Source organism: Mya arenaria, chromosome 4, assembly GCF_026914265.1.
Source record: "Mya arenaria isolate MELC-2E11 chromosome 4, ASM2691426v1".
In the NCBI taxonomy this organism is placed as follows: Eukaryota; Metazoa; Mollusca; class Bivalvia; order Myida; family Myidae; genus Mya; species Mya arenaria.
The window spans coordinates 12064895-12209073 of NC_069125.1; the positions used below are offsets into that span (position 1 = coordinate 12064895).

The 144179-nt window shown below is 35.6% G+C and overlaps 6 protein-coding genes across 12 annotated transcripts; 3 read left to right on the top strand and 3 right to left on the bottom strand.

Moving 5' to 3' along the window:
• Positions 1 to 45821: 45821 nt before the first annotated feature.
• On the bottom strand, positions 45822 to 61641 carry LOC128231927 (eukaryotic translation initiation factor 3 subunit M-like). Its single transcript, XM_052945182.1, has 10 exons — positions 61534 to 61641; positions 58850 to 58988; positions 58402 to 58540; positions 57162 to 57285; positions 56225 to 56319; positions 55698 to 55781; positions 54216 to 54315; positions 53280 to 53361; positions 50545 to 50688; positions 45822 to 47193 (listed from the first exon to the last, which is right to left on the bottom strand). Exons 1-10 carry the CDS (start codon positions 61573 to 61575, stop codon positions 46982 to 46984), a joined length of 1161 nt encoding a protein of 386 aa, XP_052801142.1. The 5' UTR covers positions 61576 to 61641; the 3' UTR covers positions 45822 to 46981.
• LOC128231928 (MYG1 exonuclease-like) lies at positions 61479 to 78030 on the top strand. Of its 2 annotated transcripts, none has more exons than XM_052945184.1 (8): positions 61479 to 61502; positions 72035 to 72232; positions 72624 to 72719; positions 74314 to 74544; positions 74775 to 74853; positions 75589 to 75711; positions 76126 to 76307; positions 77541 to 78030. In XM_052945184.1, exons 2-8 carry the CDS (start codon positions 72111 to 72113, stop codon positions 77707 to 77709), a joined length of 1002 nt encoding a protein of 333 aa, XP_052801144.1. In that variant the 5' UTR covers positions 61479 to 61502; positions 72035 to 72110; the 3' UTR covers positions 77710 to 78030. The 2 variants fall into 2 exon arrangements, with proteins under 2 accessions (XP_052801144.1, XP_052801143.1); XM_052945183.1 differs by lacking the exon at positions 61479 to 61502 and adding an exon at positions 61559 to 61669.
• A 996-nt stretch (positions 78031 to 79026) lies between these two features.
• Positions 79027 to 89861, bottom strand: LOC128231711 (DDB1- and CUL4-associated factor 7). 4 transcript variants are annotated; one of them, XM_052944816.1, is made up of 10 exons: positions 89782 to 89861; positions 88405 to 88439; positions 87960 to 88133; positions 87412 to 87513; positions 86572 to 86670; positions 86089 to 86202; positions 85442 to 85574; positions 84633 to 84784; positions 83973 to 84090; positions 79027 to 83443 (listed from the first exon to the last, which is right to left on the bottom strand). In XM_052944816.1, the coding sequence occupies exons 2-10, from the start codon at positions 88420 to 88422 to the stop codon at positions 83271 to 83273; spliced, it is 1083 nt and encodes a 360-aa protein (XP_052800776.1). In that variant the 5' UTR covers positions 88423 to 88439; positions 89782 to 89861; the 3' UTR covers positions 79027 to 83270. The 4 variants fall into 4 exon arrangements, with proteins under 4 accessions (XP_052800776.1, XP_052800775.1, XP_052800777.1 ...); XM_052944815.1 differs by having other exon boundaries at positions 88390 to 88439; positions 89782 to 89849; XM_052944817.1 differs by having other exon boundaries at positions 88405 to 88436; positions 89782 to 89824.
• A 42-nt stretch (positions 89862 to 89903) lies between these two features.
• Positions 89904 to 96335, top strand: LOC128232061 (uncharacterized). Of its 2 annotated transcripts, none has more exons than XM_052945401.1 (5): positions 89904 to 89942; positions 91811 to 92019; positions 92748 to 92928; positions 93922 to 93991; positions 95159 to 96335. In XM_052945401.1, the coding sequence occupies exons 2-5, from the start codon at positions 91811 to 91813 to the stop codon at positions 96160 to 96162; spliced, it is 1464 nt and encodes a 487-aa protein (XP_052801361.1). In that variant the 5' UTR covers positions 89904 to 89942; the 3' UTR covers positions 96163 to 96335. The 2 variants fall into 2 exon arrangements, with proteins under 2 accessions (XP_052801361.1, XP_052801362.1); XM_052945402.1 differs by lacking the exon at positions 89904 to 89942 and adding an exon at positions 89957 to 89990.
• A 793-nt stretch (positions 96336 to 97128) lies between these two features.
• LOC128229802 (NAD-dependent protein deacylase-like) lies at positions 97129 to 116729 on the top strand. Its single transcript, XM_052941622.1, has 9 exons — positions 97129 to 97280; positions 101896 to 102051; positions 105049 to 105147; positions 105969 to 106095; positions 107604 to 107691; positions 109270 to 109323; positions 112890 to 113013; positions 114371 to 114486; positions 115963 to 116729. Exons 1-9 carry the CDS (start codon positions 97212 to 97214, stop codon positions 116033 to 116035), a joined length of 906 nt encoding a protein of 301 aa, XP_052797582.1. The 5' UTR covers positions 97129 to 97211; the 3' UTR covers positions 116036 to 116729.
• A 7648-nt stretch (positions 116730 to 124377) lies between these two features.
• Positions 124378 to 142910, bottom strand: LOC128229890 (uncharacterized). Of its 2 annotated transcripts, XM_052941789.1 has the most exons (9): positions 142805 to 142910; positions 140071 to 140171; positions 137670 to 137782; positions 136227 to 136323; positions 133430 to 133551; positions 132911 to 133003; positions 130806 to 130898; positions 129021 to 129168; positions 126465 to 126611 (listed from the first exon to the last, which is right to left on the bottom strand). In XM_052941789.1, the coding sequence occupies exons 1-8, from the start codon at positions 142820 to 142822 to the stop codon at positions 129056 to 129058; spliced, it is 750 nt and encodes a 249-aa protein (XP_052797749.1). In that variant the 5' UTR covers positions 142823 to 142910; the 3' UTR covers positions 126465 to 126611; positions 129021 to 129055. The 2 variants fall into 2 exon arrangements, with proteins under 2 accessions (XP_052797747.1, XP_052797749.1); XM_052941787.1 differs by lacking the exons at positions 129021 to 129168; positions 130806 to 130898; positions 132911 to 133003; ... (3 more) ...; positions 140071 to 140171; positions 142805 to 142910 and adding an exon at positions 124378 to 125542 and having other exon boundaries at positions 126469 to 126599.
• Positions 142911 to 144179: the final 1269 nt, after the last annotated feature.

The window sequence follows — 144179 nt, forward strand, 5'->3', positions numbered from 1 at the left end:
GCCCTGTCTGAGGACTGTCGTGTGATATAAGAGACCGTCGAGTAATACTAGGAACCATAAAGTGTCCTTTCGTCTGATGAATGTCTTGTGATAACCGAGGCCGTCGAGGTATACTAGGGACCATAAAGTGTCCTGTCTGATGACTGTCGTGTGATGAGTGAAAGTCGAGTAATACTGGGGACGACGTGAAGTGCCCTGTCTGAGGACCGTTGTGTGATATCAGAGACCCACGAGTAATACTGGGAACCATAAAGTGTCCTTTCTGAGGACCGTCGTGTGATATCAGAGGCCGTCGAGTAATACTAGAGACCATAAAGTGTCCTGTCTGAGGACCGTCGTGTGATGTCAGAGACCGTCGAGTAATACCGAGGACCGTGAAGTGCCCTGTCTGATGACTGTCGTGTGATATCAGAGTCCGTCGAGTTATAATAGGGACCATAAAGTGTCCTATCTGATGACTGTCTAGTGATATCAGAGACCGTCAAATAATACTGGGAACCTTAAAGTGTCCTGTCTGATGACTGTCGTGTGATATCAGAGGCCGTCGAGTAATACTAGGGATCATAAAGCGTCCTGTCTGAGGACTTGCGTGTGATATAAGAGGCCGTCGAGTAATACTAGGGATCATAAAGTGTTCTGTCTGAGGAAGTCGTTTGATACCAGAGACCGTCGAAAAATACAAGGGATGATGTTTTGCCCTTTCAGAGAACTCGCATGTGATGTCAGATAGAGTAATACCGAAAATTGTATAATTACCTGTATGAGGACCATAAAGTGCCCTGTCTGAGGACTGTCCTGTGATATCAAAGAACCGCCGAGTACCACAGGGGGACCCTGGCTGAGGATATTCATGTGATATTACAGACCGTCTACTAATATCAGGGACCGTCCAGTGATATCAGGGACAGTCTAGTAATATCAGGGACCGTGTATCGCCCTGCCTAAGGACCCTAGCGTGATGTAAGCGGCCGCTGAATTTTACGGGGTACCTAGTTGTTCACTGTGTAAGAAACATTTCATGATATAATTTAATTTAACCATATGGGAATGTAGGGTAATATCTTTTTCCGTTCAGTAGACCACTGTCTTATAGTCACGTGACATGGAACAGTCGTTAACTAATTGGAGTCTTTTTAAAGCCTTGGGGACCATTTTTTTACCAATGGAAATATCGGGGACCGTGTGTTATAAGGAACCTTGCCATCTTCCGTCTAGAGGCCGTCGTGTTATATCAGGCTATAATTTGGTTTTCTAATCGTGTGATATTAAAATATCTTGGTAGATTTACTACTTAAACAAAATATATGGTGTTTCACTTCTAATAACTGTAAGCAATAATAATTATCAACAAAATCATTGTAGAGTAGGCGGCTAGATTCCCGAATTGTACCGGGGTTGTCTTCCGAGCACTATAAAGCAGGTATCTGTGTTGTATTAACTGTGTTTAGATGTTATATACACTACTTAAAATGTTCTAAGGATTGCCTAGATTACTGAAAATATGTAAAAGGTGATAAACCATGATATTTTTTAATGCAGTTAAATCAATTAGACTCTATGGATTGCCTAAAATACTGAAAATTAATAAAAGGAGATAAATGGTGATATTTTCTATTGCAGTTGAATCAATTAGACAATGGGCTGCTTTTCAGAACTTTGTTAAAGTAAACAATGTTGGTTAACGACACCGCTGTTAATTTTGTTTATGATGTAAAGTAAAACAAGCATAGATGGATCAACTGTCTCAATAATTTTATACCACATTTTACATATGTGTCCATTAAACTTTTAGACTATTATATTTCAGAGAAAAAGAGTATTATGAAAGTCAACAACTATCCAGTTAAAAAACGATCGGTCTAATGTGATTTTGTTCGCAAATAAGAAAATTGTTTTAAAAATGCACTCTTACTCCCAAATAAGATTTTCCACAATTAATAATGTTGTTTTAATATTCCAAAATGTATGAATTAATGTCAAAAACAATGATACTGATGATGGATACCGAGTATAATTTGAAAGAAATGATCATAAAACACGGTATTTCTACCTTATGATACTATAGTAGAATACAGTAAATCTCTTAGCATTCACTAATCATTTAATAGTTTTGCGCTTTCTGCTATTAAATCAGCGGTTACAATCTTGTTATCAGCAATAAATATTTTCCATAAATGCATTATTTAGTGAGTAGTTAAAGGTTTATCAGTCAAAATTTATGTTTGTTATACATGTGTATGTATTGATTTTGAATAAGAGTGTCATTTTAGGTGACCTGTTGTCCAAACATGCCGTTAGGGTACGTATGTTTTAAATGATTTCAGTAACGACGCATCATAAAGAAATATTTCATTTCTAAAACCGTTCGTCAGTTCTTTGAAAATGTTCTGTGACGTTTCTTTTTCTATTATCCATGTTGTTGGATCTATCTCTCGAAAGTTTAGGCTTACAGCGGAACATCCTAGACGTAGACATTGGTGATCCATAGCACATTTTGAGTAGTATATCTCACTTTGTATGAAATGCATGTTCTCAAACAGTATTAGATGATTGCTCATTTCGAAAACAAATAATGTCAATGTAAATTTACAAGTACTCAGCCATCTACTAAAATGTTTATGTTATACATGTATGTTTATTGTAGGTTACAGCTTTTATTATACTATATATATTTAACACCGTCATACCTGTTTATAAACATAATAATTGTATGTAAGTATATTTGAAATGCAAAGCTTTTACTCGAACAGTATTTAAATAGACCAGGACTACTTAATAAATTGATCGTGATCATAATTTTATAGTTTGAAGTTGTTTGTTTGTAAAAGTGTCTATGATATTTTCGGACACCCCTAAAATTTGGATCGCCATTAAAGCTGTATTTTTACGCTGTTTTTGTTTTTGTTTGTAATAGTGTCAACGATATTCTGGGACACCCCTGTAAATAAACGTATCACCACAGAACAAACGGTATGAAATGCCAATAGACCAAAAGTGATACATGTAACCGTATATATTTTGAACATGTTTATATGATAGAGAGCGGAACTCATTCAAGAGAACGATTTTTAGAAGAATGTAGATAAAACACATTTCTTTAAACGCCGTTGGAACACCATGTCTTTTCCGCACAAAAAGGCCATAACAAATTGTTTATATGTTTAGCGGTCACGAACGGATAGGTTTTGGGCTACCCGATCGAAAAAAAAACGTTTGTATGATCAACGATCCTGCCGAATATTTTAATTGTCTTTTACTTTAATTTCGACAACAGAACACAAGTACTAGTATAAACAACATGCTTCATACTCTAAACTATTTTATTGGCATTTGACAGCAGGAAATAATGAATTCTGTGTGATTCCCATGATCAACAGTATTACATACAAGTTTTTTTACACTCATTTTTCAGTGGCATCCATCTAACAATTGGGAATAGTCCATAACAAACTAAAGATGCTCTGGGCCGTGGTGTGTATATGTTTTGTAGGATATCACGTGTGAGCGAGTCCCTTTCCTAGGACCACCGAAATTATTTATCTAAGACCATGAAACTCCATTATGGGTTGCCCTTGATCATAACTATATTGAGGACAACGTTCTTTCCATTATTCGAACAAGAAGGTCTGGTGACATCAAAATTTCATCCGCCTTTGCTTGAAATAAAATTGTTGAAAATGGACATGAAACACATTTTTCATCTTGAATGTCTGCATAAAAGGAAAATCTGCAAGACCAATTTAGTTTGTTATGTTATTGAACTTTCGTTTGGTTTTACGGATTGACAGCACAAAGGTTCGTCACTATGAAACTTTATCAAACTGAAAAGTCGTAGTTAAACTTTATGAAAAATAACATTTAAGATGGTAATCTTTCTTCAAAATGAAAAAACAACCTCATAGCATCGTCCATTTTTAAACGGAACACTCTCGATTATTGTCCAAAAAACAAACAAACTCCAATATGAATCTTCCAATCTTGCCGGACTTGACCGATTTTCAACGATTGCATGCTGTTATTAACACAAGGAAATGTTTTAACCAGCTTCCTTAATAGTAATTTGCTTTAATTGGATGGCACGGTACTCCTTTTTATACTACTATCAATGTATAAAGTGTAATTACTACAATCTATAATGTGAATCAATGCAGTTTATATAGTGCCACAGCAGGATACCTCAAAGCAGCCCATTGCAGTACTGCAGTTGTATATATATATCGTACCAGTGGTGTCAGGAAACCAAGACTGACCTTCAGCGCTTGCTTATTTTAAGTTTCTGCTTTGATACATATTGACAAGAAAACGTACTTTGTCTCTACTGTAGGTGGTTTAAGTGTCATAATCAATTAATCGCTTAATCAGACGTCTCAGATTGTTTCTTAGGGTTAAAATGGAAATCATTTGACAAGGTTTGAAAAAAATGTGCCTTTTAAAAATATGTCCTTTAATAATTTTATTTACAAAGATATGTTGATGTTTTGTGATGTTGTGTGTCTCTCGTTTGGTTTTTATTAGGCCTTATCCTTTTTCCTCTCAACTGCTTTGCATTAATGTTTTGGATACTTGGCTTGTACTGAGAGTTTTCCATTTTATCTCCAATAACTGTAGAGGTTTGTACCTTTATAGTTATTAATGCTAGTCCCTCGTTGTTTCTCTCCACGATATATGCAAGAGTCTCGAATCCTGAGGCAATCTGTTTGTGTCAGATTGTTATGGAGTTTGTTCGGAGCAACAGATGTCTAATAGTTTCTGAGATAAAGCTCCCGTGCTATTACTGTGTCTTAATCTACTGTTATAAACCGCGTTTTATGTTTGAGGCTGAAGCTCAGTTGTAATTAAGTACACAAGCTCTTAAATGGTTCGTTTTTCTCTTGTAATTGATAAACAATTTGTGTCCTACATACTTAAGTTTGACATGTTTTAGCTTCATTCACATTATAATAATGTTGACTGTAAGCAAACTGAGGTCGATCATGTCTTGTGTTCCATTTTTTGATATGTGCAATATATTTTATTTACAATATACTGGTAACTGAGAGTGACATATCATCCAATTCCGAAGAACTATTGTTACGAAAGCTCGGATAGCTGTTGACATATTTCAGTACGCTGACGACTGCAATGACACTGCGTTTTCCAAATTTAAAACGATTTATTCCTGTTGCGATTCCCAACGAGTACATATCAGAGTCGTTACAGTCTTACCTTGTAAGATGCACTGTTCCTAAAAACTGATCAACTGGTAACACGGCCATTAAGTCGTCTCTTCTACTTCTGTTTCAAGGTTGTTAAGTGCAATGTTCCAGAAAAAATCCTCACAACCTTGTAATTTGCCCATTAAATGCGGGTAAACGAGACGTACGATTTGCTATGTAAATAAACCATTAGACGGACTGGAACAAATTACTCTGTGAAATAAGTGAATTCTTTCAGATCCCGACTTCCTTAATCTTATTTACTATGAGTTTTGTTTGGTATCCCCAGAAATATAAAAAAAGATTGTTTATTGGTCGGACTGTCTCTGAGTCTTATGAGTCTCTGTCCTCGCCAGACTTGGTCGCCTTTAAAGTTATTTGTGTGTTTCGGGATTATATAATCCTATTTACATTTAGTCTTACCATAAGTCGACAGTTATTACATCAATTTGCATGTTTTAATTGCACGTACTACGATCGGGTATTCAGAGGATTTTTTTCAATGCTGATAATAGCGAGAAGTTTATAAGACGGTGCCTCTTATTTTGATGCCTTTAACTTTAAACTTAATTGATTGAAACCTACATCGAATTGATTTATTTTGTTCCATGTTTCTGGTTTGTGAATTTTGTATAAAGTCAGAATTGGCTATAGTGAGAGATACTTCTTTGCATTATTTTCGCCATACAATACACGTCTTGATCTTAATTGAATGGTTATCCCCGAATCTCAGGGTTAATTGTATCACTATGAACATGTCTCTTTTATGTCGTTTTCAATTTTTGTACGACTATCAAACATGTTACCCATGTTAAATGCAGTTATCCGCATTATAACAATACTGCCATGTCTTTTTAACTCTGAAATGGAGAGATATTTTCTTTCAATATTTAAAACAGAAATGCAAAGAGAAGGAGACACATTCTTTGTGATTTTAACTATTAACAATTATTGTATATTCTGCTTGACATTTGTTTTTTCCGGACTGGAAAGTAGATTTTGAAAAATGGATCTTAAAAAACAATTAATTTGGAATGACCTACAGACCCAAACTCATAACCTTGTATTTTAACATTGACTGTAACAAGAGTAATTTCCAACGTCCTAATGACTTAATTAAATAATTTTAACCAGATCTTCATATTAGTTTCTTAATATATGATATGGAACGGACATATAAATAACATCATACCAAATTGTGTCTATATTAAGCGTAGCCTGAATAAGGGGAACATGCCACCAAAGCTTCATTAATCCAATGAAAACATCCAATAGATGCTATGGGGTGGACATATAAATAATAATTAGCAAATTGAGTCTAGGCTAAGCTTCGCTTTTGCTAAACTTATCCAACAAATGATATTGAGTAGACATGTAAATAACTTCATACCAAACTGATTCTATGTTGGTCGCCATATTAAGGCTATTGCGACCAAAATTTTATTAAAATGCTTCAAATGATATGAAACAGACATATGAATAAATGCATACCCAATTTGCTGGCCTTTTAAAACACAATTGTTATAGCAGAACTATTCTGTCGTAATATTCTATCTTTAAACATACTTTCTTGTTTGTAATATGACCAGCTTTAAGTTATATCTGAGTAATCTTGACAAGATTTGTGACAAAGACAGTTGGACAGGCAGGCATCTACAAGACACTATATACATAATACTCCTCTCTCAGTTCACCCACTGTTGCCAGAAACCCTGTTATGTGTAATTACGTTTAATGTGAGATGGTATGTGTATTGCACCGGAAATATTAACTAAAGTTATTAATTTGGCAACTTCTTATGTTCTATGTTAATAGAACTTTGAGTAATGGCATAGCTCTGGCGGGGTCGAAAGGTTTTGCCAATCATGGAGTATCGGCATTGATTTTGCTTGTAATAAACAACAAAATTCAAATGCTATACTAGCTTGGTATGTCGACCAAAGTCACGGTTATACTAATGACATGAGTCGAGGTTTTACAGATTCCATCGCTGCGCATCGGATGAGAATTTTACATAGTTTAAAAAGTTCAGATGTTATATACACGGCATAGAAAGTACCCAAACCCAAATACCGACATACCTAATCTTGCCGACTTGTTGCCCCTCTTATCAAATTATGATGTCTATACTCACCGACAACTGCAAAACACATGTTTGATCCAAACACTAACCTATTTTATTAATGCACCAATCCATTTTTTGCCCCGTCGTTGTTTCTGTTGGGGAGGATATTAAATTCACTCGAGTAGTACGTGTTCCAAGCTTCAAAAGTCCTTTGTAAGACATACTACCGCAGAGAGACTTACGGGCTTGACAAAAACCTGCCTGTCAGGAATGATATTCTCTTAAGTAACACCACCCTATGTCAAGTTTCAGTGTTCTGGTCATCAAAACAATACCGAACCACCTTTTTCCGAACAAGCTCAGTCCCATACAAAATGAAAATGTTATGTCCACTGCTTCCACTTTAAAAGAATAAAGTTGTTGTTCGTTTCATGCTGGATCTGATAAACCATAAATCCATTGTTATTGTTTCCTCTTTTGTCATTTACGAGTAGTGTTCAAAACATTAACAGTATACTTCTATAGTACCGTGCATTTTCATTTTGCCCATCAATGAATGTTTGACGTTTGTGACAGTCCGAAGAACTTCGTAAGCATTCTCTCTTCCCGGATCCCCACTTTGTTATTTTCAGTATTTACGCTATAATGTACAACCCTACTGGAACCATTCCGAACCATTCCGAATCTCCCGATGTCCTGCTGATAGTCCTTTTTTCGATCATTCGTATTGTTTATCTCCTAGACCAGTTCCCCCCAATTGCATTCGTGTCTTATGATTTCGTATGAAATTTACAATGTGAACATACAGCCATTCCATTTCTGCAGACTCTTTCTGGCACCTTGAATATCACAAAAATACTACAGTCAAATCTCAAACTCAATCTCAACTCATCTTAATACCATATAAAATCATACTATGTTTGAAAACCTTGCATATTTTTTTTATACTTTTTTGAAAACGTTTCTTTCTCATAGAATGTATAGATATAAAAATTTTGTCAATATGTCTACGAAAACTTATTCTTAAGTAAAAATATATTAAATGTGTTTGTAGCAGAGGTACTTATTCTTGAATGATCCATGCAAATAAAATGTTTTAGTCCTACAAGATGAATGTGATTTGTAACTATAGTAAACAATGACTGACATCTACATTGAACTATTCCCTTAGTATTTGGAATTATATACGTACGCCAAGTCTGTAATTGTTCAACAAGACCTGTTAAACGTTTGGGACAAATTGTGAACATTTTCCTGAGAGAAACATTTCGGTATAGAAGGGACATCTCCATAATCAGTCCGTCTGCTGAGAGTGTCCGTAAAGATGAGATCAAGAAAATGAATATTTGCTATTTCCCATTCACGACATTAAGAATTAAGAGTTCCTTATCTGATCTGTAAAGTGCTTTCAGTGCCACAAGCATGTCTACTCTTTTTCAAGATACTTCTACATTTTCCCCATTTTTTACAAATAAAAAAGTATACATAAATAGCTTACAATCGGTTTATCACTCTTCATTAATTTTGATATTTTAAACCCAAATGCAATTAAACGGTTTGAGTTTTCTTATGAACCAATTAAACGGTTAAATTTAAACGAATGGGTTAGCGATACGAATCATAAAACATGTCTTAAACAAGAGTGTAAAAGGATTAAAAATTGCTTAAGGGTTAACGCTCTAAATGAATGAGAGTCCTGGGCATTTCAAAGACAATGCATGTTTGTATTGTCATCCACATTAAAGGTCAAATTCATGAGACACAGGGTCAAGGGTAAGAAATTCTAAACAAGTCATCAGATTTTGAATTTTCGATTTTACGTTTGCACGATTTCAACATCAGGTACTCACGAATTAACGTTATAAACGAAATTATGAAATGCGATTTTAACTACTAGTATATGAATTCATGAGTTCACTTATTCATAATTCCAAAATTTCACATTCATACATTCTCGATGTCAAATCAACGATTTCAACTCATATTAGTTCATCAAGTCAATATAAGTACGCTGACAAGTGATGCTGACAACAGTTGAAATTACAAGCATGTTTTGAAATGCAACCGAAAGAAAAACTACAACGCTGGTCAAAGAAATATGTCTGAAATAACAAACGTCCATATGTGTCTTTCTATGACAGGTTGACACATCATACGTGAGGAAATGTGACTGTATTATAGCTTAAAGTTGCCAGTAAAACAAACAGTATTAGAGCCAAGAATGTGCTTCTGAAGTATTACTCAACAAAGGAAAGGGGAAAATTGAACATTTAGGTCGTCTGCAGAGCTAATTAGTTTTCCCGAGCGTTCTTTAATACTAACTGACAGCCACACAATGCACTCAATACGTAATGCGCTTTCAGGAAAACAATGCAAAACCGTTTAACATTTAAACATCTTATCTGGAATTTCAAGTTGTCTGACAGTAGACTGAAATAATGTAAATTGTGGAACTACGTTTGCCCGTAATTTAACAGAATGTGTTGACCAATTGTTTTTACGGTCACAGGTTTGTACTGAGATGTAAAGATGATGATGATTGTCAATAATATGCCAATGTACTTCTGATCTTGTTTTTCGTATACCTGGTACTTGTATTTTAAGCTTCAAACATTCAGTTGTATTTGCTATTATTTGATGTTTGGAAGTAGTTTTGGGGTTTCTGACGCAGAAAATTTACCAATCTTGAATGACCTTATAATTTTGAGAATTTTGAAAGATTGTTACCCTGCCTTAAATCACATCCTCGTTGCATCTGTGTTTTAAATAATGAAGAAAAATCTCCGGATCTCCCCATTTCAGCGGTTATAAAGGCATAGTTATTCATGATGCTGGAAATAGAATTTCGAATTGGCATCAAATGTTACGTTGGGAACGTTCGGAAATGAAAAAATCGAGATATGCTATCATTGATTATATTATTAATGAAGTTCGGGGATGACAATTCGACTTAGATCAATAAGTAAATAATGTAGCGAGAATAAAGCAACTAAGTATCTCCCATTTTAGCCAATTTTCATCTTGTTCTTGATAATAATAATAACATTGTCCATAAAGTTCGCCAGATGCTCACATCTAAGTTGGCTCCCTACTTCACTTCTATTTGAGCACCTTTTAAAGTTTTTATTTTTTAAATAATTAATCCCGTTTTCGATACAATATTGAGACCGTTCAGTATAAAACGAAAGGAACAATATTCCCATAAGATGTAGGATTTAGTTTCCTAAGTTAAACGCTCAAGGCATCAACGTAAGAGGCACGGTCTAACTAATTCGCTTTTCGGCTTATGAGAGGACTATATATAGATCGGAATAATAAAACCCCGATACTTACAAATAATCGAATTTTAAAGAGGAAAAGACAGCCCTGCGACAGACAACAGAAACCCATAAGCCCCAAAGACAGTACGGCCCATGAATAACGTTTTATGTTTTTGGGGATAACAAACAAAAATGGAAGTAATTGCAGATTCCGACAGTTGAGATCTGAACGGATTTACTTATATTGCTGATCAATTTGTAAAAACGATGTGGAACATTGGGCTTAATAATTAGGAGGCAGAGGAGTCGACTTAAAAGTCGTATAACCAGTTGATCAGTTTTCAGGAACAGTGCATTTAACAAGGTTAGACTCTCATTTTCACTCGTTTGGAAATCTCAATAGGAAGAAATATTTCTCTTGTGTATTTGGGATGGCGCGGTTTTCATTACCGACGAGCAGCAATAACAAAAGCCTATTATCACAGAAGCATATAGATAGCTCTACCATCAGTGTATTGAAATAAAAGACAACACTGTGTCCCGGAAGCGGTCATCGCCTTTAAGAATACAAAGGACTGTGTCCTCACAGCTGTCAGCGTATATAAGAAAACAGCGTATCATCGTAGCCGTCAGCGTTCTGAACCATGAAACGACAGCGTGTCATCACTGCGATCAGCGTAGTGAAAGAAGGTATGATAAAAAACGTACTTTCAAATGGAAAACGCAGTATCTTTGCAGTTGTCAGTGCATTAAAATATGAGAAAACAGCATTTCATCACAGGGGTCAGCGTATTTAATTTTGAGGGGGGGGGGGGGGGGGGGTCGCTGACTTAAGCATTATTCCTTAAATTATACGAGCTTTTGTAACAATAGTTCTAAACGGAAATGGACGGCATGTTACTCTGAGATACCAGTATACTGTACATCAAACAAATTGCAAAAAAGCATGTGCCGTTTCAATTGTATCATTTGTTACAAACACCTCATTTTTTCATCCCAGCACGGTGTGTATTATTTCTTTAGAAAAAGGTGGGTGCATCATGCTGAATAAAACCAACCTTTAGATTTCAATAAAAAAAATTGAACATAAATTATAATTGATATCAATATGATATTATTGATATTATTAATTGATATATATATACATATATTAGTAGACATAAATCTGAGTTGTGCAATGACCGTAGCCTTTAATATGGTGACTCAAACAAAATTGCATGCAGTATTGAGTGCTGCATGTCCAGAACTATTGAGTGCTCAACTGGAGGGAGAAGGGTTTATGAAAAGCTTATTGTCCGTTATCAGGTTGAGGAATCACGTGACTTCAATGGGATTCTTATAAGGGTCACCACGGGTCAAAATCACGGTAAATAAACAAGAAAGTGACGTTAATTTCAAAATAACATTTTGACAGAAAATATAGGAAAATATTTCTTTGCCTATGAAAGACTATGCTATTTTCTGCTTCTACACGTGTGAAATATTTAGATATGCTTGAATTTTAACGATGGAATCCCTGTCCAAAATTTCACAGCGCACACAGCGTTGCATCGTTCTACAAAATTCCGTAATAATAATATTTTGGCTAAGGAATGCATTGTTGATACAGGTCACCAGAAAATCGTCCTATCATAATAGCCCTTATATGTTTAACTGAACATATCAGTTCAACAATATACAAATAGTGATCTTGAATTCATCGACAGTCAAAACACCGTTAATACTATGTGCTAAACTGATTGCTCCTCGAACAAATGGTGCAGAAATGAAATGAAACGAAAACACTAAAAACTGAAATATTCTGAATGTATCTAGTTTTAAATGCTAAATTTAAAAGAACGGCATTTTGCCATTGTCTATATGTTGCTGAAATATTACACATTTGCTGGCAATGTCACACGTTTGAATTATTTACGCACAAACATGTTTGACAGAGGTGACTGAGGTGACTAACTTCTTCATTCTCTTGAAATATTGGATTAAGTGCTGCATCGACTCCCGGTTTCAGATTGCTTGACCACTTCTGGCTGCTGGTACATCGGACTCTGCAGATAACGTTAAAGCAATGTTTGTTAACATAATACTACTACTATCTATTACTGTGAAGATATGCAAATTGCCAGTTGACAATCATATGAGGCCTACACAACTCTATATGTAGTCATAAATTTGATAAATTGTGCAGATTTCATGCATTCAAAGATTTTGAAAATCAAGACTGAATTGATGAAATGTATTATGTTTGGACAATGAGTATTTAACAACTCCAAGGTAAAACCCCACTAATTGACCACAACGAAGCAATTTGGAGGAGTCAGAACCTCTTCTTACTTTAAGACAATATTCCATTATCCTTAGACGGTATTGAATTCCAGACAGGACCAGTCTTTGAGCAATATTTTTGTCCTTGAAAGTTCCCCTAGAGCTTCAGCAACCAGGCGGCTATAAAAATATAAACAAAACATTTGTGTTTTAACAGAATGATTAAATGTATTTAGGTGTATTGAGGGAAACGGCAATAATCTTAATGCAACTGGCACACTTTTTATCCCATTTGCTTTGAGATATTTCAAGTAATTCAATTTAAAACACAGAATGAATGATTGAATATGAATGAGAGAGGTGAGTAGAGGTGAGATAAGTGAGTGGTAGTATTTCTTTAAAATAGGAATATTGTTTTATGTTGTTGCTTGTTGTCATGATTGTTGAAGTAGATGTTTTTTTTCTTGTCGAAAAGTGAAATCAAATGTAATCTAAATAAATCAAAACTTTTCATCATAAATGAAGTAAGTTTTGTTTAACTGCTTATAAAATCAGTTCTTAATGTAATGCTCAAATAAAATAGCAAACAAAATAGTTTCACAACGCAGACTAATGACACACACTAATGGGTTACCGTTTCTATAGAAAATTATGTAATCTCACCGGTCGCAGCCAGAAATAATTTACAGCCGGCATGAAACAAAGACATTTAGGAATGAAACAAACAGGATAGATAAACTTAAAGAACCAAACTTACTCATACAAAGTGGATACATTTCCAGAAAGTGATTGTTGAAATAATAAAAGAAAATACTGCATGATGTCGTACACCAATATAAGTCTGGCTGGCATCACCCCCCCCCCCCCCACACACACACACACAGGGGGTTGGTGGGGTTGGGTTTATACTAAATTGTGTTGGGGGATGGATATCAAATATGGGGGGGGGGGGATCGGGGAAGCCGTAAGTGCTATAAAAGGGTCTCAAATGCTACTAGGATTACCAGAAAATTAATTAATTTTTCATCATTATATAGAAAATATTATTGTGTGTAACGGGGGTGGAGGGCTCTGGTTCAAACATGTACTATATTTTGTTGGAGAGGTACAGTACACTCAGCGAGTTAGACCCACTTTCCGCGCTCATTCCGAGGGATAAAGTTGTCGTATTTGATGACGCAGCTACAGAACTCCGCGTCTAAGGAGATAAGCAAGACATAATTATTTCCTGTTCAAAAGTTAATCGTTATTATTCCTATGCCCATTGTAAGTCACATACAGTTCTTAACAGCGATGTATCTGTATATGTCTTGACTTGTTAATACCAACATTTTATCATTGCATCTGTTTGTTTTTCATATAAAACAGCTAAAATTTACACGATTTTGAACCATGACCCTTTATGTCATGCGTTAGATCAATACAATGTAGCGTAAAATTATATGATATTTAGTATTGGTGGTTTAAAATAGCTAGTGACGTTTTGGGGAAGTGTCCACAGAAAACGCGGCAAGCAGGCCCCAACAATGTTTTGTGAACTTTAAACGCATGTTTGACCCCAGTTACTTTCAACTGATATTTTGCGAAAATCTTAAAATAGTGACATAGCCAGTTTCGGGTGTAATGAATTTATCAATGGTTATACTATATCAAAATAAAATGCCATTATTCAGACATGATATAATTAAACATTGTCAACATTAGCAAGTCACGTTCTGATATACATTGGCGAATAAGACTACATTTATTGTGGAGCTAACTTCCTGCAAACGTAATGTTTTAAAGATCGGAAGTGGACCTGAAAACTATTGACAGCTATTTAGAGTAGCCAACAAAAATCAATTGATATCTTTATTCGAACAATTGTCAATTTAAGCAAAAAATCTAATCAAGTGTCCGCAGAGTTACCCCCTCCAAGGAACGCTCAGATTATGTTAATAGTCAAATCCTTCTTGAAATAGTTCTGAGTAGAGTGCAGCATTATTTCTTAAATGGAGCGTGAAAACTTGTTTTGGTGCCATTTAAAGCGAGAAATAATTAATAAGGATTCTAAATATTGTCACAAGACAAGGTTTCCATGATGCTACAGACGCCGGTCTTCAACAATGGAGGTAATGGTGTGATGACAATAAAGGAGTTCCATACGGGTACTTGTTTTATGGTTGCCCATGGGCAAGACAAGAATTTCTAGCATGGTCAAATGTTTTGATCTACTTATCTGAGGTTGGAGAATAATCACTCTTCGAGAGCCTAAAATCTGAACTCCTTGTGTTGGCCGCGATAGCGAAAACCGGTAATGGGAATAGAAAGTGAGTCTAACTCATTGAGTGTACTGATTATTGTATGTGTGGGAGGATGTGGTAGGGGAGGAAGAGTGCTTTCAGTAATTCAACCAACCACAAAATACTAACCAAAAAATCTAATCATTAAAGCCCTTATATACAATACACAAGTCAGTTAGTAAGTCAGTAAGACACATGAATATACAAAAGATAAGACATGTATATACGATTTTACCTCAGTCTATGCTATTGAAGTGGCATCTAGTTATTGTTCCTTTATTTCAAATTGCATTTACTTATTCATCCAATCCTTAAATAAGTACAGCATTGTGAGTAGAAAGTACAGACTAAGTATTGTTTTGTTTTTCTACGTTATGGGTCATAATGCAGTTTGTTCAGAATATTCCAAATGGCCGCGGCCGTCGGCATCACATCAACAATTATTTCAACTACTTGATGATCAAGTATAACATTTTTAGCAGCTTATTATCCCACAAACGTAGTAAAACGATTCCAAACCGTTTTAACTAATGATATCAAACATCAAATGAGAAATGCCTGTGAATAAAAAGTTCAAATGCCAATATTTACATTGCGTCAGAAGCGTGTGGGAAAACGGATGTCGGAGACTTCGAACCAATTCAATATTGTACCTCTGCCATATCTTACCATTATTAGTAATTCTTTCCAGCCGAATATCGGCGAATGTTACGAATGCCCCTGGAACGATATAGTAGTGATTACTGGTACGAAGACTAAGTAAATCGGGGGAAACCCGTACCTCGGTTGGAACGCGAAGTTCGGTAAAACATGGAGTTTCTGGTGAAAAGTTTTCATATTTTGTAATTCAATTAAAAAAAAAAATCATGCATCTCAGTTAAGCTCACCTTTACAAGATTTAATCAGACTTATTTGCTCTACTTCCAAACTAGTCGTAGGATTTGTTATTTGTCCCAGTTACACATAAACAAAATGGCGTCAAATGTTCACTTGAAATTGTTCATTTTAGCGTGAAATGCGGATAATATATTTAGATTTCATTCCGGATATAGAGTTTAGTTTCAGTGGTACTAAGTGAATTTGTCGGATGTAATAACTGCTTAAATGACAAAAAGCAGTTTGCTACACACTGTATTGCACAGTAATGAAACATAACTTTACTATCATTGTAGACCTATTTTGAACGCATATCCATATATGGTAGTGCCAATCTAAAAAAGTACATATACCTCGGGTGTTTCCGTTTTCATTGTTAATTGAAGTCAAACCCCGCCTAAACCATGTACAATTTGCTCACCGGCCATGCACGCGCTTTATATGAGCAATGAATGACAATCTTTTCTGGTTCCCATTTTTTTGGTTCAATGGTGCCCGCAAAAAAAGATTGCTATCACTCCGGCAAAGAAAGGAAGTAGTCCCTATCACGTGATTGCCGTATTAGAACTTCAAGCCCGTATTACTTTTAGCTTTTATAATTAATTGAAAATATTTAAAATTTAACATCATGTGAATTTTATTTTAAATATCCTAAATGCCCATTTCTGATAATAAATACCATTACACTTGTTTAAGTTACTTTCATTTTTTTTTTCATATATGCTCCTGTTATATTATCTTACCCCTCCCTTATAAAGTGGAAGAGTATACTGTTTCCCTTATTGAACCAAAGCTTGTGTCATTCTTAACTCATAAATAAAAATATAAAACCTTAATTTTATTATTATTACAGCACCTGGGAGTTTTATGCCCCAAAGTGTGGCATATAGTAATCTGATCGTCCGTCCGTCCGTCCGTCTCAATGGTTTACATTCAATATCTGAGGAAAGCTTTGGCCCAGGGACCTTAAACTTGGTATTAAGATTTGTAATGACAAGCAGATGAATCGTATTAATTTTGAGGTCAATGGATTAAAGGTCAAGTTGGTGAACTTAAGCTGAAAATATAAAAAATAAAAAACATGCACTTTGTATTGTCAATAGAATATATAGACAGAACAAGGTGCACGTTTATGAAATGAATCAATATTTTTGGCATAGTAAATTTTAGATTGGAATTAAAAGATTTTTATTCTTAAATAGTTTGAGTTAGAAAATCCGGCCAGTGGCCTTGACATACCTCTATTAATAATTTATGTAAGGACACATTTTCAAACGGCACAAATATGTTTCCCATGTTAGCCATACGAGATCAATCTGAGACGTCTGAGATTCTGTGACCAATTGATTATTACACTTTAAGCGTTAACAGCCGCGACAAGTGATTTTTCTTGTCAATATTTATCAAGGAAGAAACACATATTATATGCAAACATTACAGACAAGCGTTGATTGATCAAGCGTAAATTTATGACACCATGGTATGGGGTGTATTAAACTGAAGTAAGCAAACCCTTTCCAACAGCAATGGGTTGCTCTGTGGCGTCCTGCTGTGGCACTGTGGGAGCTGCATTGATTGTCATTATAGGTAAGTGCAATTTCTGTTTATTGTATTAAAAGTAACAGAGTGTAATCGAAAGTCGCGCTGACAATCAACACATCCGATTTAAGCAAATTACCAAAGGAAACATGGGAAAACATTTCCATATGTAAATATCAGCATACACTCATAACTACTCGGCCATTTCCGGCAAGCTCCGGAATTTTCTATTTGAGGGTATATTTCTTTCTTCTCCTTACACTGATAGTAGCAAAATATGCCGTGAATCAACACATCCGGTTGAAGCAAATTACCAAAGGAAGCTTGTGAAAACATTTCCATATGTAAATATCAGCATGCAAGCGTAACTACTCGGCCATCTCCGGAAAGCTCCGGAATATTCTATAGTTCATCTTTTTACACTGAAAGTAGCAGATCAACACATCCGGTTGAAGATAATTACGAAATAAATACTGTTCTGTGTGGTTGGGGGGGGGGGGGGGTGCTCAAGAATAAGATGTGTTTTTTGCCTCCAGTAATCCTTTGTCGAAAATTTCAGGTCCTGTAAATACGGCTTGTAAATGTCATCCAACAAAGTCAGTTTTATTTACAGAATAAATGAGAACGTCGTTATAACATGGTAATGGTCAAACGCAGTCAAAAACACGGTGATCAAAACGACAGTCCATGTAGGTTAAAGGTGATTTATGAGATCAATAAGTTTATGAAATGCCTCTCTCTCTCTCTCTCTCTCTCTCTCTCTCTCTCCCTTCCTCTCTCTCTCTCTCTCTCTCTCTCTCTCTCTCTCTCTCTCGATCGATCGATCGATCGATCGATTAAGCCAACTAGTATAATAGCACTAATCTTGTACCTGTGCATGGTAATACTAGCAGTGTGTATTTAAAGCACCAGAGTCTCATATTTTATAAGAAACTTTTCTGTCAAACACACACTGTAGCCAGTGGAGGGACTCAAAATAATCAAACTATATATATAAATATGATTTTGACGGAATAATCGAACACAAACTAGTTAATTTAATACAGAGAACTCATGAGAAGTAGGCTCCAGGATTTTCATGGTTATTACACACTAAACTTCAGCTACCAGCTATATTTTCTAAGTTCTTTATGCATTGAATAATTTGAAGTCATTTAGATATATTTCCTGTATTTTAGAATTTAACATGTTGTTATGTTCTGTGATATATTTTTAAGTACTTTAAAGCTGCACTCTAGTGTAGACATTTAATCTACTGTAGTATGTATTACGAAGTATGTTTTGACCTGGATAAACATCAAAAAGTCAATCAATCAACCGATCAATCAATAATTAATGAATAAAAAACTAAGCATGCAACGGACAGAGACAGTCTGGCCAATAAAGGTCACATTTAAAGGGTTTTGTTTTTTCTTTTACTTTTATTATTCCAAAACATTCAAGTTAAATGTAAAAATAGTTTGAACAGTTATTATTATAATATTTTTCGTCAGACTGTACACATCATACACTGACTTTCTATGCAATTCGTAACTGTACACTCATCTGCTACATGGAAAGGAATTAGTCTAAGCAATCACATTGCTTGTTTTCCAATCCATTTCATCATACAATTTTTGTATATATGAACTGAATCAAATATGTTTGAACTAAAGGGACTAGACACCAGATGATACAACAGCAAGAAAGAAAGATTGATATCGTTGTGTACAATGCATTTAATCTTAATGATTGATGTAACGCATCGCTTACAAAACAGGTATCTTTCAAAGTTTTTGTGTGTGTGTGTCCAATTCGAAAATTTACTAGGTCTGTCTACCACGTTAATCCCAGTTAGTTTGAAAATAACGTCGGTTTATGTACCTGTACTAATCACGGGACTTTCACGTGCTAAAAATACACTGGGACACCATAATTATGCGCTATTTTCAAACGGATCAACTCAGCTATAGCAGCGACAAAAATATGATTTTAATGATGTTAAATGATGCATTATTCACTAGCGGATGCAAGAGGGGGAGAGGAGCCCCCCCCCCCCCCCCCCCCCCCACGAATCGTCTAAGTTTACTTTTAAGTTCAATATAAGAGAAAATAGTAAAAAAGTAAGTCCAAAATGCACCATTTAATATTATATATTACGGTAAATGACGAGACTGTGTCATCTAGACATCTTATGCAAATTAGCAGACGTCATCTGGTCAAGTACTGGCCTTTTTACCAATAATTGATTTTGAAATACCTCTGTTCGTGATTTGTCCCATTTGACAATGAGTTATCATTTCGTTGATCTAATACGATTGGTGATGTCCGCGAGATGTGAAAATAGATCGGATAATGGTCTGAAATTATGAATCAATACTTCAAACAATTTAATGCTATCAAAATCAGTTACAGTACCTTACTATATAATTTACCACACTTGAATCACTTGTGTTTAAAAATTTAAAATGGCCATCAATATCGTTTTTTGATCTACAATCCACCACTGCTCACTATTATTTACTCTTATCTGAAAATAGAAACCGGAAAGATGTACTTGTCAGGGGCGATTCCAGGAATGAATGATAGAGGGGGCATAACTTCGGGCGAAACCTTTTGACATGCGCCCCTCCCTCCGTACCGAAAGCATACGGCATAAACTGTTTGCATTGGGATCTGCGGTTACTCCATTCATGTTTTTAACAATTTGTCGTCCGAAATGGTGCATTATGAGCGTATTGTATTACTTTATTTCTCCCATATTAAAAATAAAAAGTAAACTTGGACGACTTAAGAGGATGTGGGTTCGACCCCTCTAAATACGTGACTTTGTCCTGCGGCGAAAGTTTGTATTTGTTCGTAGTTTAGAACATTTTCTATGAAAATCCTTTTGATAGTCACGTGCCACCCTAGGACGACTCGATATATTCAAAATGGCGTTCAAGATGGCTGCCAGTATGTTTTAATACACAATATTCGTACCAATAGGTATACACATATCTAGTTTTAAATTGAAGCAATGAGTCATTTTTTATAGGCTATATGGGAGAAAAAAGGAGAAAAAAGGAGTAAAATACGCTCATAATGCACCATTTCCGACTACAAATCGTTACTTTTTTCTTGAGGGAGTAGCCCCAAATCCCCTTTCAAACAGTTTATGCCAATAAAGTTTCGGTTTTGAGGGAAGGGCTCATGTCAAAAGGTTGCGCCCCTTAGGTACACCCATTCTAACGTCAAATCCTAGGTCCGCCCCTGCGTATTGACCTTTATCGCATGGATTCTGTCCGTCACTTTACGGTTGAACGTCACTTTACGGTTGAACCCGAGCACTGTAAAGCAGCTTAAGGTTAACGACTGAGATGTCTTATTGAGACGGTCCCCAGGTGGTTGCTTGTACCCGTAATGTGACTCTGCGTAGGTTTCAACGAGGTAAGCATCAGGGAATATAACGCTGTTTAAACCAATATCATGACTATGAAGTACCGTGCTGGCTGTATTACAGCAAAGGCATTCGGCACACCTCGGCCATTTTATCGAAAACAACCTCGGATGTATACCGGAACATCAGTAGAAGTAGTTCGTATTTTTTTAATTATATCATTAATTAAATGTTATGTGTTAGATTGTATTTATTGATCTAAGTTAAAATTGATTGCCAATGAAGTGTATTATTGCAAACATTATTAAGATTCCCAAGAGTTTTTAAGTAATAAGTTTAACTGCTAAATTACATACGCGATTTACTTGCAGCGGACTTAAACATACCGATTGCTTAGTATGTAAACCGTCCATATACATCCGAGGTTGTTTTCGATAAAAATGGCCGAGGAGCTCCGAATGTAGCAAAGGCAGCGTCAGGAAATAAAAAGATAAACAATGGAAGGATAAATACTGCATATTAGTATCTAAAAGTACCCAACTATCGCTTCCATATTTTAAAGATGCACTGTTACTCCCAAATAGATGTTACCACAATTTATACAATTGTTCAGTTATACCAGCAAGGATGGATAATGGTCGAAAACAATGGTTCTTATTAAGGATTCCGAGTTTAATTTGAAAGAAATGTGCAGAAAACACGGTATTTCTACCTTATGAGACGATAATAGATCACTGTGAAACTTTAGCATTCACCAATTATTTAATATTTTTTTTGTGTTTTCAGCTATTATGTATACGGTTACAATCTTTTTATCAGTAATTAATATTTTCCATAAATGCATTATTTAGTAAGTAGTTAAAGATTTGTCACTCAAAATTTCTGTTTGTTATACATGTGTATGTATTGATTTTAAATAAGAGTGTCACTTTAAGACATCGGATTAGTCGGAGGTTTTCCCTCAAACTTGACAGACGCAAAAGAAACTCATTTCAACATACGCAGATTTATTTAACGTGTACCCACTGATTGCATTCTGATAGTATTTACCCTTCATATTTGCACACGAATGACATTTCTTAAACCAGTCTCCTTCTGTATCCGTAACTTTTCACGATATTCCAAACAAAGTAAACAAATATATTTACATTAAAGATGATACAGATTGCCTACGCAGACCGGTTGCAGACACACTTGAAATGTGCCTCTTGCATTCGGAATTCTTCGGCCACTTTTCATAAAAAACAACCTCGGATGTATGCCGGTACATCGGTGGAAGTAGTTCGTAAATTTTTAAATAATAGCATTATTAAGTGTAGTGTTTTAACGTGTATTTTGAATTTCTATGATTAAATTGATTGTCAGTCAAGTGTGTTATTGCATAAATTATTAAGATTCTCAAGAGTAAAGTCATTGAGTTTAATTGTTAAAATGGAATCACTACGCGAACTACTTACAGCGTAGTTACATGTAAAGATTTCTGACATTGTAAACCGTCCATATACACCTGATGTTGTTTTCGATGGTAAATGGCCGAGGAGTTCCGAATGGTTCCCCCTGATTGCAGTAGAAATACAAAAGAATGAAATTTCTTTAACCTGTTCCTCTGTGTCCGAAACTAATCAAACAAAGTTAACAGATATATTTACATTACAGCTGATATCGATTGTCTTCGACAAAAGAGCAATATTTTACCATTCTTTATAAACGATACTTTATTTACAATCATTCGGAGCTCCTCGGCCATTTTTTTTCAAAAACAACCTCGGATGTATGCGATACATCAGTTGAAGTAGTTCGTAAAATTTTGAATTATATCATTAATTAAATGTAGTGTTTCAGAGTTGTATTTATTGATCTAAGTTTAAATTGATTGCCATTGAATTGAATTATTGCAAACATAATTAAGAATTCCAAGAGTTAAGTCACAAAGTTTAACTGCTAAATAAAATTACTACGCGATCTACTTGCAGCGGACTTAAACGTACCACTTTTTGAGTATGTAAACCGTCCAAATACATCCGAGGTTGTTTTCGATAAAATGGCCGAGGAGATCCGAATGCTTTACAATTTGATGAACACATAATTATTCATGATGACGAGATTTTCCCTAGCCAAATCGCCAATGACGGTAAACAACAAAGCATAGTGCATCGGGTGTATCAGCCGGTGGCGCCTTTGATGTAGCTTTAATTTTGAATAGCCTTGATTTGGTTTGTGCCCACGTAATTCTGATAAACAGCAATATAAACGGCACATAAAACGTCGGTCAATATGGATTATTTTCTTCGTATTTATAAGATACTGCCGTACAACTGTCCGTCAACATATTTTTAAAAACAAACTTTAAAAGCACTGAAGCTATCAACTACACACTTAATAAGTTTGATCAAATAAAAATATGATTTTTGATTCAAGTTGTGTATCTTAAACTGAAATATTGCCTTTTGTAAACTTACTAAAATTTACATTTAAAATTTTAGTTTGAGCGGAAACGACACTTAAAGTACTATCGTTTCCACAAGTTTTAACGGCTCATGTTTCTGTAAAATGCACTTTTTGTATGACGAAATTAAGTGAGGCAATTCATTAGGAGTGTTAAAACTAAGATACCAAACGTTGGAACCCTTCAGGAAATTGTCGCTTGAATTCCATACTGTTCTAACAGCATCTCTTAGTGTTTTGAGAAAATTGAATTTAAAGTTTAAAGTTGTTATAACTTTTTTGTTTGTTAACGAAATTTCACCAAACTTTTACAGACCATTTAAAATGCAATGTGTCGATGATAAACATGCGGTTATTTATTTTTTTAGAATAATTATGTACTTTTATAAAAAAAACGAAAATGACCACAAATGTCACGATTTTTATTGTTAAGTTAAATGGTTTCCATACTGTTCTAACTGAGTTAGAACAGTTTGTGTATGTAATATTGTGCACGCATTTTTTTGTTATTAAGTGTGTTTGTCAAGTGTTCCAAACTTTTAAGCATTTTGGATTTGTTAAAGAAATGAATCACGTGTCGTTGACACCATGATTTCATTGGCCAATTTAAGATTTAGAACAGTCTGGTGTTGTGAGAGCTGGAGATTTTGAGAGAGAACAAAGGAATGTAAAATAACTCTCTGAACATAATAGATAGACTGTTCTGAGTTAGATCAAACGAAAGAGCTTGAAAAAGCAATTTTAATGTTATACAAGTTTAAAAATAACCCAACAATCGACTTAGAACAGTATGGATTTCAAGCGACGAAATGTTGATATTTGCTCAAATATCGTCTTTGAAGACCACACTTTTCATTTGCGTTGATAACGGGTTTGAGCGATAAATTGTTCTGTGATTGGTTTATTGTTATTATATTTAATGTTATCAATGTATTGTTAAAAGGTCAAAATATCCATCACCGTTTTTAAGTCCTTGTGGCCTAGCGGTTAAGGCGTTTATTTTTTCTTGATTTTAACGGCACCCTACTAAAACCTAATATTTTTTTTATACTATAATTGTATTTTTTTCTCTACAGTTCCGATATCATCGAGTAAAATAATGATAAAATAAGTGTTTTCAGATGCATAACCGGTGTCACTTTTTTTGTCCAAAAACATGAGCGAGTCCCTTTAATAGTTTTGTTCCGCTACCATTATATGAACAATTTTAGATTTATTAAAACAAATTGGAGAATCAAAAACAAAGTAGAACCAAAATGGGCGTTATAAGTTATGGGAAGTATTTGAATAAAACGACTTACCCGGTGAAATATACCCCTAAACACGGTGTGTGAAATTTTTGGTTGCAGGCTCATTATGCTGAATAAACCTACGTATACTAACTTTACATGATTGCAATCTGACATTAGCCCTAGATATGTGCACAAGAATGAAATTCCTTTTACCTGTTTTCCTGTGTCCGAAGCTAACCAAACAAAGTTAATAGAAATATTTACATTATAGCTGACATCGATTGCCTTTGACAAAAGGGCAAAATTATACCATTCTTGGTCAACAATACTTTATTTACAATTTGATGAACACAGAATGACCTATAGAATAACAAATTGAACTTGTATCAGTAATCATTTATTAATGAGTATTGCCAGTAAACGCCAGTAAACATTTCAGACATTGTAAATTTTAACAATCATCAAAGTTTAGGCACTTGTTTCAAGGATAACTTTCAACGACATGGTAAGTCATTTCATTCAGAACCGCAACCTTTATTCATTTATTGCATCTTTCGTGTTCATTAGTTCGTAACCTTAAGCGCTCATTTATTCGTTTTTCACTTCCTTCTGTCCGTTATTTATTAATTCCGGCGTCTATTTGTTCGTTTGGTCTTTTATCCGTTCGTGTATTCGTTTAAATTACTCCTTCCGCTATCATTTACATTCATTCGTTCGTTAATTCGTGCGCATCTCGCTCACTCACTCACTCACTCACTCACTCACTCACTCACTCACTCACTCACTCACTCACTCACTCACTCACTCACTCACTCACTCACTCACTCACTCACTCACTCACTCACTCACTCACTCACTCACTCACTCACTCACTCACTCACTCACTCACTCACTCACTCACTCACTCACTCACTCACTCACTCACTCACTCACTCACTCACTCACTCATGTCTTTCAGTCGTTTGTTAATGAATTAATTCATTCAGCCATTCGTTCGTTCGTTCGTTCGTTCGTTCATTCATATATTTATTCATTCATTCAGAATTTCCTTTCTTAATTGAATGTGACCATTTTCTTTACCCTTAGTCGATTTTTTAAATAAGATGAATTGTAAGAAAAAAGTTTAAGAACTTACCATTATCTTGTAAAATTTTCCGAAATGACGTTACGTGGGCATACAGTAGTTGGTTTTTGGGGATTCCAATATTCAACTACTTAAGAGTTTTATTCAGATTGTGTCTTGTTTTATGGTTGAAAGGTACACATGTGAAGAAATCACACGCTAAATGTATTTTCATGCATGTACACAGATTTATCTTTGTGGTAAACACTGTTTTATCTGAGATTTTTTGTATTTTTTCTACATTCGCCAGTTGGATGTTTAAACATTTCGAGCTGTTTATTCGTGAATATCCAACTAACCGACAATAATCGATATAAATATAATGATAATAATTAAAATCAATAATTGTTTGGCTCATGGACAGTTCTCCGACAGATCCTCGACACTTTCATTTAGAAACAGCCGCTAGTCAAATATATTAAATATTTAAATATTAAAGTGAAATCTGATAATAGTGGAATAGCGAGTATAACCGAATACAATATAAATGTTGAACTAGGTAATAGTTAGATGACATGAAGCAAAATCTTTATGAATAAGAATGGGCGGAATGGGCGTAGAGAACGGGCCCTTCTTATTCACTAAGAAAATACTACAAGTCATCTAACTGACTTAGAATACAACCTCATCGGTTGATACATTGACAGAGCAAAATCTGACTTATGAAACGTGTATCGGATGAGTCGAAATAGGCGGACCTTTAAACACCCGCGAAAGGTAAAACTCTTAATAATAAAGTCTAGTACTTAGTGATTGCCTATCTGCAATGTCATTGGCTTAAAATGTAGGTTGTATTCTAAGCATAATTTACAGTTTGACAGCGTAGCTTAGATTTTGTTAAGCATTGTTTTAGTATGTAGGCCCGCGCAATTCTGATGAACGACAAGGCATTGTTTTGGAATAAAGGCTCGAGCAATTCTGATAAACTACTTTATCTTGTTTTGGAATGTAGGCCCGCGCAATTCTGATGAACGACTAGGCATTGTTTTGGAATGTAGGCTCGCGCAATTCTGATGAACGACAAGGCATTGTTTTGGAATAAAGGCTCGCGCAATTCTGAACAACGACTAGGCATTGTTTTGGAATGTAGGCCCGCACAATTCTGAACAACGACTAGGCATTGTTTTGGAATGTAGGCCCGCGCAATTCTGATGAACGACTAGGCATTGTTTTGGAATGTAGGCTCGCACAATTCTGAACAACGACTAGGCATTGTTTTGGAATGTAGGCCCGCACAATTCTGAACAACGACTAGGCATTGTTTTGGAATGTAGGCCCGCGCAATTCTGATAAACTACTATATCTTCTTTTGAATTGTTGGCCCGCGCAATCCTGATAAACGACTAAGCCTTGTTTTGGTATGTAGGACCGCGCAATTCTTATAAACGACTGGACATTGTTTTGGTATGTATGCCCGCGCAATTCTGATAACCGACTAAGCCTTATTTTAGTATGTAGACTCGCGCTATCCTGATAAACGACTAGGCCTTGTTTTGGTATGAAGGCTCGCGCAATTCTGATAAACGACTAGGCCTTGTTTTGGTATATAGGCTCGCGCAATTCTGTTAAACGACTAGGCCTTGTTTTAGTATATAGGCTCGCGCAATTCTGATAAACGACTAGGCCTTGTTTTAGTATATAGGCTCGCGCAATTCTGTTAAACGACTAGGCCTTGTTTTGGTATGAAGGCTCGCGCAATTCTGATAAACGACTAGGCCTTGTTTTGGTATGAAGGCTCGCGCAATTCTGATAACCGACTAGGCCTTGTTTTGGTATGAAGGCTCGCACAATTCTGATAAACGACTAGGCCTTATTTTGGTATGTAGGCTCGCGCAATTTTGATAAACGACTAGGCCTTCTTTTTGTATAAAGGCTCGCGCAATTCCGATAAACGACTAGGCCTTGTTTTAGTATGTAGGCTCGCGCAATTCTGATAAACGACTAGGCCTTGTTTTGGTATGAAGGCTCGCGCAATTCTGATAAACGACTAGGCCTTGTTTTGGTATATAGGCTCGCGCAATTCTGATAAACGACTAGGCCTTGTTTTAGTATATAGGCTCGCGCAATTCTGATACACGACTAGGCCTTGTTTTAGTATATAGGCTCGCGCAATTCTGATAAACGACTAAGCCTTGTTTTGGTATGAAGGCTCGCGCAATTCTGATAAACGATTAGGCCTTGTTTTGGTATGTAGGCGTGCGCAATTTTGATAAACGACTAGGCCTTCTTTTTGTATAAAGGCTCGCGCAATTCTGATAAACGACTAAGCCTTGTTTTGGTATGTAGGACCGCGCAATTCTGATAAACGACTGGACATTGTTTTGGTATGTATGCCCGCGCAATTCTGATAACCGACTAAGCCTTATTTTAGTATGTAGACTCGCGCTATCCTGATAAACGACTAGGCCTTGTTTTGGTATGAAGGCTCGCGCAATTCTGATAAATGACTAGGCCTTGTTTTGGTATATAGGCTCGCGCAATTCTGTTAAACGACTAGGCCTTGTTTTAGTATATAGGCTCGCGCAATTCTGATAAACGACTAGGCCTTGTTTTAGTATATAGGCTCGCGCAATTCTGTTAAACGACTAGGCCTTGTTTTGGTATGAAGGCTCGCGCAATTCTGATGAACGACTAGGCCTTGTTTTAGTATATAGGCTCGCGCAATTCTGATAACCGACTAGGCCTTGTTTTGGTATGAAGGCTCGCACAATTCTGATAAACGACTAGGCCTTATTTTGGTATGTAGGCTCGCGCAATTTTGATAAACGACTAGGCCTTCTTTTTGTATAAAGGCTCGCGCAATTCCGATAAACGACTAAGCCTTGTTTTGGTATGTATGCCCGCGCAATTCTGATAAACGACTTGACATTGTTTTGGTATGTATGCCCGCGCAATTCTGATAAACGACTTGGCCTTGTTTTGTTATGTATGCTCGCACAATTCTGATAAACGACTAGGCCTTGTTTTGGTATGTATGCCCGCGCAATTCTGATAAACGACTGGACATTGTTTTGGTATGTAGGATGACGCAATTCTGATAAACGACCAGGCATTGTTTTGGTATGTATGCCCGCGCAATTCTGATAAACGACTAGGCCTTGTTTTGGTATGTATGCCCGCGCAATTCTGATAAACGACTGGACATTGTTTTGGTATGTAGGATCACGCAATTCTGATAAACGACTGGACATTGTTTTGGTATGTAGGCTCGCGCAATTCTGATAAACGACTGGATATTGTTTTGGTATGTATGCCCGCACAATTCTGATAATCGACTGGATATTGTTTTGGTATGTATGCCCGCACAATTCTGATAAACGACAAGGCCTTGTTTTGGTATGTTTGCCCGCACAATTCTGATAAACGACTGGACATTGTTTTGGTATGTATGCCCGCGCAATTCTGATAAACGACTGAACATTGTTTTGGTATGTATGCCCGCACAATTCTGATAAACGACTAGGCCTTGTTTTGGTATGTATGCCCGCGCAATTCTGATAATCGACTGGACATTGTTTTGGTATGTATGCCCGCACAATTCTGATAAACGACAAGGCCTTGTTTTGGTATGTATGCCCGCGCAATTCTGATAATCGACTGGACATTGTTTTGGTATGTATGCCCGCGCAATTCTGATAAACGACTGGACATTGTTTTGGTATGTATGCCCGCGCAATTCTGATAAACGACTAGGCCTTGTTTTGGTATGTATGCCCGCACAATTCTGATAAACGACAGGACATTGTTTTGGTATGTATGCCCGCGCAATTCTGATAAACGACTAGGCCTTGTTTTGGTATGTATGCCCGCACAATTCTGATAAACGACTGGACATTGTTTTGGTATGTATGCCCGCGCAATTCTGATAAACGACTAGGCCTTGTTTTGGTATGTATGCCCGCACAATTCTGATAATCGACTGGACATTGTTTTGGTATGTAGGATGACGCAATTCTGATAAACGACTAGGCCTTGTTTTGTTTTGTAGACGAATAGGCTGAGTCTGAAGTGCATGCAGTCGCATTAGCATATTTCTTTCATGCCCAGCTGTAACCTTATATGCATGGTATTAAACTGTTGTTTTTTTCAGGCCCGGTACAGATGTCGTCAACTTCTTCTTGGTGTTATGTTTGTCTTCACTGTACTTGTTACCATCCATACCTACACAAACACCGACTTTGGGGTGCGAAACTTTGCCATTGACGCTGCCGTCCTCAACTACAGGGATCCGCTAGAACACTCTTATTTCAGGCTCAGAAAGGATAGAGTTAATCCAATTGAAGAAACATTTCGCATCGACGGGAGAAACATCTGTAACGGCATGCATGCTACCTCTGTTATTGTACTTATCCCATCAGTGATCGCAGATAGAAAAGCAAGAGATATTTTGAGAAGTACCTGGGTCGGGGCGCTTACTCAAAACCAATGGCCGAGAGAAAGTCTTAACTACGAATTCCGTGTTGCGTTTATTTTCGGTAACGGGAAAAATCATACAGAAAATGTAGTTTTAGCAGATGAAAACACAGAGCATAATGATATAGTCCAAGGAAGTTTCGTTGACAGCTACTTTAATCTCACCAGAAAGACCATATTTGGTCTAAACTGGGTTACACAGCACTGCAACATGGCAAAGTATGTCATTAAGGTAGACACAGACACGTTTGTACATGTGCCCAAACTGCTCAAGAAAATAGAATACTACAGCGATGAGCCTAAAGGTAAAATATTTGGTCGTTTGTGGGAAAATGAAGCGCCACACAGAGAAGGCAAGTGGCAAGCAAACACGAATACCTATCCACTGAGTATGTATCCGACCTATTGCGATGGTCCTATTTATGTTGTTTCTGGTTCCGCTGTGGCGGGTTTAGTAAATGCCAGCGAGCATATGCCGTATTTACAGCTGGAAGATGTGTTTGTGACCGGCATTATCGCTAGAATTACGGGTGTAAACAGAATCAATATATTGCCAAACATTAACTTCCGGGATACGCCGGAACGGGAGTGCAGTTTCCGGTTGCACGAGGACTACCTGCCCGTGCACGTTACAGACTCAGGGTACAGTCCAGACCAGATACAGACCATCTGGAGATGTCTCAAGGATGGGCCAACGTTAAAAGACTACACCATATATTATTCCCGTTACATTTGCATCACAGTCCCATGCCTTCTGTTACTTATTGCTGTTATGATATTTAAACTGAAACAATGGAAGTAGCGAATTCGACACTTTATTCAACCATCAATGTGCGATGTTATACTATGAAATGTAAAACTTCAGCAGTTGATAATGTCGTTATCAATTTGTCAGATATTATGTTTATATATATTATACATGATGTCAATGCTACTGAGAGCTGTCGACATGAAAACAGTTATTTTACAAACGAACATATAACTGAATGGTGGCAATATAGATATGGGATCGGGTTTAACATAGGGTCGTTCGGGAAACCTAAAATATTTTATTACGCCTAATAAATTAATACTTATTAATGCGAAAACTATAATTGAAGAAACAAGTTTTTAATAATCGAACAATATATGAATAGTTGTTAAATCATAGATTGAGAGTAATTTATTATCGTAAGCAGTTACACGCGTGATGTAGTTTATTGTGAGTATTTTTGTCATTCTATTGTCTTTCAAACCAAACATTTTTTCATGACTAAAATAATTGTGTGTAAACTTTTACCCTACTTATAATACTTCTGGTATAATAACTTTATGTTTATTTCGTCAGGTTTACCGTCCATACGGAATTTCAAAAAAGCTCTTTGAATATTTTCAACAAAATGTTTTCTTGGAGTCAATTAAACTGTGAATGGGTATTTTTTTTTGGAAAAGCATACTTTCTATAGCATTAAATCTACCCTTCAACATATATGTTCTTTGTTCTCACTGTTTAAGAGTTTTATGAAATTCATCCGATTTTTTGTTGGTATATTTATCGATTATTTCTTGTTTATCGGCATAGAAGGTAAAACATAATGCTGTTGCACATTCTTAAGTCCATATTTTAAATGGTTTGAATTTGCAATTTCTAATAAGTATATATTTATTTATAGTATGCCTTACATAAATGTGACCTTTCTTTGTGTATATGAAGTTTATCGGTCCGTATATCAATGTATTTTAATAAAAAATCCGGACCTCGCCAAAAATATCATATGGACCGATGACGTCATATAATATGGACCGCTGACGTAATAAAACTGGTGAGTGCTGCTTGCAATTTTCACAACAACATTTTTTCGCAAGTTAACATTATTAGATTTGTTTTATAAAACACATCAAAGGCGCTTTAAAATTATTAAATGGTAAAAAAGTGTTCGGTATAACCGATGAGAAATATAACACAACGCTTCGGGCCATATGACATTATAAGGACCGGCCAGTCAGCCCCCGAAGGTGTATATGGACCGAGGCGTTAGCCGAATGTCCATATACACCTTCGGGGGTTGTTGTTGACTTTATAAAGGTCTGCCCGCGCCCTTAAGTGGCTACATTATGGCTTGACCCCGTCACTTCCCCAAGTGTGACTAAAACATATTTTTGAGGCCAAAGAGGGGGTTTATTCCCAACGTTTTGTGGGATATTCGCCAAACGAGTAATTTTGAACCTATAATGCCGTGCGATGAATGACATCTAGAGTGGTCCCACAGCTCTGACTATTGGATATGGTTTTATTTCTTTGGTCTTAACGTGTTGTAATTTATAAATTGGATAGCACGCGTGTCTTAAATTTTTTTAACTAGTGTAAGTTTGGTATTTTTTTTAAAGGATGAGCAAGACTCGTGGACAGTTCATTGGAAAGAAAGTGTTCTTTGGAAACAGGACTTTTCTTCCAGTCTTCATACATATATAATTATGTGCACTGACCTCTTTGTTGTCGAATCCAATATCAGTATTATTAACCTTAATTCACGGTTACAAACTAAACTCCATTGATAAGAAAATAACAAAACGCCCAGGCTAATCGACTGAATGTGGGTGAATTAACACAGTTACGCCCAGGCTAATCGACTGAATGTGGGTGAATTAACACAGTTACGCCCAGGCTAATCGACTGAATGTGGGTGAATTACCACAGTTACGCCCAGGCTAATCGACTGAATGTGGGTGAATTACCACAGTTACGCCTAGGCTAATCGACTGAATGTGGGTGAATTACCACAGTTACGCCCAGGCTAATCGACTGAATGTGGGTGAATTACCACAGTTACGCCCAGGCTAATCGACTGAATGTGGGCGAATTACCACAGTTACGCCCAGGCTAATCGACTGAATGTGGGCGAATTACCACAGTTACGCCCAGGCTAATCGACTGAATGTGGGCGAATTACCACAGTTACGCCCAGGCTAATCGACTGAATGTGGGCGAATTAACACAGTTACGCCCAGGCTAATCGACTGAATGTCGGTGAATTAACACAGTTACGCCCAGGCTAATCGACTGAATGTCGGTGAATTAACACAGTTGATCAATATATCAAGAACAGTGCACTTAAAATTCCGAAGACAGAATATTCGACTTAATGGTTGAAATTAGCGATTGCTCATTGTCAGCAACAGTGCATTTAACAATGTTAGTCAGTAATTACGGTTTGGTGTTTGAGCAAAGACGTTCCTTCTCATGACATAATTATCGTCCGTCTCTTTAACCAAATAATTCAGAAGGCAGGAGAAATGGCTTAATATGCGAATTACGAGTGGATTAGTTTTTAGGAAGAGTGCATCTAACAAGGTTACTGAATTTCTCTTTTCCTCCCGGGAAGTCTCAATGACTGGTCGATTATACGGTTGGGTATAAAAGACTGGCCGAACCGGACCATTTCTGGAGCAAAAATCTCTGTACCGGTCCGGAAATCATTCGGAAACCTTCGTAATTTCTACTAAAACAATAACAAATTTTCCTTACAAGCATATTAAATGAATTTATTACTTGATAAATATAAAAACATGTATTGTGTTGTGAAATGCAGTTATAAATTAATTGCATTTTGTAAACAATACTGTTTTACGTTGAGCAACAATCAAATGTTTACTACGGTTTCCAAACCGGTACGGAGATTCCCGTTGTCCGGAAATGGTCTGGTCCGGCCAATCTAGTAAACTCAATCAAATTATACAGATTCCCATAACAGATCCACCTCTTAACAATTGGTCTGGTCATTCGTAATTACAGTGGGGCACCGAAACTAAGAACTTTTAAGAGTAAATTTAGATTATTAATACATTATCAAATGTTTAGTAAAAGGACTCATAAAAATCAGTTTTGATTCTATTTTCTAACAAGGATACGGAATTTCTCTTTTCTCCCTGGAAATCTCAAAGACTGGCTGATTATTCGGTTGGGTATAAAAGTCTGGCCGAAACGGACGATTCCGGACCAACAGAAATCCCCGTACCGGTGGGGAAATCGTTCGGAAGCCTTCGGAATTTCTACTCAAACAATAACCAATTTTCCCTACAACCATCTTAAATGATATCTTAACTTGATATCTATAAAACCGTGCATTGTGTTGTGAAGTGCAGTTATATATTAATTGCAATTTGTAAACAATACTGTTTCACGTTGTGCAACAATCAAATGTCGCCTGTTTCATGTTTACTACGGCTTCCGGACCGGTACGGAGATTCCCGTTGTCCGGAAATGGTCTGGTCCGGCCAGTCTTGTATAGTCAACTGATTATACAGATACCCATAACAGATCTACCCCTTAACAATTGGTCTGGTCATTCGTTATTACAGAGGGTCACCGAAACTAAGAACTTCTAAGAGTAAATTTAGATTATTAATACATTATCAATAAACATTGTATGGTGATTACATTTTCTTTAAAAATTTACATGAGGCAGGATTCTTATTTCATTTTACATCAGTTAGTGTGGAAAGTGGACAACTTAAATTAAATTTTGATTTTAGTCTTGAAATTTATTAGATGTGTTGGAAAAAATGTGTATGGGAATTAGAACCGAGTAACTACTACCTTAAGGGCGTTTTTGTTGGTAATACACTAGTTTTGGTTGTATTTTGGCTTCGCGATTATTAGAGCTACTAAAAACTTTTGTTATATCGTTTTTAGTAGTTCTAAGAAGCTCTTGTAAAAATGTCCTGATAAGTTTTTCAGGACATTTTTACAAGAGCTTCTTAGAACTACTAAAAACGATATAACAAAAGTTACTAAGAACTACGAAGAACCATTGAGACTGTTTCTACAAGAGTTACTTAAATAATATTACAAAGAGCTACTTAGAGCGACTTTAAAGCTGCACTCTCACAGATTTTCATATTCAAGTTCAAAAATTCATGTTTTATCCATTTTTTAAACCGTTAGTAAACGCTTTTAGCCATAAAACATAATTTTTTAACAGAAATATAAAAATCTGCAATCTGATCTTTGGTCAACAATCTGATATCACTGGTTTGCAGATATTACCGCAAAAATTGACTCATCCCAAGACAAAAAAAAATGTCAAACCGGTCAATCTGTGAGAGTGCATCTTAAACACATAAAAAGCTATTCTAAGAGATCTTCTCTGAGCTACTTGGAACTTCTAGCACTGAACTGTAAGACAGGCTCCTTAACTTTTGTGTGATAGCCCATTAAACTGTTAGACCTTTACCAATATGACCTTATCCACTCTATTTGCCAAGTGCATCTTTAGGAAACCTGCTACACAATATGTATTGGCAAAATAAATCTCGAAAGATTTTTTTGTTTACCGTTGCTTTCTGTCTTAATTGATCGTTTATCAGATATGATCCTTTTTGTATTTTTTTGTTTTGGCCCTTTATTAACAATATTCGGCATTTTACTCTCTTTAACACACTATAGATCAAATAATTTTGAACTGTGTTATTGTTGATTTGAATGCTATCATTATTATCGTCATCATCTTCCACGTCGGAAGAAGAGAGAAAAGCACAGGTAAAAACATACGTGTAGGATGTTACAGGATGGGTACGAATAGGGGATATATGGGGAGAAGGTGGAGGAACTGAGGGACCAGGAGAGGAGGGGAAGGGGGACAGAAAAGGAGTGGGGAGGGAGGATAGAAGAGGAGGAGGAAGGGAGGATAGTGAAGGAGGGGAATGGAGGACAAAAGAATAGGGGGAAGGGAAAAGAGGAAGAGAGGACAGAAGAGGAGGGGGAAGGGAGGACAGAAGAGGAGGGGGACGGGAGGACAGTGAATGAGGGGATTATAGGACAGGAGAAGAGGGGGAAGGGAGAAGAGGAAGAGAGGACAGAAGAGGAGGGGGAGGGAAAATAGAAGAGGAGGGGGATGGGAGGATAGAAGAGGAGGGGAAAGGAGGAAAGAAGAGGAGGGGGAAGTGAGGACAGAAGAGGAGGGGGACGGGAGGACAGTGAAGGAGGGGTTTATAGGACAGGAGAAGAGGGGGAAGGGAGAAGAGGAAGGGAGGACAGAAGAGGAGGGGGAAGGGAGGACAGAAGAGGAGGGGAGGGAAAATAGAAGAGGAGGGGGATGGGAGGATAGAAGAGGAGGGGAAGGGAGGAAAGAAGAGGAGGGGGAAGTGAGGACAGAAGAGGAGGGGGACGGGAGGACAGTGAATGAGGGGTTTATAGGACAGGAGAAGAGGGGGAAGGGAGAAGAAGAAGGGAGGACAGAAGAGGAGGGGGAGGGAGGATAGAAGAGGAGGGGAAGGGAGGATAGAAGAGGAGAGTGAGTACAGAAGAGAAGACGGAAGGGAGGACAGTGAAGAAGAGGAATGGAGGACAAGAAGAGGGGAAAGGGAGGACAGAATAGGAGGGAAGGGAGGATAGAAGAGGAGAGGGAAATGAGGATAGAAGAGGAGGAGGGAAAGGAGAAGAGGAAGGGAGGATAGAAGAGGAGGGGGAATGGAGGACAGAAGAGGAGGGGGACGGGAGGACAGTGAATGAGGGGATTATAGGACAGGAGAAGAGGGGGAAGGGAGAAGAGGAAGAGAGGACAGAAGAGGAGGGGGAAGGGAGGACAGAAGAGGAGGGGGAGGGAAAATAGAAGAGGAGGGGGATGGGAGGATAGAAGAGGAGGGGAAAGGAGGAAAGAAGAGGAGGGGGAAGTGAGGACAGAAGAGGAGGGGGACGGGAGGACAGTGAAGGAGGGGTTTATAGGACAGGAGAAGAGGGGGAAGGGAGAAGAGGAAGGGAGGACAGAAGAGGAGGGGGAAGGGAGGACAGAAGAGGAGGGGAGGGAAAATAGAAGAGGAGGGGGATGGGAGGATAGAAGAGGAGGGGAAGGGAGGAAAGAAGAGGAGGGGGAAGTGAGGACAGAAGAGGAGGGGGACGGGAGGACAGTGAATGAGGGGTTTATAGGACAGGAGAAGAGGGGGAAGGGAGAAGAAGAAGGGAGGACAGAAGAGGAGGGGGAGGGAGGATAGAAGAGGAGGGGAAGGGAGGATAGAAGAGGAGAGTGAGTACAGAAGAGAAGGCGGAAGGGAGGACAGTGAAGAAGAGGAATGGAGGACAAGAAGAGGGGAAAGGGAGGACAGAATAGGAGGGAAGGGAGGATAGAAGAGGAGAGGGAAATGAGGATAGAAGAGGAGGAGGGAAAGGAGAAGAGGAAGGGAGGATAGAAGAGGAGGGGGAATGGAGGACAGAAGAGGAGGGGGAAGGGAGGACAGTGAAGGAGGGGAATGGAGGACAGTAGAAGAGGGGGAAGGGAGAAGACTACAGAAGAGAAGAGGACAGTGAAGGAGGGGGGAGGGAGGACAGAAGAGGAGGGGAAGGGAGGAGAGAAGAGAAGGGGAAGATAGAAAAGGAATGGTGAAAAGAACAGGGGTAAGATAGGAAAGGAGAGATAGAAATAGGGCGAGATAGAGATAAAGCAAAGATATAGGGTGAGGAGGAAACGGTACAAGAGAATGAGTTGAGAAGGGTGATGCGAAAAGGGAGGAGTAAAGGTGAAAGATAAGAAGACGCGAGAATTAGAGACCATTCGTGCTAGTATCATTAAAGAAAGTCGAATGGATAGTTCTCGTAACATGCGCGACCACATACGCATGCACGATGGTGACTCTGAGAGTCAGTGGAAAGACAGAAGAGAAGACAGATCTCGTACCATGCACGACCACACGTACGAGTGGTGGCTCTGAGAGCCAGGCTCGAAAACCAGCTACGCTAGTTCCCGTACAAATTCGTCCAAGATTTGAAACCCTGGGAGATTGTGTTAATATAAAATTTAGGGGTTTAAATGGCATATTTCTATATCCCTTTCCGTGGAAATGATATTTGTATAAATGTTCGCAGTGGTGCACAGAAAAGATACATATAATAATATTGTATTTTAAGAGCATCATTCTGGAGCGATAAGTCTTCAAAATTGAGGATATTGTCCTATTTTAGCGATTAAGTAAAATTTGTGTGCCTTCCGGTTTTGCTTTCTTAAGTCTATTTATATTACTAATAAACTAAATAAATATTCTATAAATAAGTGTATTATTATATTAACAATGCTTTACTGCAGCCTGTTTGGCCAAACAATAAAAGGTGTGAAAGAATGGCCATGCATGTAAAAGGGTTTAAAATTTAGGTTGCATGTCGGTCGTATATGTGAAATTGATGAAACTGAAACTAGAATCGCTCCTGAAAAATAAAGAGTGCTTGCTTTCTTATTGAAACAGTGAACGTAACAAAATATATATTTTAACTCTTGATGACAATAAAGTCATGAATTTGTTGTATGTGATTTTTTTTTAAATCTGGTTTATAAGACTGTTATATCAGATTTAAACCAAAGTGTGTACCATTTTAAATGCTTCTAACATCTGATGAAGATGTTGGTTTATCAATAATTGACGATTTGAGGCGAAAATGCTAAAAAAGCAACAACGAGGAAACCAAAATAGAAACCTCTTAAAACCCTGATTTAGAAAATAAAAACTATTTTTGTTCGCATAAGGATAAAGCCATCTATATGCGGGACATATCTCTGCGTAACAGTGCCCAGCGTATAACGCGGAATGAGATTTATATAGTCTTACCATTCATAATAATTAATATAGCATTCATTACACCTCTGCCATTTTCCACCGAAAACATATTTGGCCGGTTAACAATGTCAGAAACCTCTACGTTAAACTATGCTGAAAGTAGATTGTATATTGATTTCAATTAGGCAGTTTAAGGATTTAGCTCTAGGAAATCTTAATCAATTATTCAATAGTTCACTTAACTGGCAATCAAAGTTATACAAATTACACGTTTAAATACTACATTTAAGTAATATTATTACGAACTATTTCTACTGATGTACCGGCATACATCCGAGCCTGTTTTCAATGGAATATGGCCGAAATGTTCCGGATGTGAATATAGCATATCGTAGTTCGTTTTACCCACACAATTCAGAAGGCATAATAATCGGCGAATTACCATTTGATCACTTTTTCAGGAACAGTGCACTTCAGAACCAAAAGGCAGAATAATCGGCTTAATGTTCGTAATAACCAGTTGATCAGTTTTCAGGAACAGCGCACTTAACAATGTTAGACAGTAATCACTCTCATTTTCCCTCGACACACTAAAAGCAGGATGATGAATGTCTCGCGTGTTTGGAAGTTGGAGTAGCAGCCTCGACCAAAAACAAATACAGACTGACTTACGTAAATGTTGTGTCTTGTACATTTACTTTCATGGGGGAGTAGATCGGTGTTTAAATCCAAATCAAAGAAAATTTAGGATGGCTTTCATATAAATATAGGTCAAATTGCAATTCATATAAATTGTTAAACGGATATCAACAAGGCTCAAGTTTAAGCCTTGCAGAAACAACCAGGGTCCTTTATGATTTAGCGACTTTTATTTAACTTAAGGCTGAGTCCTTCGCGCGCATACTGCCATCACATAAAAAGCCACAGGTCTGTTTGACGATTATAAATCTTTTGAGACACTCCGCTGGGAAATGCAAATATGTCCATTGTAAAAACGTCTCTCTGAAAGCATATAATTGTTGCTCTGATATAAATGTCCAAGAACTGTTCTTTGTTGCTTTCTGCTAGTTTAGATTTTAACCAAGATATATTTCAGAAAACAGACACCCCTTTTTGGATTTCCCAAGAATACGGTAAAATGAAGAAATGTCGGTAAAAGAATTGTGCACTAAGGCTTGAGAAGAGATCCATTAGACATACTTGTGGATTGTCCTGAATTTCTAAGATTAAGCACGTAGTTGTGGCAATGAAATGACCATAAAGATAGTATTAAGAATAGTGTTTTATTAACGTCGCTTATAGGAGATAGACGATATAACGTCGACGAGTTGCTTTCCGATAATCCATGTATTCACTATTCCGACTGGGTGAACGACAGACAGTCGATCCAACCAAATAACCTTTATACTATCAAAGTTTTTTTTTCGAATTATGACAACCTACGAAGAAATTTTATCTGACCAGGGCGTTTGCGCAAATGCGTTGCAAACTTTCTCATGACATTTGTATATGACAAATCGTCCGTCTCTTTTACCCATATAACTTAGAAGGTAGAATAAGTGACTAAATGGGCGTATTACGAATTGATTTTTCAGGAAGAGTGCATCTAACAAGGTTTATAAAAACAAATTATTTTGCTCCCCGGGAAATCTCAACAGACTGGCTGAGTATGCAGATGTCCATACCAGAACCTCATGTTTACAACAGGTCTGGTCATTCATACTACTATTCAAGGGAGTGCTTGTTTATTTAGGTGAATGACTGTAAATACTTTTTCTTGCAAATTTTGAGCTACGGAGTAATTTTTTCTCGACATGAATAGCACCGCCTTCTTTTCCCTTTAAAGACACCCATCTGAAAATATGTAAACACAATCGTTAGATTTTTGCCTTATAATACCTGGAAATACAGAATTAGTATTACGACGACCATTTGCTATCAAGTATTGATTTATTAGACACCAAGTGAACCTTAAAGTCCGCGAAGCTGTGTTATAGTAGGTCATACTTATAGAGATCGAAAATGATATTAATTCAGTTAATTATTAATTTTCATGTTATGAAATTGCTACAGTTTCTTCACAATTCGTTTTCTACTAAATTTCTATTCATGAGCACCACAACTTATTCATTGGCACCACAACGTTCAGAAAATCGAGCATAGTGCAGCAAGTATAACAAATAAAGTTCTTAAATTTGTAACGCGGCAACCTTTTGTCAATAAAAAAGCCACACACATGTAAAGAAAATGCTTAAACCTAAGGTACGAGAACAATTCTCACGAAAATCCAGATTTTTACGTTGTCAACACTAAATCTAGCAAGTTATGCAAGTTCCAGACGATCAGATATTAAATTTTATTCAAAACTTTTACATTTAGAACAACTCATGGCCATTCCTATGCGGAACTACATTCTCCATTTTTTTAAATTTACTCGTATAAACCTCTAAAAATGAAAATAATAAACCATACTCACTGTTTACATCCATATTCCACTCATTGGCACTATAACGAAAGACGCGTTGGAGCATTTTCAACACATAACAAAAGGTTATGGCTCCAATGATTACCCGCCGTGATATGGTACTGCCAGACGTGTTTTATTTTATTACAGGCAAAATCAATTCTGACATTGAATGATTGACATACCCTTTCGGCCCCGCCAGTGATATATCATTTCTCATAATTCATTACTTGAAACATGAGAAGCTGCCAAGGGAATAACTAAAATTTGGAGAGCAACTGCAGCACATATTCAATAACACTCGTTGATTCACGGAAGAGATTGTTTATGAAATCGTGGGATATACTTTCATGGGAATGAATATTCGCTACAATTGGAGAAACAGAAGGTGAAAGTTGCATCGAGTTGTGTGGATGTTTTCCCACCAAATTCGTCATTTGTTTGTCAGGATTTCTTTTCTAAAGCTTAAAGCTTGTCCAATTAAAACATCAGTAATATTGACTGCCTAATAGAAGTCACATGAAGGCTGTGGTCGTCAATGCAACATGCAAAAACCCATGCCGGATAAAGGTCACCAAACACATCTATTGGTTAAAGCCTTAACCCCATGTACATTTACATATACGCTCAATTTCTCTATATATTAAAATATGTTATGAAACTTTGGTCAAATGCTCAATTCACAAATGAGACATACTAGACCTATGAAGTGTTTGAGCTGGTCCTTTGTGAAACATATACTTAGTAAATTTTGGTCACACGATCATCTCTTCAATGTGACCGGAGAAACGAATGTTGGAAAATATATCAGGTCATGGATCTTATAATTCTATGTCAAGTCTTTGAGGCTTTCGTGCCCACTCCATTATTTCTACATGTATGGATGGATTTAGGTGTAATTGAAATGACACCTTCCACAAATCAGATCATTCTCTATAGAGCCCATCTTTGAACTGCTCAGGGTTAAGGTCACAATACTAGGTCCAGGGTTGAAATTTGAAACATGTTCAAACCCACTAGCGTTGCTGCCACATTTTCGAATAAATGATTTTATGAGCAATTAGTAAATTGACATTATGAAAGATGTTCCATATATATATGCCGCTGGCTACCTCCTCCATGCTCATCTTAAAAAATGTATATTTGTAAAATGTCAGACATCTTTACAATAAATACTGTTTGTACCAAACAGACTCTATACGTAACAGTGGTAACGGTAACATTTAATTAAAGCGAGGATTTTCAAAAGCACAAAACAAATACAGACTCACTTGACGTCAATGTTTTGTCCTGCACAATAACTATTATTGGGAAGTAGATCGGTGTTTACTTCCAAAACAGAATGCTTATCTGGTTTTTGTTTCAATATCGGTCAAATTGCAATTATGTAAATGGTTGAACGGAAATCAACAAGGCTCAAGTTTAAGCCTTGCAGAAAGCAACCAGGGTCCTTTATGATTGAGCGGCTTTTATTTAACTTAAGACTGAGTCATTCTCATGCATACTGCCATCACATTAAAAAGCCACAGGTCTGTTTGACGATTCTTCTTCTTAAGAAACACTCCGCAGGAAAATGCAAATATGTCCGTTATTAAAACGTCTCTCTGGAAGCATATAATTGTGGCAATGTCTTTAATGTTTAGGTACCTTGTTGATTTCTGCTTATTTTAGATTTATTCCAGATATGTTTCTAAGAAAACAGACACCCCTTTTTGTATCTCTCAAGAATATGGTTTAATGTAGAATTGTCGGTAAAAGAATTGTGAACTAATACTTGAATAGAAGTCCAATATACATACTTGTTTATTGTCATTGATATCTAAGATTAAGCACAAAGTTGTGGCACTGAAATAACCACAGAAAGGAAAACAAGTTTTCTCAAAATAACATAACCTGTTTTCAATGGAATATGGCCGAGGTGTTCCGGATGTGAATACAGCAGATCGTACGTCGTTTTACACACACAATTCAGAAGGCAGAATTAACCAGTTGATCAGTTGTCGGGAACAGTGCACTTAAGAATCAACAGGCAGAAGTATCGACTAAATGGTTGTAATAACCAGTTGATCAGTTGTCAGGAATAGTGCACTTAAAATCAAGAGGCAGAATAATCGACTTAATGGCCGCAATAACCAGTTGATCAGTTGTCAGGAATAGTGCACTTAAAATCAAAAGGCAGAAGAATCGACTTAATGGCCGTAATAACCAGTTGATCAGTTTTCAGGAACAATGCGTTAAACAATGTTAGGCAGTAATCACTATCATGTTCCCTCGACACAGGATGATGTAGGTCTCGCGTGTATGGAAGTTCGAGTCTGGCCAAAGGTCTGTTTGACGATCATGAGTCTTTTGAGACACTCCGCCGGGAAATGCAGAAATGATCAATTTAACAACGGTTTTCTGAATACACATACTTGTGGCTATGACATTAATGTTCAAGAACTGTTCTTTGTTGCTTTCTGCTAGTTTAGATTTAACCAAGAGATGTTTCCTAAGAAAACGGACGCACTTTCTGGTTTTCCCAAGAATATGGTAAAATGTCGGTTAAAGAATTGTGCACTAATAGTTGAGCTGAGATCCTTTAGACATACTTGTATACTGTCCAAGATTTCTAAGATATTGCACAGAATTAAGGCACTGACAACAAAAATAATATCAATGAACTGTTTTATTAACGTCGCAAATAGGAGATAACGTCGACGAGTTGTTTTGCGATAGTCAATGTATTCACCATTCCGACCGGGTAAACGACAGACAGACGATCCAACCAAATGACCTTTATACTATCCAATCATTTTCGAATTAAGACAACCTACGAAAGAACCTCATATGACCAATGCGTTGGCGCAAACAGTTTCAAACCTTCCCATAGCATATGTATATGGCAAATCGTCTGTGTCTTTTACCCACATAATTCAGAAGGCAAAATAATCGACTTAATGGGCGTATTACTAGTTGATAAGTTTTCCGGAAGAGTGCATCTAACAAGGTTAATGATTTTCTCGTTTTTCTCCGGGAAAACTCAACAGACTGACTGATTATGCAGATATCCATACCAGACAGTCCTGTTTACAAATGGTCTGGTCACTCGTACTTATAGACGGTCATTGAAAAAAATTATATTGTTCCAAGAACACAAACATCAATTCGTGATTATTCCATCGCCTCATTTGCCTTAATTTGTAAATTGTGTAAAGAAACCATCCTGTAACAGGTCAGGCGATTATAGAATCGAAATTAATGATATATGCGCATTTAGGTAATTGCCATTAGTAATGAGGTTCCATATATGCCACTGGCGACCACGTCTATGCTCAACTTATAAAATGTTTATTTGTAAAGTCTCCGACCTTTTTACAATACATACTATTTAAACTGTTAAATTGCGCAACGGTACTACGGAAAGGTTTCATTTAAGCCAGATTTTACTAAAGTACAAATGTACGAATGGCAAAAAATAACAGGAAATTATCCATCATGATTTTTTATGGTACTGCAAGACGTGTTTTTATTAATTACAGGCAAAATCAATTCTGACATTTAATGAGTGGCATAGCCTTTCGCTCCCGTCAGTGAAATGTCATTCCTCATAGTTCTATTACTTGAAACATGAAAAGCTGCCATTAATAAATAAGATTTGGAGAGCAACTGTAGCACATGTTCAATAGGTTAACACTCCTTGATATTCCCTGTACGGAAGATTTTATGAAATCTTGGGATAATTTCTTGGAATGGATTTTCGCTACATTTGGATAGGGGAAGGTAAAAGTTGCATAGAGTTGTGTGGATGTTTTTACACCAATCCGTCAAATTTTTGTCAGGATTTCTTTTCTTAAGCTTTAAGCTACATGTAGTCAAATTAAAACATCAGTAATATTGAATGCCTAATAGCAGTCACAAGTTTCTTGTATTCGTCAATGCGAAATGCAAAAACCGGATTAAGGTCACAAAACACGGTAATAGGTTTGAGCTTTAACACCATATACATGTACGCTCAATTGCTCTATGTATTGAAATATGTTCATGAAACTATGGTCAAATGCTCAATTCACAAATGAGACATTCCGGACCTATGAAGTGTTTGAGCTGGCCGTTTGTCCAACACATACTGATGAAACTTAGTCTCACAATCCTCAAGATAGCAAAGAAAGTTGGAAAAAATATCAGGTCATGGTAACTTAAAGCTGAAGGTCTAGTCTTTGAGGCTTTCGTGCCCACTCCGTTTCTTCTACACATATCGATGAGCTTAAGTGATACTTTGACAACCATTCATTACGGACAAGAGAGCCTTCAGGTACGAACTATAGGTATAGAAATAGTGGTCCCGAATTGAGATTGACTTTTCATTTACAGCAATCATGTTCACAGTGACTGTCATAGAATGGAGTCTTGCATTTTGTGCCTGCTTAGTATCTCAAACGCCCGCTGATATCAATGAAATTCTAATCACACCTTCACAAATCAGACCATCCTCCTTAGAACCCATTTTTGAACCGCAAAAGGTCAAGGTCACAATACTAGGTCCAGGGTTAAAAATTATGTAAATATGACCCCAATATACACCCTTTAAACTTAGTTGTGGGGGGGGGGTATAAAAAAATATTTTCATTCTTCACAGAATCACACAGCACCCATTTCTCCTTTAGAGAACTATCTTTTTTCTGCAGCCCATTGCCATTTTTAAAGCCAGGCTAAACCCCAAACATTTCTCAAAATCAGCTGTGGCATTGGCCACTGTCAAAGAAGTAAAACAAGTTAAAGGAAACAGGTTTTCTAAAAATAACAAGTCTAGTTTACCATGATTTTATTGAGATTTTTTTCTAAATAGAATGAAAAAAATACATGTGAAATAAATACAGTAACAGCTTTTATTAAGATGACTTAAATTAAGAAAGGATCACTAACATTTCACATGAAAATTTCCTCGTAGTCAATTTATCTACCCTTGAACACTGTTTTACAGTTCAAGTTCTTTATTTTCAGTATAAATTAAGTACCGCTGTGAATTTTTTATTGTTAAAATGTACAAAATTACTACAAACACAGAGAAATTATTCCTAGCACTTACATGTACAAATATACAAGGCAGAAATCAATAAATAACCATTAGAATATATAAATGTATCCATGATATTGAACTGTATATAGGGGGCAAATGAAATACTTAGCTTATGTCTATGTTAAGCACAATCAGGTTTTTTCCTTAAATATATCAAGCCAAAAATAATGCTTTGATTAGAGTTAAATCTTTTTCAAAAACAGGTACGGTTGGGCTTTTTCATTTTATTTGACTTTATGTAAACCAGGTATTGTCATCATTGGAGAATGGTGTTAAAGTAATCTCATTTATAAAGCTTTAATGGTTTTAAACGACATAAGCAACGGTAGGGCCGGCAGCTATTTTGTAGGGTCGGGTAACCTGAACCAAATGTAATTTTTTAGGCCTTACCAGCAAATAAATAAAGTAAAAACTACTGATTATTACTAAATTCGAGTAAAGAATGAGGGTTTTACAATGTGTGGTAAGTTTTACTGTCACATACTACCCTTTAGTATAGTATAGACTTAGTACAGAACAGAAGTTTATTTTGAGAATGAAGATTATTCAGGTAATGGTATCCTGTCAAAGTCAACACAAACATTACACTAGTACTCCATTTGCCCCCTTAACGTCATCTCAGGTGACAGACCAACTGTTTGTAGCAGTCATATAGCTTCACTTTATCGCATTCAAAATTAGATTTACAAAGAAAATGATCAATTACCAGAAATATAACAAAGTAAGAAAATTCTAGATACTCATTAAAATAATACATCAGTCTAGAATCAGTGGAAATACTTAAAAATCTTGTCCGAGATATAAATGCACGTCGGATCATGTGAAACAAGTGCACTGTGGATGGCTAGATGCGCACGTGTATTTTATGTGGCTTGAGGATGGTCGTTTCTACTGTTGGACAGTCTGGGCCTGCTGGGCCTGCATGATGTCTAGGGCTCGGAGGTTTGTCTGTACACTGGCCAGGTTCTGTTGCCAGCGAATGAGACTTGCGTGCAGAAGCTGCCAGTGGGGCCGTCCGAATGTGCGGTGTGTGGTCGACGTGATAATTACCTTCCGCTGCATCTGGTCAATTTTCACCTGCACAGCCTTCGTCTTCACAACTGCAATTATAGGCAGAATTAATATATGTATTATAACTGCAAAAAGAACTTGAATAACTGCAAGTTCTGGTTGTTACTTATGTTATATTCAATAAACACAAATTAAGTGAAGCATTTTTTCCATAAAAAAACATGGTTTCTATGGTTATTAATTTCTTCCAAACTCGTTTCTTTCAAAAAATTGTCATTGGCGCATCAAATTCTCGATGATTTATTACCATTAGTTTACTCGTGTTTAATTAGCAACCACAGATTATCACCCAACTTATTTTGACTGCTTTCATAGTCTTTGTTTAAAGCTGCACTCTCACAGATTGAACATTTGAAAAGTTGTAAAAATGGTATATCTGTGAGAGTGCAGCTTTAAAAAGGCCCAGTGGATTAAAATACTAAAGTTAATCATCATTTTTGTTTTCTTAATTTATGTTCCATTTACGATTCCTTGTAAGGAAAACAACTAAAATTATGAACTAGTTGTAATATTGATACATTTATGTTGCACCTCATTTCAAGAATAGAATGTACTTAGTAATGATGACATGTGCGTGATGCCAAGTTTAGAATTTAAAATGTACAATACAAAATCTCACTTGTTAACACATATCTTACGCAATATGAGTGATATCATCATGGAATTTTTTGTATTACTTCCTGAAATGTCATATTATTCAAATACCCAATTAAATAATAAAACTTAATGTTATTCTTAAGGCCCCAAATTTAGAGATGCAGCTCATATTATATTGACAAAGTTATGTCTGTGAATTTGTAAAACTGCAATTTTCAATGATTAGGCCTTGTACTTATTGGAGGCTGCTGGGAAAAATGAACAATATTATCTAGTAAAAATTTGTAAGTAAATAAACCAAACATGGATCTATAATGCTGCCTTGAATTTGCCACAGAAAGTGTTTAAGCAGTATTGCGTTTGGTGGTATTTAGTTGTTGTTTGTTTCATATCTTTAATTTATTTGAAAATAATTGCCTTTTTGTGTATTTGTCCAAAGTGATCCTGACAGAAAAAGCCTAGAGCTTGCCTGTTCATATGATTTTTTGTTTACTATAGCACCATTGATTTTCTACACAAGCTAAAAGCATAGCATAGAATTTTCATGATGCAGCACAACACATAATTATCCTGCTCGTTTATTTCTAATACCTTTAATTCTGACAGGTGTCAAAAGAAACCCAAAATAAAAAGCCAAAAACTTTTCAATCATATGGTTCTTTGTTTACTATAGCACCATTGATTTTCTACACAGGCTAAAAGCATAGCATAGAATTTCCATGATGCAGCACAACACATAAATATCCTGCTCGTTTATTTCTAATACCTTTAATTCTGACAGGTGTCAAAGAAACCCAAAATAAAAAGCCAAAAACTTTTCAATCATATGGTTCTTTGTTTACTATAGCACCATTGATTTTCTACACAGGCTAAAAGCACAGCATAGAATTTCCATGATGCAGCACAGTACATAACTAACTATCCTGACCCATTTATATCTTATACCTTTATTTCTCACAGGTGTAAAAGAAACAAAAAATAAAAAGCCAAAAACTTTTCAGTCATATGGTTCTTTATTTAATATAGCACCATTGATTTCTACAGTGGCTAGAAGCGCAGCGTATAATTTCCATGATGCAGCTCAATATGAAGAATTCTATTTTTAGTAGTTTAGGTTTTCTTTTACATACAGCAAAATTGCCTATTCATCATTGGTAGGTGTGCAGTTGTGTGCTGCAACAATGTGAAGTTGTTGCAAAGTAGTTCTTCAAAGAAACGTTGCAAAGTAGTTGTCCAAAGAAACTAAAAATTGTAAGCTAAAAACTTTTCAATCATATGTTTTTTTTTGTTTACTATAGCACAATTGATTTTCTACACAGGCTATAAGGTGCAGCATAGAATTTCCTTGATGCAGCGCAACACAAATATCCTGGCCCCTTATTCCTTATACATTAAATTCTGACCATAAATTCTAAATGGTGTCAAAGAAACCAAAAATAAAAAGCCAAAAACTTTTCAATCATTGTTAACTATAGCACCATCGATTTTTTACACAGGCTAAGGCGCAGCGTGGAATTTCCATGATGCAGCACAACACATAAATATCCTGGCCCTTTATTTCTGACTCTTATACTGGTGTCCAAAGAAACCAACAATTGAAAGCCAAAAACATTTTCAAACATCTGGTTCTTTGATTACTATAGCACCATTGATTTTCTACACAGGCTATAAGGCGCAGCATAGAATTTCCATGATGCATCACAGAATCTAGAGTTCACTGTATTTGTAGCAATTTTGTTTGGCTGAATGTTGACAAAAAATGGTTTTCTATTTTTAATATTTTCCGCAAATAGCATTGAGAAATTCTTTTGTATGAAGTGAATTTGCCTTTTGTAGTCATGTGCTGTAACAATTTAAAACATTTAAATGTCTGGTTCATTGTTTAATATACCCGGTAGAGTAATATTTTTTTTACCCTGGCTATATAAAGCATGGCAGAGAATTTCCATGATGCAGACATCTATAGATCAATGTATTTGCGGCAGTTTTTTTTTGCAATAGATATATGAAATATTCTGTTTTTGTTCAGCTATATGTTGAGTCAATTTTGCTGACATTAAATCTGGTTGTATATTTCAAATCATTTCAACAAATAGTGTTGAGCAGTTTTTTAATATTAGGCAAATCTGTTTCTTGAAGTCATGTGCTGTAAATATGTAAAATAGTTGCATGGTAGTTGTCCAAAAAACCAACAATAAAATGCCATGAACATTTCAAACATCTGGTACTTTGTTTACAATAGCACCATTGATTTGCTACACAGGCTATAAGGCGCAGCATAGAATTTCCATGATGCATCACAGAATCAAATAAACATGCATACATTTAATTTTGCCCAATCTTAACTAGATAAACTCTGCAATCAAGTATTTATGTTTCTTAAACTGCACTCTCAATTATTGACAGTCTTGACATTTCATCTCATTTTTTGTCTCAGAATCGGCTGAATTTGGCATCAATGCCTTCAATTCAGTTATAATATAACTCACTGTAGAACAGATCTTATTGTTTAGAAAACAGCAGAACATTTAGTTTTCCTTAAATCGTTAGTAAAGCTTTCCGCCACAAAACATCAATTTTTGAACGTTTATATGAAAAAAAATGTAATCTTTATATGATGTCAGCAGTCATATATCACTGGGTCCCAGACATTAAAACGGCAATTGGTTCATTCCAAGAAAAAAATTCTAAACTGCCAACCTGTGAGAGTGCAGCTTTGAAAACAATATCATATGATACACTTATTGTTAAGATGGCTTTGTTGTTTGCCAATGTTTCCATACCTTCAATGATGAAGACCTCCACCTCATCTTCATTCAGCTCTAACTCTTTTTGGATACTTTCGTAATCAATGTCCTTCTTCGTCTCGCCCATCTGCATAAATGTCAGCACGCGCATCTTACGTAGGTTCTCCTCGTGGGTAAGGCCTGTAAAACAAAGGATATAACATGAGTCGTCATTCAAATCTCTCATCTCCAGTGATGAACAAGTAATGTATATATATATATATATGATAAAGAACCATCTACCAGTTGAAAATTCATGATAAAAAGTTAATCCTGCTTATCTCAGTGATTAACAAGTAATGAATATATATATGTGATAAAGAACCATCTACCAGTTGAAAATTCATGATAAAAAAGTTAATCCTGCTTATGAAACAGCCTTGGAGACTGGAGACTCTACAAGCCTGACACTGGAAAAATATCTGCCAGGTTTATTCAAGATTTGAATATTATTTATATGTATCACAGGGATTGTTTCAATGTCTAACGGCATGTAGATATGCAGGAATTTGGGCTCAATGATGTAGAATTTTAATGGCTGATAGTGAGTGTTTGGAGTGTTTGTGGCTTGTCAAGATTTTTAACCTTACTTAAGCTATAACCAATTCTGGCGACCATAACAGCAGTTTATTAAAATTCTGGGGACCATAAAAGCAATTTAATAATTCACGTTCAGTGTTTACAAGTATGTGATATGAACTTATATATGTAAATCTGCAAATGGAAAGTCCTGACATGTGCATGTCCTCAGGAAATTGTCTTTTTAGGCAATAATATCCATATCAAACATTAAAAAGAATTGTTTGGGGTAAAAATATAATCAATTAAGTTATGAGTTATATAAAAACAACAACATGAAGTTATTGAACAGAAGTAGTGTTTTAAACTTAACAAATGTCAATGAGTAGTACTAAATTGTCTGAAGGGTGAAAATAGAGGCCACCTAAACCAGTGACCTCCTTGGAATCTCCAGGATAATCTAGCACTCCGAGTTTGTACCTAGCACTTCATACATAGGTAGTCTATCTCCAGTGCATTCAACTTCGTCTCCTACACCACTTCATGTCCAGACGGAACAAACTCCTATTTGTGTCAAGTCAATTAACAGTGTCTGAAGGGTGAAAATAGAGGCCACCTAAGCCAGTGACCACCTTGGAGTCTCCACGATAATCTAGCATTCGAGAGTTTGTACCTAGCACAACATAGTACATAGGTAGTTTTCTCCAGTGACAAGGAGAAACAAGACTCCTATTTGAGTCTAGTCACTAAACAGTGTCAGAAGGGTGAAAATAGAGGCCACCTAAACCAGTGACCGCCTTGGAATCTCCAGTATAATCTAGCACTGAGAGTTTGTACCTAGCACTACATAATACATAGGTAGATTTTCTCCAGCGCCAAGTGACAAGGGGCAAAGAGACTCCAATTTGAGTCAAGTCAATTAAGAAGTTTCTGAAGGGTGAAAATAGAGGCCACCTAAGCCAGTGACCGCCTTGGAATCTCCAAGATAATCTAGCACTGAGAGTTTGAACCTAGCACTACATAATACAAAGGTAGTTTTTATCCAGCGCCAAGTGACAAGGGGCAAAGAGACTCCAATTTGAGTCAAGTCAATTAACGGAGTGTCTGAAGGGTGAAAATAGAGGCCACCTAAGCCAGTGACCGCCTTGGAATCTCCAAGATAATCTAGCACTGAGAGTTTGAACCTAGCACTACATAATACAAAGGTAGTTTTTCTCCAGCGCCAAGTGACAAGGGGCAAAGAGACTCCAATTTGAGTCAAGTCAATTAACGGAGTGTCTGAAGGGTGAAAATAGAGGCCACCTAAGCCAGTGACCGCCTTGGAATCTCCAAGATAATCTAGCACTGAGAGTTTGAACCTAGCACTACATAATACAAAGGTAGTTTTTCTCCAGCGCCAAGTGACAAGGGGGGAAGAGACTCCAATTTGAGTCAAGTCAATTAACGGAGTGTCTGAATGGTGAAAATAGAGGCCACCTAAACCAGTAACCGCCTTGGAATCTCCAGTATAATCTAGCACTGAGAGTTTGTACCTAGCACTACATAATACATAGGTAGTCTAACTCCTGTGCATTCAACTGTGTCTCCCATACATTTCTATTAGAAAGTTCATGCTGCCATCTTCCTAGCTGAAGCAAACACCATATTGAAACTCAACTAGAGCAAGACATTCATTTGTCATATAAAAATGTGCCATCAAGTCAATTAACAGTGTCTGAAGGGTGAAAATAGAAGCCACATTTACCAGTAGCTGCCTTGGAATCTCCACGATAATCTTGCACACGCGAGTTCATCTTCTGCACTTCATACAGAAAGGTAGTGTTTCTCTTGTGCATTCAACTTTGTTTCTTATACATTCTTATGTCTTCTCATTGTGCTATCCCAAACAAGTGCCTAACTGAGTACCAACAGAACTGTATTATAATAAATTTCCACAAAGACACCTTTCCTGATTCTTCTATTTTAAAATAATTAAACTTGACATAACTTTTATTCTGATTATTGATAATTGAAATTCTCTTTGTAATTTGAAATTCAATGAATCAATACATTCAGACAACTTTAAACTTATTGTATACTTTGTTTTCATACATGTATATGTGTTCTCTATGTGCCTGCATAAAGCCTCGTCATACTTATTATATCCTCATGTTTGTAAACTCTGTTTGAATTGAGTGTATGAATAAACTTTGAAACTTATTGCTGCTACCTACCCAATGATTGAATGAAGTCCTTGTTATTCTTGTAGAACTGCTGGTACTGGGACAATTTCCCCGTCACAAATATCGTGAGTAACTGCAATGTCACAATAATACAACTGAACAAAAGTAAAGAGTGCTTGCTGAGAAGTGTTAGCGAAAAAACTCATAAAATCATATCTATGTATTTAAAATGTCAGTGATTTGCTCAGTGTTAAAAATTATAAGCTCAACAATCATTAACACAATTTAAACGCTTGTGAAATATACTGAAACTATATGCACTATTTTCTGTAAACCTCAATACTTCAACCTACAAAAAACACATAGAGACATGTTGTACTCATTTTGGGCAGCAAAAGCTAACATTTTCTTATTAAATCTGATGTTTCACTTTACAAATGTACCTCCATTTCACACAAACTGGGGATTTATGAACCCATCAAAGAAAATTAGTACAGTTCTTCATAAGTAGGCAGTCATATCTATTTTGAAGTATATCTGACAATCACCTTTAATTCACACCTAAACATTGTGACCAGTTTTATTTCAAACCCATCCTCTGAAAAATCTCATTTTTTCCCCAGCCCTACTGCAGCAACAGAAGTCATTTTCGCAAATGATGTCACAATGTGTCACAACAATTTTGTTTCATGTGAACAATTAATTTCATAGATATATAACTATGGAGGGATAGATTAATATTGAAATCCTTTACTGTAGATCCATTTGATTTTGCGATGTCTTTTTTGTAGTGGTTTTTTGATAAATGGTCACATTTGCGATTTAAAATTTCATATATTTGCCATATCAACAGCAAACATTGGTAAAATGATACAACACTGGGTTTTATCGATAAGATCAATTTGTTAACAATTGCGAATACTAAATCTTCATGAAATCAAGGCAATCTTTAGTACAAGACATCTATATCTACAGGTTAGGTCTTACATCGTGTATCAAAGCTCCCTCTAGAAACTTGACAGGTTTTAAGGTCAACAAATGGTCAAGTAGAAACGTGTTTGGGTCTTCTAAACAGGTAACTATACATCTGAAAAAGAAGCGAGAAGTAATATTATATTTATAGCTCATTTAAAAAATCCTAATTCTGGCCAATTATTTTCAAAATCAACCAAACATAAATGTACAAGAAAAAGGTGATCATGTTTGAAACTAGTTTTGGCACATACTTTAGAATTACTAAGTTTCTCTCAGACTTACATGTACAAGGATTGTTCAGGAAGCTAACAGACCCATCAATATAGATAGCACCAATTTTAAAACATTTTCAACAACATTTGTCATCTTCGTGTTAAATTTTCCGCAAACTTCCCGAATGACCCTCGTATTTCCATCTTTTGTTTAACCATATTTATTTTTGCAGGCAGGGTTCGAATTTAGACTCGCATACTCGCAAAATGCAAGCGACATTTGGAAATTGTGAGTGACTTTTATTCAAGCTCGCAAAATTCTGCAAGTGGCTTTTTTTGACCACAAAATGTTAAAAGGAAAGTAGAATAAACATGAACTTAATTCCGCTACGTAGTCGCGTGTAAACAGCAGGCTCTATAAGTAGCATGTTTACACTACCGGTATAAGGAAGACAGTACGGAGTCACGCTCTAGTAGGTTTTCAAAAATAGAACAAATACGGAAAAGGCCGAGTTTTATCTCGAATCTTTCCGGGATGCTCTGAGGCGTGCATAATACAAAGTTAATACGAATGACGTTATCACCTAGCTCAATCATTGGCTAAATTTAGCGCTTTCGCGCACTATATGTAAACCCCATCATCCTTTGAATATATTTCCGCCCAACTGTCAAAATGAATAGACTTCGTTGATCGATATATTTCATGGTCCAAAGTATCCACGCTACATTTACTGTTGCTTTTTTTATTTTAAATTTATTATTTTATTGTTTTTAATACTTATAGACTTAATGAAATCTGTAGCGTGCCTGTCGAATGGGTATTAAATTACCCGATGGCGAGGGTAAATATACAAAGTGAACAATGGCAAATTATTGGACAGCTTTGTTATCAAAAAGCTGCCAGCATCAGATGAGTCTTTCCATACCCCCCAAATAGAATAAGCCATCAACAAGTTCTAGTAGTCGAGTCACTCAAGATTGATACTTTTTTAATATTCATAATATGTCTTAGGTGTTAATTTCTACTTTAATTAGACAATATTATAAGGGAATAAAGCAAATAATAAAATTGCAAGTTGATTTTTCATTTTGCGAGCTGCCTCAAAATGCACTCGCAAAATTTTGCGAGTGCTTCTCAAAGTTAAATTCGAACCCTGGCAGGTGACAAGTTTTTATCAAACACACTGGCAAAAAGAAGAAATATGACTTTACGAAGCCATCTACTTATTCACCATCAGGGAGCATATTTAACATACAGTACACAAGATGCTAAAGCATGTACCTCTGTGCATCATCGCGGGCCTGAGAGGCATTGTCTTCTGTGTATGTCCCAAGAAGCTCTATCATTACCTTGGTCGCCTGCTCACTGAAAATACACATGAGCGATTCAAGTCGATGTTCCGTAAATGTTTTATTATATGTATATAATATTTGTCTTTATAAACATGCTTGGAGTGCTTCAATGTCAAATTAAACCCTTTATAAAATATGTCAGTGATGCAAAATAAAATATACATAACTTACTACCTTATTGCAAGTTATCAGTTTGGAAAAGCATTGAATTTAAGTAACTGATTCAGACTAAAAAACTTTGGAAGGCCACTAGCATATCTAAAAGGAATAATACGTTATACAGACAGCGATCTTTGTGCTGCAAACCAACGGATTTGAAAAGATTTTGTTGCCACAACGTGCATGCATGATTGAATGTATAGTGGCTATCCATTGTTCAACACAAAACAGGGTTCAGCATGAGGTTTCATTTCCAGAATGTCTTCACATTTTAAGCCCCTTAAAGAAGCAGTGTACCTGATCCTCGAAGCTATAAGTGTTTCGTGCAGCGCCCGATAAATGTTCTGTATTTTCTGCGTTCCAATGTCCCACTCAGAGACCCACTTCTTAACCTGCAGCATACATCATTTATGTAGTGATATTTGAACCGGTGTCATAGAGTCTCGTTTCAATAAAAATTATTAGACTTTAGATCATTTATTTCCCCTTTTCCCCAAAAACTAAGTTGTTAAAATATCGTAAAAACTTTTATCATATATCAGTCATTGAAATTAGACTTTTGGATGAACAAGCCCGAATTCTTATAGTATTGCTTGGTATCAATTTTTTGGACAAGCCCTGTTATAAAAAATCCAGAATTTGAGCAAGCCCGAAATACATTTTACCAGTGCAGGGCTTGCGGGCTTGTGTTAATTTCGACCACTGATATATATATTATGCCTGTAACTTTACAGGATTCCCGTGCACTAGTAAGGTTTATGATGAAGATTTTATTGAAACAGGACCCAGAAATTAACAGTTTTCAACATATAAATGCAATGCTGTTCGTCCATTTTGTTTTAAATTGGAATTAAAATATTTCATGTCATTTAAAGAAGTATGTTCACATTGAACAAGATTAAATGGTTTGGTTATGGTTACATCTGTTTCGAAAACAGGAAGGGTAGGTAGGCTTCTTTTCTTATTAGGCTTTTTGTAAGAATGTTATTGTTATCATTGGAAAATGGTATTATAGTAATCTTCTCAAATCTGTATAAAGCTTCGAAGGTTTTCAACTACATAAACACACACAGAACGAAATTATTTGTTTAAAAAAACAAAAGAAATGATAATAAAAACAATATGTTTGGCACCTATTTTGTAGGTAACCCAAACAAAGTTAGTTTTATTTGGCCACATTCAATGATCTGCAATTCTTGCACCTCATACACATGCAAAAACCACAAATATCAACCTGAGTGATGTCTGTGATGACCATGGATGCGAGGTCGGCTTCCTTCGATAGCAAGAGCAGGCTCAGGTACACGTCTGCCTTCTGTGAAGACTTCTCTGGCAAACCGTGGAAAAGGTTCGATAAACTGTAACCAATTACCATGAATCATAAAAACATAGCATTTAATAGAGAAAGGTTAAGAAAGATTAACTTTGACAAACTAACATGTTTATATGGCTAAATAAAACATGTTAAAGATGTACACCCAGAAAGATACCTGTGTTTTACAAAGAAAAGCTAACTGCAAACTTTTCACGTGCCCAACATATAATAATGATCAAATATTTTTTTTAAATTATAATGATTTTATAGTTCATAAAGTCTTCCCATACTTAATGGCTGTATTATGGCTTGAGGACACCACCAAATTTCAGGTGTTGTGTTCGAAATAATTAAAGAAGCATCAAGGGGGAAATTAACCCTCATCATAAGACAAGATGTTAATATCCTTAAGAGAATAATTTAGAGCTCCAGAAGTGTTTGTGTAGCAAAGGTGAATGACATCTACAACTTTACACAACTGAAATTAGAGAAAAAAGAGGTGCAAGCCTCGTATAGGCTTAAATAAACAGGTTTGTCTATGGTCACCCTATCGACCCCATTTATTTGCCACAAACTCAGTTTTTTATCCCCCCCCCAAAGCAGTATCAGAATATATGGCTACTTTGCCAAGTAGATTTCTTTCAGCAACAAATAATGCAACAGTTCTTTGTTCTATAGAAAATAATATGCTTTGACAGGAATTTCACATGCCTTAAAAAATAACACAAAAAAACCCTACTAGTCACCTACATCTTTATGGGCATGTGACCAGATACAAACCTATTTTTTTCTAGGTCTAAGAGATCGACCATGCTCTGTGCACCTTGGCCTTGGTTGCATCGTGCAATAATTCACCCCCAACTGTCACTCATTTACTAAATTAGAGAAGAAAAGAGGGCCAGCCCCATTTATTATAGACACCACCCAGGCTTTGTGCATGTCACCTTCGTTTCGGTTGCATCATGCAATGCTCAGACTGGACTCGATTCATCATCTTATCACCTGATAATAGGAGCCATTTCAATAATCTAACACAATCAGTATAAAGACAACTTATATTCCTAATTTCGGATATTTTGCTCTTTTGAAATTTCTAATTCAATCATATGTAAAGTCATAATAAACATATTGAAGAATCAAATCCAAGAGGCTAACTTACATTCGTAAGCGCACACTGCACTTTTTATCTCCCTTGGGGAACTGTGAGACATTTTTACAGAAGAGCTGGATGAGGTCTTCACTCTGCTCAGTTTGCATCAACAACAATGATATTAGGCCGTTAAATACCATCTCTATCTCTGCAAGATTAAGATACAATACATGTACAGTAGATCTATTAAAAATCTTCCAATAAAAGTGCATGTTCATTACCCTATAATTTCAAATACTGTCCAAGTAACATTTACAGATTTTTTTTGCTTAATGTAAAGAATTCAAGCTTTCAGTCTGTTTCGAAAATGAACTATAGTATATTCAAATGTACATTATTGGAAACCCAGACAAATTGATTTTTTGGAACCAATGCGTATTGGAGGATTAATAGATATTAATAACACAAAACAACCAAATTAAACTGCATTTGGAACTTGGAACTATGGATTTTGTACCAGAGTCTGAGGGGCCGCCCTCCTTCCAGCAGACATTGCTGGCCTCGATACACTGCCTTAGATCTTTTACGCCATCTTCTGTGTTTTCCGCTGATATTTCCGCACCCAACTCCTTTAGGTATGCGCGCAACTCACTCGTCTGAAATATTAAAGAGACATAATGGTATTATAACATGTTCACTATCATTCAACCAGGCTGTTTTTATAGCATAATATGGGATAACTTCAGCCCCATTCACCAACCTAAAAATGTCCTGTTTACGACTATTTTTTTTAACCGAAATTAGAGAAGAAATGATTTCAGTTTAAAAAAAAATTCTTTTGCACAGTTCTGTCACATAAAGCTAGTCATGTGGTTCGGTTTCATATATGACTCAACAAGCCATCTACACTTGATTCTATTTTAGAATAAATAGTCGTTACTTTTTTGAGTTTGTTCAATGTTTCATTTTGCAGACACATCTCCCTTTTAAGGCCCAGGCCCCATTCATCTCGAACACTGATAGCTCTTCTGTACAAGACCAAGAGTATTTTGTTGCGTTACACACAATCTTTGTATTAATGAATGGCATATTGCAGCTGGTTGCAAGAAGTCCGCAACTGTCCAAGGAAATATTTTAGCTGCCTTGAGAGAAGCGTTTGTTAGTTTTGTATATTTTTAGCAAGAAAATACAGACTGAAAGAGTGTGTCCAAGTTTTGAAAACCATATGAGCAGACCTCAAGGCCAAAATCAAAGATTAATAGCAACAAATTGACTAGAAACTCTGATAGGCATTTGCCATACATGATATTTGTTTATCTCATAAAAAACAGATTATAGTTTAATTAATAGGCATTTTTTATTGACATCTACAATTCTTGTAATAAAATATTTTAGTGAAAAAGATATGGTAGTTCATTTAAAAAAAAAGTTCTTCAAAAAGTAGAAGTTGAATAAGAACACTCAGAAAAATTGGTGCCAGAGCAATTCATAAAGATCCATGAAAATTAGTCAGTGACAAAAATGCTTTGTGTTCTGAGCAAATTCCCCTCAGAAGCCTTTCAAGAATAAGGCATGCTAGATAATGATGCTTTTCTGAACAGGAACTTTAAGTGAAACTATGGCAGCCCAGCCTAAAGAAGTAGCAGAAAATCTTTAAATACCTTCTTGAAACATTCATAAAATAAAAATGTCTTTGTTTTAATGCAATATGAATGAAATTCAATCCAATCTTTGTTGTATTGGGTTAGTTGAGTTCTTCTGCAATCTTACCGAAAAGACTGCGCCGAGTTGTCATTCTGGGAATTTAAGCTTTCATGATCGAGTGCTATGCAGGGTTCGAATTTAACTTTGAGGAGCACTCGCAAAATTTTGCGAGTGCTTTTTGAGGCAACTCGCAAAATGAAAAATCAACTTGCAATTTTATTATTTTCTTTATTCCCTTATAAAATTGTCTAATTAAAGTTGATATTCACACCCAAGACATATTATGAATATAAAAATGTATCAATCTTGAGTGACTTGACTACTAGAACTTGTTGATGGCTTAAATTCGTTTTGGGGGGTACATATGACTCAACGGATGCTGGCAGCTTTGTGTGCCCCCACCCTCCCCCTTGACCTGCTACTGAGCTGGGTGGCGCTTAATGTTCCATAGAATTTGGAGGTAGAGGGCTCAATAATAGTAAACAATAACAAACTGTAGTGTGTGTGTGTGTGTGTGTGGGCAAGAACTAGTCCAAATAATTTTATGTTGACGGATTTTTTTTAGATTTTTGATATGGCAAATCCTTCACGTACAAATTGTTTAGTATCAAAAGTGGGTAGTTGTTCCGATCAGGATTCTGTGTTAAAGCATACAAGAAATATTACCAGATAATGTTATTTTATATAGAAGTTCTGTATACAAAAAATAAATATCCAACTTATAATTATGAGTTTGACGGCTTTTCTTCATTTCATTCTGACTGTCAAAACATAACGATATATACATGAAGGGCACCTGCAAGGCTTTAGGGCACAGTTTTAAATCGCTCGGAACATTTCGGCCATGGCCGAGTTGTTACGATTGTAGAACGAGGTCTTCTCGAAGCTTTGTCGGAGGAGGCCGAGTTATTATGATTGTATCGAGTTGTTCCCCTTCGCATAATTGTTGTCTGTGTCAGTCAACTTTCGTTTTATTGCAAAGGTAAACAACTTGTTTTAATGCATTAAATGCTTGTTTAGTGCAAAATAACATTTTACTTACATGGTAAAATATAAATATAACTCTTTATGATCAATTTCAACCATAAAATACTTCACTTAAAACAATTTTAATATTTTTAAAACAACCCCGTTTTTTGCACATTCCAGTTTAGACGTTAGGGATTGGAAGAATCCCGTATAACACGTCTATTATTTGAGACTAGGGCAAGAACCAGCTGCCCAGTTAGCTCAGTTGGTTAAGAGTACCGTGCTAGTGTTATGGCCATTATGGGTTTAAGACCCACAACCGGATTCAAGTACCGTGACTCAAGAGATGAGGAATATAAAACGTACACAACAAAACTGGTTGAACATGTACACCAAAAGTGGTTCAACAGAAATAAGAAAAAGCTAGCAATCTGGAATAAATTAAATGTTCGACAAAAGAATATTTCTATTTGGAATGTACGGAATTATGTAACTTGGTATGTATCTTTGTTGTTAAACAAACATTACCTGATCTGATATTTCAATATCAATGAAAGTTGGAATGCTCATTTTGTAGAAATGTTGTAAATATGGCGCACGTGTCTGAGTCGGTGTTACCACACAAACTATCCCTGATTAATCATCCTATGGCAGTTTGGTGCCGGTAAGTGTTTTAACGTTAAACTGCTTTTTACTGATGTCTTTATATTATTTTCCGTGACATTTCCAGGAAAGATATTTTAATATTATATGCGCTTAGATATTAATAAAAATTGTGACATGACTTGTAAATTTCGTTTAATTTTTATTTTGTAATCTAATTTCGCGACACTATTTATTCCCCCCATTGTCACTGATAATTTTCTAGTTCAGTAATATAGTCAGAGGCACGTTGCTTTCATTTTTGTTCGAAAGTCTATTCTCAAAATGTACTGACATAAAAAAAACCCATCTTGTCTGTTGCTACATTATTTGGTGCAGACTTGGGAACTATGTCTGGTTTAATTCCTTGCCACTTCATTCTAAACGAAAGACCTTAAAGGGGTCGGTGGAATTACCGAAAATCCGAAAATCCCTGTAAATACCGAAAATCCCTTCCATTCTCTGAGGTATATAGCGTTTTCTTTAATACGCCCGGATTTACTACATTATTGTGTTCGAATGTTGTATGCCGTAATTGTTGGAGGTTGGAGAGGGGTGGGGAAGCCTGGGGGTGGGGGTAGTGGTGACTAAAACCCGGGACCCCCTTTCATTTTCAAAAGTTCGTACAAAAGAAGAGTATGCGAGGAGGTTCTTACGCCGTTCCTTCAAAACTGCATTGTGTTTTAGTGGGTTGTATGCTGTATATCTTGGTGGTTGGAGAGGGGTGGGGGAGTCGGAGTAGTTGGGGTGGGGCAGGGAGTGATTAAACCCCGGGAACCCCATTCATATATCTAAGTACATACACAAGAGTATGCAGTATGGTTTAAAACTGTATTGTGTTTAAGTGGGTTGTATGTCGTGGTTGAGGTTGGTTGGAGAGTGGTGGGGGAGTCGGAGGAGGGGGTGGTGGCTACAAAGAAGTCTCAAATACTACTTTCACATATCTCATTTCAAATTGTAGAGGTAAGGGAGGGTAAGGTCGTACCTTACCGTATGCAAAAAAGTATGCGAGGGTGTGTACGCCGATATTTAATACTTCATTTTGGTCGTCCTGTATGCCAAAGTTGTTGGTGGGTGGAGGGGGGTGTGGAAGTCGGACGAGGGGGGTGGCTTAATCCCGGGAAGTCCTTTTAATTTCATATATGTTAATGTTTTAACAACTAGTTCAATATCACATTTTATTGTGTTTGATTGCTATAATTTCTAACTACAATTCATATGATACCCAATACGAGTATCGGACGGTCATTCACATGAAGCCAGAAAACATTATAGTCAAATCACAATGAATAAGGTTGTATCAATAGTAGAAATATTACCTTTGAATCACTTGTACATAAGAAAAAGAATATCTAACAATTGTGTGCCTAATTTATACAATTGTTCTTATGTGTATCATAACGATTTGTATGTGTCTCAACTGTTATGTGGAATCGCTTGGTATGTTTCATTGCACAATCTCGCGAAGAAAGAAATGCAAATTGTACAATTTCACATAAATACCATCACTGTACCTAAATGAGAATCATCAACATATTTTAACATTTGTCATGACAATGATAGGAAAGTGTATTTAATGAATAAAGGCTTAATATAAGATAATAATATCATAAAGCATACTATTTAAATTCATACATGAAATATTCGTCTCAATATCGATATGGACATGTCATTGTGAGATATTGGTCCATGTCTGATACCTATCTGTAATGACACCCCGCTGTGACAGATTCTTATCGTGCGGTCAGTACTTGGAACCATGCTGTCACTGATGACTATAATACGATGTGTATTGAACCCCAATGGCGGTCAGGTTCAAAACGGGATGCTCCTGTGAACCAGAAATTAAATCTTGTATTTACACAAAGGAGTATTTGAAGATCAACTTTAAATATTGACTTATAATTATAAAAGTTTTGTTCATCCTCACCTGATGTGAATATTTTTTTGAATGTATTTATGATTCTATTTCATATTATGTATAACCTATGTTATACCATGTGTTTGTTTATTTATTATTCATTTGTGGTTAAGAAGATGATGTACGTTGTACAAGTCTTAATAAAATATCTGTTCTGTTCTATTTACACGAAGGTAACAAGTAAGAGTACGCGGTGTATGAGAGAAACATCTGAAGTCGGAATATTTATTTCTTAATGCAATGCAGTTCAAGAGTACATTGCACGTCAGTGTTTCTATTTATATATATATGTTGTTTTATCAATTATATTCGTATTGTTCTTGGTATAATAATAGTACAATATAGATTTAGTGAATACATTTTAGGAAAAGCGTTGTAAGCATTTGCTTTTAAAGAAAGCGAATATGGATTTTAAAATTGGCTAATTAAAGTCGGAACACCTTGAGAACGTGATATGTTAAATTTCACGTGTTTGGTAAAAAGGTGTGAATTCGCAGTACCTAATGAAAGCGCTTGTTGATATATCAAAGTTAGAACCGTGTAATGAATGTTTGTAGCAGAATTAACACCTTGGCATGGCTTGAGCACAATCGCCAGATTGTCAGTATATATAAAGGTGTGCTCAAATATATTGCATGTATGTTGTGTTCACTCTTGTTATTAAAAATGAAGAAAGTTGCAATTTTTGGGGACAGTCACGTCTGGCGACTAGGCGCATTCTGCAATGAGGACCTCAAGGTGCGTTGTTTTTTCATGTTCACTCACTATGTACAGTAAAACCTACCTTCCTATTTAGTTAGCTTACATCGGCGATTTATACGTGTTTGTTTCTAGTTGTCACATAACTACGTAAATGCTGATGTCGTTGCCTTCATCATGTCCAGCTACTTACGAACTAACCCCCAAATTTACTGTTTTTTACCATATCTGATAGGGCGCCTCATATGGGAGATCATGTGACACCGACATACCCGAAAAAAGCGTGTTGAAAATAACCAAACGAAAATTTCCCATTATATTGAGTAACATCAAATTCATGCATAGGCGCATTCAATTGTTTGTTGTGGATTTACTGTGCGCCATTGTCCGGTACAAAAAAAACATTGTCATTTTAGATGTTATGTGTTTTATTGTATGTCATTTTGTTCATATAATGTGTTTTTGAATTATGTAACATTTTGTATCATTTTTGCTCGTGCCATGCTGTGTCTACTCTGGAAAACATGTCATACCTTTTGAAGTGCTTGCGCGTGAGTTTGTTGCTGCAGAGACCCGCCGTGAATCCCATTGTAGGGAAACTTCAGTCTCACTGAGGTGGCATATCTCTCAGCGCAACTCGCGTCGCAAGTGCAACTACTCCTTTTTCCAAATTGCGTTAACCTTTTGTCGTCGTCGAAAACCATGCGCCAATAATAAGCAATAATAGCGGCTAGCTGATGTCAACATGCACTTTTATGTCAAACGATATACATGGTAAATTCAATTTTGGGGTGTACCATTTATGTCAGAGCTAGACAATCGGTGAGACCCTTTTAAGCGCGTGAGTTTGTTGCTGCAAAGACCCGCCGTGAATCCCATTGTAGGGAAACTTCAGTCTCACTGAGGTGGCATATCTCTCAGCGCAACTCGCGTCGCAAGTGCAACTACTCCTTTTTCCAAATTGCGTTAACCTTTTGTCGTCGTCGAAAACCATGCGCCAATAATAAGCAATAATAGCGGCTAGCTGATGTCAACATGCACTTTTATGTCAAACGATATACATGGTAAATTCAATTTTGGGGTGTACCATTTATGTCAGAGCTAGACAATCGGTGAGACCCTTTTAAGCGCGTGAGTTTGTTGCTGCAGAGACCCGCCGTGAATCCCATTGTAGGGAAACTTCAGTCTCACTGAGGTGGCATATCTCTCAGCGCAACTCACGTCGCAAATGCAATTACTCCTTTTGTAAACGGCCAGCAATAAATACGGTTAGCTGATGTCGACTACATTTACTGGGATGAATTATTCCATAATCATCGCTTTATGATAAAATATTTCTCTATATCGCATCAACAACAAATAAATAAAAATAGTTCAGGAAAAGTTCATGAAGAGTTCGAACTTGCTCGACAACATGACATGTTACAGGCATATTTTCCTCGCGTTTCGCTTTCGAGTCTTTGAGGTACGCATGAAGTAACAACTGTACTTAAAAATGAAAAAAAGGGTGCTTATGTTTTCAGCTTATGTCCCCCTTTAGGGAAAGCGGAGACATATGCATTGACGTGACATTCAACAGTACTGCCAACAATGTCACACCATTATACCTATCTTTCTAGCCATGGGTTCTTTGTATGCTTTGATTGATAATTGACAGTCATTATACAACTGTTTTGTCAACTCAGTTTTACATCTTGTACATATGTTTTATTTATTTTGTTTTATACACTGAATGTTCAGGCTATCATATGTGTATTTAACTTCTATTATTATACATGCTTTACATTTGCCACAACCCTTGCGCGTTAGTGCTACATTGCTGCTGAAGAGAGCCATTACATAGCTCTCTTACGTGGACTTAAAACATTGCATTTCTGTATGATTACTAACCCATTTAAATGCTGGTGTGCCTTTATGTGAATAGTTCTAAAACGGGATATTAAGGTTTACAGAAAAATGTTTGTGAGCTAGATAGGTCTATATAACAAACAAGGTACAGTTCACGAGTACTGTCATAGTGGCAAGACGGTTGTTAATTACCTTTAATTCGAACATATCACTTTACGGTCATTCCCGTGAATGTTTCGGCAACCTAACTGTTTTCGCAGAATAGGATGATTATTTCAAAATAAGTATCGATTTCTTTCGGGATTAATTGATGAATATTTTTAACATTGCATAAGCAGTCCGTCTTAAAATAATACGAAATGAAAGTCCATAAGGAAGGGAGGTTATTTTCAATTAGACCAATTTTTTTATGATTTTTTGAAGATGCTGTTGCATTTCAATGTTCTCTGAAGCTGTAGTACGTAACAAATTAGGAATGTGTTGAAACTTCTTCAACTAAATGAGGGTAGGTTTTGGGTGGGGGTGGGGGATGGGCCATGACGAGAGCGTGTATATATAATACAAATCTTTGGTCCAATTCAAGTCCACATTCATCCTGCCATAACTGAACGCTCTCATATGGTCGAAAATTAGCAATATCACTTCGCTTAAGATCATCCTCTTTCATATAATATACCACTTCGTGACATATGGCATTATAATAACCGCCTACTCAACCCCCGAAGGTGAACAGACCTCGGCTTACGCCTCGGTCCATATACACCTTCGATGGGTAAATGGCTGTCCTTATTATGTCATATGGCCCTCAGTGGTGTATTATATTTAATTTCTTTAATATCGTAAACACTGACGTGCAACGTACTCTTGAACTGCATTACACTAAGAAATAAATATTCAGACTTCCGATGTTTCTTTCATACACCGCGTACTCTTACTTGTTACCTCCGTGTAAATACAAGATTTAATTTCTGGTTCACAGGAGCATTCCGTTTTGAACCAGAACGCCATTGATTGGGGTTCAATACACATCGTATTATAGTCATCAGTGACAGCATGGTTCCAGGTACTGACCGCACGATAAGAATCTGTCACAGTGGGGTGTCATTACTGATAGATAACAGACATGGACCAATATCTCACAATGACATGTCCATATCGATATTGAGACGAGTATTGCATGTAAGTATTTAAACGGTATGCTTTACGATATAAAATATTAGATCATGCCTTTATTCATTAATAACACTTTCCTATCATGACCAATGTTAATATATGATGTTGATGATTCGTATTTAGGTGCAGTGATGGTATTTAAGTGAAATTGTACAATTTGCATTTATTTCTTCGCGAGATTGTGCAATGAAAATTACCAAGCGATTCCACATAACAGTTGAGACACATACAATTCGTTATGATACACATAAGGACAATTGTATAATCAACTCCCGCTTGATACCAGTTATTCACCTTTCTCGACACACAACTTGTTCACAATACACAATTAATTATTATTTATCGATTAACTTATACAGCACCATTTCTATATACACGTTCAAAGGCGCTTTCAACAATATAAACTGATAACTAATTACAAGCAATATCAATACAAAAGCTATTAAACAATCAATGTACGACATATTAAAAATCAGAAAATCAATAAAAAAATATAATGTGATATCAATTGAATTACTAGTTTGAAGTTAAAACATTAAATATCAATATCTACGATAACAAAATAACTCCAGCCCATGTAAAGTACACAACTTCTGTGTATCTCTATTACCGTCTGCTGTCTTATCAGATCGCAAATTTAAGTGTCTTGCTGTGCGGTGTCATCCAATACAGTACAATTTTCATAAACGAAACTGAATGAATAAATCTTGTTATCATACTTAGTTGGTTTTGATTACGTTTAAGTCACCCCAACACCCCTCCACCGACTCCCCTTCCCCTCTCTACAACCAACTATGGCATACAAGCGATGACACTAATAATAAGTTATTACTCCCGGCGTACAAACCACCTCGCACACTCGATGTAAAATGAAAGGGGGTCCCGGGTTTCAGTCACCACGACCCCCACCCCCACCCTTCCCAGGCTTCCCCACCCCTCTCCAACCTCCAACAATTACGGCATACAACATTCGAACACAATAATGTAGTAAATCCGGGCGTATTAAAGAAAACGCTATATACCTCAGAGAATGGAAGGGATTTTCGGTATTTACGGGGATTTCCGGATTTTCGGTAATTCCACCGACCGACCTTAAAGTACTGGTAGCTCACTTGCCTGACAATTGGAATTAGAGGGAAGAACTGGGAACTTTGAAGTAATCAGTACTGGTTAAAAACCAGGAAAAGTGGCCCCTAGTGTCGTAGCTTTACACTAGGACCAAGAGACGAGTTGCGTAGACAGAGAGCTTTTTGAGAGTATCAAATTGAGTCTTCATTACATATAAGCAATGACCTGAGTTCTGTAATGCTTTTGTTTATAATGGAATTGGATTTGGATTAACCAATAATACAACTCAAGAAGGAGAATGATTGACTATTTATAATATTATAAACAAATTGATAACATAATCATAAGGTGCAATTTTTACATAAAATTTTACTTTTTAATGTGTTCTAAAGTGCCATAAGCATGGCTCATTATGTAGGAAATGAAGTGCTTAGCTTAAAAAAGGGGGAATGTTACCCTAGCAGTTTAACCAAGGATATTGAAAACCCTGGTAAAAGGTTGGGCCTCACCTACAAAGAATCCACAATTATGGTATTTCCCGTCTCAGAAAATTCATTTTCAAATCAATTTCCTCGGTTACACTTGATTAATGCCCCTTTTACATTGAAATAGTCCCACCAAGTTTTTAGTTTTTAACACGGTTTCACCATTTTGCAAATTCAACATAAAAGATGGTATTATATTTGGCTTGACATTAGGCGACTATGAATTAATTGCTAGATTTTCATCCCTGTGAGTTCCCTCTTTTTTCCGCCGCCCCTAAAATTTAATTGACTCGAATAAAAATTATGAACAGGGCTCTGTATTTGCATATTGGTCTGGTATTGTCCGGGAAAGGCGTTTATTCATACCATCATTGTAGATGTAAACATTTGTCATACTCAGTGTTCTCAATAAGAACCGGCTGCGGCCAAAATGGACGGTTCAAATGGCAATAGGGCCGGTTCAAATTTGGAAAACTAAATGAATTTTCAGTAGAATAAGTAGAAGCTGGTCGGTTACTTTACTATTTGAGACGGTTCAACCGAAACTTATTGAAAACCCTGCATACTCAATGGTGAAACAGTCATCAAAGAAAAATAAAAAGATACATGTCAACCTCCCCCCCCCATTCTAAAAGAAATAATTGGATGAAATCTAGCAATTAATTTATATTGGCCTTATGATGGGCATTGTGGCATGGTGACACATGCACTTCTGTAGTCGAAGTATTTTCAAAACATTTTAGAATTGGGTTAATAATTTGTGGTATAAGACCATTTTGTCAGTAACTTAATGCCAAAAAAAATAATTATTTGTTTAGGGTAACCTTCCCAAAATTTCTAGGTAGGGTAGGTAGGGATTTTTTTTGATTTTTTTTTTCAAAATCTGTCGTAAGTTCAGAGTGTTTTCTTGCACATGGCAGTCTTTCCTACATTACTGTCATTGCCTGACTTTGTTTTATCATATAAATAATAATTCTGATTGAAATCTGCATTTATCCGCCCTTCGTAACTCTCTATTGGCTAACGAATATTTTTATGCCCCCGAAGGTGGGCATATTAAAATCGCACCGTCCGTCCGTCCGTCCGTCCGTCCGTCGTCCGGCTCTATAACTTTCCCTTGTATGGACAGATTTTAAAATAACTTGCCACATGTGTTCCACATACCAAGACGACGTGTGGCGTGCAAGACCCGTGTCCTTACCTCAAAGGTCAAGGTCACACTAAGTCACTTAGTGTTTATTTACAATGGAGTGCTGCATGTAAGGACATAGAGTATAGGTTGTCGTGTCCGGGCTGTAACTTCCCCTTGTATGGACAGATTTTAAAATAACTTGCCACATGTGTTCCACATACCAAGACGACGTGTCGCGTGCAAGACCCGTGTCCCTACCTCAAAGGTCAAGGTCACACTTAGTGTTTATTTACAATGGAGTGCTGCATATAAGGACATAGAGTATAGGTTGTCGTGTCCGGGCTGTAACTTTCTCTTGTATGGACAGATTTTAAAATAACTTGCCACATGCGTTTCACATACCAAGACGACGTGTCGCGTGCAAGACCCGTGTCCCTACCTCAAAGGTCACAGGGCTTTTTCTATAGTACCCACGGGTCCGACTATCGGACCCATTCCCAAAGCAAAATATAAGATATTTTTCCTAATCTTCAGAAAAAAATCCCAATCCAAAAAAAAAAAAAAAATGTTTTTTTTTTTTTAGAAATTATTTTTTCCTGTACTGGTTCATTTTCAACATCCTAATCTATTATGTCATGTGAAGTTTTTTTTGGTAATTGAACTCAGAAATCATTGATTTTCATCACATTCAGAGATCGGAAATATGAAATATTATCTGTCATGATTTATTGCAATAGATATTTACACCCCAAGGATTGATATTTCAGCCATTGCGGGTCTTTTAAAGGGAAAAAAACTCATATTAAATCATTACCTATTTCGCAGGAGACTAGACAGCTTTTTCTTTTAACAGTAAAATTTCCCAATTTTGGCATTTTCACGACGCAAAATTTCCCAAAATGTCTAGGGTCTTTTTCCCAAAATGGGCAGAAAAAGCCCTGGGTCAAGGTCACACTTAGTGTTTATTTACAATGGAGTGCTGCATATAAGGACATAGAGTATAGGTTGTCGTGTCCGGGCTGTAACTTTCCCTTGTATGGACAGATTTTAAAATAACTTACCACATGTGTTCCACATACCAAGACGACGTGTGGCGTGCAAGACCCGTGTCCCTACCTCAAAGGTCAAGGTCACACTTAGTGTTTATTCACAATGGAGTGCTGCATATAAGGACATAGAGTATAGGTTGTCGTGTCCGGGCTGTAACTTTCCCTTGTATGGACAGATTTTAAAATAACTTGCCACATGTGTTCCACATACCAAGACGACGTGTCGCGTGCAAGACCCGTGTCCCTACCTCAAAGGTCAAGGTCACACTTAGTGTTTATTCACAATGGAGTGCTGCATATAAGGACATAGAGTATAGGTTGTCGTGTCCGGGCTGTAACTTTCCCTTGTATGGACAGATTTTAAAATAACTTGCCACATGTGTTCCACATACCAAGACGACGTGTCGCTTGCAAGACCCGTGTCCCTACCTCAAAGGTCAAGGTCACACTTAGTGTTTATTCACAATGGAGTGCTGCATGTAAGATAGAGTTTAGGTTGTCGTGTCAGGGCTGTTACTTTCCCTTTTATGGACAGATTTTAAAATCACTTGCTACATGTGTTCCACATAACCAAGACGACGTGTCGTGTGCAAGACCCATGTCCCTACCTCTAAGGTGAAAGATACACTAAGTGTTTATTCACAAGGGAATTCTGAATATAAGGACATAACAGTGTAGGTTGTCAAGTATGGGTGGTATTTTTTTATGTTCAGAGGCAATTTAAAATAACTTGCCATATATGTTGACACGTAAAGGCAAGATCAACTTTTCATGTACTGACCTTGTTCGTAGGTCAATGCCACATTTGGGGGCATTCGTCACATACTGTGACAGCTCTTGTTTTTGCTCAGAAACGGAAAAAATAGTTAGGGTCGGCGCATTTTTATAGGTAGGGTCGAGTTACCCAAAACAGACATATTTTTTTTTAGGCCTAGTATGTTTGTGTGTTAAATTAACATATATTTAGTTTATTTAATAAATATTCTTTATTACTACATTCTTGTTTTTGCAGAAGTTTTCTGAAAACAGTCACATACCACAGAAGATTCATTATTAAAACAACAGTTAACTTTACGTACATAAGGAGGATGTCGGGCGATACAAAGAGTTTGAAGATTGGTACCCACAATGGGACATTCCACTGCGATGAAGTGCTGGCCTGCTTCATGCTCAAGCAACTGCCACAGTACAAAGACTCGGAGATTGTCAGGTTTGTGTTCCTGGCCAGTCGCTTAAACTAGACTTGGGATGGACAAGCTGGAATTCTTATATTTGGCCTAAAAAAATGACTTTATTATCTCAAAAGTTAATGACAGTTTACATGTATGTTTAAACAAAATGTGTAAATGATACGGGGATTTTTTTTTCATTTTTTTTTTAAATACTAGGGTCGGCACCTTTTTTATGTATTGGTCAATATATGTTTTCATGCGCTGTTTGCACAATTATTCCCTATAATCTAGCATATCAGAGCAAATCTTATGATATCATAGGTTTTATGTGCAAACATTGTGCCACAGTGCATGACTAACTTGTTATAATTTATCAATGAAACTATTTTTCTGTACAGAACATCCATCTTTTTCGCCTTATATTTGCAGGAGTCGTGACCAGGCAATATTGGACACATGTGACATTGTGGTCGATGTGGGAGGAGTGTACGACCCCAAGAAACACAGATATGACCATCATCAAAGGTGAGCATTTCGTTTCAATTTTGGTTACAGTTGTGTAATTGTTTCATCAGCAAAACCACATGCAGAAGATTACTTAAATATTCCCCTTTTATGTTAATGACTAGTAGTTTTATTTCTTGTACAGATAATTATGTAAGTATTTTTTTATCCAATCATAATGAATAAGTCATGGGCATAATTTCAGTCAGTTTCATTGGAAGTGTAAATTACATCAGTACAGAGTTTTGTCCCTTTTACATTAAAAAATAGGTTTACAGGGCTTTTTCTATAGTACCCTCAGATCTGACTATCAGACCCATTCCTAAAGCAAAATATAAGATATTTTTCCCGATCTTCATATAAAAAATATATCTGTACTGGTTCATTTTGAAAGTCCTGTGAAAAACATGTGATGAAGTTTTGGGGATAATTGAATTCAGAAATCATTGATTTTCATCACATTCAGAGATCAGTATGAATTAATATCTGTCATGATTATTGCAATAGATATGTACACCCCAAGGATTGATATTACAGCCATTTTGGGTCTTTAAAAGGGAAAATAAACTAATATTACATGATTTCCTCGTGTGCAGGAGACTAGACAGCTTTTTTTTTTAACTGTAAAAATATACCAATTTCGGCATTTTCGCTACGCAAAATTTCCCAAAATGTTTAGGGTCTTTTTCCCAAAATGGGCAGAAAAAGCCCTGGTTTATATGTCTTGTGTAGACGATAACTTAAGAATTTATAATCATGTCAATTCAAGTCATTATTTCATTTGAAATAAAAGACCACCAACCAAGCGTACAACTAAAAGCATAATACATGAAGTGTTCTGTACAATACAAGCATATATATTTATATAAACATGATAACCTCCCTTTAACTATTAATGTTTAATGAAGGTATATATAATACTTATAGTAACCTACTTTGTATATATATATATATAATGTTTCATTATGATCATATTCTTAAGAGTAGAGAATGCAATCTGGCAAATTTGGCAAGAATACCAGAGTGCCAAATAAATAAATAATGTGTTGGGGAAAAGACCTTAGATATTTTGCGAAAAATTTGTGTCACAAAATATGCCATTTATTGCTAGATTTTCATCCAAAATGTTTTAAAAATGGGGATGGGGTGACATTTTATTTTTCCTAAATGACTGTGTCACTGTTGAATATGTTCTCTTTCTTATTGCATAAGGGACCTTATAGGGTTTCTATATGAACCACAAACACATTCATAACAATTTTCTTTTTTACATATGATTGTTATACATCGTCACCTTAAGTATGAATAAACGCTGTTCCCGGACTCTTCAGGACTGATACGAAAATACAGACCCTAGTCAACATTTATGAGTCAATAAAATATAAGGGGCAGATTGAAAAAAGGGTCGACAGGTAGGGATGAAAATCTAGCAATTAATTTATAGTTGCCTTAGTATGCTTCTTGTGTCTTTGAATAAAACAGACCAAGAAATATTTTCTGAAATAATAAGGAAGTTCAGGAAGTTTTTTGCAGTCACACAGTATAAATGGTGAAACTCTTAAAACACATGTAGCTATCTTTACAAATACTAACAGATAAAATAAATTATATTCAGGAGCTTTAATGAGTCGATGTCAAGCCTGTGTGATGGGAAGGCGTGGGTGACCAAGCTGAGCAGTGCTGGGCTCGTGTACCTGCACTTTGGGCGTCGTCTGCTTGCCCAGATCTTTGAGCTTACCGCTGAAGACCCTATTGTTGAAACGGTGTATGACCTGATGTACGAGGGCTTCATCGAGGAGATTGATGGTGTTGACAATGGAGTCAATCAGTATGATGGTGAACCAAGGTAATTTGATAGCTGTAGTTTCTGTTGACCATTGGAATAAGTTATATTGGTCTTTAAACACACTTTGCACACTTATTGAAGAGGTCTACAAGTATAATTTTATACCATGGTAAGGTGAAAGCAGTGGTTTCTTTTGGTTACTTATTGAAGAAGTTGTGTTTGCGAACACAATTTGCTCATTTATAATATCTAAGTGTAATGATTTGACAATGTGTGTTCGTGTTTTACAGGTACAAGGTGACGACCACACTAAGCAGTCGGGTAAGGAATCTCAACCCGGCCTGGAATGAAACAAGTTTTGATGAACAGGTACTTTGTCCTTAAATTATTACTCAAAAATGGTGAACACTGACAATAATATTTCAGAAATATTCATGTAGTGCTGCATTCAGTCCAGCAACACGTTTGTTGTGTGTTTGAGTGCGTGCGTGTGGGCGTGTGTGTGCATTTGTGCGTAGTGTGTTTCCACCATGTTAGCTTTATACATGTCACTTTAATGCTGTGTTGTTGTTTTGCTTTCTCTGGCTTTAGCCTCAGTTGTGTTAAGAGTAAATTGGAGCAAGAGTGTCACTTTTTTCAATCCTAAAGTTGTGAGGTAAAAAAACCAGCAGAAGTAGTATGAGTCACAAAGTAGCCTCCCAAAGTGCTTTAATAGCATGTACTATATGACAATCCAATTCATTAATTCCATGTTGTCAAAGTCAATGAAACAAAGGACTTGCAGTATTCTCATCATGCCCTTGTCACTTCTGTCAATTATAATGTCATTTTAGTTTGTGTCACAAGAATGTGGTTATAGACAGGCAGACCGATAGACCTTCATAGTGACTGCTATATAATAGTTAGATGACATGAATTAAATGTATCGAATGGCAGATCTTTATACACCCGCGAAAGTTGAAATTCTTAATGATTAAGTCTAGTACTTAATGATTGCCTTTCTGCAATTTCATTGGCTGTAAATGTAGGTTGTAATCTAAATAGTTTAACAATGTACTCATTTTGTGGGGTATAATAATCCTAACTTTATTGACTACTTGGCAGGGTCAGTTTATGAAGGCCATGGAGATGGTAGGGAGTGTGTTTCTGGACCGGGTTCTCTTCTACAAGAACTCCTGGCTACCGGCCCGAAGTCTCGTTGAGGAGGCACTCAATAACAGGCACAAGGTTGGTCCTTTTGTACAAAACATACATGTTAAATTGTTTAATTTTTGATAATTTTTAAATTCACGCAAATATTTTATGTTGTAATACGTTTTTTTCTATATGCAATGACTTAATGCATAAGCATTTATTTACAATGTTAGACGATTATATATATTTTTTGGTATATAGATAGTGTATTGAATGGATGTGATGTAAAATATGAAATACTGTTTGTGCTTGTTATAAAGCAACACATGTGTATTTAGTGCTATAAGTCATCAAATAACAATTAATTTTTATTTTTATTTAAAAAAAATACCTTATTAACTAAAATTGATTTTGCTCAATTTTATCAATTTTAGAAAAATTGTTCAATAAATTCCATGTTGAATGACCATCATTATGATTGTAATACCCAGATCTCTTATGTGACAGGTTGACGAGAGTGGTGAGATAGTGTGTCTATCTGCGGGTGGCTGTCCATGGAAGGAGCACCTGTTCCAGCTGGAGAAGTCCCTCGATGTTTCCCCGACCATTAAGTACATGTTGTACACTGACACAGCCGGCAAGTGGCGTATACAGTGTGTCCCAGTACGACCAGACAGCTTTTCTAACAGGTGAATGCACACTAAATATATCCAGGATTAAAAGTATAATAACTTTCTGTCAAATTAAATAACAGGTAACAAATTTTTGGTCTTCTCTGATTACCGTACATTCTGAGGAAAAGATATGGTGGTCCGGTTAGCGCAATGGTTAGCGCACTCGCTTCTCACCAAGGTGACCTGGGTTTTGATTTCGGTCATGGCGCATGTGAGTTTGATTGGTTGTCACCAAGTCCTGGAAAATTGTTTTTATACCACTCCAGTTTTCCCTGACAACAAAAGACTGCACAACTCTTGTGCAACATTGTGCCAACGAGAGTAACTGCCCGGTAAACATAAACTAATATAACTTGCTTCACAATAGTTATCAAAATAAAATGGATAAGGTTGAAACTGAAGAGTGGTCTGTCATACACATTTTTTTTCAAAAGTACGGTAAGATAACAGAAGCATTTGTTTGATCAAAATTGTTCATTTTGAGAAATGAAAAATGCAACACTGTCAACCTGTGACTAGATAAGATTTAGTACCAGTTGTAGATTTTTTGTACGAAATGCCAAGAGGTTTTAGAAAATCAGAAAAAGGTGTTTAGAGACTGCTTTGAAGTGTGTGGATTTTACTGCAAATCCCTTTACAGGGCAATCATCTTTACTAATGTATGCTCTGTTGAAAGATATCATGTATAAGAGATGGTGTTGTCTATGAAAAAGCTGACAAAATGATGTAAACTAAGAAGGGGGGAGAGAAAGGTCTTAAATCTGTGAAAATATAACCTATCGACCAGTTTTTATCTAATGAAAAAAAAAAGATGAACAAACGACAGATAGTTAAAACTGAAAATGAAGCATCCACTATATATACTCTGACACAGCCATTTATATAAACCAGGATAAATTGGCCACCAGTTGTCATTTCGTCACTATGCAAATTTAAATGTTTTGATTGGTAAATAGAAGTTATTGGATAAATATTGACTGGTCACTCAACATTTTGACCAAACAGAAGAATAAACTAGTGAACATTATATAATTGGCTGCTGGAAGTTTTATACCGGAAAGCATAGTAAAGGGTGTTTCCATATCCAGTAATAAAAAAGTGCTCCTTGTGGATTGACGAGGAGTAATTAACCATTAGCTCCGATGATTTTCCTTAAAAGAGAAATCTACTTGAATTACACTTGCTTCCCCTTCCAAAAGACAGACGTTAACTGCACACTTAATGTATTTCTGTTTATAATTATTTCAGACTGTCATTGCCAAGTGATTGGCAGGGCCTGCGAGATGATGAACTGATCAAGAAGAGTGGCATTCCGGGCTGCATCTTCGTACACGCTAACGGCTTCATTGGGGGAAACCAGACGTACGAAGGCGTTCTAGCAATGGCTAAATACAGCCTTAAACAACAGATCACATGAGCGAGATATCACAGCGACACTGTTAACAATGTTGGGGACATGTTTTCATACAGGATCAGCAAAATCAGCTTAGTTTAACAAACTTTTTGACAAAAAAGACCTGTAATTTCAAAGTGTTAAGAGAACAGTTACTAGATGGTACCCTAAGAAATCAAAGAATCATGTGGAAATTATTTGGCGCCACTTTCGGCAATCAAGTTACAGACTGATTTCCAAGCTGTTTACCAGTTAAAGTTTTCTTAGCTAAGTACAATTATGTATAGTCAAATGATACTATTATCTAAATGTTTGTCTATTTCCCAATAAAAATGAACACTGTTACTCAAACATTTTTGTGTACGGTTAGAGCCATCACAGGAAATAATAAGAGCCCCTAGTGGTAGCATATGTGACAGTGGGGGCTATTTGAAGGCATTTTGAAATTCTAGTGGGGTAATTATGCAAATGCGGATGATGAAATGTTGCTCTTGATCATAAACTTTTTATACGCCCTTTCATGGAAGTGGACACATAATAGTTTAACCTGCAGCAAACCTGCAGAAGGAATGGCTTTCAGCATTCAGTATGTAGTCCACAAAATATGATAACCAGCCGTATCCCTCTAGTAACTCCAGAGTTATTGCCCTTTAATTATAGAAATGACCTATAATCTGTCTTGCCTGATCAATAACTTAACAAGCTTTTGTCCAATCATCACCAAAGTCCGCCCGGTTAACTCAATTGGTAGAGCGTTGGACTGTGAATTGGACAACCCGGGCGGACCAGGTCAATTCTGTTGTGATTTGTTATGAAATCCTTTCTACGACCATTCTATACCATACTATTCTGTACCACTGCCCCTGTCATAAACAGAAGTTGTCAGTTCCTTGCAGAGGTGTTGGCACCAATTTAAGTACTGGTTAAAATCCAGATAGTCTGCCGTGGATAGGTGTGCGGTGGTTGAACTATGACTTTGGGACCCTTTTCAATGCGCTCACACCGGGCCCGGAGTATAAACTAATACACCACCAATCATCACCAAATTTGATCAGAATGTGTATGGGGATAATGTCTTGGACAAGTTTGATAACCAGGTGTATTGCTCTGGTCACTAGAGCGTAATCACCCTTTAAGAATAGAAATTGCCAAAAATTGGTCATGTCTGATCAATTACTTTACAAGCTTTTGTCCAAACCTCTTTGGTCATATTCCAACCAACAACAATGACCTCTTGCCACGAAAACCAATCAGTGTGACTGTGTGATACAGACAAGGCCGAACAAAATAATACCTGTTTACCACGATTCTCAGCCAACACAACAGTGAATATCAACATCATATTGTTCAGTCATACATTTATTTCATTATGTCACATGAAAGTGAGCGCATTAAAAATGTGCACATCAGTAAAATGATCTGCAGCTCTATTTTTTATATTAAAATCATAGATATCAAACAATTATGGAACGGTGTTACATGTATATATATAAATAGCAGAGCCAGTATTCCTAAAACATCTTAAGTCATTTCCTTTCTTAAGTATCTCTCTTATCATATGTTATAATAACTTAATAATATCTGAAATGCTTCATTTCCAATGATAACTTATTTTTACATTATAAAAATTATACTTATTTTAATATGACTATGAAATTTTAGGAAATTAACTTCAGTTAAGAAATAACTTATGAAGTTTTATTAATACCGGCCCAGAAGTAGAATTGTATGGGTGAATTCGTTTAGAGAATTTAGAATACAAAACATATGATGCTTTAAAGGTTTTGCACTTCTTAATGGTACACAAGACATTTTTATATCAGACTGTGATGTGTAAATATTTGACTTTTAAATATGTGAATTTTAGAGGCTAGGTGACTCCTTATTTTGTGTATCATTTGGAAGGGTTTTGTGCACAAAAAAAGTGAGCATACACTTCCTACAAAAATAATATAACAGATTCTTTTGGCCTTCAAAGATTACAAAATATGTCATTGACATCTGATTTCAAATAAATAAACAGTAATACAATGTAACTAGATGTGCTTTTGGTTATGTGTATTTATTTTATATATTTGTAACTGTTAAGCAAAAATACCTTTCAAATGATACCTGAATATGCATCAAAATTGAATATTAAGGTTGATGAAGATATCAGAAGAGAACTAGCTCATGTGTGTAGGTCATATTCCAACCCATTAATAAGCTAATTAGGTTGTCCAGTTAGCGCAGTGGTTAGCGAACTCGCTTCTCACCAAGGTGACCAAGGTTGGATTTCCGTCCTGAACGAATGTGATTGTGTGGTTAGTGGTCACAAGCCAAATGTGTGGATCATATGCCAACCCAAGTATAAGCTAATTCTCTGATTGCTTCATCAACTTAAATGTTAAATTTTGATACCTGGTGAAATCATATAATCTTAGGCATCATTGGAATGGGTATTGCTTCCCAATTACTATCATCTAAAATAAATGACCAAAATTACACGTAAATTTATTGTAGTTAATATATTTATTTATATTTCAATTAAAATCATGCGTAAAATGACCTATATGGCATTGTTCAAGACCAAAAATGCTTCCTACTTACATGATTTTTTGTCTTATTTCTTACATCTTTTTCTGTGCAGAAAAGTTTGAATCAATACCAAAACAATGAGACATCAAAATTTTATATACTTGCATATCGAATGCCATTTTTTTATGTAACAAACTTTTCAGTTCATGGTCAGGGGGCCTCTTCAAGAATTTAGTCGTAAATTTTAATTATCCTAATGTCATATAATCATAATTTTACTATTTATGTGTGCTTATTATATTTTACTGAGTATTTAAATTAAAAAAAAAGATTGCTGACAAAAAATCAGATGGTAGATTTTCGTATTTCCTTTCGAAAATTGATGTTTTATGGCTTGAACCATAACTAACGGTTTAAGAAAAATGCATAAAACATTAATTTTTTAACTTAAATATAAAAATCTGCGTTCTGATTTTTTTAAGCAGTCTTATTTAACTGGTTTCCATGGATTTTCGCAAAAATTGGCTCGTTCCAAGACAAAAAATAAAAAAGTTGTCAAAACGTTCAATCTGTGAGAGTGGAGCTTTAAGCCAGCATTGAGAATGAACACAAAGTGAAGAAAATATTATGTTTTTGATGTATTGCCATTTGTGACATTCATACAGATTTAAGATAATTAAAGTTACGACCCCCTGGAAAATAAACATTCAGAACTGACAAGACAAAGCACAAACAACATTAATTGTATAACATGATGTATGAAACAGTTACATGATTGTAATGACATCGGTATGATAATGTTTTATGATTCACACAGTACAGTCGAACACTGTTTGGCTCGAATACCCAGGAACCAGTGAAAATACCTCGAGCCTCGGGAAATTGAAGCCAAGCGGAGTTCGACAGTATTAAGACAATGACAAATGCACCATAATTTATAAAATATCAGTTATTATTTCTATACAAGTCATTATTCTTTCTCATGTTACACACAGAAAGGGTTCATATAAACAATTTATTATAATTTAATATGCTACACACAGTCTCAAATAATGCCATGCAAGATCAAGGTTTATTTCACTAATTGATAAAATAAGGTAAAAATATTTTTTTTTAATAGTGGTAAAAAATTCCATTAAGACTCAAATATCTATCTATCTATATCTTCTACCAGATATTAACAGATTTTTGTTTCTCGAGTGCTGAAAGAGATATAAGATTCCAATATATGTTTTGTTTTTTACTGATGAAACTCAACATTTCATAGAAAATAACATAACCATAAACATGCCCCATACGCTTAACTTAAGCTTACATAAGAATGCTTCATGTATTTATCCTGTTGACAAAAACTATGATTAAAAGACTCACTAGAAAAAGGCAACATGTTAAACTGGATACAATGTGTAAACCTTTTATCTACAGTTTTAAAACTACAAATCAAATGCCTATTTTTACCTCAATAAATTAATACATAAATTCTACAAAAAACACATTTGGCTGAGACACGTATCATTCCACAGGACCTATAACACCCAAACACATGTTTAGGAACCCCACCCCCACCCACACCAATATTTTGTATCAACGACAATCTCCAGCTCTGGTTTTATTTTAAAAATCTGTTATAATCTTTTATATTGTTCATGTCAGAGTAGAAATGCTACACATATAAACAAAGAAACTAATGTTCAGAAAAAGCAAAAAAATATGAATATCATATTGGTGACTTTCTCCAGCCACGAAAAAACATGGGGGGTCAGGGATTTCGTCAGTCTTACCATCTACACATCGGACAATTACACAATGAAGTACCGGTAGTATACATTAAACTTTTTTGGGGGAAATAACTTTGAACATAAACGCTTAATCATTTCACAAAAAAAACTTTCACTCCACTTACTGCCTAAAATGTAGCTGAGCTCATGCTACACAATAAAGTAATGTTCATACACCATACCTACATTTACACGCAAAATATTTCATTTATCCAAAATGCACAAACCAATTGGGCTTCTGCTCAATATAATTAATGCATCATGTAAACTTACACTCGCTCATGTATATCAACTCCACAGCATTATAAACAATGCAAAACACTGAATTTAACAGAAATTCCCAACTGTTATAGCAATTTAACACAACTAGTATTGGCAATTCAAGCTGCAATTACTTGGCAGTGATGTATAATACCGCGATGTGCTCTGTATCAGATTTGCTTCAATATGGGCTCAAGAATCAGAACTTGTACAACTGCAGGACCTCATCATGGACAAGATAGTCCCTAATGAAAGAACACTTTTACAAATCACAATACTTATTTGACATTGACTGGAATTAAATATGCCAGAATAAAATAGGAAGAATATTTCTCCATAAATCATGCATTTGAGTTTTAAAAATCTGACCCCTGTTATACACATCCATTCTCCAGTAATGTCTGCCAATTGATGATACCCCAATCCTTGCTTGAATTCATGAACACAACCTTTGTTTATGCGAGGCGCAGAAACTAAATGGAATTCAATAAATGTTCATAGTCTATTAGTCCACATATATGTCTTCAAGGCTTAGTGAGTGAGGCTTTGATGCAGTTGGCATAAAGTGTCAAGGTCAATTATCCTAACATTTCTGAAGATCAGTGACCTTACCATACTGAAGATCCAACAATACTGAAGATCAGTGACCTAACAATACTGAAGATCAGTGACCAAACAATACTGAAGATCAGTGACCAAACAATACTGAAGATCAGTGACCAAACAATACTGAAGATCACTGACCTAACAATACTGAAGATCGAACAATACTGAAAATCAGCGACCTAACATTACTGAAAATCACTGACCTAACAATACTGAAAATCACTGACCTAACAATACTGAAGATCGAACAATACTTAAGATCACTGACCTAACAATACTGAAGATCAGTGACCAAACAATACTGAAGATCGAACAATACTCAAGATCAGTAACCTAACAATACTGAGGATCAGTGACCTCACACTGCTTTCCCCATTTTTCACACTGTAGTCAACAATCTCCCACTATTCACCCTGTTGCCAATCACACTCGGAGTATTTCCAGGCAGTTTTTGTAGCAGATGGCTATCCAGTCAGGCTGTGTGGAAGACCACTGGATCTGATTTATCTCCCCGGCAGCTGTATATGCCAGGATCGGGTCCTCAATCGCCCGCGGCATCTGCTGAATGTCCCAGATTAATGCCTGGTGGTCATCAGCTAGGGGAAGAAATAAATGTACATGAAAGTACTTAATATACACATAGCTTTAACATTTTTAGCTTGTCTGTTTAACGAAGAATTTCAAAGAAGTGTATTGTAAAATGTTTGTGCAAAAACTTTAACTTTTGCCATAGCTTAATATTACAAGCTATTTATATAACTTGGTACAAATGTTACCAGTGACAATACGCTCATGTTAAGCAAAGCCAATAACTCTGACTTTATTGAGTGATGCACCTTAATGACTGAAAGACATGAACCGCCATTGATGCTCATTCTGCAGCACTCTTGTTCAAATGGATATTTATCCATTTATTGCGATTACTGCTACTTGATTGGGGAAAAAACCATTTGATTCAATTATTTAAAAGATTGTCACTCATTTGAATGTCTATCTGTATACCATGATGCAGGGTGTTCAAGCAAAACTTAAGAGTTGTTTTTTATCAGTCTTATGTAACCAGTCTTTAAAAATTAAAATTAAAATTTTGAGGTTAACCACAGGCCCTTGTGTACGAGTGTTTACCTGCAGTGCAGATATGGCAGCTAGAGTGGGGGGCCCATGCAATGCCATTCACACAGGCACGGTGGTTGTTGAGTCTCGCCACCGGTGTGCACGGCACTCGGACATCCAGTATTATCACCTACAACAAGAATTATAGCAGATGAACTAACGTCACATTGAGTTACATGAGAACCTTTACATCAAATGTACACACTTCAATATTTCAGGTTTTTTTAAAGTATTCCTGCACTTATTTGAACAAATAAAGTTTTAATCATAACAATAAGTGCTAAGAGCTCTCCTACATTACACCTTGACCTCGATCTGTTTATTTACAAAACATAATCCTATTATTTGTCAACTGTAGCAAATTAAATAAAACTTGGTTAAGTTGTCCACAGGCTATCTTTGGTACTTTTTCACATTTAAATAATTTGATTGGTTATAAGTTATTATTGGATAAATATTGACCAATCAAAATACTCTTTGGCTAACTTTGACCAAACCAATTGGTGAAGATTTCACTTTTTTTTTTAATTGGCTTGTGATCTTCTGATTGACAACTGGTATTTTTTTTAAACTGCACAAGTTCTGTTAATATAACAAAAAAATCTAAAGTAGTAGCAAAACTTGTGTATTCATTGTGTCTTGTGGCAATCAAGTCATAATTCAAGCTCCTACCTCAAGTGCATCCATCGCCATGGTGGCAAGGTAGTTAGGGTCCTGCTTGTTCCAGCCCAGACGAAGCAGGGGGTTGTGTTGTGGGTCCTCGTAGATAATAGTTGAGTGCTCCAGGTGGCGCAGGTCAAACATGCGCACTGAGCCATCCGCACCTAAACACACAAACAATTCTTTGTTGTATACTATTCAGTTGTACAAAAATACCATCAACAGACCATGGTCAGTATTCAATAACAGACTTAGTGCTAACTTAAGTTTAAGATCAGAATCCAAGTGTTTAAGATCAGCCGGGCTAGTATCCAATATTGATCTTTTCCAAAGACATGCCTCAGTGATTCTATTCTGCCTATTGGTCAGCTAAATCTGGCCAATCAAAACATGTAGGTTCTAATCTTAAATTTAAGTTCAATATAAGTTGCTTATTGAATACAGCCCCAGAATCCAAGTTTTTAAGATCAGAATCCAAGGGCATTGATGGATAGTAAAAACAGTTGACCAATAGACTGAATGTAAGCATTGAGACATGTATGTCTAAATATTAGGATAAGAATTATATTAAATACTGCTCAAAGCCTAGGTTACAAACAAGAAAAAGGAGTCTCAAATAAATATTCGAAAACAAGTTACTATAGCATCTTAACATCAACATCAATACTTATTATTGATGTAGAACATTTTAAATAAAAAAACTTGATAAAATTAATTAAACAAATTAAAGAAAATTAATAGTCAAACTCGAAGCTATATATATGCATATATATATTAATTAAATTATTGCATTATCGCCATCGATCAGGTCAATGACCTACCAACACTAGCGAACATATCTCGTCCTCCGCCAGCCCGACTGAAGGCAATATCGTACACTTCCTTGTCATGGGCAATCAGCTGGGTCTTCACATGGCCCGACACGACGTTAACCCGACCCAACACTTGCCCTGTCTGCAATTGATAGAAATATAGGTGGGATAGAAACATTATTATACATATTTAAGAGAAACAGCTTATATCAGGTACTGAAAGAAACCATATTATAATTTGTAACAGCTATAAAATATATCATATATATATAAATAAAATTGGTACAATTCTTATCTTCGTTTCTCTTTCTTTGAAACTTTCTTAAAATTATCTACTGTTTTGTTCCTTCTCAAATCAAGAATCAGAAACTAAGCAGCTCACAAACAATGCCAATACTTATCCATTTTCTCAGGTGATGAAGGAAATCTCAATAGACAACATCATTTGTACATGTATGTGTTATAGTCAAAGGCACCAAAGATGACACAAAGATCAAGGCAAAACAGATACATTTATTGTAAGCTTAGCTAAATACTTTTTTTCTGGGCAAACACTAGCCAAGTTGTGATTAAACGATAATTTCAATAGTTATTGTACCTTACTTATATTATAAATAATTGATAAATGTTCATTTATTTCCTTAACTGATACCTACCTCGAGCCCCCAGATGGTGCATGTGGTGTCGATACTGGACGTACCCAGCAGGTTGGGATCTACCTCGTTCCAATCAAATGAGGTCAATGGTGCACAGAAGTCCGAGTTCTTGTTCTAAAACAAACCATTCATCTATTTGTAAATATAAAACATCCATATTTTTTCAAACACCTTATTCTTAAAAAAAAATTGTGAAATAATCTTTTCTGAATTTTTTATTTTTTGGGTGTTGGAAACTAGTATTTTACTTATACATACACAGTATTTTATATTTTGGCAATATACAAAAATTGAAGCCGAGTTATTACCACAAACATGACCAATCTCATCATGTTACATTTGTATTTATGAATATCAGATGATGTGTTGTCTGTCACACTTAAGCACCATGCAAATAAGATTCTCAGCAAAAATGTATGTAGTGATGTTCTTCGATAAATATATCTTTGTAAAAATATCAGTGGTAATATAAAAAGAACTTACATTGTTAAGTAGGCACTCAAGTCGAGTCTCTGTATCGCCAACCCTCCAAACCCGCAGATAGTCTCCACTCGTGGCCAGGAGGTCAGGAAACACACCTTTCTATACAAACACACAGCAACACTATACTCAAGACTGTTTCCAAATGTATTCATCTGTTGTTAAAAAATTGCTGGGTTAAAAAATGAACAAATTATAAATGAGAATAACTGTAATCTATAGGTAATTTATAGGGGAGGATAACTTTAGTATAGATAATTACCAGTCAAACCTACATGTGCATGTAACAGATGATTAGATGAATTTTCATTTGTGTGACTGGGATTAGGATTTATCTCCTTGAACATGAGTTTTGATACCTGAATTTTAAAAACCATGCATGAGTTTTGATACCTGAATTTCAAAAACAGGTATGATTCAACGGTATGATTTCCGTCCTTGAAAATGTATAGCCTGAAGTGTAAATATTACATTGAATAAAGATAAGAAGGAAACTTTTACAAATAACCGTTGACTCGCCAATTTGGGGATTGACATGTACGAGCCACTCTTAACTTGAAATTTTGAGGCTACAGGGGTACATAAAGCATCTTAAGTCATTTCCTTACTTAAGTCGATTTCTTAACATTTTCATAGTCATTTTAAAAGAAATATATTAGTGATTTTAACATAAATGTATGCTTTTTTTCAGTAAGGTCAATATCCGTATAATGTCTATTGAAAATTATTTAATTTTTATATGATATGACTTAAAGAGAAAATAAAATTAGGAAAGTGACTTATGTAAGGAAATGACTTAAGAAGTTTTATGAATACAGCCCCAGGAAGTCAAGTCAGTCTTACTGTATCTGGGATCCACATGATCTTGGTGGTAGGATATGGGTGATCAAAGGTTCCCTTTGAGGTAAACTCTGAGGTTTCTTCATCCAGAGCAACAATTTGGACCTGCAAGATTAAAGTAAAAATAAACATTTTTTTAACAAATAAAAAACGGCAGATTATTTATTTAAGTCACTGTCAATGCCGTTTTATAATAGAAATATTTGCAGAATATTAAGATTCAATACGTTGTACACAATGATGTTGATTTTAAAAGTTTTTGACAATTTTCTTTTTCTCCTTGCAATTGTATCATCTGGTGTCTAGCCCCTTAATTGTTGTCTAGAAAGTACATTTGTGTTAAACTGCATCATCTTGTACCAACAATAGTGCCGCCTGGTTTATATTTCCAATGCTTTTACTGTTTAAGTACATTTCCTTTTTAAAACTACCATTTTTAAAATCATTTTCAGTACAAAAATTAAGTTTAAGACTTTAAGTTTTGGCTTTAAAAAAGGGTCGGTTGGAACCACAAAAATTAATTTTGTTATGCATTTCTCTTGCAAACAAACCTTGTTGTTATATTCCTCTACAAAACTGCCAAGTGCAAGTCGGAAGCGTTTGTCTGGGCGGATGCTCCAGTTCATGCTATACACACACCAGGGGGCATCATACTTGTAAATCTCCTTCCGCTTGGGCGCTCCAACCACCGGCTGGGATGGTAGAGTGCTCATACCTGCCTCGGCCTGCAAGAAAATTGTTATAATATGAGTTATCTATAGTAATGTCCGATAAATGAATGATAAATATAAATGTCATAAATCTGAAATTAATTTTAAAGTATAGATAGATTGTGCTTAACAAGTTTTAAATTCAGTTGAAATACATTAAACTTCAAGGTTGTTAGTATGTGCTTACAAAAATTAATTATTTGTTTAAGTACAAAATTACATTTCTTATTTTTAAGTGGAATATATGATATTGTGTAAACTACCAACTAACGCTGTTTATATTTACCGTTCCACCTGATAACATTCAATAATGGCTGACCGCTGAAATAAATGAATTGGCAAATTTGAACTATACTGCCTGCTCATTGGATAAAGTATTTTGCTGTCCACTAAGAATTTTTAAAACATTTCATTTTAAGGAGTCATATGTGACTTCATTCCACTGTTTAAAGTAAACAATGTTTTTTTGCAAGATTGGGAATAAAATGAAAGGAAATATGGTCAGAAGTGGTGATAAAATGAAAGGAAATATGGTCAGAAGAGGTCGAAACTAGCACAAGATCGCAAGCCCTATACTGGTAAAATGCTTTCTGGGCTTGCTCAAATTCTGGATTTTATATAGCAGTGCTTTTTCAAAAATATGATGCCAAGTTCTTATAAAGAAATCAGACTTGATCATTCAAAAGTCTATTTTCGATGACTGGGTCAGTGGGGCAGTGCTTGCAAAAATCTGTAACAGGACACAATGTCCTGTAAAGTTATAACAACATTACTTGACCATGAACAATAGGGCTATGAGTATTATGAATCATGAGAAGTGTTATTTTTAGATAAATAATATCCTTAAATATTGTTTTAAACTTCCTGTGTACATCTACTTTCAGGTATAAAGTTTTGCAATCAATCACATTTCAGAACAATGCATTTTAAATACGAAACATTAAGGTATTCAAAATACACATAAATATTGAATTCCTTGCTGCACTACGGCAGTTGCTTAAAATAAAGATCATAATGCATTGATTATCAATATGGCACTAGTTTTTATGTCAAACGCCCTTTTTCCAAAAGGTCAACCATTAATACCACAAAAAGCAAAAATCTGAGAACATATTATATCCCCAAGTTATGAGGTTTAAACTTAAATAATGTCACTAAGGTAAAATACATTTCACCAAGGGACTACGTATCCGTCACATTGATTTGACATTAGGTATATATTTTAACTTGGAATAAACATTTTCTTTTGAAAATATAGGTTATTATAATTATAACTGACATAAATTTTGCACAAATATTTAAAAAAAAAAACACAATTTCTACGAGCTAATCGCAACTGATCAATGTAACTAACACTTCATCTAAATTCTTATACTGAAACATCACAACACAAAAGAATTATAAATCCATATTTCAATGAAAGCCAAATAACTGAAAATATGTAAAATACAGTAAGTATTAGTTCTTTAATACATAACGATAGGAAAACGCTGTTAAATCTAAAAGTTTTATTTCAACTGTTCAATCTCAGGAAAGTCCACTGGCACACTTCTTGAGGTTCTTTTGAAGAAATTATCAGTATTTTTATACATATCCTTAAAGAATAATACTCTTAGAAAATCTATTTTACTGAATTGAATAAAAAATATTAAGTTATACTCACGAAACGACAAAAAATGTGTAAATTATGTTTGTTTATTTTTGTCGGCCATCGAAATTACCCACAATTCAATATACTACAATAAAATGCGTCATCAAATTAGCGTTTGGTTACGTTACACCAAATATGATCCAACTTATCCCCCTAAAAGTTTTTTTTAAAAGGTAAGAGGTTTGCGTCTAGGAGTTATTGGTCCAAGGATTGCGTTAAGTGTACGATTTTCGTCTTATCCTATTTGAGACTGTTCTTAGTAGAATTGTGTTTTGATGCATACAAAAACAAAATTAACTACTTGAAACGATTTTTCATCATTATTTTCGTGAGTTCATATTCTTTCGGATAACTTAACGATTCGGATAACAAATACTACAACGATTGACATAAGAGTTTTGTCTTCATTTCTTGTCTGAAGAAATTTCTCCAGAACTTATGATGTCGAATTTCTCTTACAATTCGCTTTATCCCTGTGGCAGGTCAATCTGAACAAATGCAATATTTGATAGTTAAAGTTTATTATCTAAAAATAATTAAGATCCCAGTCAGCAAAACATTTTATTGTATAAAAATTGAAGAATGATGTCAGTATAAATTATAACTTGTGAAGCATGCGGGACTGATATGGACCTCAAAACAGTTTTCAATTCATGTCATTGACAGATATGAGCTTGATCACAGGTTAAAAGTTCAGCAATATCATTGACTTTGGCCATTACAGGTCCCACCTATCTATCTATCTTTGAATACTGCCGAACCCCTCTTTCGAGTATTACTGGCAGGTGCGCGTCAGACTGTTAGTAAAGTGAAAGAAAGAAATAAAAGATAACATTGTGAGACATGGAATAGAAAAACAAAATCCAGTCATGGTTAAAACATGTTAGTCGTGAGAACATTTTTAAAAAGTAAAATATGATAGTACGTAAAACTAATATTGTAAGCTTGACACTGCCTGTTTGAACCTATCAAGTTCTGTTGCTGGCAGAGTTGCTACATTGACGGGTAGGCTATTCCAAAGAATTATGCTATGGGGGTAAAAGGACCACTTTTGATAATCGGATTGGACTTGGATTTGCTGAAAGCTATGGGGATGAACGTGCCGGCTAAGTCTGACAGGCTTCTGGATATAGGGTGGAAGGTTAATGGCCACGATGTTGTGTAAGATTTTGAAGAACATGATGAGCCGCATGTCATTTCTGCGATATTCGAGTGACCGCCAGCCAAGGCTGTTTTGCATCTCAGTAACACTTGCAAGAGGGGAATAGTTGTATTTAACCCAGCGGATGGCTCTTCACTGGACCATTTCGATTTTATTTTTATTTGACTGTGTGTAGGGGCTCCAGACTGTTGATGCATATTCAACTTGCGGGCGAACTAGGGTTTTGTAAGCCATAGCTTTCACAGATTCATTTCTTGTGGTAATGTTACGCTTAAGAAAGCCCAAGGTCTTATTGGCTGTTGCTGTTATTCTTGTAATGTGGGAGTTGTATGAAATATCTGATGAAAGGTCTAAGCCGAGATATTTTGCACAGGGGACAGATTGGAGTGTTTGACCATGGAGTATGTAATTGTGCTTAATGACTTTTTTGTTTTTGGTGATGTGGAGTACTTGACATTTAGAGGGGTTGAACTCCATGTCCCAATCTCTCTCCCATTGTTCCATACATGCCAGATCTTCCTGAAGCATTTGAGAGTCAGACAGTGAATTTATTGTAAGATAAACTGCCGTATCATCGGCAAAAAGTCGTATTTGGGATTGTACTGTAAGGGGAAGTGTATTTATATAGATCAGAAAGCAGAGGGGCCCAAGGACAGAGCCTTGGATTTATAACCTAGTCTCAAACAAAGGGGTTTCTCTCATTTTTTAACTCTACATATAATCAAGATATAATATTTTATAGGGTAAAAAAATCCGAGAGAAACCCCTGTGGTCTCACCTGTGGATTTTGTCCGGATTCTGAAAAAGAGAACTTACCTGTTTATATTAAGTCAAGATAACTAACAATGTCCCTACAAGTTTACATGTCTATGTTTTCAGATGATGACATATTCCAATGAACAAGCATTTACCCTTCTTCCCAAGGATTGGGTCTCTCTGTTCGTGCATCTGTCTGTCAGTGTAGAGAGGGGTGTGATGTGGTTCCAGGAGGTGACAAGTTCTCAGTACTCTGTGGCCCCCTGGTGGTTCACCTTGCTTGACAATCTGACTACACATGATCCCACAATAGAAGACAACCAGTTGCAATTGTATGTGAACATATAAAAGTAACATTGATACAAGGTTTTGTTATAATGGAAGTTTTTGTACTTTCAAGGACTTAGTTTTGAAGTGTTAACTCATTTAACTTCCAAATAGAAACCTTGTCATAAGGCCCAGTGAGTGAACTCTGGCTTAAATACATGCCGTTGTATTCCCTTGATCATGAAGTAGCGCAAACAGCAAACCTTGGCTTCTTTTAGAAAAGCGTTCAAGAGATTCACTCAATACTTTGAACACATGTCACTAGGCCTAAAAAACAACAACATTTGGTTCGGGTTACCCGACCCTACCTACGGAATAGGCGCCGACCCTACCGTTTTTATAGTCAGTTTGAAAAAAAAATGAAAAACTTAAAAAAAAAATTATCATTTTTTTTCGTTTTTTTTAAATGCTTTTCAATAATTATGTAGTTTAAACCTTAAATGCTTATACAGAAGATATAACACGATTCTCCAATGATGAAAATGATATTCTTATATAAAGCCTAATAAAAACAAAAAATATAAAGCCTACCTACCCTACCTATTTTTGAAAAGGATGTAACCCTAACCAAACAATTTTTTTTTTAGGCCCTAGTGGTAATAAGCACATGACACATTTGGCTAAGCCCATGGTCATATCTCTAGCTTTATTTCTTGAGAGTTATGTCCCTTGATTGACTTGGGAAAAATCACAGATGAGGATGGCCTTCTAGTGTTTCTAATCTCTATTTCAGTCGACCCAGGTTCTTGCTGTTGCCTGCTGTGTTGCAAGAGAGGTTTTTGCAGTTCCTGCTTGCTCAGGCAGACATTATTCCGGATGGGATATTGCATGAGCTACTGTCTGCGCTGGAAAACCACATTCAACAGAGCGGTGTTGGCTCTGCCGAGTTAAAAAAGTTGGCAACTATTTCCAGAGTAAGCTTTAAGGAAAAATAATCCATCCCCAAATAAAGGATGTTCACATAAATAATAATGCCTGTGTTGTAATATTGCCTTAGAAAGGGAGAGCATAATTTTAGTAGTTGCCACTTGTCCGTCTGTCCTTCTATCCCTATTTAATGTCCACTTTACTATTCTTAACCCATTGCTTGAGTTTTAAACCAACATGTTAATCATATCAATCCAATCTAGCACATATTCCATCAATACTGCTTTTTTAAAAACTCCATTACGTAACAAAATGTTTTCCTTGTGATTTCCTTCCTTTTTAGATGATTTGGAGAGCTATACTCCTCACCCTAGCTCTGGCGTCAACATCACACCTTGGATAAGGTATTGCATGTAAGCCCTGAAGTCATTATCTCAAATAGCTCATTTATTGCATTGAATCTTTAGACATGTGTTCTTAACTATCCAACCTAATTAATTTATGAAGTTATATAACTATATTTTGAATATAATGCTAATTATGGCCCTTTGTAATTGGACTAAGAAATCTGGTTAAGGTTTTGCATGTAAGTAAACACAAGTAAATATCTCAGCAACTGTTTGATGTGTTGCATTGAGAACTTATCCACCAGTTCTCAACCATCCATTCAATTTAAATAATAGAGTTAGATAACTCTTTTTGCATATAAAGGAAATTGTGGCCCGTTGTTATTTATTTAAATATTCTTATTAAGGTTAGTAACTTATTTAAATATTCTTATTAAGGTTAGTGACTTATTTAAATATTCTTATTAAGGTTAGTAACCACATTCAAATCAATATCTAAGTAAGTATTTTATGTACTATTATGGAACTTTAGACATGTGTTCCAAGCTATCCAACCTACTTTTTGGATCAAGTTAGAAAACTCTATCTTGCAAATAACTTAATTATGGCCCTTTATTATTCTACATAGAAATTATTTCATAAAATTGGTTCATTTATTGTATGTTAATTAATATTCGTGATTTTTTTCCACAGTATACAGAGAAGTTGGGCTTGGATTTAGAACAACAGTCAGACAGACAAATGACATCAAATAACGTCAATGGTAATATTTCAGTTTTATAGGAAATTGTTAACACAGGCTTAGAAGTGTATGCAGCCCAAGTTTCTTGAAAACACTTAATGAGTTATTATTGAAATATTCGAATATTGTACTCAATTTTTCTTTGCTTAGTGACCACATAAAGAATTAGGAAGAATACCTTTTCTCCCACCTCAGATAAGTAGATCCAGAATTTCAACCATGCTAGAAATTCTTACCTTGCCCACGGGCGAAGATAAAACGCCCGTATGGAGCTACTTTTTAATGGTCATCACATTGTAATTACCTCCCTTGTTGAAGACTGTCATCTGTACCATCATAGAAACCTTGTCATGTGGCAATATTTAGATTAATTATTTCTCGCTTCAAATGTCACCATAAAACAGTTTTCATGCACCTTTCAAGAAATAATGCTTCACTCTTCTCAGAACTATTTAAATACCGATCTGACTTTTAACATAACCTGAATCACTGCGCGCATATCCATGACAAACACGAATTATCACATATCCATACGCATTTATTTCCACTATGCACAAAAGAGTTCCAGTAAAAAGTACATTTTCACTTAATTTTGTTTAACTGAGATGGGAGAAAAAGCATCTTCCTTAGCCGCTCGTGTAGGATAGGTTAATCCCAACCCTCGCGCAGTGTGTTTTATGGAAACTCGGTAAACCTCGTTTCCGCAAAACACCATGCCCTCGGGTCGGGATGAAACTATCTTACACTCTCGGCCATGGAAGATACTTATATTCATTCCTTTTACATTATATACAGGATTTAAATAGTGTTCTCAGTGGAATAAATACTGGAAAATTTGGTGAAACTTGCACCAGGGATAAAGGCGAAACCTACTGAAGAAAAGACATAATTAGATTCTTCATTTCTTTATATATTACTTAATTACAATAGTCAGTGTAAAATAAATATGTGTGTGATCACTTTTATGTACATAATCCTGGATATTTTGCCTTAATGTATTATTAAAGAAATAAACTCTGAACTTAGACTGAAAGAAAACCCCTAAGAAAAAGCACTTGATCAACTTATATAGTGATATGCATGTAATAGTATAATGTACTGATATAAATATAAAAGTATTATGACTGTTAACCTATCCATTAATCAAAATAAAATGTAATTTTTATTCAATATTCATTTTCTTTGCAGTTGAGGCGTCACTCAAGTCACAAAACATTGTGTCGTTTCTTGATGACAGCTCTGATGATAATGAACCGCAGACTAAAAGACGCAAGCTTGATTCTTGGGAAGGGGAAGAAGATACTGTGCTAATCTCAGACTCGCCTGAACAGTGTGATTCTGGAGAAGATGATTCTCCTATTCCTGTATTTACACAGATGAACTTCAGTCAGCAGCCCTCTGTGTCCTATATTGAGGAAGACGAACTTGATGGCAATGCTGAGAAGGAGTTTGCAAGTGTTTTAAAAGACACCTGGCAAAACTGTTTGCACGAATCTGTTCCAGAATTTTTCCATGAGCTAACAAAGATTTCTGCATCTGATATGGAGAGTGTCCTACAGAGCTTGGACTTTGTGACAATGTCAGATGATTCTGTGAAATTGGCTTGTGATCATCTGTGTTCCCTGGAGGAATCCCTTAGTTACACTGTTGTTGTCATGTTCATGTCCAGAGCTTTGTCGCCAAGGCTTAAAACTGTAGGTCAGAGTGCTTCCAGAAAACTTACAGAAGCAGTGATCAACACAGCAGAGAAATTTCCTAAGCAGTTTATCGATGGTGTGTTTACTTCTTGTGTAGGAGAACAGGTGGAATTATCTGTGGGACAGAGTGAACTGTTCTGTAAAATAATTAAAGACTGCTGGAGCAGTTCATCGAGAGAATACTCTTTGCATTTGGCATTACAGCGTGGTCTAGAGGTGCACGAGTCTAACATACAGCTGCTTCAGACCATTCTAGAACATGAGTGTCAAATAAGTGAGGCTGATTTACAGATGTTTGTGACAAAGCTTGCTCCAACAGCCTTAGTATTGGCAAAGAATCTTAAATTCAGTAAGTTTCTTTTGGCCTTTGTGACTCATTGTGGACAGAAGTTTTCTGCAAGCCTGTTACCTGAAGTTGAACGGATTGTAAATATACATCAGACATTTATGAAGAAGAAAATTGTGGCAGCATTAAATAAGGTCAAACTGAAATAAGGTTCCAGTTACCAGACTGACTCTATTTTCTGCCTCCCCACCCTAATGATTTTTAGTTAAAAATTGAAACAAAATTAATTACTAATTATTATGGGAAGTACATGTATACACCGTATGGCACTTATATTCATACATGATAATAAAGTTTAATTGTATTGTGTTACTTTCTTCAATGTCAGCAATAATGTCAGAATGTGTGTATAGGTACATGTATGTATATTAACAACAGTATTATACAATGATGTACATACTCAGTACATATTATAATGATTTTTAAATCTACTTTGTTATTGCCTCATGATGTAAACTATTGAATTGTCCAGTTTAAAACAATATATATTATTAAGTTTGAATCATTTCTATAGGATGGTAGATTTGTCACTAACTAGTCACATTTTCCTGCACTTGGCTGTACACGCTGTAGTAAATTTCCTTGATGCTGGTTGTTAGTAAGCCATGCTCATGTTTCTTTAACTCAACATTAAAGTGATGCTTCTACATTTTCGTGTAGCCGGAACACAAAAGAAAAGCCAACGTTCCTATATAAAGTAATGCTACTAATATAGCTTTTTAACAGTAAAGTAAAGAAAGTAAAAAAGCCTTTATCAGAAGGAAATTGTCTGTGTATTTGAATTACAAAAAAATGTTTCTTGCCTGAAGATTGATATGTTGTTGAAGCTATTTGAAGTCTTAATATAAGGTAGAAAGATTGAAGTGTGCTTGGCAACTTTTCAATATAAATGGTAAAACCCTTACGTTTTATTTTTCAGTCGAATTAAGAATTTATATAAGTATTATATACTGTAGATTTTCCAAAGGTTTCTGAAATAATTTGGGCCATGTCATTTTGTTACTGATTCATTTTTCCACCTAGGTCATAGTCTTCACAATCATTACTCCTTCTAAGGGAAGTAACCGATGTATAGTAAGTAGTTCTCTAGTCTATGGTGGAGTGTAACCCTTGAACGGTAATCTGTGTCTTTGGGCGCTCGGGAAAATGGTCTGTTCATTTTTGATGAAAGAATATTAATATTTTTATTCTTTTTGCAATGTCATTGCTGTTAACGCGGAAGTTCGCACAATACTCATTAAATCTTACCGTGAAAATGGCGACAGAGGTAAGATTGACAGTTTTCGATGCATGTCATTCTTGAACTTCTAGTCAGTCTTTATTTTTTTGTTTCCTATTTTAGCTCTAGATGTTTTCTTCATTGACATTGTACAAATTACATGAATTACACTACTATCCTGTGTTCATAGACCAAAGGGGGCGGTTTGATTCCATCTAAATTAACGTTATAGTGTATGTTTACGATTTTTGTACCCGGCACATTTGACTCTTGAGACTAGCCCACCTATGTAAATGGTGTCAACAAGTCTTTTTATGATATTTTTTTTTACTATGGCAGATTTTTACTATGGCAGACTCGAGATCAGGATAACAGAAACATAAGAAATGTCAAAATAATTTTTAAAAAATTGAAAAAGTCATTATTCTAGCTAATTTGAGACGCCCACTGACACTGTCTGCTTTTTAAACATCCAAGTGCGAAGAATATTCGTGTATCTTTCTCCTAGCATATTTCATTATTAATTTCAAAATATTATGGAAATAATGATGGATTCTTTTAGCATATGGCATTTTATTTTTGATAATGCAAAGAAAACTTGAAAAGAAGTCATAAAATACTTCTGTGTGAAATTGGCATCATGTGTGTCTGTTTTTTTCTGTCTTAATTTTCAAAATAGCTTTTCTTCACATTTAAAACCATTTAAAACCTAGAAATATCTTGCAGCGTATTTCTTTCTGTTTAAAAGAACACCATTTGTTTCAGTTTAAAGTTTGTAATGCTAGGAGAGAACACTCTGTCTGCGCATAACATTACACAGGAAAAAAAGCACCTTTCGATTTAAAAAATATTTAATCAGGGAAATTTATACATATAAGCAACATGGCTGACAAAAACACAGTTTCATTTCTTTCATTTTCTTTGAAAGTATTAAATGATAACAATGCCAGATATGATTGAGCTCCGATAATTTTCAAGTTCATTTGGTTGGTAATTCTCTCCAGATCTTTTCAATATTTGGGCATCTTATGTGTTTTCGCTACTGGACTAAATGTAAAAAATGAATAAAAGTATACCTGAACACTCATATTTATGGCTTGGGTGGGTTTTTTTTTGCATATGGATAATGCATACACTATAAACATAATTATCTTTATAGTGACATTCAGTTATTTGTAAATTCAATAAATGTGAAAATTAAATGAGAATTATATTTAGGGATGGTATCCTTTTAACACAAAAAAAATGCAGCAAAAATAGACCAAAGTCATCAGAATTGCTTTGTTAAACAACAGTAAGAATTTTGATAAGGAATGGATTGTTTATACGACCAATAATCTATGAATAATGATAGTTGAAATTTAAATAATCTATCCATTAGGAATTAGTTTTTCATTTGGCCTTTCCATACCAAATCTATCTAAAAGATATACAGAGCCTCTAGTGGATAGAACAAACCCAGTAGTCATTGTCATCGTGATGAATTTTCTTTAATACTATTTCCATATATGCAAATCAGTTTTTGACAATTTTCATTTTCCCTTGTAACCATATCATCAGGTGTCCAGTCCCTTTAAAACCTATTTATTGGATGTAGAACTGATGGCAATTAACTACAGATAAGGCTTAAAAAAAATACATTTGGTTCGGGTTACCCGACCCTACCTACGGAATAGGCGCCGACCCTACCATTATAGTCAGTTTAAAAAAAACAACAGAAAAACTAAAAAAAAAAAAAACATTTTTCTTTTTTTTTAAATTGCTTTTCACTTTGTAGTTGAAAACCTTAAATGGATATACAGAAGATAACTTTAACACCATTATCCAATGATGAAAATGACATTCTTATATAAAGCCTAATAAAAAAAAAAATAAAAAATAAAGCCTACCTACCCTACATATTTTTTAAAAGGATGTAACCCTAACCAAACAATTTTTTTTTAGGCTTAAGGATGATGTTATACAATCTAATGTGCTATGATCGTTGTTAATGCTATTACATAAGAAATATATACATAAACTGTGTGCGACAGCTATTGTTGTAATATCATTTAAAGCATATCAATTAATGATTCAGTAAGAATTAATTTATACTGGTATGTGGTAATTAAAAACAGGACTGATTTGTCTTTAGTAGTAACTATAACAAGAGCTCAACATATGAGAATCTTAATTTAATATTGGTTATTATATGATTTTCATCAAGTTTCTTTTTTAGCTTCCCTGCCTTTGTTGTAATTACTTCTAAAATGAGAATAAACTACAGTATAACCGACTATTTCACAAAAGTTGTATGCAATGCCAATATTCCTTAGATCATATTTGAAATTCTACTCCTGATTAAGTAATGGTTGGTGTTTATTTTCGGTCTTCTAGTCCGTTAAGAAGACAGGCCGGGCACGAACCAACCAATTGTTTAGAAGACAAAACATACCAGTAAATGCTTACTTTTGAAGTGTTCAGCACATAATACCTATGAAATATCTCTATACTGGCGAGGGCGCATGCAGAAACTTCCAAATAACTCACTTAATAAAACCCTGTTATGATAAATCAACATTTGGCACTTATTTTTGTTAATAAATGGTAATTTGGTGGTTGTAATCTGCTTAATGGTATTTTGGTTGTCAGAGCTCATCTTAATTGATTACATGTGAATCTGTCCTGCAATTACGTTGGTGGAGGCATAAGCCTGAAAATAAAAAGAAGATAGGATTATAAATATACTTTAATGTGCAAAATAAGTTCAACTACCAGTATTGTCCAAATGCATGCAAAGTTCAATTACATTCTTAAATTTTAATGTCAATACAACTTGGAGTACTCAGAAGTATATATGGGGCCGATTGTTCAGAACTATATTAAAGTTAGCAATTATTTTTAACTACATTGTTTTTATCTTTCAAATCGGTATACACTTATAATCTGCAGTATTTCAAACAAGATTTGAGACAAATGATTTAAATGTTCCGTACTTGGTTTTATTTAGATACATGAGCATGTTATAAAATATTTCACCATTAAAAGATTGACTGGGTCGTTAATAATGTTGTTATCTTATTTTGAACAATCAATGTTGTTATCTTATTTTGAACAATCAACCCAGAGTATATATAAATTATACTGATGTATGATTAAACTGTAACAGCTCAAATGTGGTTTATTTGATCAGTGAAAATATGCCAGTGACAGTAAGGTCTCGCTCGTATGCAATATTCCAAATCGCGTATGCAGAATTCAAGTGCCATTACAATATTTGTTAAATATGAGATGACTTAACCAATAATATACTCCCACCTAAGTGCATATTGTATGCGGTTTCAGTGCTGTTAACGTGGAAGTATACACAATATTCATAAAATATTGTTTGGAAAATGGCGACAAAGGTACCGGTAAAATAAAAAAATTATGATGCTTTTCACACTTCTCCGTTTCAGTTTAAGTTAAGATTAAAAATCATTACATACACATATATAACAAACATCAATTTTGACTGATAAACCTTTCACAAGTCTTCCTAAATAATGCATTTATGGAAAATATTAATTACTGATAACAAGATTGTAACAGTGTATTTTATTGCAGAAAGCTCCACAGTCTGGCACAGACTAATTTTTTATTATGGGTGATAGGTCCATAATGCGCTGTTTATCATTTCATCATAGAGAAGGAAAAATAAAATTTCTGAAATTCAAAAAATAAAATTAGGAAATAAGCGTGACAAATATATTAAATACAATTCATATCTTCTGATTTTCATTTTTATTTTAATTTTTCAAAATGTAGAAACGGCACTATTTAAAAAAATCTTTTTAGCCCTGTTGTTAAAAAAAGGTTAAGTTTAACAATTTCGTCCTTTTCATGATGATTTAATTTGTAACACAACAAATCTGAAATTTGTAGGAATGGCAAGAAGTATTTTTTTTGGTTTCCTCACATGTGTTTTCAACTTTAAAAATACTTAAGGTCAGTTTAAATAAATAAATAAATAGCAAAAATATGACACTAAGATCATTTCACTTAATGACTTAGACCTTTAATGATTCAGTCCTCTCTTTGCTAGTCAAGTCACTCAGACAAATTATAAGTGACTAGATAATTTTTCTCCTTGACATTAACATGCAGAAAAAAAAAGAAAAAATGTTTTGTCTGTTGACCATATATTTTCTGTCTCAATATTAATCATTTATGTTTCCTAATTTTTAATTGCTTGATGACAGATTATGCTATTTTCACTTCATATATATATATATATATATATATATACCTAGTAATTACATAACTGTATTTTATGTCTTGAATTCATCTAAAATATACATAAATTTTGAAAATATATTTCATGGTGACGATTTTCACATGGTGGTTTATTTTAAAACAAATTCACTTGACAAACAAATATATCTATCCAAATATTTTTTTTCAACCATATGAATGTTTTAGTCAACTGTATACTTAATAAAAATCAAGAAAATTGAATAATATTTTGAAAAACTTCATGGGACATAAAATTTAATTTTCCGTCCATGTAACACTAGCAAAAATGAAATCTGCCGCTTATAAACTTGGTGAAGTGGTAATTTGCATTAACTTGCGGGTAAATATTTTCAAACTGTCTATTGTTTATACAGCGTATATGAAAATCTTTCTAATTCTTCATTTACAGACACCAAAGCAACCAAGTTCAGACATGGCAGCCTTTCGAAAGGTGTTTGATAAGGCCCGCCACATAGTTGTGCTGACTGGGGCTGGTGTGAGTGCAGAGAGCGGTGTACCAACTTTCCGAGGTGCTGGAGGCTTGTGGCGGAAATGGAGAGCTCAGGTAACAACTTATCCCACTCATAGCTAAAACTGTGTATTCATAGAATGGAACGTATTATAGTTTCACCCTTGGGGACAAAGGATGAATGCATTTCCAGTATGTTGTCCAATCAATAATGAAGCATTTTCTCCAATCATTCCATAACCTGCCATATCGCATATGACTCAGGAGTGATCCCCCTTTAACTAGAGAAATAACCTACAAATCCATCTTGTTCTATCAATAATATAAGAAGACTTTGTCCAATCATCTCCAAATATGGTAATAATGTGTATGGGCATAATATCTTGGGACAAGCTTCTTTACCAGCCATATCCCTGGAGTCACTCCAGAGTTATCACCCTTTAATTGTGCAAAATCACCTATAATCAGTCTTGTCCAATCAATAATTATAGGCCTTTGTCGAATTGTTACCAAATTCTGTTAGTCAGTGGGAACAGGTTTTCTACAGTAAGTTAACATTAAAGTTTCATAGGAAGCTTACCTTCTCGCCACGGCATTGGCATTGGAGTCCTGTTTAAGTTTAAGGGCATGTTGGCATTTTCACTTAATGGCCAAAATTTCAGCTCTGTATCGTTCTACAAAATTTCGTCAAGTTGAAATTGTGGCCAAGGCTTACATGCGTGTAGAAGCAATAGGCTAAGAATTTTTTTCTACATTTTATTGTCAAAGAAGTTATCTAGAAATCAATGTTACTTGTTTGTTTGTTTACATCAGTTGTAACCCATGTGTGAACCCTGTTAAGTCACATATGATTCCTCACCATGTACTTCCCAGGACCTTGCAACACCCTGGGCATTCCAGGAAAATCAGTCTTTCATAATCCTCTTCTTCCCTGCTATTTATTTCAGGACCTTGCCACACCTTGGGCATTCCAGGAAAATCCGTCTGTCATAATCCTCTACTTCCCAGCTATTTATTTCAGGACCTTGCCACACCTTGGGCATTCCAGGAAAATCCGTCTGTCATAATCCTCTACTTCCCAGCTATTTATTTCAAGACCTTGCCACACCCTGGGCATTCCAGGATAATCCGTCTGTCATAATTTTCTACTTCCCAGCTATTTATTTCAGGACCTTGCCACACCTTGGGCATTCCGGGAAAATCCGTCTTTCATAATCCTCTTCTTCCCTGCTATTTATTTCAGGACCTTGCCACACCTTGGGCATTCCAGGAAAATCAGTCTTTCATAATCCTCTTCTTCCCTGCTATTTATTTCAGGACCTTGCCACACCTTGGGCATTCCGGGAAAATCCGTCTGTCATAATCCTCTTCTTCCCTGCTATTTATTTCAGGACCTTGCCACACCTTGGGCATTCCGGGAAAATCCGTCTGTCATAATCCTCTTCTTCCCTGCTATTTATTTCAGGACCTTGCCACACCTTGGGCATTCCGGGAAAATCCGTCTGTCATAATCCTCTTCTTCCCTGCTATTTATTTCAGGACCTTGCCACACCTTGGGCATTCCGGGAAAATCCGTCTGTCATAATCCTCTTCTTCCCTGCTATTTATTTCAGGACCTTGCCACACCTTGGGCATTCCAGGAAAATCCGTCTGTCATAATCCTCTTCTTCCCTGCTATTTATTTCAGGACCTTGCCACACCTTGGGCATTCCAGGAAAATCCGTCTGTCATAATCCTCTACTTCCCAGCTATTTATTTCAGGACCTTGCCACACCTTGGGCATTCCAGGAAAATCCGTCTGTCATAATCCTCTACTTCCCAGCTATTTATTTCAGGACCTTGCCACACCTTGGGCATTCCAGGAAAATCAGTCTTTCATAATCCTCTACTTCCCAGCTATTTATTTCAGGACCTTGCCACACCTTGGGCATTCCAGGAAAATCCGTCTGTCATAATCCTCTACATCCCAGCTATTTATTTCAGGACCTTGCCACACCTTGGGCATTCCAGGAAAATCTGTCTGTCATAATCCTCTACATCCCAGCTATTTATTTCAGGACCTTGCCACACCTTGGGCATTCCAGGAAAATCTGTCTGTCATAATCCTCTACTTCCCAGCTATTTATTTCAGGACCTTGCCACACCCTGGGCATTCCAGGAAAATCCGTCTGTTTTAATCCTCTACATCCCAGCTATTTATTTCAGGACCTTGCCACACCTTGGGCATTCCAGGAAAATCTGTCTGTCATAATCCTCTTCTTCCCTGCTATTTATTTCAGGACCTTGCCACACCTTGGGCATTCCAGGAAAATCCGTCTGTCATAATCCTCTACTTCCCAGCTATTTATTTCAGGACCTTGCCACACCTTGGGCATTCCAGGATAATCCGTCTGTCATAATTCTCTACTTCCCTGCTATTTATTTCAGGACCTTGCCACACCTTGGGCATTCCAGGAAAATCCGTCTGTCATAATCCTCTACTTCCCTGCTATTTATTTCAGGACCTTGCCACACCCTGGGCATTCCAGGAAAATCAGTCTTTCATAATCCTCTACTTCCCTGCTATTTATTTCAGGACCTTGCCACACCTTGGGCATTCCAGGAAAATCCGTCTGTCATAATCCTCTACTTCCCTGCTATTTATTTCAGGACCTTGCCACACCTTGGGCATTCCAGGAAAATCAGTCTTTCATAATTCTCTACTTCCCTGCTATTTATTTCAGGACCTTGCCACACCTTGGGCATTCCAGGAAAATCAGTCTTTCATAATCCTCTACTTCCCAGCTATTTATTTCAGGACCTTGCCACACCTTGGGCATTCCAGGAAAATCCGTCTGTCATAATCCTCTTCTTCCCTGCTATTTATTTCAGGACCTTGCCACACCTTGGGCATTCCAGGAAAATCCGTCTGTCATAATCCTCTACTTCCCTGCTATTTATTTCAGGACCTTGCCACACCTTGGGCATTCCAGGATAATACGTCTGTCATAATCCTCTACTTCCCTGCTATTTATTTCAGGACCTTGCCACACCCTGGGCATTCCAGGATAATCCGTCTGTCATAATTTTCTACTTCCTGGCTATTTATTTCAGGACCTTGCCACACCCTGGGCATTCCAGGATAATCCCTCTCTCGTCTGGGAGTTCTACCATTATAGGAGAGAGGTTATGGGTTCAAAAAACCCAAATAAGGTCAGTATACTTTTAGAATAGAAATGTATCTTGTATACCTCTAAGGTTTGAAGTGACATGAAGCTTTACCACCCTTATGTATTAAATTTAATATTCATAAATAATAGACCACTGGACATGATAACCCTGGACATGCAAATGCATGTGGATTGGCATTCAGTTATATTTTTTGTACATAAAAGAGTCTTTAGAGAGTTATTTGAAGGAGGTCTTAATCAGATTTAAGCAACATATCAATTGATGAAATTCAATTTCTGTTGAGCAAAAAGCAGTATTAATTCTAATGATTTTTAAAAAAGTGAAAAAGTAAGCATTCAGCCAAATGTATGAAACTGCTTACTTCTTTGGTTACGTCAATCTCAGCCAAAATGTTTATTGTACGACCAATTTTTATCCAATAGATACTATCAACATATTGAATCATTTACAGTAACTGTAAAAACTGGTCAAAAGATAGCCAATGGACAACTTATTAAAGGCGCACAATAAAGGTTGACGCAATAAAAAAAAATAAAACATTTTAATGCATTATTATGTAAATGCAAACAACAACAAAAAACATATAGTTTGTGTACAGATAATTTTTTTAGCTATTATATTAAAAAAAATGTGGTGTTTTTCAATAAATGGCAACATGGCCACAAATTCCCGAGATACCCATATATATTTTTTTTCTTTACACAAATCATGATCTTTTTTGTTTTGTTCATTCAAGTCAAATGAGTATGAAAATAGAAATTAAAATAAAATTGTGTACAATATGTTTTGTGCGCCTTTAAGTTTGTTTGATACAAATAGTTGCTGACGTTTTATTTTTAAAGGCCCATGAAGCTATAGCAAACTGTGAGAAGAGGCTGGCAAAACAAGGTCGAAGGGTCGTGGTCGTCACTCAAAATATAGACGAACTACATAAGCGGGCTGGCTCGGAAAATATCATGGAGTTACATGGTATGGTCTTGGTCATTTAATTGAACTGTTCATTATTTAGTCAACATGTATTGTAGTCTTTCTTATAGTCTTAGCCTTAAAATTTAATTCATGGTACAAAGTAACATCAAATACAAGAAATATATGAATTCTAAAGAGTATTTTTATTTACTTAATCAGAGGTGTCCCAAAGCATTTTAGGTCAATTTTTCACCCAGTGAAATGATCTTTCTCCTCAGTTGAAATTTCAGTTAAACTTTCTATATTTGCACACCAATTTTTTGAAAATAAGCCAGAAAATTATCTTAACAATATAGATATATTAAATAAAAAGTAGAGGGCTTTGAATTTAAGTCTTTGTTGTTCAAAACAATTGTTCTTTAGGGTAGTTTTTTTTAACTCAAATGCTGTTTTTTCTCCCTATTTTTTCACATAGGGAACAAATCAATACTTATAAGACATATTAATAACAATTGTATTTTTTTGCATATACTCACATCCACATTTTCTGTCAATTTCCTTTGAAGTTTTTGGTCCCCTAGTGGTTTAATTAAGCTAAGGATTGTAATTAGCTATGTAAAAGAATAATAAAGAAATACTTATTGAATATAATGTGTTAATCAAGACTGTTTGATATTCTGTGTTAGAGTGCTGAATTTACTGTGATTTATTTAAAAGTTTAAAATCACCATCTCGTCTCAGAAAACAGGACGGGGTGTGGTTCAATTTTTGTCAATAGCAAGTACTGTTTGTATGAGTTTAAAGTCAGTATAGTGTTCTTATATTTCATAGTAAAATATAACATTTCATTTAATTTAATATCATGTTGGTGTAAGTTTTTATGCATCAATGCTTTTCAATTCCTATTACTATATGGGTCTTGATATGGTTTTATCCATAATTTTAGTTAGCACATAAAATGGTCTATATCTTTATTTGAGACTTTCTTATTTATAGGTTTGACATAATAAATTATATTCTATTTTATTATGGCAATAAAACCCTCAAAACTGCTTTTTAATGGTGTCAATGGTTTGTTTACTTGCATTAGGAAGTACAGCAAGAGTGAACATAAGTTTAGGGAGTGAAAACATTTTAATGATTGAAACTTGTTGAAAAATGCCCAAGTTTCACTCTGAATGTAAATTAAAACCTCACACTCCTTGTGACTCGAATAAGATTTAAAAAAGCACAAATAAATATGTCATATCACTGCCAACGGATTTTCAAACTCAATCATTTTTTTTTTAAAAATCTAATAATTCCAAACTAAAAAATATTATACCGAAAATGTGAAAAAATATTGAAATTTTTATAATTTTTTTTTATTTTATTTTTTTTAAATATGCACTTTGTACTGTATATTAATATAATTTTGTGCATTTTTCACATTTTCGGTATAATAATTTCTAGTTTGGAATTATAAGATTTTTTTTAAAAATGATTGAGTTTGAAAATCCGGTGCCCCTAAATGAGTGTGTCATATTTAGTCATGCTAACAAACTCTCAAGGGATTTTTTTTATTGCAGGTAATCTCTTCACAACTAGATGTACAAAATGTGGCCATATAGAAAAAAATCATGACAGTCCTATATGTGAGGCATTAAGAGGAAAAGGGTAAATATTGACCATGTGTTAAAATGATCTTAAAGCGATTTATGATTATGCTACTTCTGTTGAAATTCTAAAGATAGCTACCGGTAAGTGCAAATTGAACATTTCTAGTTTTTGATGTAAAATATTTTGTGTGGTAACCAGGGTCTAATTAGTACTAGTAATTGCTATGCAAAAGCAAAATAAACATTTCAAAAATACTTCCTTTTTGCATTTTACTCCAATCACTGTGGAGGAGCGACCACCGGAACTTGCTCACTATTTGAGCATCTGTCATCGGTATTCGCGACGGAAGGAAGCATTGCAGCGGTACTTTGAAGCCCAATATTTGCTCTTCTACCTCACCTTGTTATATTGGTTTCAACAAGTCTCAGTACAGTCAACAACATATTCTGGAGTCCGTATCTTTGCGAATATTCTATCAATTTTGCTTAAACTTGAAACTTGAATATTATACAACTGGGCAAATAAATTGGTCGCTTCACTTTTTTGATTTATGACTCTGTAAAGACGATACGGGGGCCTTTTGTAACAAACGGCGAATATTTTTGAGTGAGCAATGCATAGTTTTTTGGTCATTTTTACAAATCTCGACAGTGTTATAGCATTTTCTGCATTTTCGGAGCTGGGGAAATTATCGTCATTATACAAAATCAACATAACAAGGTGAAATACGAGGTAGAAGAGCAAATATTGGGCTTCAACTTACCGCTGCAACGCTTCCTTCCGTCGCGAATACCGATGACAGATGCTCAAATAGTGAGCAAGTTCCGGTGGTCGCTCCTCCACAGTGCCAATAATTGTATACAAGGGGCAGACATAATCTCTGGTTGTAAACTTTCCCATTTTAATAATCATGTCATTTATTACGGTTATGCCCCCTTTGATATATATTGCATTGCCTGTCGGTGAGTCTGTTAGATTGTCTGTAAGTCAGTAGGTCTGCCAGTTAAATGACCATGTCTTGTCCCCGAAATATATTGTGAACAGTTTACCATGAAACATCAGTTGTATGTTGACCGTGACCAGTAGCTGACCAATTTTTGGGGGGATTAGAAGGTCATGGTCAAAATTCTTTTAAAATCTTTGTTCGCGCAGTAAATTGAAAACCATTTAATGTAGGACCATGAAAGCTCAATGGTACATGACCTGGAGTTATTTAATTTAGGTCAGTAGGTCAACTGTTAAAGTGACAGTCAACAGTCTTAAGCATGTGCAATCAAGTAGTTCAAAGGTCATGATGTTGTCTTCACCTACCTGAAAACTTTGTGTGACCATTAATAACCAATGCATTTCTTCCTAGAACACCTTTATTCAGTCTTTCACCTGTTTCTGACAAGGCATGTATTTGTTTGACAAAGTTAAAACATCTCTTGTTTCTTTATGTAAGATCCCAATTTCTGTTGAATTTTACTAACATAGAAATATTTCATTTTTTACACTGCTCATTTACACATTTTTCAATAGCACAAATTGTTGAAAGCGGCACATTGATCAGTAAGTTGATTGTACTTGCAATTACCTCATAACTGCTAGTGACAAGGCCATTACATGTACTGTGACAAGCGTATTATGTTACAGCGAACCTGATCCCACAGCTGAAGATGCAAGGATTTCTCCAGAACTCCTTCCCAGGTTAGACCATGCTTTAAAGTATCTGATGTACAAGTGAGTTTGATATTGGCATCACCCCATTGGCATCACTCCATTGACATCACGCCATTGGCATCACTCCATTGACATCATGCCATTGGCATCACCCCATTGGAATCACGCCATTGGCATCACGCCATTGGCATCAACCCATTGGCATCACGCCATTAGCATCACCCCATTGGCATCACCCCATTGGCATTTGGCATCACACCATTATACAAATTTTAGTATCAATTGCTGATTATGTATATATAAAATACATGACATAACATACTTAGATATAAAATTATTTATTTTTGTTCTTTATTTCAATTGAAATTAGACATGAAATGACTTATTTCACAATGTTTCAATGCCAAAAAAATGAATGTTTGATGTTTAAAGCGACAGTCCGCAAAAGTAACCGTATTTCAAAAGTTTTTAATAAGTTCCACATTGTTTCAGACCGACTGAACCGCAATTATTTTTTAAAAAATCGCTTTAATAACTTAGATTTAACAAATTGAAAATTGCCGAAAGTTGCTATTTTTAGACGGCAAAAGAGAAAGTAGGTCTACGGTTTTTCCGACTACTCTTGGGGGCGATACTATTTCCCGGTCCCGGTCTCATCCGGTCCCGGTCTCCTCCGGTCTCTGTTTTATAGTGGCTATCGGGCGTGATCAAAAAGGTGTTAATGACCGCGGGGGGTAATAGGATTACAAAAGATTACAGTTGATTAAAACATTAGATATTTGATGATAATTATGTCACTATTTATTTCAAATTTTATATCAATAAAACATAAAATAAATTTAGGCAAAGATAAAAACATGAAATATGCACATGTACTGAAATTAATGTCATGAATAACAAACACATTGAGTGTGTGTTTTTTTCATATTAAATTCAGTTATAAGTATACTATTGATAATAGTAATAAAAAAAATAACAATGCTTGACTACATGTAAATCAAATGTGTAAGTTATCTCAGTACTTCAGGAATTCTATTATCCTTCTTTTGTTTAACTATTGATTTTGTTGCAGCAGATGCGCTTCCACGACCAGTTGCCTTATGTATTTCTGCCAACTGATCGTCTAATTTTAATTTTTATGCCGACGCATTTCATGTGGAATCTTTTCCTGCATGTTCTATTTTCGCAAATAACTAAATTATCGACGAATTCTGGCATTTCACATGAACAGAATGTTTTTAATTTGAAATTCATAGGGATCGCGACTTTTCATTTTCTCTATAAAACGGATTTTTTTTATTTTCTAGACAGCTGACTAGATGTTCCCTCATTTCACTTACAACGAAATTGACGTTTGTATTTACATAGCCATTCTTAAAACAAAAATCCACAGCATTAGCAGTTGCAAAGACACCACAGGCATGTACATTTGGTTGTTATAGAAGTCGTGGAACTTTTATAAGCTGGCATGATTAAACGATAGAGTACCAGTAGATAAAGCTGTTATGTATATGCAGCTTGCGTGGAAATCGTGGCTATCGTGAGGAAACGTGTTGGAGCGTGTCAGAGCGTATCAGAACGTGAACGACAATCGGGGATACCGTAGGAGAGCGTGACGCAACGTGGAGCAATAAATGGTAGAAAAGTGTATATCGTAACAGATCGTGGTAGATCGTAGCAGAGCGTGGAGCTATCGTGAGACGTCGCAGCGAAGCGGGATGAAAAAATGTGTCCACGCTGGTCCCGATCTGTTGCGATTGTACTCCACGTTCTGTTACGCTTCGTTACGTTCCGTTACGTTTTGTTACGAAGGCCACGCTATGTCACGATTAGAAAATGAATCGGGGCAATCGTGGTGAAATTTAAGTTTGATTTAAAATCTGTCCCGATGCCCAAGATGTCCCAATTCAACCACGTTCCGTTACGCTCCCCCACGATCACCCCGATTCGAGTCCACGCTCTGTTACGTTCGCCACGATGCTCTGGAATCGGGGACATCGTGGTAATCGTGGCCTAATATAAACCTAGCATTAGCGAATAGCACAAAATTATAAACGAAAAATGGAGACATAATGTGTTGATTACTTCAGAATGGCGCAACTTCAAAGAAACACTCTTCATCTAGTAGCTTTAATGTCTAAGCACACGCATAATTACTATAATAGGATGTTATAACATTGCAACTTTTAGCTCCAGAAAATGTGTTTGTGTACTTTTTCTCCATTCATTGATTTACTTGTTTACATGCGATGAACATTGTATAATGTTTTACGCAATAAACATATCGTATCGTATCGATATGAGTCGGATATGCAAACATGGAATTTTTCAATTGTAATCATTTATGCTTAAAATTTTTTATGTCGGGGGGGGGGGGGGTAAACATAAAAGGAAGAACAATAACATAAAATAACATAATTTAAAAGGTGCAATTCTAAGTTACTTCATACTCTAGCCGTCCTCAATCTTTTATGCAAAAAACATGAGCATTTGTACTGCATCGCATCTTTCTCTACACCTTTAACACGAATTGCATAAATAGTGTATACCTATAACAAATTGCATAAATTAAGACATAATGTTTATATATTTTATACCATTTTGTTACATATAAAAACAAATAAGATTGTCAAAATCGTGTTATAAACATCAGCAACACAATCCGTTGCCTGGGGCCATAAGTTATGAACTGGGAATTATGAGACCGGATGAGACCGGATTTTACGAGGAGAGACCGGGAAATAGTATCGCCCTGCGCATGCGCAAGAACTTTGGAATCCCACTGTTTTTTCTATTTATATTACCGTTAACTCTCGGGGGCCGATACTTACGAAGAGATATTGAAAATGACACGAAAAACTCATTTCTAGGTCGATTTGAACCAAATTTTTTTTGGATTCGTCAGTCAGGAATGCTTATCAACACATAGATGAATTTTATTTTTTTTTCATGGCTAATTTGCCCGATTTGCGGACTGTCGCTTTAATTGAAACAGTGATATGGTTTGTGTGAACCTGTGAGATGGTTTGTGTAGACCAGTGAGATGGTTTGTGTGAACCAGAGAGATGGTTTGTGTGAATCAGTAAGATGGTTTGTGTGAACCAGTGAGATGGTTTGTGTGAACCAGAGAGATGGTTTGTGTGAACCAGAGAGATGGTTTGTGTGAACCAGAGAGTTGGTTTGTGTAAACCAGTGAGATGGTTTGTGTGAACCAGTGAGATGGTTTGTGTGAACCAGTGAGATGGTTTGTGAGAACCAATGAGATGGTTTGTGTGAACCAGAGAGATGGTTTGTGTGAACCAGAGAGATGGTTTGTGAGAACCAGTGAGATGGTTTGTGTAAACCAGTAAGATGGTTTGTGTGAACCAGTGAGATGGTTTGTGTGAACCAGAGAGATGGTTTGTGTGAACCAGAGAGATGGTGCGTGTGAACCAGTGAGATGGTTTGTGTGAACCAGTGAGATGGTTTGTGTGCATCAATGAGATGGTTTGTGAGAACCAGTGAGATGGTTTGTGTGAACCAGTGAGATGGTTTGTGAGAACCAGTGAGATGGTTTGTGTGAATCAGTGAGATGGTTTATGTGCATCTTGCAGGTGTAAGCAGGAGGGTTGTGGGGCCATGACACGACCCCATGTTGTCTGGTTCGGGGAAAACCTGAACGAGGCTCTGCTGGACAGCGCTCAGAAGGAGTTGGATCTCTGTGATCTGTGCCTTGTGGTAACATAAGCTTCTGTTATGTGAAAGTATTAATGTTTATGGTGGTCTCAAGTCCATATTTATTATGTATCCTCTCCCTCCCCCACCACCCCCCATGCTAGGAGAGACAACCTGTTTAAGCTCTGATGTCTGTTTGTGCCATGTTCATGTCTGCTTCGTATCTCATAAACCCCATGAAGGATTTTCATGAAACTCAGATCAAAATTATGTGCAAAACCTTATTAACAAGGGCCGATTTTCTGGAAAAAGGTTAACTCTGATAATGGGCTGATCATGATCAATAACGAGATTAAGATGATTGGATTAAAATCTCTTATAAGCGATTTAAAATGTGCCGACTTGTATAGAAGAATGCAGCTTATCTGTGATAGACCAACCAGAATTGATATTCCACGTGTTTGTAGGAACAGGTTCAACCTGTTAGAGGAATTGTCATGCATCAAGGTCAAGGTCACAGTTTAAGGTCAAAGTTTTGAGTCATAGATTTCATGTCCACTCCATATCTCCTAAACCCCTTGAAGGATGAAACTTTTGCAAATTGTTAACAGCATTTCCACTACACACAGAACCCACATTCCAGGCGCGCCAGCTTAAGTTCATGGTCTGAACTCCATATCTCCTATATCCCTTGAAGTTTTTTTTAAGAAACTTGAAATGTTCACCTCATCGAAACATCACCCATACTTCACTCCATATCTCCCAACATCTTGCACCAATTTCTCAAAACTTCGTTAGTCCTTTTTTAACAGGATTACGCTTAGCTCACTATTTTTGTTTTCCAATAATTTGTGTAATATTCACTTCTTTAAGAGTTTTTATACTTAAGAAAGGAATTATCTTTATGATAATCACAATAAATCATTTTTCATTTATCAAAATTCAATTTAAGTATGTATTTTGGCTAATTGAAATAAGCTACTTAAGTCTGTTAAACTTAAAAAGTTTCGAGAATTGGGGCCAGATGTCGCTGAATAGAATGAGACAAGCATGAGGGGAGACATCTGTTTTTGTTTCCAAAAGTAACCATCTACTTTTTCTTGTTATTAATATGGGTAAGTTTAAAAACAATTATAAAAAGTTTCCAATTTCACCAGTAGTTCATACCATTACTATTTTACATACCTTGATATTAATTAATTAAATGCAATTATGCATTTGTGTTTACCAACAGTACTCTAACTTTTTTACACAGTTCGTTTCTAGTAAGGCTCAAACATGCACTACAAGTATTTTCCTCATGAGAAAACTTCTTTCCAAAGTGACTTTAGTGTACACAATTCTGTCTTTGGATAAGTAAAATAACAGTACCAAATAGTTTTCAGTTAAAAATTTAAATAAGTGACGTTGTGTTTCGCAGGTAGGCACATCATCTGTGGTGTATCCAGCCGCTATGTTTGCACCGCAAGTGGCTAACAGAGGGGTCCCAGTTGCAGAGTTCAACATAGAACCAACAAGCGTTACAAACAGTTTTGGGTACGACTCAATCATCAATAATTTATATGTTATAGGGTCATAGATTAGAAGCCAAATGTATGAGAATGGTTTATTCTTTGATTCGGCATATTAAAGTGTTTATTGATTCATCAATAGTTGGTTTAACCCTTTGCATACTGGGTAAATTGTCGTCTGCTCAAAAATGTCGTCTGGTTTATTCTAAATTTCTTTCATTTTACTTGCAACTTTGGGGATATATTGACTGAGTGGCAAACAGCTTGGAACCTGACCAGGCGCCGAGTTACTTGGTGTCTGGTCTGGTTCCAAGCTGTTTGCGAAGCCTTTAAAATCGCCATCAGCAGCCTAAGGGTTAAACTTATTTGTTTAACAACAATTGTGACACAAGTAATTACAACATTATATTTATCACTCTCGTTGGAATGATATTACACAAGATTGTGGTCTTGTGTTGTGGGGGTGAACCATGGTACTGTAGAGGAATTCCATTTGTCTGGCTCGGTGACCGCAAACCATACTCACATGCACCCAGGCAGGGAATGGAACCCACCTGTTGTGTAGACAATTCATTTATTTGTTGCTCTTTCTTAATGACAATGTATAGTGATAAATTGCTACGTCGGAAGGCAACATTTTGCTTCGAATGAAGACTTCAAACAAAGATAACTTCACTATTTCTTCACCATTTTAAATAAAACATAGCGCAGTCTATGCCGCTTACAGAGCCCAGCCTGTGGTCTTTACCAGAGTTTGATTGAGAGTTTAGTTTCTTAAAACAAACCTTTTCACAATACGGCCGTCTGACGGAGCACTGTCGAACATAATATTGGAAACAGGTTTGTTGAAGTGTTTGATGAAACTAATCACCTTATCAAACTCCGGTAATAAAACGAAGGCGGGGCTCTTTAAGCGGCATAGACTCCCATTTGTTGCATTTAAAATGGTGTAGTAAAACAAAAGTTATCTTTGTTTTAAATCTTCATTTTAAGCAAAATGTTGCCTTCTGACGTAGCATATATGACGTAATTTATACACACACTGGTGTAGGTAGAGTTCTTAATTTAGATGCTTTCATTTCATTTCTTAAAATTTAAAATTTAATTCACGAACCTGCTCATTTTATACTTTTTCCGACTTGTGTATAATAATGTTACAACCAATTACCTTCTACCAGCACATTGTATTACGATTTCATAGAAAATGCAAGTTTTTTTTTTTTTATCTCATTCCCTTATTATTCTGTTTAAATCTTAAAAGTATTAAATGTGTCATATCTGCAAGTAAAACTATATTTGAAATAGAAAGATATTTCAAGATTTTGAACATGTTCACATGTTAATACTATGATTACTGTAGAGAAAAGGGAAGTAACTCTGTGTAGAGTTTGATAAACTTAATATATATTAGTACGATGGTTTTAAATTAACCAATCATTTTTATTATATTCAATTATAGTTTTTGATCTAAACATTTCGAAATATTTCATTTCTTTTTCAGATTTCATTTCACAGGGCCATGTGGAAGCACTTTGCCTGAGGCCCTGGCGCCCACTGAAAGTGAACCAAAATAACCAACATATTGTTACATATGACTGATAACTATCATTGTGTGCTATTGAGAGGTTCAGCTTGGACTAAATGTGATACAATTTCTGTAAACACAACTGAATAATGTTAACCTGTGCTTTCAATTTTTATATAATAATAATTTATATAATATATTGTTGTTACATTTTATGTCAGTAATCAGACTTGTAATTGTATTTATTTTCATTAATACCGTTCTTCAGTCTGTTGATAACTTGAGTGTTGCTCTGATTTTGAAAGCACCAAAGAGCACTAATGTAATGTCAGAGAGTACTTACCCTAGGGGTTGAGGTGTCTGGTTTCTACCCCAAGCCCTAGTACTTTCTTATTGTCTATTGATTGGCCAGTTCAATTTAAACATGTTAATTTTACATTTGTGAAACCAGTCGGAAGCTATTTTGTTGACCTGTTATCTCAGTTTTTTGGGTATGTCAATTTTTTTCCTAGTTCTGAATTAATTCCTAATATTTCTATATATTAAAACAATCCCGCTTATGTAAACAAACAAAAAATCGCAAATATTAATATTTGCAATATCAAAGTTGAATTTCACACATTTCTTTCTGTCAAACTGCAGGTCGAACTGAAGGTGCTGTTATAATTTGGTGTATAATTTGTAATAGTGAATAGTTAAAGTTGTTTATTTATGTACTTTATGAAGAGACATTTATTGCACGTGTCAGGAGTTATTTTATATTTATGTATGAAATATGGAGATTTAATAAATCCAATCACAATGTCTTTTACTGGGTACAGAAAGACTAAACATAAAATTGTCTGATGCGAGTTTCACTGCCCCGTCGAGATCTGGGGGGATATGTGCCTTATTGTTTATTAACCAGTTTTTCACAAAGTGAAACCTGGTTATTAGAATGAGGTATGTCATTGTTCGGGCAATCCAGAGAGTGGGCTTGCGTTGTCAAACTTACCCATGGTATCGACTAGTTTTAGTAAGGTTTGACATACATGTAAAGTGACCAAACTAGGTATATGGAGACCTTTCATGTGATTGCCTTTGGGGCCCCTAGGATCAAGGTCAAGGTCACTGTTACTGAAAAGAGAAAAACAGTCCCTGCTGAATGATTTTAGTTAGGGTTGACATATTGCAACCCCATAGTTCTAGGCATTGTTGAGATATCAGTCGGACAAGCTTTAAAATCCTTTTACCAAGTTTGATGACCATTCGTCCAGGAATTGTTGAGATATCACTCGGGCAAGCTTTGGACTACCGACTGACCGACCGACTGACATGTGCAAAGCAATATACCCCTCTTCTTTGAAGGGGGGCATTATAATGTTTTTGCCAACAATGATATTGTTAATAGATATAGAACATATCAAAAATGAATTTTAGTTGTTAAATACAGGCAGTATGTTTTATATAAATGTTAGTTCAAAGCAGTACATATTTAATTGTACATGTTAACAAGCACATGTGAAGTAGGTACATAATAATATACATAAAAGATAAGACTAATTAAAATCTGAACATGTCACTAGTCAGTATTAAAAAACAACACATAGTTTTCCATGGAATTTCAAGTGATTTCCGCAGATTTTAAAATATTGTCCAGGGTCACTTCCGGAAAACAGTGTGGAAAACTTCTGGACATTGTTTATATTTTCCGCTAATACCCTGGAAATCTGTGGAAACAGTATGGAAAGTTGGGACTTAGAGTATTTCCTGCCAGCTATTTTCTGGAAAAAGAACTTAGTCATTTTTCTACAAAATTTGGACTAAGATTTCATGAGATTTTTTTTTAAGTTAGATCTAGGCATTTTTACTGAACATTTCTGTGGAGCAAAATTTTGCGCTTGGACTTCTCAAGCCATTCACAGCTGGAATCTTAAACAATTTAGAATGAAATCATAACATTGATATCTTTAATTGGACACCTTGTAAATTATATTTATTTGATTTGATTTTAACATTTTTATGAAATTGTACCTAGTTGTGATGAATACCAACTGTCTTTAAATATCTGATTACTGAGAAAATTGGCTAGAAAGAGGTCAAGGCAAGAAGTTTAAATATTAAGCTGCGTGCGCCAAAATTAACTGACTTCCTCTCAATTCAAACTTTTGAAAACATAGTTTTAGAATCATCAACAAGGGAGAAATTAGCGATAAATTTCAAAAACACGCGTTTCGTTTCACTGATAGTTATAACTCAAAAACCGTTATTGTTTACACAGGAGACAGCGAAGCTTACAAATCTTCCGCACATGGCAATCGCAAAAGAAATGCAAGACCACATAAACGGTCTAAACCGTCCTTATTAAAAGAAATTAAAACATGATCAAAATCCTCAAAAAGTCTATGATACAATGAAAGCTAATACTTCCGCAGATTTTGTTGAGGGCATTTCAATTCCAAGAAATACAAGGCAGATAAAAACATTCAGGCAAAAATGCGAAAAGAAGGTAGGTTTCCGCTGTTTAAAAAAATGTACTTTGCCAAATAATTTATCTATTAACATACACGACGATTCATTTTTGAACGAGTCAGATCTCGTAAAAACAACACCTAAAATTAGAATCGGCGAATCAACACCGAAATCAATTCTCAAAAAGACTGTGAGAAATTCTGGAAATAAAAGAAAATTACAATTCCATGATGAACAAATAGAAAAAATTCCCAAAATTTCCGAAACTTCCTTTGATGACGACATGTTAGAACTTGACATTAGTAAGCATGATGAAACCGGTGAAGAAAATAACTTTTGGAAAAAAAATCTCAATTTAAAAGAATCGGACAAGGATGATATATTACTTAACCGAATTTTTTTGTCAAATCATACACAAGCTGTTAATATTCTTCTTAAAAAACAGTTTGGCAATTCGATTCATGGCTTACAATTACCCGAAAAGGTGCCTGTTCGGCTCGAAAAAGAAGGTAGGTGGATTTTAAAACTACCCATAGATCCAGTAACTTCTCCCGCAACCCAAATTCATCACACTCATAATGATCACTGGGTCTCAACCATTTTAGATAATGAATTAACATATCTATTTGTTGGATTCTTTGGGCAATGAGCGAAAAGATGATCTGGTAATACCAGTTGGATTAAAAATTCAGCTTTCACAAATTTATGGTAGAAATAAAGCTGAAATAAATGTATTGATTCCAGACGTAATGAAACAGAATAATAGTATCGATTGTGGACTATATGCCATTGTTTTTATAACATCTTACTGTGTTCGTAAAATGTTATGTTTCCAATTAATATTCGATTCAAACAAGTTGCGATCTCATCTACTCCAATGTTTAGAAAACGAAGATATAACCGAATTTCCGCTGACAGGTAAAACCATCAGTCTGCGGAAAAAGAAAAGCGTCAAATCTATAAATATAAAAAAATATTGCATTTGTAACCTTCCAGAATGTTTTGATGATATGGTTCGATGCGACGACTGCAACAAATGGTACCATAAATATTGTGTAAATGCGCCATCTGACGTTTCGCTAGTAAATGCCGAGTACATGTGTGGTCTTTGTAAATAAATTTAACAGAAATGAGTCCAATAAAGCATTATTAAAAATATAGTTTACTTTATTTCTTATTTCAATAGCTTTTATACCGTACATCATAATTCCCGAGATATTTCTTCATCCAAAATTATTTCGTAATTGCGCCATGTGTACCACGCCTTTCACATGAAAAAGTTTTTTATGTATCATATTTTCCAATACGTTTTATTTTCATATCCAGTATGCATCTGTTTATGAAATATATGTCAAATGACACTCTTGAAATATTGAAATGTAGTGTATTTTTAGCATACTTTGTTCAAACTGTTATGTTATTACTATGTTATTACATGCTCGTTCTTCAGAAATACCTCTTTCATTTGTTTATATTTGTTTAATAAATAATGTACATTTCTCAAATATCTCTGTCAATATGTTATTTTTGTTAAGAATGACACTTAATAAATAATTTCAATGTTTGTTTGTTAAATCAATGACACTTGTACCCCGTAATAGGGCCACTAACACCTTTTCCCTATATGGCTATATTGGCTGCGCTACCGCTGCGTTTTCCCTATATGTTTATATTGGCTGCGTTAATCGCTGCGTTATATACCGACCCCTAGATTATTAAGGTTGTGCTTTTATGAACATTGGAATATCGAGTATTTGAAAGTTGACATGCAAGCCTACATTTTGTAGCTGTGAAAAGGAGTTTTATTAGAATTAACAGTGAATTTCATCATTGGTAAGTTTAAAGATACAATTTAAACGGTGAGTCATTACCAATTATCCAATTAAAAATGTATATGTGATGCATATTCTAACCTAATCAATTACTTGCCAAATATAACAAAACCATCAAAAGTGGTGGGGAGAGAACAAAAACAATATGGCCGTATTGTAACTAATGTTGGGCAAATGACAAGAGATATAAAGCAACTAGGAGTTTATATAAGTTGTTGGTACCTAAGTTCTGGCAAATCCCACAAATTATACTGATCCCTATTTATCCTCTTCTCTAAATATATATTTTTATAATGGATATCACATTTTGTATGAATGTTTTTAGATAGACACTATGAAATGGTTTCATACCTTGTTCGAAAATATATTTTTATGCATACAGAATTGGGTAAAATAGCATGAGGTAAATATGCTCTTCCCCAGTACAGCATCAGCTGTACTATCCCCGCGCTGTACTAAAATGACTTATTCGAGCGTGGATATGTTTACTCTTATGCAACAGAAGGGTCTCTCCTTCAAACAAAAAATGAAGATGTTAAGTGTTGATAGTTTAATTTGAACACAAGGAAAACAATGTATGGCAATATGACATAGGGCAAGGTTTTTATAATTAAGTAGAACAATTAAAAGGGTGTTATATGTTTAAAATGGTGTGCCCTTACATAAATGTTGAAGATCATAAGGCCATCTCATCAACCAGTGTGTGAAAATATATCAGAAGATCACAAATTTCAGTTAAATATTGAGTTAATGTCACAAAATAAATTTATTTTTTACTGGCAAAATCCAAAATGTACATGAGATGCATGTTATAACATTTCAATTACTTGCCAAATATAACAACACACAACAATAAGAGCAACTACATGAAAGTTCACATTAAAACAATAAAAAATATCTGGTAAATAACATAATACATAATACACAAAGTGGTGGGGAGAGAACAAAAACAACATGGCCGTATTGTATCTAATGTTGGGCGAATGACAAGAGATACCAAACAACTAGGCGTTTATATAAGTTGTTGGTACCTACTGGCAAATCCCACAAATTATACTGATCCCTATTTATCCTCTTCTCTAAATATATATCTTTATAATGGATATCACATTTTGTATGAATGTTTTTAGATAGACACTATGAAATGGTTTCATACCTTGTTTGAGAATATAGTTGTTTGCATAGAGAATTGGGAAAAACGGCATGAGGTAAATATGCTCTTCCCCAGTACAGCATCAGCTGTACTATCCCCGCGCTGTACTAAAATGACTTATTCGAGCGTGGAGATGTTTATTCTTATGCAACAGAAGGGTCCCTTCTTCTAACAATAAATGAAGATGTTAAGTGTTGATAGTTTAATTTGAACACAAGGAAAACAATGTATGGCAATATGACATAGGGCAAGGTTTTTATAATTAAGTAGAACAATTAAAAGGGTGTTATATATTTAAAATGGTGTGCCCTTAGATAAATGTTGAAGATCATAAGGCCATCTTATCAACCAGTGTGTGAAAATATATCAGAAGATCACAATTTTCAGTTAAATATTGAGTTAATGTCACAAAATAAAAATAAAAAAATACTGGCAAAATCCAAAATGTACATGAGATGCTTGTTATAACCTTATAAATTACTTGCCAAATATAACAACACACAACAATAAGAGCAACTACAGGAAAATGTACATTAAAACAATAACAATATCTTGTAAATAACATAATACATAATACACAAAGTGGTGGGGAGAGAACAAAAACAACATGGCCGTATTGTAACTAATGTTGGGCGAATGACAAGAGATACCAAACAACTAGGCGTTTATATAAGTTGTTGGTACCTAAGTACTGGCAAATCCCACAAATTATACTGATCCCTATTTATCCTCTTCTCTAAATATATATTTTTATAATGGATATCACATTTTGTATGAATGTTTTAAGATAGACACTATGAAATGGTTTCATACCTTGTTTGAAAATATATTTTTATGCATACAGAATTGGGTAAAACAGCATGAGGTAAATATGCTCGTCCCCAGTACAGCATCAGCTGTACTATCCCCGCGCTATACTAAAATGACTTATTCGAGCGTGGAGATGTTTACTCTTATTCAACAGAAGGGTCTCTCCTTCAAACAAAAAATGAAGATGTTAAGTGTTGATAGTTTAATTTGAACACAAGGAAAACAATGTATGGCAATATGACATAGGGCAAGGTTTTTATAATTAAGTAGAACAATTAAAAGGGTGTTATATGTTTAAAATGATGTGCCCTTACATAAATGTTGAAGATCATAAGGCCATCTTATCAACCAGTGTGTGAAAATATATCAGAAGATCACAATTTTCAGTTAAATAGTGAGTTAATATCACAAAACAAATTATTTTTTACTTACAAATCCAAAAAGATTTGCCTAAATTAAAATAAATCAACTTTTAAATATATGGTGTCAAATATCAATTAAAAAAAATATCGTATGATTGTTATTAAAAAGATTGTCTAATAGCCTACAGTGAAGTCCGACTTGACCCTGGTACCCTTGTACATGTAAAATTACATTTATTCTGGAACAACCCTCGCCAAAAACATATACTATCTATTTTATGTATAATAAAAAATACTTATCTTCAGTTACATTAGCCATATGTCAACATCTCTGTCAACATATTCCTCATGATAATTTGAAAGGGAACTGAAATAGCCAGAATGGAAAATACATGTTGCTGCTACATGAAGACAAACATTTTCATCCACAGCTTACTCAAAATAAAACTGGCTCCTTAAGTTCCTCACTTATATTAACAGGCTTAAAATTGTCAGCTAGAATATACATTAAGGTAATCCATTCATCATTAATACAAATAATTATTACTAAGTAATTAAAAAAGGACATGTTAATGGGTCCCTGACAATAATAGCACATATTTCATTAAACATAAATATACACTAACATTGGATGTCAGACTATTATATACATAATAATATATTAAAACAGAATAAAACGAAAGCAGAGCAAACAATGTATCTTTCCAGTATACAAATACAAACACCACAAACAGACCAGAAACAAACCACACATACATAAAAAAGCTTTACGATTAATGATGGGAAAACTGCCTTGGAACAGTCAGTGGAAATACAAGTTCTCTGGAACACAATTCTACTGTGGGTTACAAAAAAATCAAGGTATGACTAAAATGCCTTAATCAATTGATATAATGCCATTATTAGTTTGGCTTACCATGAACAATAATAACATGAAATATACAAGGACATCCCCTACATGAACATTCTTAAAACAAACTGTCTTAGTGGCACAAGACAAGGCCCCAAATCAATAGAATCACATACGCATAAACACAGCTCACACAAATAATAACACCATCCAAGAAACATTTTACATCGCCTCAACGTCGGAGTCAGATGAGGGTTTGATTTTAGTCAGAGGGTTCAGAGAAGTTTTTTTTTCTTTTGGTTGCCATAAAAAAACGAGTTCTGCATGGAACCACTTTTACAGAAGGAATTTGAAAAGGGACCACCCTAGGAACATTCCTGTGAAGTTTGGTGGAAATATCCCAGTCGTTTAGGAGTTTTTGGAAGAATAATCGTTGACGACGGACAATCACCCCATCATATTAGCTCACGCTCAGCACATGTGTTCAGGAGAGCATAAAAGCAATGGGCAATAACTAAAAAAATATCGCAGCCCGAGTTATGGTTGTACTTGTGGTCTCCACTTCTCCTCAACATGATCAACATATATATGAAATTTGCAAGGGACAGTAACTAAACTAAAACAAAATGTCATCCAGCATTAGAGTTCCAGTGCACTGCATGTATCCTCAAAAGGATCTATCTGTATATAAAGTTTGAAGTCTAAACCTCGATGACACATTAAAGTTATTTACCAGACAAACAATTACTGTGCAAATAACAAAGGGAAACAAAACAAAATATTGCAGTTTCCAGATTCTTTTCAAAATGATATATTTGTATATATATATATATATATATATATATATATATATATATATATATATATATATATATATATATATAAAAGTAGAAGTCAATACCTCAAACATATTTAGAGTTATACGCCAGACAAATGCTTGGGACGTACACAGACCTAATATTGCTATATCCCCTTCGCATTTCGGCGGGGAATATTTAAAGATTTGGCATGGACTCTCCCTTTGATATGCTGAAGAAACTTTGATCATTTTTAGCGTTGTTGGGAATGTTCACAGTGTGGCTGTCAAGGGCAATAAGGCTGTCCACACTTTGGCTGTTGTGGGTAGTAAGGCTGTCTACACTATGGCTGTTGTGGGCAATATTGATGTCAACAATATGGCATTCATGGGCAATATCGATGTCCACACTATGGCTTTCATGGGAAATAACGCCCACACTATGGCTTTCATGAGCAATAAGGCTGCCCACACTATGGCTTTCATGGGCAATAAGGCTGTCCATACTATGGCTTTCATGAGCAATAAGGCTGCCCATACTATGGCTTTCATGAGCAATAAGGCTGTCCATACTATGGCTTTCATGGGCAATAAGGCTGTCCATACTATGGCTTTCATGAGCAATAAAGCTGCCCATACTATGGCTTTCATGGGCAATAAAGCTGCCCACACTATGGCTTTCATGAGCAATAAGGCTGCCCATACTATGGCTGTTGTGGGCAATAAGGCTGTCCACACTATGACTTTCATGAGCAATAAGGCTGCCCATACTATGTCTTTTATGGGCAATAAGGCTGCCCACACTATGGCTTTCATGAGCAATAAGGCTGCCCATACTATGGCTTTCATGAGCTATAAGGCTGCCCATACTATGGCTTTCTTGAGCAATAAGGCTGCCCACATTATGGCTGTTGCGGGCAATAAGGCTGTCCACACTTTGGCTGTTGTGGGTAGAAAGGCTGTCCACACTATGGCTGTTGTGGGCAATATCGATGTTAACAATATGGCATTCATGGGCAATATCGATGTCCACAGTATGGTTTTCATGGGAACTAATGCTGCCCACACTATGGCTTTCATGAGCAATAAGGCTGCCCATACTATGGCTTTCATGAGCTATAAGGCTGCCCATACTATGGCTGTTGTGGGCAATAAGGCTGCCCAAACTATGGCTTTCTTGAGCAATAAGGCTGCCCATACTAAGGCTTTCATGAGCAATAAGGCTGTCCACATTATGGCTGTTGCGGGCAATAATGCTGCCCACACTATTGTTGTTGTGGGCAAAAGAGCTGAGGTCATCATCTGAAAAAAACCCCAGATTGTTTTGTAAAAGATAAACAAGTCATATGAAAATAGACTTAGATTGTGTCAAATTGGTATTTTCGATTAAATGGATTTCAAATTAAAGTAATGTATGGTTATTTATTTTAATTAGTTTACATTTGTTTATTTAAATTATATTGAAAAGACAGGTATAAGCTGTTTTCTGTACAGTAATCAATTATTGTGCTGTCTTTGAAAGTACCTGCTAGTGTCTTGACTTCTATACTACTATGCAGGTTTTTTACTTTGTTATTTTGGGAAAATGACTTATACCGTAAGTTATCTACTGGTCAGGCAAAGCCTCCATGTCAAGTTTGAGAACCTAGGTCCATGCATTGTAGAGTAATTACTCGGACAAGAGGTTTGCGTTCAAGGTCACTGAGACTTTGACCTGATGACCATTAAATCAATAGGGGTCATCTACTAGTCACGCCAAACCACCAAGTCAAGTCCGAGGACCATAGGTCAACCGACCTACTTTTTCAAAAATAAGTATTTTATAAAAAAAATATCTGATTATCAATTTTTATTCAAAACTAGGGGGAATTATATATTCTTTTGGGGGAATATAAATTATTTTTGGCTTATTGGAACCAAATAAATATAAACTATACTTATTTGCAAAAAGAATAACATTTATCTCAGCTTTATCTTGTTTAAAGAAACTAATGATATTTCGAGGAAATGTGCCAATATAAAATGTAACTACAAGTTGTTCGGGAAGTTCTCGGTAATTTAATAGCATTTCATTAAATACATAATATGGCTACCGTCAATGTGGAATGCATTGAGCTTTATTTGATCCAATTTTCAAACATTTAAAACAAAGAGATTCTCTTTTATTTTATGTCAAAATTCCTTGAACTTTCTAAACAACCCTCATACAATAACAAATCGACTGTAACCTTCATGAGTTGGATTTGTATTTCCATTGTAAAATTGAGACACAGGTCGAAGGCCAATTGTTTTCATCCTATCCATTCCAGGGTCACCATATTTATCAGCAAAAGTCACAGTGTGTCCTATTGTTGATAAAAGTCTCATCCTCCTGAAAAACACATAGCAAGACATTATTTCTTAATACAGCAGAAACGGCTATTATGTTGGAGAAAATTGTCTTCTACTATGCCAGTGCTCTTCAATTTAATCAAGGGGCATAACTCAACAAGTATTTAACCTGGAGATATGTGACTTGCTTCAAATATGGTGTATTGTCATAGTTATTGTGCATCAATGTTTATGTTATTAGTTTTAGTGCTATCTTGTCATGACACAAACATGAAAACATTGAAGACAATGACAGCAAAGCTTAGCTGACAATACATTAACTTACCTTTATAAACACAGACCAACAAACACATTGAGCACCCTAATTCTTATTACTGACAAGAATTACTAAAATGTTTTCATTCGAAAACTTATGTCTCCACTTTTCAAGGGAAATATTTAAAGAAATGTTATCTTAAGGTTACATTACAAACAAGGGTCATAACTCTTCCAGGCACAGACACAAACAAAACTGCAGATGCACAAATTCACATGCTGGTTAACAGTCCTCTCAAGTTTCATGAATCCAGCTCATTTTTTTGTGGAGAAAGAAGTGACACAAAATTCCATGTTTTATATGCAATTTTTAACTACAGGTAAGTCCTATTCCATTATAAACTCTACTTTTAATGGAAGCAGCCACATGTTATATGCCAGGTACACAACTTCACATGCTTATTAATATTCCTGGCTCCTGTTCGTTTGGAGATACGTGTGACACACGATTGTATGCATTATAGGCTATTTCATAACTAAGCCAAAGCCTCTATTCTGCATTACTCGGTGCAGTCACACACATGCTGCTTAACGGTCCTGTCAAATCTAATAAATATGACTTATATTCTTTCGCAGATAAATGTGACACAAACTAGAGCTATCACTGAAGGTGATTAATATCCCCGAACGCCGCCTCTCATTATGATTTATCATTGTATGAAGTTTTATGCTATTCCATCAAGTAGTTTTCAAGTTACTCTCCGGACAAAAGTTTGACAAAAAAAGAAAAAGGCGATAACTCTGTGATTTGCTAAAATAGTGTAGTGATTCATGTACACTGAACTCCTTCTCATTGTGCTGTACCATTGTATAAAGTTTTATTACATTCCGTCCGGTAGTTTTCAAGTTATGCTCCGGACAAGAAAAAAATAACAAGGGGCACTAACTCTATAATTAGTTGAAATAGAATTGCGGTTCCTGTACACTTCACTCACTCTCATTATGATATATCACTGTATGAATTTTTATTAAATTCCATCCAATAGTTTTCAAGATATGCCCCGGACAAGAAAAAAGTAACAAAGGGCAGTAACTCTGTAATTCGCTGAAATAGAGTTATGGTTCTTATGCACTGTACTTCCTCTTATTGCGCTTTACCATTGTATAAAGTTTTAATAAATTCCATCCAGTAGTTTGCAAGTTAATGTCTGGAAACTAATTTGAAAGCAAAAAAAACAAATAAAGAGCAATACCTCAGTAATTAGCAAAAGTAGAGTTATGGTTCTTAAACATTGCACTTCCTCTCATTGTGCTTTACCATTGTATGAAGTTCCAATGAATTCCATCCAGTACTTTTCAAGTTATACTCCGGACAAAAAAAGTAACAAAGGGCAATAACTCAGTAATAAGCAAGAATAGAGTTATGGTTATTGTACACTGCACTTCCTCTCATTATGCTCTACCATTGTATGAAGTTTAATCCAATTCCATCCAGTAGCTTTTAAGTTATGCTCCGGACAAGGTAAATCGCAACGGACCGACCGACAAACCGACCGACCGACCACAGAGTGACTCAAATATACCACCTACAAACTTCGTTTGTCGGGGGTATAAAGAGGCTCTATTGGCTACTTTTTAATCTAAGCCAAGGGCCAAAAATCTGCACTTATTTGTGCAGCTACACTCAAAACTTTATATGTTGTTTAAAAATGTAAACATCACTGTACAGTCTTGTGACTCTGGTTTATATGGTTTTAGATATATGTGCAACCTGAGATTGCATACTCTATTGGCTATTTATTAACAATGAAGAGTCATAACTCCTCATTCACTGGGTGCAGCCACACATTAAAACCCTTGGTGCACTTCTTCACATACGGCTTAACATACCTATACATATATCAAGTTTTATCACTTTGGCTTATAAACTTTTGCAAATACGCGCAAACAAGACAGACAAACAACCAAGCCATAACCAATAATGTCTCCCTTCAATGGGAATGGTGAGATAATTCAATTGTTGACAAATTACTGCATTTTCCTCAAACAAACATAACATTACTTACTAAATATACATAATTTATTTGCAGCTTTGCAATCAGGAATTCAGCAAACTCAAACAGATATTGTAAAATAAAACACAGCTTTTCTAAGCCATTAATTACATATTGATAGCTCCATGTGATAAACTTACCAGCAACATATGGCACAAACAACAGCAATTGTGACTCACAGCAAAATCAACCCAACTGTGACATGCTGTGTTGTTGCTGGGTATGCAGGTGTTGGAGTTACAGGTTTGAAGACATCTACAGCCAATAATGTGGTGGTTCTCATGCCTGCTACAAAAGTAAAAATTATCTTCAAGTTACTGTTGTTCACGTGAAGTACCGTAAATTTTCTATTAGATGCATTGGTGCTTGTCTTTTTTAGAACCCTGCACACCAAATAAAAAGCATTTTTCCCATTCAGCAAATTAGTTCACATCAGCTAAAATTGATGTTCATACATCAGTCATGTACAGTCATAATAGCAAATACAAATTAGTGTAACGTGCGACCGTGAACAAACACCAGATAGCCGAGCTTTCTGGCGTAATGAAACACCAACAGATCCCTTCAGGGAAAAGCATGCTCGACCCGGAGGGGTCCACTGGTCTTTATATACACTAACTTCTCTATTCTTACAGATCCCGGGCTTTGCTAATTTGCATATTATAAAGTTAACATACGTACTACGAACGTACTTCCGTTTTATACGGAATATTATGAAAGCACATCCACCTACAGCGGACCGTTACATTACTTTCCCCTCCGAGAAGACTCGTCCCGAGTCTTAGAATGGGAATCTTATGGGTAAGGCAACTCCGTTCCGGCAGTTGTCATTATCCCACCGCTGCCACCATTTGTAACGTGCGAGCCAAACAAACAAACACCAGATAGACGAGCTTTCTGGCGTAATGAAACAAACACCAACAGATCCCTTCAGAGAAAAGCATGCCCGACCCTAAAGAGGTCCACTGGTCTTTATATACACTAACTTCTCTATTCTTACAGATCCCGGTCTTTGCTAATTTGCATATTACCAAGTTAACATAGGCATGCAAAGGCGGATCTGGCTGGTTTTCGAAAGGAACCGAGCTCTAATAGATATCTAGATACTGTGCAAGATTCATCGAGATACAATCAAAAATGAAGACTGTATCGTGTTCACAAGCAATTGTTTACACAATAGCATTTTTTTATACTATCAAGGGCTATAATCTAGGCATGCATGGGCGGATCTGGCTGGTTTTCGAAAAGAACCGAGCTCTAATGTATATCAAGATACTGTACAAGTTTCATTGAGATACAATCAAAACTGAAGACTGTATTGTGTTCACAAGCAATTGTTTACAGACGCACGGATGCACATACTACGTACACATTACCATTGCATAAGCTCTTCTGGCCTTTGGCCAGTAGAGCTAAAAATCAGCTAGAAGTAAACTAACATGTAAGATATGAGCCTGTTTTTTGTAACATGAGTTCCAAGTCTCATATGGATACCTTGACTCGTGTTCAAAAGGTGTTTTCAATACTCAAATGTGGAATTTCCTATTTCAAGACGTTTACGCATTAAAATTTTCCAATTTGCAGAATTTTAAGTGTTTAAATTTCCCAAAATGAAAAGGCCTGCGCTTGTATAAATGTCATCATGTTATGAATATTTATGACAAAAAGAATGTATGCAGTTGCCAAAAAAAACATTTTGCATTTAAATATTTTTGCATTTTTATACCTTAAAACTCAACTCACATTTTCCTGTTTTCACTTGCGTTTTGGGAGAGTGCAAGTGCTAAATTCAAGCCACGAGGTTTGGTTTACTGACAGACCGACATGTGCAAAGCGATGTATCCCTGCTTTTTCAAACGGGGGCATCATAATGTCACAATGGCACATTTCCTCCTTAAAGAATTACTTCTGTAAATATTATTCACCTGAATTTATGATAGTCCTGTTGTCAGGTGGACCCTCATTTGAATTTGCAGTTGCATTCACTAGCTTTGGTGATGACATTGTGCTCCTGTAGTCTAAAAAAGACAATTTAATCTGATATAAATGCGTCCATCCATATACGTCATCATGTAATCCTTGTAATATATAAGGTCCTTATAATGACATATGGCCCTTCATCTTGTATAAATATTTTTAAATCAAATATAACATGTAACATTGCACTCATGAAATAACTTCATCATATATTTTTTATATATACATTTAGCGTAAAAACTTTTGATGTGATCATAAATGAAAAGCATTGAAAATGTGCTCGCTCTAAAGTGACGTTTAAAGTTTTAAGTGCTGTTTATCATCAACTTAACACTAAATATTGATTGGTGAAAAACTTGTGATTTGTTTGGCATGATTATAGACTGTACTTTAGAAGTCCATTCATTTTAGACTTTTCAAGCTTGGCCCTGTGGAGTGTTTGTACACATGTCATATTGAAAAGGTCATAATTGAAAACAAGAGGGCCAAAAGGGCCTGTGCTCTACTGGCATGGCTCTTGTGGTCATTTTCAATCCAGAGCATGTACGTTTGAGTAATAGGCAACAAATATATAGTTCACTTTTAGTGTTTGGGTTAGCTGAAAACGCTGCACGTTCAACATCTGAGGACAGGAAGTGCTGTAAGCAGATTAGTTGCATGAACTATTTTAATATGTGCCAAGTAAAGGTAATCTGAGGGTAAAAAAATCTTTCCTTTCAAAACTGTACTCATTGTCAAAATTTCACTTCTGTAGCTTTAAAAATAAAAAGTCGGTCAAAGGTTAAAGTCAAGGACATCAGAGGACAACATTAATGCTTGTTTGCAAAACTGTTCACATGGTCAAAATTTCATTACAGTAGCTTTAAAAATTAATAAGTAAGTCAAAAGGGGTGGGGCCAGCTTTTGCCCAAGGGACATTATTTCAAATGTTTTCAATTGTATCATACGATGCTCCACAACAAATATCAAAGGTATGGGCCTTGTGGTTTGAAACAAGAAGATTTTGAAAATATTTCTTAAATAAGTCTCTAGGAAAATTGTGACACCCAGGGCAGTGCCAGTTTTGACCAAAGGGGCATAATTTGAACAACTGTGGTAGTGGACCACTAAATAAAGCCTTATTCAAAATGGCAAGGATTTGCACAGAGGTTTCAGACAAAAAGGTTTTTAACATTTCCCAATTTAAAGGGGGGGGGGGAGTCCATCCCTTACAAAGAGAACTCTTCCCTGGGCCTCCGCCAATGTTGCCGAAGTCGTTTGCATTTGCCGCACTGGTCCCTTGCGGGACAATCTCTGTGGGGGGGGGCAGTAATGACCCCATGGGCATAATATGAACAAACCTTCACAAGCATTTGTGACTTTACATGTAAACTTGGCTACAAATAGTCTTCGCTCATGTACAATTGACTAAAAATAGACTTAGCTTAAAATAGCATTTTTATACTTTCAAGACCCATAATCCAGGCATGCATGGGCAAATCTGGCTGGTTTTCAAAAGGAACCGAGTTCTAATGGATTTCTAAATACTGTACAAGTTTCATCGAGATACAATCAAAACTGAAGACTGTATCATGTTCACAAGCAATTGTTTACAGACGAACTGATTTTTTAATACTTTCAAAGTCCATAATCTAGGCATGCATGGTCGGATCTGGTTGGTTTTCGAAAGGAACCGAGCTCTAATGGATATCAAAATACTGTACAAGTTTCATCGAGATACAATCAAAACTGAAGACTATATTGTGTTCACAAGCAATTGTTTACAGACGCACGGACGCATGGATGCACATACTACGTACACATTACCATTGCATAAGCTCTTCTGGCCTTTGGCCAGAAAAACCTTATATATACCTTAAAACTCAACTCGCATTTTCCTATTTTCACTTGCGTTTTGGGAGAGTGCAAGTGCTAAATTCAAGCCATGAGGTTTGGTTTACTGACAGACCGACATGTGCAAAGCAATGTATCCCTGCTTTTTCAAATGGGGGCATCATAATGTCACAATGGCACATTTCCTCCTTAAAGAATTACTTCTGTAAATATTATTCACCTGAATTTATGATAGTCCTGTTGTCAGGTGGACCCTCATTTGAATTTGCAGTTGCATTCACTAGCTTTGGTGATGACATTGTGCTCCTGTAGTCTAAAAAGACAATTTAATCTGATATAAATGCGTCCGTCCATACACGTCATCATGTAATCCTTGTAATATATTTTTAAATCAAATATAACATGTAACATTGCACTCATGAAATAACTTCATCATATATTTTTTATATATACATTTAGCGTAAAAACTTTTGATGTGATCATAAATGAAAAGCATTGAAAATGTGCTCGCTCTAAAGTGACGTTTTAAGTTTTTAGAGCTGTTTATCCTCAACTTAACATTTATGATATAGTTAAATAGAATATCCGATGAATGGTTTTTCAAAACAAAATTAAGTAAAATCGCCAAGTATATTTTTAATTAATTTTCGAAATCATATTTTAATAAATTCCGTATTGAATGATTCATAGGCTTAATTGATACTTTTGTATGAACATTCAATTAGTCTATAGTTCTTACATCTAAGAGCCAGTTTCTTGCATTTTGGTGTTACCAGTTGTTCGTAGCCGAGTTTTGAAAGGCATTGTTGTTTGAAGACCTCACTTTCAACAGGATGGGTACACATCCCCTCCACACAAGAACTGAAAATTGTCCAGTCCCAATTACTTCAAAAACTTCACATTAACAAGCTTACAATTTCTTATTCAATTGAGTCAAATTACTTAAATTAAATCATTTTACCAAATATAAACCAGAGCTGTCACAGAGACAGCGCGCTCGACTATTACACTGCTTTTAAGTTTAAGGAATGCAAGTTTTGGTTAAACATGCAATCACTGTAAAATTAGATTCAATGCAAGCCTTAACCATCATTTGCATTATATGCAAGATTATAAGTATCTTCCATGGCCGAAAGTGTAAGATAGGTTCATCCAAACCCGAGCGTAGTGTGTTTTGCAGAAACTCGGTAAACCTCCACAAAAAATTTGAACATGCTAGAAATTCTTATCTTGGCCAACAAAGATTAAAAAATTGCCCGTATGGAACTCCTTTTTTATTGTCATCACACTATTAACTGCCTTGTTAAACAGCTTATTAATTATTTCTCGCTTCAAATGACATCATAAAAAGGTTTTCACGCACAATACAAGAATAGAATAGAGTTATCTGACTTGGTTATTCAAGAAGTTTGTAAAATTAGGTTCCAGTATGTAAAGTCTCAATGCAATACTGTCATCAAATATTTGCTGATATATTAACCTATGTGTGCTTTAAACATGCAAAATCTTCACCAGAATTTCAAAGTCAATTAATAAAAGCCCATAATTTGCTTTACCGTTATGTTCAAAATAGGAATATCTAACTTACAACATAAGGCCTTACAAAAAAAATGTGTTTGTTTCAGGTAACCCGACCATACATAATATAAGCCGCCGACCCCTAGTATGTCCCCCCCCCAAAAAAAAATAAAATAAATAAAAATACAAAATAAAAACAAGTATTTTCAGTGAAAAGATATCCCCCGCCAACGATGGCTTGTTTGTGCTTGATGGCATGTTTGTGCTTGAAGGTTAAAAAAATCTCAGAAAGAATAAGATAAGCACATTGGTTTATCCCTTTCCGAGCCAAATTATAAAATATCGACCGGGACTACTTTATGATAAAAAAATTTAACGAAATAAATCAGAGGTATGATTAAATAAAACTGTCTTTTCCGAAACTGCTTACTCGGAAACATCAATCATTGCAAAATAGTACTCAATAGTTGAGATAAATATGTAGCCGTAGAAATTCACCGAAGAAGTTCATTGCAGGATGTTGGTTCATACATATAATATTCAAGTTTCATTAAATTCTAGCAGCTAGTTACTGAGAAACGGCTGCAAGCAATGATTTTTTAATAAATCAAGGGCAATAACTCTACGAACAATTGACCAATCCAAAAGAAAAATAGACAGGCATAATCACAGTATGTTGGTTCTTATTTATTCCAAGTGTCATGAAATTCTACCAGCTAGTTGCATAGAAAAGGCTGCAAACATGGATCTTTTAATAAATCAAGGGCAAATAACTTATATAGAAATTACACAATCCAAAATATAAATAAACAGGCATCATCGCAGTATGTTGGTTCATATTTATTTCAAGTTTCAAGAATTTCTACCAACTAGTTACTGAGAAATGGCTGTAAATGAGAGTTTTTCAAAAAATCAAGGGCAATAACTCCAAGTACAATTGACCAATCCAAAAAAAATGAACAGGCATCATCCCAGTATAGTAATTCATATTTATTTTAAGTTTCATGAAATTCTGCCAGCTAGTGACTGAGAAATGGCTGTGAATGTGCATTTTTCAAAAAATCAAGGGCAATAACTCCAAGGACAAATGGCCAATCAATTTTTTTTGGGGACGGGCATCATTCCAGTATAGTGGTTCATATTTATTTTAAGTTTCATTAAATTCTACCGGCTAGTTACTGAGAAATGCAGGTGACGGACGGACGGACGGACGGACGGAAGGAAGGACGGACGGACGGACGGAAGGACGGACGGACAACGCCATTTCAATATCCCCCTCCCTATTTCATAGGCGGGGGATAATAAAACCCACAACAACAACAAAAACACCAAAACACAATAAGATAAAACCATCCTCGCTTAACTGTCATCATTTTTGACAGAGAATATTTATATATATATATATATATTTAAATCCCGAACTACCGTACCTTATAATTTTGGAGAAATTACCCTAAACAAACATTTTTCTTTAGGCCTTATTAAGTAGGTTGGATAGTTGGGAATACATGTGAAAAGTTTCAATGCAATAGATGATGTTTTTGCTGAGATAACGACTTACATGCGTAATCTTAACCAAGGTGTGACGCCGACGCTATGGTGAGTAGTATTGCTCTCCTTTTTTTCTTCGAAAAGTCTAATAAGCTAAAAATCATTCATTTAACTGGGTTGTATAACAATGCAGAAAAAATATTTCGAAAGTCTGAGAACTCTTTATATAGACTCAAGAGAATATTGAACCTTTTCATACCAAAACAAAGATGTGTGCTTAAAGCGAGAAATTGGGGCATCAGGAATTAGGAAATGATTATCAATTTACAATATAGCCAGAGTGTTCTATGAATTATAATAAACTGACAAGAAAACCATTTTCTGTTGAATTTTATTACAAATATTGGTATGTGGCAAAGTTAATTACACATATTTAAGAATCCTTACTTAACAGTAATAAAAAATATTAATATATCTAACAATTATTTTTTAATGTATGAAAACTTATATATGATTTGAACACTTACTGTGAGATTTCACATTCATATAGAATGTGGTAAGTAGGACACAACTTCTCAGATTTATTCGTGTAAGGGTTGTACCTAATTAAATCTCGAAGACTAGCTGTAAAAAAAAAACACAATTGTATCTTTTTTAAAATATTATTCTGCCGTCGTAATATAATTTCAAACACTTCCTCAAATACCAAGACTGTACTTGCAAACATATTTATATCTCTAAAGCTGCACTCTCACAGACTGAACTTTTTTACAACTTTTTTTTTACTTTTGGAACAAGCCAATGTTTGAGAAAATGCATGGACACCAGAGATATAAGACTGCTGACAACAAATCAGATTGCAGTTTTTTATAAAAATTATTTTCAAATATTGATGTGTTAAGCATTTTTCTAAAAGCTAGTAATGCTTTTACATGTAGCAATAAAACATGCTTTTTCGAATGGAAATATGAAAATCCGCAATCTGATCTTTTATCACTGGTTGTTAGATATGTATGCAAACATTGTCTCATTCTCAGGCAAAAAATAAAAAAGTAGTCAAAATGGTAACTGTGAGGGTGCAGCTTTAAATATACAGGCTCTCCAGCAGTGTCCCATTGTCATTTAGTGACAAAACGTAGGAAAAAAGAATAATACAGACTTTTGTTTATCAGTTTAGATCATTTTACATTAATTTTGTATCTTAAAAATTTACATAAATTTTGTATCTTAAAAAACATTTCTGTTATGCCTTATACCAATTTCATCAACTTTGTCCATCAGGTCAATTAACAAATATGCACCGGTTCGACTAAAGAGGTAATGAGAGAACAAAATTTACAATTAAAGATAAGAATTGATCAATAAATCAGCATTTGTATAAAGAAATTAGGAAAAAGGAGGCATTCGAAAAAAGGATATGATAGGAATGCCAGAGAGTATAAATATTAAGTATTATGCTCCTGAGGAGCAGAGAAATTTGTCACAGGCCTCAGATCTTCAAAAATCATTCCAAACTTACTCTTGCAATGTCTATTTCCACGGTGGAAATAACTTCTTATCATCTATCTTTCTTTAGTACAGTTGGTTTTCTCGCTGCTTTTCCAGTATTTAGTTAAGGATTAAAATTCGACAGGTTGCATTTTATTGGGGTATGGTATGCAATGAGGCTGTTCAAAATGGGTGGAGTCCGGAGAAACAACAACCATCGTTGTTGAATGAAGAGTTAATGTAAATATAGAATTTGCTCTCATGTGGTATGAAGCCCCTAAGGGTGCATGCGCATAGTAGCTGAGGGTGTATAGCCCATAACATGTTCATGTACTAACAGTGTTAAATGTGTACTACTAAAACTTGTAAAATGTTAATGACTAATAAGGGTGGAGTGCGTAAATATTTAACCAGTGCCCATGACGAATACATTATAGTTTCTAACTATTTTATATTGTAATTATCATAATTTACCAACTTACAGTTTTCACAGAGTTGTCTGCACTCTGTATGTTGAGCGGCTTCTGAGTCACAGCACATCAGACCGAACCATTCCATATACTTTTCATCAGTACAGCTTTGCCACATACACGGTCTATCAGGAACATTTGATAAAGAACCAAAAAGAATTTCACATGTGCGATAACAAAATAGGAGTGTTAATATATATATAATTATCGGGAATTATGAAGTCTTCAGACAATTTAAATAGAATTTCAATCTTTTGGAATATTTTCGGAATTTTCTTATCTCAAGAAGTGTATAACATTTCAACTCATAATGTTTCACAAAGCTTGAATGACTATTGCCACCAACCTGCAGAAGGATTAATGCGCCAGTGGGTCACAGTAATGCACCAGTAAATTGTAACCACCCACTCCCCAGGTTGGGGGGTATACCGGGGATAGCTAGGGAAATGGGCCGTGTTTCCAGGTGCCGGGTGAATAAGGTGGTTTTGTATTTGTGCCAAAAATAGCGGGGAATGGGCCTTACCTAAGGTCCCTGTGGTGCGGGGGAATTGAAGGAGATTTTACCAGCAGTTTGTCCCCGCAGGGCGGAAATTTTACCCGGGCTTGGCTGGACCAAAAGTCAAAGTCACCGCTATTCCCTGGACCTGAGGGGCTGTGGTTACAATTGACAGGTGCATAATGCAGGGATATTTTTGTCAAAATGCTGGGTTTATAAGTTATATCAAAAGAATTCGGATTAGTTAGGGATTTTGCAATCACTTTTTCATGCATTGGTTTTCATTTCGTTAATACATTTCATTAATAGCTCTTGTTGTTTTTAACAATGCAATATAAAAACAAATATCGCATGATAATTTTTGTTGTTGTTTGCTTTTATTTTCAAATAAACTGTTCTTTTCTATGATTCAGGGTATTGTTGTGTTTTTTCAAATCATTATTTTGCATGTTAGCTAGCCCCATAGTCTAGAGTCAAGTTTTTCATTTTTTTCATTTACTTGGTTAAACCAGTCAAGCTTATTTTCATGTAGCATGTGCATTGTCCCACCTCTTAAAGACCAGCTTGCTACCATAACTAAATGAAGCAATTTGATTGGATTACTGCCTGGGTTTTCGCTCAGCCTACAAGAGGTGTCAGTCTTTGTGTAATGTTTAAGGTGCGGGCAGACCTTGATAACCTCAAATAAACAAACAAACAAACGTAATGTTTAAGAATCGGCACGTGCAGGGTCACAAGACAATAAACAAGATTAAAACATTAACAAGTGTAGATTAGTGTGTGACCTTCTATCATCGAACTAATTATGAGCCTGTTTAAAGCAAAAAAGCAAAACAAGTAAAAGAAACAAAGTCATTCAAGGGCCATAATTTGCATTAAGGGTTAATATGAAGTTATGTTACCTTACTTGTGCAATGGCTACTGTGTAAAGAAAGAATGCCGTTAAATGAACATTCTTTGAAATCTGAGTTAAAATCCAAAGTTGCCCAAAAACCTTGAATTCAACTTTTTCATATACTGTTATGGAGAAGGGTAAAAAAGTATACCAAGGGCTGCCACAGACTGCCATGTCCGCCTGATATCAAATGTGAAGCAGTATCAACTATGCCTTACGACAAAGGATAACAACTGAACAATGGACAATAACTAAAAATATACTGCACCAAGAGTAATGGTTCATATGAACTGCACTCCCCCTAAATGAGATGTATCTGAATATGAAGATTGAAGTAAATACCTCATAGTTATACTCCAGACAAAAATAAGTATGAAAATTATCAAATGGTAATATATCAATAAATACTTCAACCAGAGTTATGATTCTTATGCTCTGCACATTTCCTCAATGAAGTTTTAAGTCAATACCTCAAAGACTTCAAATAATGCTCAGGACAAAAAAAATAAGTATGAGAATTAACAAATGGCAATAACTCAAAACTCGACTGCACCTGGAGTTATGGTTCCTACACAATGCACTTATTCTCCATTAGACCTATATGCAAACTATGAAATTTGAAGCCAAAACATCAAAGACTTTTCAAGATATATAATTAAGAGAAAATAAAATTTAAGTATATAAAAAATTAGTATAAAAATAAAAAAATAATCAAAGGGCAATTACTCTCGAAATACCATTCACAAAGTAATGTTTCTTTTGTATGTAGCACTTCTCCTCAATACAGTCACTATGTGTATGAAGTTTGAGGTCAATACCTTAAAAACATATGGAGTAAAGTAGCCTTTACATTGACGGACGGACAAGACAAGGTGATTCCTTTTTAGCCCTCAACACTACGTGGTGAGTGTATAATAACGAATAAGTACTGGTAGGATTTTGTTATAAAATACACAAAATGTGCAATATTACTTAAATCAATAATTTCTATGTGATATAACACAATTTGTCAAAAAACATACTTGCATATCAATGCCGTATCACAGAAACTTGGCTCATTTGCAATAACCCTCAAAGTGCTGTTCCCCACACACAGACACAGCAGAAGTGTAAGCATGGTTTTCTGAAATATAGAGTCAATTAAATGAGATCACAATAGTAAATCACAAGAGATCTGCATGAATGCATTGTGTATCACTACATTTTACTACATACTGGATGGTGCCTGTCTGCCCTTCCATACACCATAGGTGGAACTATTATATGTCCAGTTTTTTAAACAGGCGTGAAAAACATGACAACTAAGTATTTGTTTAAAAAGATACAAAGGGCAATAACTCTTACAATATTTAGGTTAGATTTATAAAACTCATTATAAAAAATCACAATTTACTGTGATTAATTTATGCAGTTTGAAGTTGGTACCTTCAATGATTTAAAAACAATAAAATAATAATAAAAAAACAACAGATGACCCATATTCGAACTTGACTTAAAAAAAAATCAAAACAACCTTTCTGACAAATTTCCAGGATATTTAAGCTGTAAATGTTAATTCTAGAGTGTTAACAAGGTTTTTCCATATTTTGGCTCTGTGACCTAGTATTTGACCTCAGATGACCCATATTCGAACTCGAGCTCGAAATCATTGAAACAACCTTTCTGACAAATTTCCAGGATATTCGGACTAAAAGGGTAGCCTTTAGAGTGTTCACAAGATTTTTCTATTTTTGGGTCAAGTGACCTAGTTTTTCATCCCAGATGAACCATATTCGAAGTAGAGCTAGAAATCAACGAAACAACCTTTCTGACAAATTTCCAGGATATTTGGGCTGAAAATGTTACCTCTAGAGTGTTAACAAGGTTTTTCCATAGTTGTGACCTAGTTTTTGACCCCAGATGACCCATATTCGAACTTGGGCTAGAAATCAACTTATCAAGCTTTCTGACAAATTTCCAGGATATTTGGGCTGAAAAGGTAGCCTCGAGAGTGTTAACAAGACTTTTCTAAAAAAAAATGGGTCATGTGACCTAGTTTTTGACCCCAGATGACCCATAGTCGAACTCGTCCTAGTAATTACTGGGACAAACATCCTGACCAAGTTTCGTGACACTTGAGGCAAAAATGTGACCACTAGAGTGTTAAAAAATAAGTGTGGACAGATGACGGACGAGGGACGACAGACGACGGACGCCGGACATTCATCGATCCTTCGGCTAAGGTGAGCTAAAAAGACGAAAAACTTGGCCAGGACAATTTTTTTCTTCTTTTATTTTTCGGGGGGGGGGGGCGCAGGTGGGGGCATTACACCAAATAATTTAAAAAGAACTCTTTAGGTGTCATCCAGGCTCTGCCCTTTTAATTATTTAACAAGTTGGTATTATCTAAATGTACATGGTAAATAATTAGCTATTTGTAATTAAAGATATAGCTATGGTAAAACTGATTGAATAAAATGTCAATAAATGTATGATTTTTTTTATTGACTTTAATTTATAAAAGTCAGGTCATAGGTACTTTTCATATTTCATATTTGGCCAAATTTCACGCTCAATGTTTTTTTTTCCAATAAAAAATCATAATTAATGACCTTAAACAGTTCTTTCCAGTAATACGCACCGTCATAATGTCAAATCTTTAAGGGTGATATTCAGGGGTGGAACCAGGATTTCACGTTAGAGGGGACGTTTCTTAGGAACGTTTGGAGAGTTGCTCCCCTCCCTCAGAACAGAAATTGATATGGTTTAAATTGTTGGCGGTGGTGGGGTTCTCCCCAATTTTTTTAAACAATTTCTAGACCGAAATGGTACATTGTGGGCGTATTTTATACCTTTTTTCTCCTATATTGAAATTATAGGAAACTTTGACGATTTAAAGGCGGGGGGGGGGGGGGGGTCCCTCGGACCGCTAGTGATTTCAGATAATATATATATATATGTAATTTCAAACAGGTCAACGAGGTTGTTCTCGACTAATCAAGTTAGCATATGTGCTTATCTGAATTTTGGAAACATATGAAATACACTGATTGTTTTACAGATGTCTTCAATTTTATTTCGACACTTTCTGACAAAAGTCAGATTTAGTGATCTCCCGCATGTGATGACAACGATAATGCTAGTCGTGTCCCCAAATGCATGGCTGAATACAGGTATGACGTCACCATTGCGTCATATGTACTTCCGTTGTGTGGAAAATTCTCAATAAAAAAATAATGTTTGTATGACTGATAGACATGTTTCCACATGCTCAATACACTGTAAATCAAAAATATCATTATTCCTGAAACTTTTATACCTTGAGTATCTATTATTGCTTGATTTATCATTTAGAATAGAGATTTAAGCATAAACTGCTGCCCTATAGTTGAAAGGTCATTTTGGAAGAACTGTCATGGCGGACTGTGCAATATTTAGAGTTTGTTTTTCAAGTGGAGAGATTTTTATTAGGAATAACTTGACCCCCCTTTTTTAGTTGCTTAAAAGGTAATTTAAAGCTTGTACTTTAACAATATATATATATATGTTTATCATAGTCTGCATTCGCTCGAAATGCCTTTAAATGTTGTTCTAAAAATAATCATTTCACAATCACATTGAACTATAAAGGAAATGACAATGGTGGTGTGTAACCTACAGCATGGCAATGGGTCAACGCGGAAGTGTTGAAACTTTTGTTAAACATCGACATTGACAGCCTATCTACATCGACATAGTCATTGTCTGTGCTCAAATTATCATAATTAAAAATCTTACCTGCATGTAAGAAGCCATTTTAGTTTTTTTTGGCGATAGCTGTTTAACCTCAGTTTTAACATCGAAGTAGACAACTGACTTTCTTTTAATAGATTGTACAGTGACGTTTTCGATGTGTCTACGTGAAGCACTTATAAAACACGCCTGCAAAACGGTGGCTCCAGCTCTTATAGGAGCTGTGTAAAAAAAGGAGCCAATAACACTCCCGAGCTAGAGCAAAAGAACGGATATCATCATAAAACATAAGTATGACTCGTTATTTAATCTAGTATCACAATTATGAGGGCTTTTTTGAGAAATCGGGGAATGCAGTGCCATATAAATGTGTTCTTCACACGTATTTCGGTTATTTTGTATAAACATCTAGTTTATGGAGTTATAAAACCGAATCTCCCATCAAACACATGCATGTTTACAAACGCAAGTAGAACATTTTCACCAATTTACAGCTGAATTTCACCCAAGAAGCTTACATTTAAGATAAAACCAGTATTATCGAGTGCTTTTATTATGTCGGGAATAAAATTGACCGCCTGTTTACCGGAATAAGCATGTTTATTCTCTTTTCCTTGGTTGAGCTGGAGCCAAAAGTCAGGGAGCTTTTATTCTTTATTAATAAGGATAACTTAATAAAAAAAATATATATATATTTGTTTTATTCCTCGATATGTTCCAATATATAAATATTTATGATATGCTTATCAAATTTATTTTCCATATCCAACAGTGAAAATACAGCACACCGTATTGAAAAATCCGTATCACCATACTGTCGTTTTCCGTATCATGCGAGTACCGTGTGTAATCCCGGAACTACTTTCGCGTTGCTAAACACAGCGTGACCAAATAAACTGGTAAAACCAATCAACTTTTAAATGTATAAAATAATCTAACCTTAGTCACGCTCCAGAAGCATGCCAATATTCAGGAACATGGTTCTAATGTTCTTCAAAGAACCATGGCGATAAGCATAAAAGCAGAAAACACTTCCAATCTATCTAGACAGCTACACATGTACTTAAGTGAACTAGTTGTTTGCGATATCGAAGTACATAAATTGTTGCATTATCCATGTTTCTTATCATGAATATCAGCAGCTCGCCAATACAGAGAAAAAGGCGAATTCACATCATCGATAGAAAAAGTGATTGACTAACGAACTCCCCTCAATTTTGCATAATTATTATGATCGTCAAAAAATCCCACAAACATTTACTTTGTTAAAAATGGCCGTGTTACGTCTACAGGAAATGACGACTAGTGAATACTCGTAAAATAAGTGCCGATTTGTTGTAATTGATTTTTGTGCTGTGACATTTAATAATTGTTTTCGTAGTAGTAATTTGTTAATTTTGCTAAACCATAAAATATTGTG

Coding starts and splice junctions, on each gene's coding strand:
- LOC128231927 (XM_052945182.1), bottom strand. CDS start 61,575: ATGAGCATTCCAACTTTCATTGATATTGAAATATCAGATCAG. Junction 54,316..55,697: donor GCCCGCGATGATGCACAGAG/GTACATGCTTTA, acceptor CTTCTTTTTCAG/ATGTATAGTTACCTGTTTAG. Junction 50,689..53,279: donor GGACTTCATTCAATCATTGG/GTAGGTAGCAGC, acceptor TTTGTTTTACAG/GCCTTACCCACGAGGAGAAC.
- LOC128231928 (XM_052945183.1), top strand. CDS start 61,596: ATGGCGCACGTGTCTGAGTCGGTGTTACCACACAAACTATCCCTGATT. Junction 61,670..72,034: donor CCTATGGCAGTTTGGTGCCG/GTAAGTGTTTTA, acceptor TTGTTTTTGCAG/AAGTTTTCTGAAAACAGTCA. Junction 75,712..76,125: donor CACTCAATAACAGGCACAAG/GTTGGTCCTTTT, acceptor CTTATGTGACAG/GTTGACGAGAGTGGTGAGAT.
- LOC128231711 (XM_052944815.1), bottom strand. CDS start 88,422: ATGTTATCAGGTGGAACGGTAAATATAAACAGC. Junction 86,671..87,411: donor TCATGTGGATCCCAGATACA/GTAAGACTGACT, acceptor GTGTTTGTATAG/AAAGGTGTGTTTCCTGACCT. Junction 86,203..86,571: donor TTGAGTGCCTACTTAACAAT/GTAAGTTCTTTT, acceptor GGTTTGTTTTAG/AACAAGAACTCGGACTTCTG.
- LOC128232061 (XM_052945401.1), top strand. CDS start 91,811: ATGATGACATATTCCAATGAACAAGCATTTACCCTTCTTCCCAAGGAT. Junction 92,020..92,747: donor GAAGACAACCAGTTGCAATT/GTATGTGAACAT, acceptor TCTCTATTTCAG/TCGACCCAGGTTCTTGCTGT. Junction 92,929..93,921: donor AGTTGGCAACTATTTCCAGA/GTAAGCTTTAAG, acceptor TTTTTTCCACAG/TATACAGAGAAGTTGGGCTT.
- LOC128229802 (XM_052941622.1), top strand. CDS start 97,212: ATGTCATTGCTGTTAACGCGGAAGTTCGCACAATACTCATTAAATCTT. Junction 97,281..101,895: donor CCGTGAAAATGGCGACAGAG/GTAAGATTGACA, acceptor CTTCATTTACAG/ACACCAAAGCAACCAAGTTC. Junction 114,487..115,962: donor AGCGTTACAAACAGTTTTGG/GTACGACTCAAT, acceptor TTTCTTTTTCAG/ATTTCATTTCACAGGGCCAT.
- LOC128229890 (XM_052941787.1), bottom strand. CDS start 126,544: ATGGATAGGATGAAAACAATTGGCCTTCGACCTGTGTCTCAATTTTAC. Junction 125,543..126,468: donor TACAAATCCAACTCATGAAG/GTTACAGTCGAT, acceptor GGTTTTTTTCAG/ATGATGACCTCAGCTCTTTT.